Here is a 118,857-nt window from a genome sequence, read left to right on the forward strand (position 1 = left end):
ATAGTACGTACATTACTTTTTTTAATAAACCGAAACTCTTAAAGTCGTGATATTTGGATAACAGCCCCCTTGAATAAATCTGGCAACGTTTACGACGGGACATGAACCTGACCTATTTTAAGGTCACAGTGGCTAAACTTCGTCACGTCACACAAAACAACTTCTGATAATCCAAACGGCCAAGAATCATAGTTTTGGCCTATAGTTTCCTATGATGCGTCTAACAACGAAATGATCAACATTCAGGGCAATAAGAATTAACTTTTATCAAAACTTCAAGCGATTTTGATTATATACTGTGCTTTACATTTAGCCAGTAGCTTTCAAACTTTGTGAAAATCAATGACCTTGATCTATATTTAAGATGACGTATACCACTTTTATCAAAACATCGCGTGACGTCTGTTAAACCGCGGCCAAGAGTCGCAGTACTTACATATGAAGTCAGTACCTTTTCATTGATCAACGAAGTTTGTGATACTCCTTGGTGTACATAAAAGGTCATGATATTCAAAATAACTGGTTTATTAACTCGGCCGGATTAATTTTCGGTGGTACTCTAAAAGTCACAGAATAAAAATAGTCTTCCAGCAAGGAACCTACAGTTGCAGTTAGTAATTGTATTTAGCCTGTGTTAGTGTTAGCATTGAAATCTGTGTACCGAGTAATAATTTTGACTCATTTCATAGCTCAGAGAGCTGTGAATTCAAGATGAGCGATGCAGGTCAATGGGCCTATGTTTTAATAAATGCATAATGAGCGTTTATCGCTTTCAATGTTCAATAACTCGTTTTTTTTGTAATCATATATAGAGTGAGCATTTATCTACTTTTAATTATGTAAATCGTAAATTTCGGGGGTGTATGTTAATTTCGTGTATCATGAGTGTATGTTAATTCCGTGAATCACTATTGTGTATTAATTCCGTGTATCATGAGTGTGTGTTAATTCCGTGTATCATGAGTGTATGTTAATTCCGTGTATCATGAGTGTATGTTAATTCCGTGTATCATGAGTGTATGTTAATTCCGTGTATCATGAGTGTATGTTGATTCCGTGTATCATGAGTGTATGTTAATTCCGTGTATCACGAGTGTGTGTTAATTCCGTGTACCACGAGTGTGTGTTAATTCCGTGTATCATGAGTGTATGTTAATTCCGTGTATCACGAGTGTATGTTAATTCCGTGAATCACTATTGTGTATTAATTCCGTGTATCATGAGTGTATGTTAATTCCGTGTAACATGAGTGTGTGTTAATTCCGTGTATCATTAATGTGTGTGTTAATTCCGTGTATCATGAATGTGTGTGTTAATTCCGTGTATCATGAGTGTATGTTAATTCCGTGTATCATGAGTGTATGTTAATTCCGTTTATCATGAGTGTGTGTTAATTCCGTGTATCACGAGTTATGTTATTTCGTGTATCATGAGTGTATGTTTATTCCGTGTATCATGAGTGTATGTTAATTCCGTGTATCATGCGTGTATGTTAATTCCGTGTATCATGAGTTTATGTTAATTCCGTGTAACATGAGTGTATGTTAATTCCGTGTATAACGAGTGTGTGTTAATTCCGTGTATCATGAGGGTGTGTTAATTCCGTGTAACACGAGCGTGTGTTAATTCCGTGTAACACGAGTGTGTGTTAATTCCGTGTAACATGAGTGTGTGTTAATTTCGTGTATCATGAGTGTATGTTAATTCCGTGTATCATGAGTTTATGTTAATTCCGTGTATCATGAGTGTGTGTTGATTCCGTGTATCATGAGTGTATGTTAATTCCGTGTATCATGAACGTATGTTAATTCCGTGTATCATGAGTGTATGTTAATTCCGTGTATCATGAGTGTATGTTAATTCCGTGTATCATGAGTGTGTTTTAATTCCATGTATCATCAGTGCATGTTTATTCCGTGTATCACGAGTGTGTGTTAATTCCGTGTAACATGAGTATGTGATAATTCCGTGTATCATGAGTGTATGTTAATTCCGTGTATCACAAGTGCAAGTTAATTCCGTGTATCATGAGTGTGTTTTAATTCCATGTATCATCAGTGCATGTTTATTCCGTGTATCATGAGTGTGTATTAATTCCGTGTATCATGAGTGTGTGTTAATTCCGTGTATCATGAGTGTGTGTTAATTCCGTGTATCATGAGTGTATGTTAATTCCGTGTATCATGAGGGTGTGTTCATTCCGTGTAACTTGAGTGTATGTTAATTCCGTTGATCATGAGTGTGTGTTAATTCCGTTTATCATGAGGGTGTGTTAATTCCGTGTATCATGAGTTTATGTTATTCCGTGTATCATGAGTTTATGTTAATTCCGTGTATCATGAGGGTGTGTTCATTCCGTGTATCATGAGTGTATGTTAATTCCGTGTATCATGAGTGTATGTTAATTCCGTGTATCATGAGTGTGTGTTAATTCCGTGTATCATGAGTGTTTGTTAATTCCGTGTATCATGAGGGTGTGTTAATTCCGTGTATCATGAGGGTGTGTTCATTCCGTGTATAACGAGTGTGTGTTAATTCCGTGTATCATGAGTGTTTGTTAATTCCGTGTATCATGAGGGTGTGTTAATTCCGGTTATCATGAGGGTGTGTTAATTCCGTGTATAACGAGTGTGTGTTAATTCCGTGTATCATGAGTGTATGTTAATTCCGTGTATCATGAGTGTATGTTAATTCCGTGTATCATTAGTGTATGTTAATTCCGTGTATCATGAGTGTATGTTAATTCCGTGTATCATGCGTGTATGTTAATTCCGTGTATCATGAGTTTATGTTAATTCCGTGTAACATGAGTGTATGTTAATTCCGTGTTTAACGAGTGTGTGTTAATTCCGTGTATCATGAGGGTGTGTTAATTCCGTGTAACACGAGCGTGTGTTAATTCCGTGTAACACGAGTGTGTGTTAATTCCGTGTAACATGAGTGTGTGTTAATTTCGTGTATCATGAGTGTATGTTAATTCCGTGTATCATGAGTTTATGTTAATTCCGTGTATCATGAGTGTGTGTTGATTCCGTGTATCATGAGTGTATGTTAATTCCGTGTATCATGAACGTATGTTAATTCCGTGTATCATCAGTGTATGTTAATTCCGTGTATCATGAGTGTATGTTAATTCCGTGTATCATGAGTGTGTTTTAATTCCATGTATCATCAGTGCATGTTTATTCCGTGTATCACGAGTGTGTGTTAATTCCGTGTAACATGAGTATGTGATAATTCCGTGTATCATGAGTGTATGTTAATTCCGTGTATCACAAGTGCAAGTTAATTCCGTGTATCATGAGTGTGTTTTAATTCCATGTATCATCAGTGCATGTTTATTCCGTGTATCATGAGTGTGTGTTAATTCCGTGTATCATGAGTGTGTGTTAATTCCGTGTATCATGAGTGTGTGTTAATTCCGTGTATCATGAGTGTATGTTAATTCCGTGTATCATGAGGGTGTGTTCATTCCGTGTAACTTGAGTGTATGTTAATTCCGTTGATCATGAGTGTGTGTTAATTCCGTTTATCATGAGGGTGTGTTAATTCCGTGTATCATGAGTTTATGTTATTCCGTGTATCATGAGTTTATGTTAATTCCGTGTATCATGAGGGTGTGTTCATTCCGTGTATCATGAGTGTATGTTAATTCCGTGTATCATGAGTGTATGTTAATTCCGTGTATCATGAGTGTGTGTTAATTCCGTGTATCATGAGTGTTTGTTAATTCCGTGTATCATGAGGGTGTGTTAATTCCGTGTATCATGAGGGTGTGTTCATTCCGTGTATAACGAGTGTGTGTTAATTCCGTGTATAACGAGTGTGTGTTAATTCCGTGTATCATGAGTGTATGTTAATTCCGTGTATCATGAGTGTATGTTAATTCCGTGTATCATGAGTGTGTGTTGATTCCGTGTATCATGAGTGTGTGTTAATTCCGTGAATCACTATTGTGTGTTAATTCCGTGTATAACGAGTGCATGTTAATTCCGTGTATCATTAGTGTATGTTAATTCCGTGTATCATGAGTGTATGTTAATTCCGTGTATCATGAGTGTGTGTTGATTCCGTGTATCATGAGTGTATGTTAATTCCGTGTATCATGAATGTATGTTAATTCCGTGTATCATCAGTGTATGTTAATTCCGTGTATCATGAGTGTATGTTAATTCCGTGTATCATGAGTGTGTTTTAATTCCATGTATCATCAGTGCATGTTTATTCCGTGTATCACGAGTGTGTGTTAATTCCGTGTAACATGAGTATGTGATAATTCCGTGTATCATGAGTGTATGTTAATTCCGTGTATCACAAGTGCAAGTTAATTCCGTGTATCATGAGTGTGTTTTAATTCCATGTATCATCAGTGCATGTTTATTCCGTGTATCATGAGTGTGTATTAATTCCGTGTATCATGAGTGTGTGTTAATTCCGTGTATCATGAATGTGTGTTAATTTCGTGTATCATGAGTGTATGTTAATTCCGTGTATCATGAGGGTGTGTTCATTCCGTGTAACTTGAGTGTATGTTAATTCCGTGTATCATGAGTGTATGTTAATTCCGTGTATCAATAGAGTGTGTTTTTTTCGTGTTACGTGAGTATCTGTTAATGCCGTGTATCTTAGTGTTTATTAATTTTTATGTATCACGAGTGTCTGTCAATTTCGTCTACCATGAGTGTCTCTTATTATGAGTGTCTGTTCAGTTTATGTATCGTGAGTGACGGTTTTTTATTTTGGTGTTTCTGGTTGACAAGAATTTCGTGAGCGTCTGTTTATTTTCGTGAGCGTCGGATTTCTTCGTGTACCACGAGAATATCTTAAATTCGTGCATGGTGAGGGTCCCCTGTATCATGTGTTCATTCCATGCAACGTGTACATGATCAAATTGAACTATATAATACTAGTGTTGAGATAGTTTGCACTGTTTTAAGTTTTTTTTAGCATATTATATTATTCTGGTATTCTGTAGTCATGGCAGTCTAACTCAGCTATGATCCGTATAATCATAACATGAGTGACGATCGTGTACAGTGTAACACAGCTATGAGTCGTGTAATTATTACACGAGTGACGATCGTGTACAGTGTAACACAGCTATGAGTCGTGTAATTATTACACGAGTGACGATCGTGTACAGTGTAACACAGCTATGAGGCGTGTAAGTATTACACGAGTGACGATCGTGTACAGTGTAACACAGCTATGAGGCGTGTAATTATTACACGAGTGACGATCGTGTACAGTGTAACAGCTATGAGGTGTGTAATTATTACACGAGTGACGATCGTGTACAGTGTAACAGCTATGAGGTGTGTAATTATTACACGAGTGACGATCGTGTACAGTGTAACAGCTATGAGGTGTGTAATTATTACATGAGTGACGATCGTGTACAGTGTAACAGCTATGAGGCGTGTAATTATTACACGAGTGACGATCGTGTATAGTGTAACACAGCTATGAGGCGTGTAATTATTACACGAGTGACGATCGTGTACAGTGTAACACAGCTATGAGGCGTGTAATTATTACACGAGTGACGATCGTGTACAGTGTAACAGCTATGAGGCGTGTAATTATTACACGAGTGACGATTGTGTACAGTGTAACACAGCTATGAGGCGTGTAATTATTACACCAGTGACGATCGTGTACAGTGTAACAGCTATGAGGCGTGTAATTATTACACGAGTGACGATCGTGTACAGTGTAACACAGCTATGAGGCGTGTAATTATTACACCAGTGACGATCGTGTACAGTGTAACAGCTATGAGGCGTGTATTTATTACATGAGTGACGATCGTGTACAGTGTAACAGCTATGAGGCGTGTAATTATTACACGAGTGACGATCGTGTACAGTGTAACACAGCTATGAGGCGTGTATTTATTACATGAGTGACGATCGTGTACAGTGTAACAGCTATGAGGCGTGTAATTATTACACGAGTGACGATCGTGTACAGTGTAACAGCTATGATGTGTGTAATTATTACATGAGTGACGATTGTGTACAGTGTAACAGCTATGAGGTGTGTAATTATTACACGAGTGACGATCGTGTACAGTGTAACTCAGCTATGAGGCGTGTAATTATTACATGAGTGACGATTGTGTACAGTGTAACAGCTATGAGGTGTGTAATTATTACATGAGTGACGATCGTGTATAGTGTAACACAGCTATGAGGCGTGTAATTATTACATGAGTGACGATCGTGTACAGTGTAACAGCTATGAGGTGTGTAATTATTACATGAGTGACGATCGTGTACAGTGTAACAGCTATGAGGCGTGTAATTATTACATGAGTGACGATCGTGTACAGTGTAACAGTTATGAGGCGTGTAATTATTACACGAGGGACGATCGTGTACAGTGTAACAGCTATGAGGCGTGTAATTATTACACGAGGGACGATCGTGTAAAGTGTAACAGTTATGAGGCGTGTAATTATTACACGAGGGACGATCGTGTAAAGTGTAACAGTTATGAGGCGTGTAATTATTACACGAGTGACGATCGTGTAAAGTGTAACAGCTATGAGGCGTGTAATTATTACACGAGTGGCGATCGTGTACAGTGTAACACAGCTATGAGGCGTGTAATTATTACACGAGTGACGATCGTGTATAGTGTAACACAGCTATGAGGCGTGTAATTATTACATGAGTGACGATCGTGTACAGTGTAACAGTTATGAGTCGTGTAATTATTACACGAGTGACGATCGTGTACAGTGTAACACAGCTATGAGGCGTGTAATTATTACACGAGTGACGATCGTGTATAGTGTAACACAGCTATGAGGCGTGTAATTATTACACGAGTGACGATCGTGTACAGTGTTACACAGCTATGAGGCGTGTAATTATTACACGAGTGACGATCGTGTACAGTGTAACAGCTATGAGGCGTGTAAGTATTACACGAGTGACGATCGTGTACAGTGTAACAGTTATGAGGCGTGTAATTATTACACGAGTGACGATCGTGTACAGTGTAACAGCTATGATCCGTGTAATTATTACACGAGTGGCGATCGTGTACAGTGTAACAGCTATGAGGCGTGTAATTATTACACGAGTGACGATCGTGTACAGTGTAACAGCTATGATCCGTGTAATTATTACACGAGTGGCGATCGTGTACAGTGTAACAGCTATGAGGCGTGTAATTATTACACGAGTGACGATCGTGTACAGTGTAACAGCTATGATCCGTGTAATTATTACACGAGTGGCGATCGTGTACAGTGTAACAGCTATGAGGCGTGTAATTATTACACGAGTGACGATCGTCTACAGTGTAACACAGCTATGAGGCGTGTAATTATTACATGAGTGACGATCGTCTACAGTGTAACACAGCTATGAGTCGTGTAATTATTACATGAGTGACGATCGTGTACAGTGTAACAGCTATGATCCGTGTAATTATTACATGAGTGACGATCGTGTAAAGTGTAACAGCTATGAGGCGTGTAATTATTACATGAGTGACGATCGTGTACAGTGTAACACAGCTATGAGGCGTGTAATTATTACACGAGTGACGATCGTGTACGGTGTAACAGCCATGAGTCGTGTAATTATTACACGAGTGACGATCGTGTACGGTGTAACAGCTATGAGTCGTGTAATTATTACATGAGTGACGATCGTGTACAGTGTAACAGTTATGAGGCGTGTAATTATTACACGAGTGACGATCGTGTACAGTGTAACAGTTATGAGGCGTGTAAGTATTACACGAGTGACGATCGTGTAAAGTGTAACAGCTATGAGTCGTGTAATTATTACACGAGTGACGATCGTGTACGGTGTAACAGCTATGAGGTGTGTAATTATTACACGAGTGACGATCGTGTACAGTGTAACAGCTATGAGGCGTGTAATTATTACACGAGTGACGATCGTGTACAGTGTAACACAGCTATGAGGCGTGTAATTATTACACGAGTGACGATCGTGTACGGTGTAACAGCTATGAGTCGTGTAATTATTACACGAGTGACGATCGTGTACAGTGTAACAGCTATGAGGCGTGTAATTATTACACGAGTGACGATCGTGTACAGTGTAACACAGCTATGATGTGTGTAATTATTACACGAGTGACGATCGTGTACAGTGTAACACAGCTATGAGGCGTGTAATTATTACACGAGTGACGATCGTGTAAAGTGTAACACAGCTATGAGGCGTGTAATTATTACACGAGTGACGATCGTGTACAGTGTAACAGCTATGAGGCGTGTAATTATTATACGAGTGACGATCGTGTACAGTGTAACAGCTATGAGGCGTGTAATTATTACACGAGTGACGATCGTGTACAGTGTAACAGCTATGAGTCGTGTAATTATTACACGAGTGACGATCGTGTAAAGTGTAACAGCTATGAGGTGTGTAACTATTACACGAGTGACGATCGTGTACAGTGTAACAGCTATGAGACGTGTAATTATTACATGAGTGACGATCGTGTACAGTGTAACACAGCTATGAGTCGTGTAATTATTACATGAGTGACGATCGTGTACAGTGTAACACAGCTATGAGGCGTGTTATTATTACACGAGTGACGATCGTGTACAGTGTAACAGCTATGAGGCGTGTAATTATTACACGAGTGACGATCGTGTACAGTGTAACAGCTATGAGGCGTGTAATTATTACACGAGTGACGATCGTGTACAGTGTAACACAGCTATGAGGTGTGTAATTATTACACGAGTGGCGATCGTGTACAGTGTAACACAGCTATGAGGTGTGTAATTATTACATGAGTGACGATCGTGTACAGTGTAACAGCTATGAGGTGTGTAATTATTACACGAGTGACGATCGTGTACAGTGTAACAGCTATGAGGTGTGTAATTATTACACGAGTGACGATCGTGTACAGTGTAACACAGCTATGAGGCGTGTAATTATTACATGAGTGACGATCGTGTACAGTGTAACAGCTATGAGGTGTGTAATTATTACATGAGTGACGATCGTGTACAGTGTAACAGCTATGAGGTGTGTAATTATTACACGAGTGACGATCGTGTACGGTGTAACAGCTATGAGGCGTGTAATTATTACACGAGTGACGATCGTGTACAGTGTAACAGCTATGAGGCGTGTAATTATTACATGAGTGACGATCGTGTACAGTGTAACAGCTATGAGGCGTGTAATTATTACACGAGTGACGATCGTGTAAAGTGTAACAGCTATGAGGCGTGTAATTATTACACGAGTGACGATCGTGTACAGTGTAACACAGCTATGAGGCGTGTAATTATTACACGAGTGACGATCGTGTACAGTGTAACAGCTATGAGGCGTGTAATTATTACACGAGTGACGATCGTGTACGGTGTAACAGCTATGAGGCGTGTAATTATTACACGAGTGACGATCGTGTACAGTGTAACAGCTATGAGGCGTGTAATTATTACATGAGTGACGATCGTGTACAGTGTAACACAGCTATGAGGCGTGTAATTATTACACGAGTGACGATCGTGTACAGTGTAACACAGCTATGAGGCGTGTAATTATTACACGAGTGGCGATCGTGTACAGTGTAACAGCTATGAGGTGTGTAATTATTACACGAGTGACGATCGTGTACAGTGTAACAGCTATGAGGCGTGTAATTATTACACGAGTGACGATCGTGTACAGTGTAACACAGCTATGAGGCGTGTAATTATTACACGAGTGGCGATCGTGTACAGTGTAACAGCTATGAGTCGTGTAATTATTACACGAGTGACGATCGTGTATAGTGTAACACAGCTATGAGGTGTGTAATTATTACATGAGTGACGATCGTGTACAGTGTAACACAGCTATGAGGCGTGTAATTATTACACGAGTGACGATCGTGTACAGTGTAACACAGCTATGAGGCGTGTAATTATTACACGAGTGGCGATCGTGTACAGTGTAACAGCTATGAGGTGTGTAATTATTACACGAGTGACGATCGTGTACAGTGTAACACAGCTATAAGCTGTGACTTGCGATTATGTATAGAACTTGTTGAAAATTGTTTTATTCTGTGGTATTAGGACGAATTTAATTTCCTAGAAAGAATAAACTTGTACTTTGATGATGATGAGGTTACGGGTTTGTTATATGATCAAAGTTTAATTGAACATTTGTATAGATCTAGGTCTAGTGCTTTGTTAAAAGGAAGCAAATGATAAATGTCCATACCATCACGTGTTTCGAAGATAACTCGGAATTTATAGTATTAATGATCAACGTATATGATTCTCTAATATTTCTTTTGTTGAAACTAACTTCATTGTCGGCATCTCTTGCACAGGCTCGCGTCGTCTTACGAAGATCACACATTATTGGAAGTAAGTGGACCGGAAAAGAGCTTAAATGCACAAAGGGTTTATAGGAAATAATGTTGAAATCTAGTAGAGTTTCATTCTAAATACGTGCAGTGACTAATGTTGTTTTTCCTATAAACCTGCGCAAGACATTTTCTGAGCAAAATCGCCATAGCAACCTTAAGTATCACAATCCAATATGGCCGTTTTATTTATACACAACTTACCACACGGAGGATTTGAATATGAAATTTGACAGTCGACACAGTACTCCTGAGAGAAAGCGATAATAAACTTGTCAAAAACTAACATGATCTGTCGGCCATGTTCTTAATGTCTGGTTCGAATTGAATATACACGAAACCATATACACGTACAGTAGCTGTGTCCCACACGTGTATAAAAGGCACCAAGAGAACCTAAATAGGATTTTTCCCCGAAAAAACTAACACAACACGACCATGTATTTTTGTATACATCACTATTAACTATCTGTGACAGTTGACACGGAAAACGTGATATTGAGACAAGCTCTTGAATATGGAATCCACTGCGGCATGTACGCAGATTAAATCAAATGTATATATTTATTCTGAAATATAGGTATTTGTTGTTGTGTCATCGGGTAGTGGTTAAGCATTTAATTTTACGTTATTAATGCAGAACCTCATACGGATCGTATAATTTCATTGCATTTTAAGTTTCATACCATGGCCAGCATACACAATTGTTCGCTCACTCCCAAATATTCAGAAGTTTAGATATTAGCACAAGAGGCCTAATGGACCTGCGTCACTCATCTGACATTCACTGTTTTGTGGATTGGCTGATCAGCAGATCATAAGTAGCTGTTTAAGTGTTTTAACCATGTTGACCCCTGTTTATCGCACCAGCCAAATATATCAATTCTAAGCAGTGTGGTTGATCAGAAGAAGTTGTTAGAATGTTTTAACAAATTTGACCCCGTGGCTTTGAATATGGCTCAAGGTCATTTCTTTGCAAACTTTACTTGGTGTCATCCCAGAAACCTACAAACCTAATATCATATTCTCTGTCGTTTTGTATTTAAGAAGTCATTTAAAGGGGACAAGTTGACGGTGGAGAGATAACGGACTTAGGACGAATTCCGAATCTGGCAACATAAGCTCAAGTTCACTTACCCTTTGGGGTCTGTATAGGCCATATTCCTCTTGGTGATTCTGAAGAAATAGCTTGAAAGAATTTACCACATTTGACCTTTGTAACCTTAAAAGTCAGCCAAGGTAATTTATTTGAACAACTTTATATAATGAAGCTGGCTTTTTACCCTTTGAGCAGGCCAGATAAATGTTGGTTCTCGGTGAACCAACAGTAAAGGGAAACGATTCAAGAATACCATTTTCCAAATTGTACAGAAGTAGCACGGCTGCACAGGCCGCCTAAACATGCACATTATGTGAGTAAGCCTCGTCAGAGTGTATGGAGATATCATACTCTGAATGTAACTACAAATATCCCCAATCTCAGATCTAGATCTACCATACTTTTTTGGCCTGATGAAGAAGCAAAATTGGTGTGATTTTTTCAGCAAGGGATGGGAGATAACTCTAATTCAAGCAGCAGATTTGAGAATGAAAATACTTACCGTATCTGAGGTCAGCAGTATTATACGCACACACAAATTAAATACACTGTAATATCTAAACTGTTTGATATTCATATGCATGGGCGAACATGTTAGATTCTTAAATACCGAAAAAACTGTTTACATGAAAATTTAATACATATACAATGAGTTACTTCTTTTTTTTCAAAATATTGAATTCAGTATTATTACTGAAAACATTTACCCATGAATATGTGAGGAAACAACTACAAGACAAATGCTGTTTATTCCTTTATTATAAGCCATATGAGCTGTTGGTTTTGATGCTTAAATATCAACAACAATAATAACATGAATTTATAAATAGAATGATACAGATATATATGGGGATGAGATTCTATGTATGGCATTGAACATCAAAAAGGAAAGCCGACTCCCACTTCACCATTCTAACGTGGATGTACAACCAGTCATCTTAACCTGGACAATTCCTTGCCTGGCAGATAATATTAAATTTGATGATTTTTTTTTTAATGAAGTGTAATTGAAACAAATACAGCAAAACTACAGAAATGCTTTAGGAATATGAGAAATTGATTCCGATATACTTTCGATTTAGTAAAATGAGCAATGAAATCTTGCCTTCTTTATTTACACAAGCAAACAAATCAGACATACTGTATGGTAGCTATACATATAGTACCACCAGATTCAAATTAATATTGTGAAAATACTGTATGTAAGATTGTAAATTCAATGGAGGTTAAGTGATGAAAATATATAGTAAGCTCAAATAATTGTGTACATCTTAACCCATCGGCAATATTGTGTTACTGTATATGCCGGTAGCCTCATTTTCTGATCATGAAACGATAAAAGTTTAAAATTGTCTTGAGTTTTAACGTACCGTCACTGATGACATCAAAATAGATTGGATAAGGAAAAACTTAAACTGTTCCATGATCACGAAAATATGGTAAAATCACCTGCCGACAAGGAATATCCAGAGTTATGAAGAGGTTGTTCCTCCAAATCTTCATACCTTTCCCAAAATTACCAATTTTGATAAAGTTTTTCCATCTCTTAAATAACCAATGCATAAGTATTTGATGATTCAGTTTACAGGGGATTTTTCATACAAATCTGACATCTTTACATCGCCATATTTATAATCTAACAACAAGAGATGAAATTAAAAGAATACTTCTTTGTTAAGACACAAATTCAGGTATAAAATATGTATAGATCTCATTAAGAACAATCTATAAGAAGTTAGGACACTAAAAGAGTACCTGCTAATTGATAATGTAAATAGTATCACTTACATTTTTTAAAATATTATCCACAGAGAAGAAAATCAGTTATAATCAAACTTTGTTCCAGTGAATCCTTAAGGATTTCGACTTCAGAAGAAATCCTGACAAGACTGTCACATTGAATGTGTACATCGATCCCTTTCAATTTTTGGCAATTTTTTTTTTTTCCATAAATATACTTTATATATATAACTGACAATGTATGACACTTTGGCTTTAGAACATATATGTACACTTTGATTTGTACAGGGTTGATACATAATATCAATGTAATCAAACGCAAAGCCCAACTAGTTCCACCAAGATATCAAACTTTTAAGATTTACTTATAAAAATGAATATATATAATCATGTTTCCCTCTTCCTGTTCATTTATTGTGTACAATAAATATAGTTATTCCATCTACAATAACCTGGTGTAAATACATATACTCAAGTATCTTTTTTCATTCTTAATATATGTTTTATGTAGTATCAGAGTGGAAATTCAAAACAGTATATTGATGATAGTTTAACAGTCATTTCAGCAAATTAAAGACTTAGATATCGATTGTATCAAAAAAATTACGGTATAACCTAAATTTTAGCCCACATAAAATGCATACTGCTAAATATAATTAATTATATAACCTGGGCAACAGTTTAAGAACAATTACTCTCTGGAAAATAAACTTTCATTTTTTTTTTAAATCCACTAAATTCAAAAATTTAAATTGCATGCAAACAAAGAAAATTGTTGAGAAAACATTAAGGAACTATAGTGAACTGTTAATAACTTGAACAAGACAACAGCTTTTTGCAGAAATTTAAAAAAGATGGAAAATATGTAATTGGATAATTGATAGTAATTATCACAAGTAATAGGAAAAGGACAGAAGTAATAGGAAAAGGACAGACAAGAGTTACGCCCCTTTATAACCACACTCACTAAACATTATATACAATGTATACAAATTTGTATTCTGTGTCTATACATATAGATATCCTAACCCTTTTTCCAGATTTAATATTAATGCTTAATGTTTCTGTATACACACATATATGTATATTGTTTAACGGATTTTTAGTATCCTGACTTAAAACGTTAACGGACAGCCTAATCTTTAGATATACACATTCTTACATATATCATGTCATCTTGTATACAAATTCCCTGTCGATATAAAATCCATTCTTAATCGATACTTCACATAAAGTAAATTTAATATTACAATTAACTAAATTGTTTTGTTCCTGAATATTAAATAAAAATCTTGATCAGTACAAGGGACAAATATGTCTCAATATCGCTGGATGAAGTAGAGGTAATTTAATCAAATTTCAAAAAATATAATAAATCAAGGTTGTTTTTCTTTAGTCCAATTGCAAAACAAATTTGAAAAATATTTAATATGATGGTAGTCATTTTGAATTTATGGAACAAACATCAACAATTAAGATTTACAATATGTGTCTCTAGTTAAACAACCATTCTTTTGAATTTTCTGTTTGAGCTTTTCCTAAGAATACAAGTGACATTTTTGTAATAAATGACAAGTATTGTTATAACTATGTTTCCTATATTTTACACATACATTGAGAACAGAAATATTTATCACATCACATGTTTCAAAGATATATTTTTGTTACAAAATAGAGTTCACAATTTATGATTTTACAAGGTACATCAACATGACAGATGAAACGAAAAAAACGAAAAATGCACCAGTTTTTAACTCTATAAAAATTTTTAATTACACCATACACAAAGAATGAATTTGTATATGATTCAAATATGAACCAATAGTAGTTTAGTTTTAAAAAAGAACCAAAATATATTCAGACAGGCAAACAGAAAGTCAAACACAGAGAGAGAAAATGATTTTAAATTAACATGCTTTGAATCAAAATTATTGGATAGTGGTTTTCTTGCAGATATATTATAATTGTTTACAAATCAGGTTTCTGTGAAAAAATTCTTCTAATCAAAATAGTATACTGCCCATGTATACAATATTGGTAATCTGAACATTGTAGATTGTTAATTAAACTTTTCAAGCTACTTCTGTAAAGATAATCAAAATTAACTTATGGTATTATGATCTGAGGATAGATATATATTCAGACAACCATTCCATGTATATATATATACATTTTTCTTGGGTTCTTTGACGATTTCAAATTGCATAAAGCAAGTATGAATATATAAATTTTCTAAAATTATACGAAAAAATTACCAAGTCTATAGTTATAAACCGAGGTATTTTTCAAGAAATATATTTCTTGGGATGAACTGTTTATAATAGTTATAATCTTTCCATTTTTGCCACTACACAGACTATTGTTGAGAAAGAAGCCTTGTCTATTCATTAAAAATGAATAGAAGGCTTCATTACTTGTGGATGATCCCGATATACTGTCTCTTCAATATAAACCCTTGCATAAACAGATCTGAAGGGCAGCAAAGCAAGGTACCAGTTTCTCCAACAAAACTGCTGGATTGTCTCCCTTCATCTGTCTTACGAAACATCCTAATTCTATATTTTACTTATTCTTTCATTTTTATTAACTATATAGGTGTATAAATATATTTCATTTGAATATCAATGCATTCAAGTCTATACCTTTGATAAAGTATTTGATTTTTTAAAAAAAAAAATTCTTTTTAGCTGCAATGTGTGATTCTCCACAATTACTGTAAGGCTTATGTTCACTTATTGCACAACCCAGTAACATTTGATTTAATGTGTAAGTCACCGAATTATCACTGATATTTCATCATAAGTCCAACTGATACTGATTTTACTGGAGATAGAAACTTTTGGAGAAAGTAAAAATAACTTACTACTGTAAAATTATACTATCGGGTAGGTTTGTAAAATCTGTTTATAAAATGAACCAAGGATTTTTAAAATCACAGAGATTAAGACATTACCGTAAAAACTACCAGACTGAGATGTCTATACGTTATAATACTTGTACGTATATATATACACTGGACACACAAATAAATTAATCAAGGGTACAACATCTCACTTAATGGTAAAATGCCACAATGAAGCTAAATGAAGCATTGACGATGAGAATATCACAAGTACCTGGAGAATGAGACATCGGGTATACGTATAACAGTGCGAAACAACATATGTCCATTTACAAAACAAAATCACGAAAAAATTGTTTCTATTACCATCATAATGATATGAAACAAAGCAAAATACTGGCATGCGAAAATAATAAATGGACATGTACGCGCAAGGCAGATAGTCAACTTTTGGAGTCTTAACATGAAGATTAACCAAATAAAAAACGTTAGCAACACGGAACAAAACAAAAATTCCTGTAAGTAATTGGAATTGATGAAATGTTACATTCATGTGATTTTTTGGTCAGGTAAGGCAAAGTATAAATATTTACTGCCACATTTCAAACCAGGATAGCACCATATGTGGTACTCAGTTGCAGGACAACACCACATGTGGTATCTGGTCATATGATAGCACCATATATGGTATTCAGTCACAGGACAACACCATTTGTGGTACCTGGTCACATGATATCACCATATATGGTATCCAGTCACATGATAGCACCACATGTGGTACCTGGATATGATAGCACCATATATGGTATCCAGTCACAGGATAACACCACTTGGGGTACCTGGTCACATGATAGCACCATATATGGTATCCAGTCACATGGTAGCACCACATGTGGTACCTGGTCACAGGAGAGCACCAGGTGTTTTAAGCGGTGTTATAATTTTAAAATAACACTGCAGAGTTGTACCTGACCACAGGGTAGCACCACATGTGGTTCCTGGATGCCAGTGTGTGTGTGGTCCCTGGTCGTTGTGATTTGTGTGCTTTTGTCTGTTCAAATAATTGGTCCAGTGGCACAAACATCCAAAAGAAGTTGTAGAAATCACCTGTAAACCAACCACATGTAAGTTGCCACATGTGATTTCAATTCAGACAAGGACCTCAGCTTCATGAGAACTCCTCTTGTTATATTACCATAAGTAGCTGGACCTATATCAATAATATCCGTACCTCAACTCAATGTTGGATGAGAAAGTCCAATACACGTATCTTTACCTGCACAGGTAAATCTGTAACTATATCAACATGTTACATGTTAAACATATACCTAGTCGGTATTAGTCTACATATGTACCCTTTAGACAGGTCAAGCTCATCCATCCGTGCTTTACACTAACAGTGAGGTTCAACACTGGTACAGTACATCTGTTCAACATCTCACAAGTTTGTTGAATAGGTAAGTCCCATCTATATTTGGTCACAAATACTTTTTACCTGTTATCACTTGTGTGTCTGGACAGGTGTTCTTTTTTGTTCTGACACCTGTGTTGTCTTACACAGGTAAATTTGTCTGTAACACTACATTTTTCCTTTGCTGTCTTGACAGGTGAGTATATCTACCTGTCAGATGAGGTTTAACAATAAACATCTTAATAGAACATACCGCTGATTGGTAGACTTGCTCTGTAGCTGTTTACATCCTTAAATTTGAAAATACTTTTATGTAAACAACTTCCAATAACAAAAGAGAACCAGGTAGATATCCGCTCTATCACCACGAAGATTGATAGTAGATCCTCATCAGTTCCTGGCAGAAATATCAAGGAGCTCGAAATGTATGAACCGCTGCTAACCTTCTTTTCCTCAAAATACTTTCTTTTCTTCACTATTGACCAAATTATGGTATGATGATCAATACTCCAGGGCATTTCAGGTCAAAGAAAGTTCTCTAACCTCAATAAATATCCAAACACCCATGTAGTTGATAATTACACCAATAGTAAACCATTCACATCCAGCCATACACAATCAGGACATACAATGTATATGTAACTTGCTTGTAATGCATTTGTATATGATTGTGCTTTTCTCCCAGCAAGACGAAAAACCTATTGGTTGCGAAAATTGAGGTTAAGAAGGTGTTAGGCATAGGTCATCTCTTCCACATAAATTCCCAGACAAAAATTCACAAGTCGAGCTTCAATTTGCACTATCAGTTGCAACATATATCTCCACCTCCTTCTGCTGTTGTTTTTGGCGCATCGCAGCACGTTTTTCTGCCAGCATTCGTTTCCTTGCTTCTTCTCTTGCACGTGCCGCAGCTCTCATCTTTTCCGTTCTTTCGGGGGAGGACTCTGGTGTGTCCTTCACCTTCATTGCACGTCTCCGGGAACCTGGTGAATAATTTGTGTGATTATCTCCCTTGCACTATAACTACATACACTGTAAAATGATCTTTATTGTAAAATTACCTCCCTTGGACCATCACTCAACAGCACAATAGAGTCAAACAAAGATTCAAACAGATTAAATACATTGGAACATATTAAATTATCTCTCTTATATTACAAACTTTATAAGATGTCATTCAAAAGCTCAGGTGGACCTGCAAAATTTACTCTAGAAATGTGATCCTGACCATATATATATGAACCCAATACTATAACCATGTCTGAATTAGACTTTTGAGCTTGTTAAAACTCCTTCACACCTTTAACATAAAATAGTGTATCATTGTATGACATTTTAGGGATTAACTTTAGAATCAATAGTGTGAACAAACTGCATAATAATTATAGGGCATTCATATCTCAGATAAGATATATATACATTTGTAAACATATATTTGCCCCACTCATTATCTGGGGTACCAGAGGGGTGTTGATATTTACCTGGGGTACCAGAAGGGGTACTAGCATTGCTAAGGGACAAACTTCCAGACTTTGGACTAGAGTTGACAGAACTATTCTGTGACTGTAAATGTAAAAGGAAACATCTCATAATTTTCAATTAAATGAAAACTTTATTAATAACATTCTCTGCAGTAAATGAGTTGTGATATAAATATCTTTGCCATATATAGAGATAAAATATCTGAATTCAACCTGTGAACAACAAATACCAGTGTTGTTAAAATTTGACTTAAGCATTATTCATGCGATTTCAGAATATGCAACAAATTATCTAATTCCTGATCCACACCATCAAACAGCGAAAACATTTTATAGCAATCAAAGAACAGCAGTGATTACCAAATCTTATGTACCTTAGCGGGATAGTGGTGGAACAGTGACAAGTTCTGATCTTAATAGAGATTGTCTAATTAGCTAAAAATGTAAAAAGTACATATGAATTTACACATAATTCCTTACATGGGCATTCAGTTCTTTCCAGCCATTTTGCCGTGATAATTCAATTTCTGCAAACATCCGGTATACACTGTCAATTTGGAGTTTGATCATATCCCAGAATCCCTGGAGATCCTCCACCTTCAGCAGTTTCCTATCTTCGGATGGCTCCTGTTGAGAGAAAAATTATCATAGTTAAAACTAAATGCAGCTACGATAATGCTTAGTACAGAAATCAATGTATAGTTACTGCAACTAGGACAATCATAATTTAAGCATAAGTCGTTAACTAAGAAAATCGCTATAATAAGAATACCACTAAAATCATAAATGTATTTATTAACATAGTTATCTCTCCTATTTCAGTAATCAGTATTCTCAGTATAGCTATCTCCCCTTTGAAGTACATCTGTATTTGGTAAATCAGCCAAGTTATCTCCCCTTTTTCAGTATTCGTCAATCACAGCATAGTTATCCCCCCTATTTCAGTATTCGTCAATCACAGCATAGTTATCTCCCCTATTTCAGTATTTGGTAATCTCAGCATAGTTATCTCCCCTATTTCAGTATTTGTCAATCTCAGCATAGTTATCTCCCCTATTTCAGTATTTGTCAATCTCAGCATAGTTATCTCCCCTATTTCAGTATTTGTCAATCTCAGCATAGTTATCTCCCCTATTTCAGTATTTGTCAATCTCAGCATAGTTATCTCCCCTATTTCAGTATTTGGTAATCTCAGCATAGTTATCTCCCCTATTTCAGTATTTGGTTATATCAGCATAGTTATCTTCCCTATTTCAGTATTTGTCAATCTCAGCATAGTTATCTTCCCTATTTCAGTATTTGGTTATATCAGCATAGTTATCTCCCCTATTTCAGTATTTGGTTATATCAGCATAGTTATCTCCCCTATTTCAGTATTTGGTTATATCAGCATAGTTATCTCCCCTATTTCAGTATTTGGTTATATCAGCATAGTTATCTCCCCTATTTCAGTATTTGTCAATCTCAGCATAGTTATCTCCCCTATTTCAGTATTTGGTAATCTCAGCATAGTTATCTCCCCTATTTCAGTATTTGGTAATCTCAGCATAGTTATCTCCCCTATTTCAGTATTTGGTAATCTCAGCATAGTTATCTTCCCTATTTCAGTATTTGTCAATCTCAGCATAGTTATCTCCCCTATTTCAGTATTTGGTTATATCAGCATAGTTATCTCCCCTATTTCAGTATTTGGTTATATCAGCATAGTTATCTCCCCTATTTCAGTATTTGGTTATATCAACATAGTTTTCTCCCCTATTTCAGTATTTGGTAATCTCAGCATAGTTATCTCCCCTATTTCAGTATTCAGTGATCTCTTCACTACTTACTATATGCTCCATACAGAGTTCCTGGAACTGTTTACATTTCTGGTTGACAAGAAGGTTGGCTTTTCCTATGGCTGCCCGGATCTTTCCACTCACTACAAACAGATTGAATTCACATTTACCATACTGCTTAGTTATCTATACAACTAAAGTGAAACTACGCTTGAAATGAATCACATAAAACAGCTTTGTTTATAAAAGACAAAATTTGCTATAAAGGTTGATCTTAATCATACAAACAACAAAAATATGACAGGAATTCATGACAAATTTTATAATATGTAACTGTATCTGATGCCAGGCTAATATTCATTCAGATACCACTGACATAAAAAGCTAACATGATACAAAACAAGAATATCTCGAATGATTGAAATATTTTTAAATAAAGTCCGAAAATATTAGGAAGTTCTTAATTAATTTTTAATTCAATCAACATATCAGAAAGTTTGATGTCTTCCTGTCAAGTAAATATTAAATTCTCCAGCTAGCACCAGCTGACACGCACATTACATATGCATTATATACCACATGTGTACATTTACAGCTGTGTGGATGAAATAGATGTCATTATCTTCAATTGTTTATCTATGATTTAGATCCGATATGTATGTAAATGAAGGGATCCAGGTGTGTAATTTAGACACACGAAACTGAAAAAAAAATCTAATTATGCATATATTTCCCTGAATAGGTTTGATTTATCATTATGGTATCAGATAGGTATATCAATATGTAATGAGATATGGAGTTGCTGACATATTGAAATCTACAGATATTAATTTCACATTTTGTAATCATGTATAGCTATAAAAATTTAAGATATATTCAGGAGGTTGACATTAATTAAAACCAGGACTGGAATGAATTATGGCTCACCTGATTAATTTTTTTAAGTCCAGGTTGTTGACTCTCTAACTAGGGTCTATATATGACAATAATCAGCCTCTGACCATGTATCATTTATTATTATTACCTTTCTAAGATTATGTATCTGTATGGCCTCGGCAAATCACAAATGTTTTGAATTTCAAATATTAAAGCCAAGAAGTATCTTCAATTATTAGAAGCATTTTATAACTATTTATATGTTAATTTTGTGAATTTTATATGAAAATGTGAAATTTCTATTGCAGAAAAAAATTGTTACAGAAACATTATAACAAAACCGTAATTCTAACTCAAAACTGATAAAATTAAAGCTGCTAGGGTATTATAAAGATTTTTAGTGGAGTGTTATCCCTAGTGTAAATGTTTGTGAAAATAAAATCATGGCCTATAGCACCGATTTGCATGGAGACTGGATCAAGGAAAATGGGACCAGGTGTTTCTGAAGAGTAAGCGTCTTCTGCCTCATCGATGTCACCCTCGAGCTCCATACAAATCTAGGTCAACCTGGGGTTAGTCATGTTCCCATTCTCAAAATGAGAACTCGGGAGGTGACAATGGAACCACCAAGCATATCAAAAGCATCAAAAACATCTGATTCCATATTGCACAAGGAAATAGAATTTTCCAAGTAAACTAGATCCCGATGTAGACCACAAAACTTTCCCATCAACCGGAAAAGGTCATCCTGGGTTAAGCTGGACCAATTGGATATATCTATAGGTGGATTGATATCAAGTTATGGTGAGCTCTCTGCACCAGTCATTACCTTCCTCGGGGACCTCGTCGCATTGCAGATCCACTTCCACATGTGCACAGTGCGATGATAGACTGTTCTTCTCCAATTCTGTCAACCGTAGGAAGTATGCTCCATCCTGGAAGTATAAAATAATACAAAATCATGAATTCTATATTGGTTGTCAGATCAAAAGTAGATTTAAGTTTGTATGGAATGTAATTCAAAGCTAACAATGCTGTGCCTTAGACAAGTTTTTACAGTGGCTTTATACAGGGACTTGTATTACAACAACATATACATAACAGTATGTACTAACATATGGTCAGTGTTCTAAGAAAAATCAATATGAACACTCACATTGGTATTTGTACATGACAATGTATATATATATACAGTGATACATACATGTACATCGGAGATGCTGAATGTTTGTAGGGAAGCACTTCCCATATTGATAAAGATGAGACATGAAAAAGCTTTTTGTTAAAATGGAACAACCGGTCATCAGTTATATTTGAATTGTACACTCTAGACTATATGCATTTACTCCGTTTAGAATTGGAAAAGTGTTTCGAATTCACACAAACAAATAGCCGCAGGCCAGTGAATCTATTTAATCCATTCCTGTTTTGGAAAGGAAGGGTCAGATGAAATGGTTAAGTAAATATTCCAGAAGTTCAGAATCAATTTACAGGATTTACATGTATAAGCACTTATCATGCATTTACACTAATATGTAAGTGGTCATGAATATCATTTATCATTTTACAGAGCAGTTGGAGAACCACAACTCTTAATTGTATCAAGATCTAGAGTCTCGCATTAAATTACTGACACACTTTTAGACTTTTAAATTTGTGGCAACAATTTTTACCTAACTGTAAGTTATATGTGTATCTAATTTAGTTGAACCATTTAGTTGACTTCAAAAATTAAAAAAAAAAACAAAAAAAAAACCAAAAAAACTGGAAAATGTTTGTAAGACATATAATGCTCCTGCTGCCACTTAACACCACAAAATACAGTTTAGTGAGGATCACATAAGCAGTTCCCGAGGATTAGCTAGTTATGATTACATTGCATTGGTACACGACACGACAGGGAAGACATGGGTAACATTTTATGCCCCCAAACCCCCCACCCCCAAAAAAAATTTCATGGCAGGGGCATAAAAATAAATGCTAATTAAGAAATGCCAATAATTTAAGTAATCTTCCATACGTATACCAATGCAACTGATTTAGTTCTACAATATCCTTATCAAAATCACATAAGTGTACACAGTAACATGTCTGCCTTAAACATGACTTGACCACATTTCCTATATTTGATACACTTGAAACAGGCTAGGTAAAAGACAACAACATGACCAGGATTCAAAACCAGGTCTTTAGATGCTGTCAGGACTCAAACTTAACCTATAGGACCTCAGACAGTATATACATTCTAACCATTTGATCTCCTTCTATTAGTCAACAGCATAATCAGCCCAGTCCAGTTCCCCTACACTCCTCCCTCCTTTCAACAAAATCTTCCACCTTGAAGACTGACTATATATCACCTTCCATGGGTATTTAGTTGGGTGCCAAATAGGAGAGGGAAAATGTAACGACCCACCTGGGACTCATCAACGACCCACCTGGGACTCATCAACGACCCGACTGGGACTCACCAACGACCCACCTGGGACTCATCAACGACCCGACTGGGACTCACCAACGACCCACCTGGGACTCATCAACTACCCGACTGGGACTCATCAACGACCAGACTGGGACTCACCAACGACCCGACTGGGACTCATCAACTACCCGACTGGGACTCATCAACTTCCCGACTGGGACTCATCAACTACCCGACTGGGACTCTTCAACGACCCGACTGGGACTCTTCAACTACCCGACTGGGACTCTTCAACTACCCGACTGGGACTCTTCAACGACCCGACTGGGACTCATCAACTACCCACCTGGGACTCATCAACGACCCGACTGGGACTCATCAATGACCCGACTGGGACTCACCAACGACCCGACTGGGACTCATCAACGACCCGACTGGGACTCACCAACGACCAGACTTGGACTCACCAACGACCCGACTGGGACTCATCAATGACCCGACTGGAACTCATCAACGACCAGACTTGGACTCATCAACGACCAGACTTGGACACACCAACTACCCGACTGGGACTCACCAACGACCCACCTGGGACTCATCAACTACCCACCTGGGACTCATCAACTACCCGACTGGGACTCACCAACGACCCGACTGGGACTCATCAACTACCCGACTGGGACTCACCAACGACCCACCTGGGACTCATTAACTAACCGACTGGGACTCACCAACGACCCGACTGGGACTCATCAACTACCCGACTGGGACTCACCAACGACCCACCTGGGACTCATCAACGACCCGACTGGGACTCATCAACTACCCGACTGGGACTCATCAACTTCCCGACTGGGACTCACCAACGACCCGACTGGGACTCATCAACGACCAGACTTGGACTCATCAACTACCCGACTGGGACTCACCAACGACCCGACTGGAACTCATCAACTTCCCGACTGGGACTCATCAACGACCAGACTGGGACTCATCAATGACCCGACTGGGACTCATCAACGACCCGACTGGGACTCATCAACGACCCACCTGGGACTCATCAACGACCCCACCTGGGACTCATCAACGACCCGACTGGGACTCATCAACTACCCGACTGGGACTCATCAATGACCCACCTGGGACTCATCAACTACCCGACTGGGACTCATCAACGACCCACCTGGGACTCATCAACGACCCGACTGGGACTCATCAACTACCCGACTGGGACTCATCAACGACCCGACTGGGACTCATCAACGACCAGACTTGGACTCATCAACGACCAGACTTGGACTCATCAACTACCCGACTGGGACTCACCAACGACCCGACTGGAACTCATCAACTTCCCGACTGGGACTCATCAACGACCGACTGGGACTCATCATGACCCGACTGGGACTCACTCAACGACCCGACTGGGACTCATCACTGACCCGACTGGGACTCATCAACGACCCGGGACCTGGGACTTCATCAAACGACCCCGACTGGGACTCATCAACGACCCGACTGGGACTCATCAACTACCCGACTGGGACTCATCAACTACCCGACTGGGACTCATCAACGACCAGACTTGGACTCATCAACGACCAGACTTGGACTCATCAACTACCCGACTGGGACTCATCAACGGCCAGACTTGGACTCATCAACGACCAGACTGGGACTCATCAACTGACCGACTGGACTCATCAATACCGGACTGAACCTCAACTACCCGACTGGACTCATCAACTACCCGACGGACTCATCAACTACCGGACTGGACTCATCAACTAGACCCAGACTGGGACTCATCAACACCAGACTTGGACCTCTCTCATCAAACCCGACTGGGACTCATCAATACCAGACTGACTCATCACACCACTGGGACTCATCAACCCAACTGACTCACAACCCCGACTGGGTACCCGCAACGGCCAGACTTGGACTCATCAACGACCAGACTGGGACTCATCAACGGCCAGACTTGGACTCATACCTGTGACCTCCAAACTCCAGACAGACTATACCATTTGAGCTACCTGGCCACTGGCGTTCTTATCATGATTAACCATGCCCATGCACTTTATATCAAAATTTTGAACAATTATCGAATATTTGCAGGAAACAATACAGATATATCAAAATTATTGACTAAACATAATCAAGCTTCAATTTAACAATATTAACATCCTCAGACTTTCCAATAATATACAGTATTAGTAACCTTGTGGTGAACACTGAGACAACCATGGTATTGTAATATAACATAAGAAAAGATATATATTTATAGTATTAAGGTCAGCTGGTGTGAGTTATACAGACCTTACAAATTCACCATTTAAAGTAATGACTAATTCAGAACTTTTGTGCTTTGTCTGATGAAGGTGTGTGACAGCTTTAATAAAAATTTAACACAACACTACCTTTCCTGTTATAGCTAGGTATCAATAGTTATAATCTGAATCTACACAAGTCATGACTCAACTAAAACCTGAAATGGTGATCATGAGAAAGTGTGTACCTATATAGACCCAGAGAGATCTAATCCCCAATCTCCTACAGTAGTTATAGATATTATAGGTTAATTGACATGTTTTACAATCGGTACAGTGTACATGTTTACATGTATGACAAATTCTGGTCACCAGACACCTTATGCTACTGTTTGTATTACGCATGTCTTTTAGACAAATACATCCACAACATTATGTACCTATATACATAATTACCCAGTATGTATAATTACCATCCTGAACTCCAGTCAGCGGATCATAGGATATGATGCATAGGGTATACATAGATATACGTATAGATATAGGTGCACATTATCAGTGAAAACGAGTTATTATATAATTGATTAGTTTAAATATTAAATATAAGAGGCTCCAGATTTGTCAGCAAGTAGTATACATATTGTTGATTTTCAAATCATCATGATTTTAAATTGCATTGTCTCGATATGTACACTGATCATGAATGGCATAATGCCACAATAACATTCACATAGCCAGCTATAGGTATATATACTGTATACCTATATACCAGGTATACCGGTGAGTGTGGCCTTCTTGGGGAGTAAGTTTATAATACATTGCAATCTAATCTGTTACATAATATCTACAAAAAATGTGTTTTATGCATGTACTGCACACATCAATGTTAATAATCTGTCCCTGATAACAATATACAACTGTATCTCTCTGAATCTCTGTAATCAATGCCAATTCTCCCCACATAGAACCTAAACCAAATGAATAGACAGTATGTACAATGCATTGCTAAACAATAAATACAGTGAATTCAGATTTTTTTCTTGAGTACACTTGAAAATTGGCTGAAGTGTCAGATCGCTGGTGTAAGAATTATTTTCCCATACAACTATTTTTGGCTTCACATCAAGAAATATAAGTGTGATTGAACTCTATAGTTATAGGACTTAGCGTGTTGTTTGGCCAGGTTTTATATACATTGTGGTATTTTGTGGGCGCTGGTCTGGGGTATCTACCTACCCTGTAGGTAACAGGTATATATAATTATCAAACTTCAGCTCACAGTGCCAAATGTACATGTTCAGGGTCGTATTATAACTCGCAAAAATGGCTGTTAAAGCTTCAAAATATTTTCCTGCTTAGTCCAGATAGCCTTGAATTATACATTATGTACATTAAATAATGTGAGATTGAATCACATCATGACACTTTCAAATTTAAAGATAACAATTCCAATGTAACTTAGTAGAGAAGTTTACTTTAGCATGCATATATGCATGGCCACCAAAAATTTTGATCAAAATTTTAAATGTTTAAAAGTTACACATATAAATTGAGAATGCAATCATATATAATTATCTTTAAACAAAAAATTGCAATGTTCAATAAATAATAACATTTCAACATCTTAATGATATTTTTTTAGTAAGATCAATAATTATATATCAGGACAGCAATTTGAGAATAAAGGCAAAAATCTTTAACATTTGCCTAAAACTATCTATAGCTAATAAAGGTGAACAGAATTTTGTGGAATGTTGTTAATTTTTTCTCCTTTTTACACAAAATCTCAAATTACTTCTAAATATCTAAAGATTCCATTGAACAAGATATAGTTCAATAATATAACAAGAAATATATGTTCTCTGTTGAACATTAAATTGATACTTGTTGATATGAAATATAAGTACATCACGCAGAGTTCCCAAATATTTGGAAAAGTTGGCTGGATTTATAAGACTGTTGTAGGAAGTAGCTAGCTTAGGTATCTGTTCACAAATTACAGTGGTCTATAGCTAGTCGACCTGAAATAGCTGACATATTTTACCTATCTGTAAAATGTGTATAAACCATATACCTTACAGACAACATACAGGACAGCTCAGACTTCAGGTGATAAAAGCTCTATATATAAGCTTAGTCAGCTTTAAAATACAGAATTCGAAGAAAACAATAATTATGTTTTATTTTATAAATACGAAGTGGAACACAGGAAGTTTTTTAAATGCAGCTGATCATTAATAACTGGTATAATAATTAATCATTAAAAAGGCTTAGTAAGTTATATTAGTTAATAATATGAAGGCATTGTTAGATTTCTGATATAAAAGCTTAACAAAATTCTATCTAAATACCCGATTTACTACTAAAATTTAAATTGGAAATCAAGACATATATACATCATGTTCGTGCTGATATTTTAATTTGAGAACACTTTTTGTTATCAGGTATATTTATGATATTACAGTTTTTTTCCCCTGTGGAACATGTTTATATAGAAGATAACAAATTAAAACACCAGATAAATCGTAGTGCTGACAGGTCGTAATCTACTGTAATGCCTGCTAGGTCACAATGAACTTTATCATCACAATTGATTTCGATATTGCCATCAATACACCATGGCCACCGATAGTGGGACATATATCAGTGTTATTACATAGCTATCTATTACCATCTACCACTTTCTATACTAATTATGTAAGGCACCATGGCCACCGATAGTGGGACATATATCAGTGTTATTACATAACTATCTATTACCATCTACCACTTTCTAAACTAATTATATGTAAGGCACCAGGCCATTCATCAATAACCAGACATTGATATGTTCTGGCCTAATTAATAACAAACATAAAACAGGGCTTTTTCTCACTGGTTTGGGAAAGGGCCTTTTTGTCTCATTTTGAGAAGAAAATTGGTGAATTGGGAAAGTTTTTTTCAGGATTAAACTGCAAATTTTGGGAATTTGGCTTAAATATGAAATAATTTCAATTGAGAATAATGGGACCCATTAATGGGCCCAAAAAGCCCCCAAAAAAATTCCTGTAAAACAATGAGATAATTATCAAAGAACTGTTAATTGTAGCTAGCTGTCCTATATAGCTATAGACTTATAAACTATAATCAGGATCACTGTCATTACATAAACTATAAACATACTTCAGACCTGGATTCATATCGACTAGGATTCAACATTTATGTATGCCATTTAGTTAATGATGTAAATGAGGTGGTAGTTATTGACCGAAAAAAATGACCCAACTACAAAGTCTAACTTAAGAGTTTCCGTACTCTGATCATGACTCATATAAAACTTCAAGGGAACATGACTTAGGTATAGATGCATGACCTCGATAGATCTATTTATAGCAGCTGGTACTCGTGACCTACTTATGGTATTGAGATGACCGACTTACAGTGTTCTTGCATGAGCTGTGGTACATAAAAGCGTATCAATCATTTCAGCCTTACCAGTTTTGGATCCCCAGTTGGATATCTCTCATCAGATAAAGTATGTCCATTTTCCATTCCATTGCAGTCTCCGTTTGACACCCCATTACACAAGTCCTCTCCGTTCGGTAGGTCCCCGTGGCTACCAAGCGATGATGTCACAGACAGGGGCTGTGGCGAAATTAATCCAAACTCATAACCACGCTCACTACTAGTCCTTCGCACATCAGGGGAAGTAACTTTAGTCACAGGCATCGTGTCTGGGGACAACAAGTCTGACCGTGATGAAGACACACTTGAAAAAGGTGAACGTTTCTCAATGTCGCTGTACGATGAGTATTGACTGTATTTACCGTAGCCACTCACAGCACAACTCAGCTTTAGATAAGACGGTGACTTAGTACACTCCTGTAAAGGGAGGTCACCACTCTCCGCAAGCTTCGGCATGCTGCTGATGTTAAGTCCATTGTCGTGTGTTGGCTCGCTCTGTGTGCGCCGTCCCGATTTCACAGCAGGAATTGCAGGTGTGCTGGCTGCTAGGGGACTGAGGGGTCGTTCTGAGGTCAAGGTCAAGAGGTTATCGCCATGGTGTCCTATGTTGCCGTCAACAGCATCAGTCACACTAAGCGACGGTTCACTCACTGAAACAAAATAAAACAAGGTCAATATTGACTTTATAAGTCCAGGTGGGAGAGATGAACAAGGATGAAGATAGCTATAAACCAGATCGTGGTATGAATCTGCTCTTGTCATGCGATGTGCCGACAAAGTATAAGCTACTAAGTCTATTAAACACCTACCAGCAGCCAAGTTTTTCTGTAAGTAGAGGCTTGTAAACCCACACTAGTTACCACGCCACATATTACAGATGAATTCTAGAGTGTAGATATATGTTTCAAGCAACCAGGAAATCCTCTAAAATTTGATTTGCCAAGAATATATATATATATATACACAGAGTCACACACACCGAAGTATACTGTAATCAGATTTATTGTCACGCTATCCGGTATTGAAACACTATAACACCAATGTAGACATATTGAATAATTGAAGAGGATGCTGATGAAGGTTAAATCTCTTTATAATGGTAATACATCATGCTCTACTGAGCAGGTTGTCTTCAGTTTGTTGTGTTTTAACCCTCCCAGGGCTGATTTGTTTAGAAACACTACTTGAATAGCTAATTATTAAGTCACATAAACTAAGCCAGTCCTCAGATCCAAATCAGTTTAACTTTACACATTAACTTCAGGCTTATTAAAACCCCTGAACTGCTTCTATGAACTGGCAATATCACACTGCAATTACAACTTATAAAATATAATATACCTGTCATTAAATCAGGAATTGTCAAGTCTTTAAACATTGACTGACGGAGTCTTCCATATTTTCATTTCATTTAATTGTTATCAGATTTTTTTTTTTTTTTTCAAAGCACTTTTTTTTTTTTTTTTAATTTAATGAATTATAAGACAAAAGATGAAAAGAGGAGACTAATCATTGATTAAACCAGGTGATGAGACTGGAGGAACAGAAGGAAGCAATGACGAACAGTCAGGTGACAGTGAGGCTGAAACATGCCACAGAGGAGACAAAGAGACACCCAGGCACCAGATCGTGTTTGATTCCAATAATGGCCAGACACATAACACTGCCATGATATCACTACTGGCCCTGATATGCACAGTATAGCATATGTTAAGGGCATTTATTGCCAGGGCTAGTCGCCACCTATTTGATGGTAAAATCAAGAGACTCTGAAGAAATCAAATCTAACATGGAAACATGTATTAGTGTAGACACTGTGTCTAATGTTATATATGTCATATACAGGTAATTAAACACTGGAGTACAAAATACATTTTCTCTTTCATTCTTCTAGGTAACGATTATGGAGTTTTTGCCAATTATTTGCAGATAAGTGTAATTACAATTGCAGATTTATAAACAAATTTTGTATGCATATAGAACTTTACATTTTTTGATAGACAAAGTGGGTCAGAGCATATATATATATATATGACATCAGGTTTTCATAGAATTATACTGTAGAGTTCAGGAAAATGTATACACTATATACTAACTGTACATTGCAGATTCAGAACTGCAAGCTTAAGCATGTTAAGTTGGATCTTTAAATGAATCTATAGACCATATTTGCATTGACTTTGAGCTCCTACCCAACAAAAAGAAGAAGAAAATAATAATAAAATCTAAAATATCATGGTACACGTTTCCCAATTTTACCTAGAGGCTCTAAAACCCTATACAAAATCCAAAACCCCATCTCCATGCCATTTTATTTTGGATCCCTCACCCTAACATCATCCCTCCCTCCTTGGAAATGACACTATGATATATACAGTATATATAAACATGGCCCTATAATACATACATCTGTGTGTATCAGCCTACAGAACAAACATACTAATGTACTACAATAATAGACTGACCATCATCTCCAGTCAGGAGTTGGCAGGCAACACAACAGTCGGTCACCATACATACACAGACCATATAATTGAATTATGAACCAACATTATTTCTATAAAGATGTGCCAACTTTATAATCTCCCTTTGGTCCTGATTAACCCCCTTTAACTCCTCCTGACAGTTCTGTCAGATTTCACACCATGGCCTTGAATGTAATTGCCCTTTACAATTATAACCTGCTTTTTGAGCCCTAAATAATAAACTCACGTAAATTTGCATGATATAATTAATTTATTTTCTAAAATTCTGTGCAAATGTTCTTCTTTTTCAGGGCAACAAAAATGAGAAAATATTCCTTTGAAGAAAAAAACACCCTACATTAATATACTGACACACATCTTTTTGAGTTTTCTCTTCAATGAAAGATCTTCTTAGCATCAGCATTAATTTATTTTGATGAGAAGGCATTGGTTTTTTTAAAAGTCCTTTTTAGAGAGTGCTGTTTTGATGTTACTTTTAGAAAATGTGATTGTATACTTGTGTGTAGAAATCTACATTTAGGTATTAAACAATATGGATTGGCTTGCAGCCTTGCCACATCACTATTCCAAACATGGCACACAACATTTCCTGGTAGTGTGAAATAGTACCAGGAACAAGAAGGAAGCAGATATGAGAATCTATCAAGGAAGTACCATTAATACACTCCTACAAAATCACATGAAATCTTTATATATAGAATCAAAGGACTAAGTTAATGTCCGGGTTTTTACAAAAGCTAATCGAGATTTGTCTCATGGTTAATTTATCCCTCAAATCAATGCATTATAACTAAATCAGTATAAAATCTTACATACTTCACATTATATTTTTTTTTTTAGTACTTTGATGTAAAAATCTAGATCTATATCCACATTGTTCAAAATAGCATACAAGTAAAACCATCAAAATAGCTTACAAATTAAACCATAGAAATAGCTTGCAAGTAAAACCATCACAAAAACTTACAAGTAAAACCATCAAAACATAGCTTATAAATTACAAGTAAAACCATCAAAATAGCTTACAAGCTAGCTAGTAAAACCAGCAAAATAGCTAACGAGCAAATCCATCAAAATAGCTAACGAGTAAATCCATCAAAACAGTTTTAATGTAAAACCATAAAAATAGTTTGAAATCATTAAATAATGTTAACTTATGAAACCATGTCTACATTTATGTAAATAGTACAACCATGTACCTGTATATATGTTGATAGTATAATTAATAATGAATGAAAGTTAGAATAGTAAAATTATTAATGTACACATGAATGACATCAATCATGACCATGTAGGTATGGTTTCTATATATACAGCAGCGTTAGTAAAGCTATGTTTACCATGTAATATAGATTATTGGTGAATCATCCTGTGTGATCGCCACCACATCTATGTGTGTACAGTAGTTACCTGGTGAATCATCAACAGAAAATAACTACAATCCTAGAATCAATTACCTGAAAACACACCTTACACTGCCATTAACACTGTCATCAGCAATATACACATTACACACAATCTTAAGGTGCAATCTCAACAAATATCATCATTCCCAGCACAGATCTTATTTACCTCTGAAATACAGTATAACACATTACAAGCCTTAAATGCCAACATATAATGTATTTTGAGCCAGGAATTATCAACAACTTTTCCAAATATAATTTTTTACACCTGCCAATTCCTGGCGAACAGCTACGTCACATGTTCACCAGTTTATAATAGAGATGCCAAACACAATATCCTCAGTGACCATGATATCTAAACAACTTTTAATTGTATCCAATAGTACCGCATATGATTATAATCTCAGGCGTAGTCTCATGAAGCACTATCAATACCAGTCTCTGGACTGATCATGTTCATATCTATATACAGTTGTACCTACATATATATATAGTGATACCTTAAAATTCAAATATCTTGTATGAAGAAAAGTAATCATTTCCTTTTTCACATTTTGAAATCACTGCATCAATAAATACCGACATAATATGCATATATGCATATAACCATATGGTTCTTTTCCCAAGCTTTAAGATTTAAAACCGACCAAGATTTCTAAATTCTTGGTAACAGCAAACAGTGACACCATCAAAATTCTTCCATTTGACAGATCTGATTAATTACCTTACCTGGTAACTTGATTAATAACTAACACTGGAAACTCACCATACTTGCTGGTACATTTGTACCTGTATATTTCCAGCCAACAGCTCCACATTAGTGCTGATCAAGGGTCAATAGGGCCACAAGTGGTTCTGAATCCCACACTTTCACTACCACAACTACTAATACATATATACATCAAACCATTGTGTCCTATAACATCAATATTCTTAAACTCGGTTCACTTGATGTTTTTGTCTAGTAATGCTCTTTCTCCTATAGTTCATGTACTATCTGGTGTTTGCTGAGTGCGAGGCAAGCACCTGATGACATCATTAACATTTAAATAGCATTTCTGTGACACTTTTTTTCTGTCCAAATGCCTCTGCAATGAATTCCACACTTGAACTTGTCAAGGTTTTTGTTCACACCAGTATTTAAATTCTCATCACAGAATTTTTTTTAAAGGATCCTCATTATGCATTTGGACACTTGTAATTGTACACGTTCCATTAACTGAAGGTACCAAACTCGAAGACCGTACACAAGGGACATATGTGCTGGCACCCCTACACATGAGATACTGTTCCAACAACATATGCTGTGCGGAATTGTGTGAAGAGAGACCAAATCCAGGGATTCATTCAGCAGATGGAAACTTGTCCTGACAGTTACATCACACTGACACAACAGCCATCAGCAACAACTGTATCATAACCATCCATGCTGTAGTACTACCTCACACAGCATACAGCTAGCCCCTCATCGGGCCCAAAACCGTCCCTTCACACAGCCCTTTACAAGCACCAGCCCCTTCAACCTGTGGCCCTGCAGCTACAGGGAGACTTGCTACATGTAGACTCCTGCGGCTCTGCCTGGAGACAAATTGTGTGGCTGGTTTCTCAGTAGACACTACCAGAATTCACTTGAAAATCCATCGCCAGACAATTCTTGGGCTCTGACTATTTTTTCCCCCATTTTAATCAATAGTGTGCAGTGTTTTTTCTCGGTGACCTAATACAGCGAGTACAATCTATAATATCAACATCAATCTGATCGTCATTATTTTCTATCTTTTAAGCAATCATCCCTTGGGGTTATAGTTCCTCTGATTAATTGTCCCAGTAGAGTATTCTCCCCTTGATTTCAATGACGTCACATCAGCAGTACTTTATAGAGTTGATGACAATAAGTTATGTCAGTTGGCCAATCTTCTGTATCATGCATATTAGCCAGTTTATGTTGACTTATCATAAAAAAAACCACTGATAAATCAGCCCCTAAGTTTTAGTAAAGAATTGCCTAACTAAATTTGTAAAATAGGTTATCTCCCCCTGGTCTGAAACTTCTAATTCAAGAAACAAAACTGATAAAGCTAAATTATATTTATAATTTTAATGTTCTACAGCACAGTGGGGCCAATCTACTTACAGATTTTCCCTTAAAAAATTACCCTAAATCCTTCCTCAAGATAACAACCCATTGGTTTCAAAACTGTTCCATACTGTACTCAATATCATGATAATAAATGTCAGTTGAGTAGTCTAAGCAACAAGCTGATGCAGCAACACAATGACCATCAATTGTATCCAGCTGTATCTCTCTTTACAATGACTTTTTCTCATGATCACATACAAAGTTACATTATCAGAAACACAATATCTCTCTAACCAATCTAATTAAAATTTGATATTCAATTTAACTCATACCGAGTTCAATTGAACATTAAATTTAGATTGCTCCCTAACCTATTACTGTTAATTTTAATCCTGCCACAAAATGGAGTTATCTCGGATAACTCGAATACCCCGCTTAACTCGAAGTACCTCGCCGGTCCCGGCCGAATTCGCTCTTTATCTTAGTAAAAAAAACTCTGATAATTCGAATTCGGATAACTCGAAAAACTCGGATAATACGAAGTAAAATTTGGTCCCAACAATAAGAATCCTACTTGAAATGTTCGAATAACTCGAAGTATAATTTTCGTCGATCGGTGGCAAACGCCGACATTTTTTAAGAGCTAAATTCCGTTTGTAGTACTGAACATATCGGCACTACTAACCTACATGCTATTATAAGTGTTTCATAAATTCATAAAAGAAATTGTCGGTTGAATCTTATAACAAAAAGTCTTGGTGATAAAAAGTACTGCTTTACTTACATCAGGTAATTTCCCAAGGCGGTCGCCGATATCAGTACACACGATAGTCAACAACTCATCTACCCGTTCGCTCAAGCGGAACTAATCTCTGATACACCGGTAGATCTACCCGGCTGATGTTTTTACAGGTGTAGTAATGACACAGTCACCGACGCCTATTAAATCTTTAAACTGCTGAAACAATAGCGTAATTACTGCCGAGGTGTTCAGAGTACAACTGTAACTGTCAGTGCTGTCTATTAAATCGGATAAAACGCCAACTCAGTTACAGTAACATTTTATACGCACATGCGCAGCCCAACTTCCGGTGCTAATACACATGGAAATGGCGTGGTTATCAGTAAAAAGTAAGTAGGCCGATCAAACAGTATTTTATATATGTCCAATAAAAGGTAATGGTTCTGTTACGTTTTGTATGCAATCTGTGTTAAACTTAAACGGTTATTTGTTTTGACATTAATAACTTGTTATTTTGTCGAATTCCGTTTTATCGTTTTCCTTTTGCAAACATGACTTGCACATCAGATCGTTATTGAAGTGACTAAGTGAAAGAAACTTTATCGTGACTGTATATCGGCAAAACTACACCAAATTACAAGTGACATAACGAAACATTACATATATATATTTACATGTATTGACTAGTCTTTACACTGATCTGGTGAGCGACGGAGCGAAGTTATTATGATTATATAATGTTGACAAATATTGACCAAACTTTTCACCAAAAACGATAACTCGCTTAATTCGAACACTCGGATAACTCGAAATTTTTTCGTGGTCCCGTCGACTTCGAGTTAACGAAATTCCACTGTACACCTGTATATATATATTTTTTGGCCCTCGAAACAACCAATTTTCATTCCTATATCTAAACCACTATAATATAACTAACTATTCTCTGTCTTGTAAATTCATCTGACTACATAAATACCCGATATTAGTGAAGTGGTCAGCCATTTCACTAAGCGTTCCTCTTGATAATGCACTTTGGTCAATATGGAAATAAGCCTTGTAGAAGTAACAAAACCAGTATATATAGATAGGCTTACGCTGGTCTCAATACACAACCAGACATCAATAATACTACTGGTCAATATATATATACTACATTCATGATGTTATTGTAAGTAATTGTGACATGTTTACTTGGGTTAAATGGGGGTCTCTCGAGACAGGAATTCATCACATATACAAGCTGTCATACAAACTTTCTTCTACTTGTATGTATCAAGAGTATCAACATATTTTTCTTCAAAACAAACTGGAGAAAAACATAAATATACTAAGGAATATAGAATATCCTATTCCTTATCATGAGATTTGTAGGTGGAGGTTTCTCAAAACTCAAACTGGAACATTACTCAGAATGTTTTTGTGATCTTATCTGCTGGGTTTAACTAATGTACAGTTTGTAATTGGAAAAGATTTTGCTCAGATCCTGAACAAACAAGCACAGTACATAGTAGCTATATCGCTAAATACTCTGACAAAAACCCAATGAAAACAAAATAATTTCACTTCAATGATCCATACAGATATATCCAATGATTCCAATCACTTTTTTTAGCCTTTAAACCATAAAGCTAAAGTACAAAACTGAATGTTGTTTAAGTATTTCTATGCTCTTTATAAACTGTTGAAATATTAGTATATTTCAAGAAAAGACACATTTTCACACACCAATGTATCTTTTCTATAGACTATATCAAGCTACTGTTTCTTGTCTTAATTGGTACCTTGTTATCATTGCTGACGGAGCTTGCAGATCTACAATTGAGCAATACACAATGATAAAACATGATATATCGTATTGACTTCAAATTCCTCTGATTTATCACAATACAACATGTACATGCACTTTCCCAAATTAGATTGGTCCTACGATAAAATTGTAATTAACCAGGGCCAATCTTCTACCAATTTGATGTTCTGCCAGGACAACGGAAGCATTGCCACCATTACCACTGCCACTGTGGCCATCAAATGTGCGGCTATCAAAGGAAGCTGGGATGGAGGCTGGACATCAAAAGGATGTGGCATTATAGTTGTTCACTTGGGTAAGTGAATCCACATCACTTTGTTTTATTGTTTTGTTACACTTTCCATTGTCAGCCCAATATTGAGAAATAATATATATTACAAGGAGTACATCTACTCAATCAATGATGAAGGAAATTACAAAATGAATCTCCAAAGTTTATATTTCGATATAATGTAACAGCTGTTATAGGGACAACTTTGATATTTTTCTATTAGATTTTGGAAGTTTCAATGCCCTTTCCAAACAAATAACAACTAAATTTCAAGAAGCCAAGGAATCTGTTGGGGTGTATATTGTACATGATGTTCATAAACACAATACAAAATTGTCGGACATGTTTACGACAATGTTGAGGAAATCACTTTAACCACATTTTCCAGTCTTTGTTTATGAACATTTATGAAATATTTTCCCCACTTGACCGACAAGTCTCCATTACGTAAGTATGATGTTGAATAATGTAGTACATTTACATTATATCTGAAATAATTGTTCATGTATCATAAATATTACAGACCATTGCCATAGATACTTTCAGCTTCAAATACTGTACAGAAAAAGACCCTGCCCACAAATAAGACCCTGCCCACAAATAAGACCCTGCCTACAAATATACCCTGCCCACAAATAACCTGCCTTCATTTTTGCTGAACCATCGATTCTTAAATTGTAGGCTAAAAGTGGTTCATAAAAAAGCTCTCTTAAAACTCAAATACATTTACACCACGAGATGGGGCTTATTTGAGGATAAATATTGCATGGAACTAAACTTTTACACTACGAGAGGGGGCTTATTAGAGGATTAATAAGGTACTATACTTTAACACCAGAAGAGGGGCTTATTTGGGGATAAATAAAGTACTAAACTTATGCAATAGGGAAGGGAGTTTATATGACGATAAATTAGGAACTAAACTTATGCACTACGGGAGGAGGCTTATTTGAGGATAAGTACGGTTCTAAACTTAAACACTTGGGTGGGCTTATTTGAGAATAAATACCAGTACAGTACTAAACTTTTACACTAGTGGAGAGGGCTTATTTGAGGATAAATACAGTACTAAACTTTTACACTAGTGGAGAGGGCTTATTTGAGGATAAATACAGTACTAAACTTTTACACTAGTGGGGAGGGCTTATTTGAGGATAAATATGGTAGTGTGCAATAGAAGTACTTAATCAGTATAACTTCCTAAAGCTCATTTTCTGTTAAATATTTTAAAACATTTTGCAACCCCAGACATCTAATCAGGAGACATATAATATACAAGTAGTCTGTTTACCACCAAATAGTTTGTCTCACCATGACCCATATCTGTAAGCCTATTATTAAAATCCTCTTTATATATAAACTTAAACATGATCATTTATCAACACCACATTACTGATGTTCATTTTTGAAGTCTTAGCCTCAGGTGTGCATTAATCATGCATGTTAATATTCTAGGCAGAAAATAAAGTTCATTTCAGATACGTGTACACAATAACATCTAGAAGTTCATTGTACCAAGCTTAAACATTGTCTGCACTAACTTAGTCACAAATATTATATTATGACCATCCGGGAAACTAATATTGATCAAAGAAGTTAATTTAATTCTCTACAAAACACTTTGTTAAATATATTCAAAATCAACATTTTAACAATTTTAAATTAAAAACAAAAATGAATAAATAAATGATCAAAATTGAACTTTCAAATGGAAATCCTAACAGGATATCAGGTACTTTTATACGGGTTACTAACTAAAACATATTCACCGTACTGTTTTGAAATAAGTCTGTACTGAAAATCTGTGCTCCACATTACACCTACATGATATGGAACATTTAAGTCATCATGAGTAATTTGAAATATTACCTAAGAAGTTTTCTTAATTTTTTTTTTCCTCTGAAAAAGAAAAGATTTTTTATCAAAAGGATTTAAAATTATTTAGAAATCAATTACATGTACGTTATTTTTGTTGTGTAAATAACTCCATTTAAAAACAAAAATAGTCAAAATTTTATCTGAAAGTACTTGTACATGTATTTATAATCTAGATATTAAGGTAGCACATGTGATGGCTGACAATCCCTAACAGGAATTCTCCACCTCCCACAAAGTCTACAACATTCTTTACCACAGACAACAGTGACCCTGTAGCTCCTACTGACAGCAACCATGTACACAGTACATCATTACAGCTACACAATATACACAACAAATTAAACAGAAAATGCTACCCAATTTATATAAATACTGCCTAATTCTGTTAATATAAAATGTGTCCCTCCCCTGTAGTAGGTTAGACTTGAACACTCAAACTGTATGTATATGTAGACATTTTTATGATCCAAATTATACACTTTGACGTAACTAAGACTCATTTAATACAGCTTAAATTCTACAAAATCTGGATTAGAATTGACAAAAAGAAAACTTTTGAATATTAAAAAATTCTGAGCTAAAATGACATGCCTGTAAAAATCTTGTTTTGGAAAAAGCTACAAACTTTTTAAAATGATTACATAATGAAAATCTGTTAATGATATTATATATATATTTTTTTTTTAAGATTTTCCACATGACACTGGGATTAATTCTAATTATTATCTGAATATATACTGACCTGCCACGTTTAATATGAGCCAGAACTTTAACAATTTAACATATATCCTCTTCCTTGTGTGGTTAATATACACTGTAAACCTGCCCTATATGTATACTGGTGAATTGTTGGAGTGGTCCACTTTTAAACTCCTGACACCCCCTCATCACCCTGTCTGTGTTGATACAACCTCATCAGCTGGTCAAACCAAGGGTACACCAGCTGCACTTATGTTTTCAGCAGGAGCAGCACATCTCTGAAGAGCAGACACAGGAGGTAAGATGCTCAGGGGTAGGACAGGATCGAGGGTGGGATGGAGAATTTTATAGTGCTGGGAATCAGGTCAATATTCATGAAAGGCTATCAAACCTAAATTGATAATCAATTATCATTATTTGTAATGTGAACCACTGATATTTATATGCTAGGAAAGGAACAGGGAAAATCAGGCAATGATCGACAACCGACAAGGTTTTGACTAGAAAGAAACCAAAGGCAGAGGAGTGTTCTGGGCCAGGGCAGAAAACATTATCTGGGGCAGGGCAGAAAACATTATCTGGGGCAGGGCAGAAAACATTATCTGGGGCAGGACAAAACATGTGATCTAGGGCAGGGCAGAAAACATGTGATCTAGGGCAGAGCAGAAAACATGATCTTGAGAAGGGCAGAAAACATCATCTCGAGCACAGGGCAGAAAACATTATCTGGGGCAGGACAGAAAACATTACCTGGGGCAGGAGAGAAAACATGATCTTGAGAAGGGCAGAAAACATCATCTCGAGCACAGGGCAGAAAACATTATCTGGGGCAGCTAGGGCAGAAAACAAAGTGTGGACATGGATATAAACTGTTTAATATAGAGATATATGACACAGGAGTCACTGAAAGACAAAGTACACGTTCAGTTCATCGCCCTAAGAGTGAAACCTGTGACATGTAGCAGGAAAAAGTCACAAACAGTTTAGCATGATTCATATCATTTTAAACAGCTCCAATATCAAAACCATGTGGATTGAAATCTAAATAGCTGAAAATATCTACACACTTCAGGCACATTAGTCATAGAAATATATAAACAAACTTTCTTCAAAGTTATAGAATAATTTAGCTTGGCCATGCATGGCCATTTTAAAGATTAGTCAGAGATACCATAATCTATCTCTACATAGGTTAAAGTAGAATATTTTTATTGTTTGTTTGTTTTTTTAAATTAACAAAGTTTTTATTATTGTCAGATAAATACTAGTATCTAAACAATAATTTAATGTGTTGAATGAAACATTTAATGACTTGATTAAATTTCTCCAGGATCAAATCAGAACCTTTTGCTGAAATCACCCAATATTTAGTTCTGCAAATACACCATGACCAAACATTATGAATTTATATTGAATTTACTTAAAATAACCAACTTCAGTGTGTGACGTCTACATCCTCATGCAGAGCTAAAATTGTAGGATGAGTTGATCAGACAAAATCCTGACACAACATATGGACAGATATATAGACAACCTACCTGATTCCAGCGTATCCCCTAACTTTGTTGAACGGTGTAAAATGAATCATAATATTACATGCTAAATTTGTCACCATGTCGGGCTGCACCTCAGCTAGAGGTGACACTTAAACTCAAGGTGAACAATGATTAGATTTCCTTTCTAATTGTCTTATGTCCCTTTGTTCATACACAGGACATTATATATAGGCGCCTTTTAATTAATTCATTAAGTCATGCATCATATATATTCATACTTGGTAAACATAATTCATTATAATTATTTGTTTGTAACAACTTCTGGATTTCAAATTGAAAGTACAATATTCACTATCATATAGTCTCTTAGAATAAGACTTACTCCATTCATTAAACATTATATGTATATATCGTACACACATATTGTTCACAAATGGGCGTCTTGAACAGATGGAGTTACGAGAAGGAAGAAATTAACCTCCCATTCTCGTGACGGGCTCCCTGCTATGGTAAACCTCCCTCTTCATTAGTGAAGGTTGAGCCCCCCCCCCCCCCCCCCCCCCGGAAAAAAATGATTCCCACCCATTAGTAAGATGGGGCTCCCAAACCTCTTCCTTTTAGTCAGATTGGGCTTGATCTCCAAAGTAAAATCTTCATTTGCAGCATTTGGATTCAAAATTCAAGTTTTTGAAAAAAAAAATATCTTCCCCTATAATTCTCAAGATCAACCTCAGATCACCTTATTACCAATTTGCTGGGTTTTTAAAAAAAATTTTTTTTAAGTTTTCCTATGACAGCATTACGAGTACAATAATATGCATACTTCCGTATTGATAAGGATGCGCATGCATGACCACCGCTGGCCTGACTACAACACTTATTTACCTGGACACATTTCTTGCTAACAGGAACATTTCTCAGGTGATGCTATATAATCAGTAAGTGTTTGTGTATCCTTGATCGATACACCTGTACAGGAGCTTTGATGAGGCCGTTCTCAGATAACTATTGTCTACCTGTGTACAGCATGACTCACATGGTCAGACTGGATGTGGGAAAATGACCTTTTTATCTACCCCATCAATACTCCAGGCAAACCTTCCTGGTAGTGACCATTGTCATTAGGTCCCTGGCTGTAGATTAGTAATAAGGCAGACAGATTGTGTTATGACCCCCTAGGGAGGCAGTTCATCCACAATAACAGATAATGACCCGGTGTAATTACATTAGGGCAGACTTTTACCTAGTACTCAGCTTATTATGCATACAGTAGTGTACATCCACAGAATAACATTGGCCCATTATTATACCTGAAATAGACTGGCTACCACACTCTAAGTATTTTTATAAAGACTTGCCAGGCTATATTCTAATACTAGCTTATCTACCACTAGTTTGAATCATAAAGTTCAATTTTATTTGTAATTTTAATATTCTAGGGACCAGTCTAAACCTGAAAGCCAATCAAGATTTTGACTATGAGTATATCACATACTAGGTAACTCAAGTTTTCAAAGAAGGTACAGTGTCTTCTAATATATATAATATGTAAAATAATAGTCGCAATACTCTTAAGCTCAATCAGGTGAGTATAAGACTAGCAATGCAGAAGTCCTAGGTTCGATCCCTAGCAGAGGCACTGAAATAAATTTTATTTATCATGCTCTTGGCTACGTAATGAAATCATCAAACTCTACCCCCCCCCCCCCCCCCACCCCCCCTACATAAAATGTAATGCTCTATATAATTATGATATGTTGAAGTCTATTCGTAGTATAAACACCTACCAGGAAATTAATCGACCCTTTTATTCTAAATTTTGCATCAGAAGGAAACTTTCTTAATCAAACTTCTAGAATTAGCAATCATATGTGAAATCTGTAAAGATAACTTATTTTTCTTTGAGTATGTATGTTATATCTGACCTTTTCTTGGAGTATGTATGTTATATCTGACCTTTGCTCCTGACTATGAAATATAATCTAGTATGTGGGCACTTAAAAGATACTTCAGTACTACCTTGAGATATATATCTGGGTCAATCTTGGGAAATGGTCCATAACAATTTCTTGGCAAATAAAAATCTTGGTGCATGCCTCATAAATAGTCAGCCAGCCATCAATAAAGTGCAGCTGTAGCCATCTCCCCCACCAGACTTAGAGCACCAGATGCTCTGTAAAGTCTCCTTTCACCATCACAAACATGTATCTTTACACTTTACGCAATATATATCTGAATTCTAGCTCCCACCAAACTTCACATGTGAAATCATATTGGTGTAAATTACATGCGAATACTTCCATCAACCTTATAATTGTGTCATTTAAAAAAGCATGTGTTATCATAACAGGTGTAAAGTTACAAACCCTCTACCTTATCTTAAATGAGTAATCATATTTGTGTGTCAATTATCACCCCCCCCCCCCCCCTGCCCCCTCCCAGGCCAGCTTCCCCAACCCACCCACCAAGTGACCAACCCACTCAACTTCCCAATATTAAGATGTGTTTGTATATATAATCATTAAGTCCCTTACCCTACCTTACATATCTATGAATCTATGAGTGTAATTCATGATTTCTGTGAAATTTTTAACCCCCCTCTCCCCCTTCCAAACTTTACATGTGTCTTTTACAAATTCCCCTCATTTACATGTGGAATAATATTAGCTCTAAATGAAATACATTATCCTTCCACAACACACGTGTGTAATCATCAAGTTACCATCAACTCCAATCATTGTTCCTGGGTACAGAGCCGGCAGGGAAACCAACATCCCCTTCTGTCTGGATCCGCTAATCCTGCCTCCAATACACACGTCTGAGTATCGCTGACTCAGTCGAAAAAAAACATCTCTAAAAAATTTAAGTCTTGCTGATCCAGGTGTGACTCGGAATAAATAACTTCTTTCTTTTACAAACAATCTAGAAGTAGGTGGCACCAGGCCTGTCTCTAATATTGTAAATATCTTAAAACTAAATTACTGGAATTATGCTGTGGCGACAATAGTTTCTTCACAATTATATTATGTAACAAAAAGTCATGATTTGTAATTGTGTAATTTCACTTTAGTTATGCTCCAGTTTGTGTTTTTACCAGTCACTTCAGCTCTTCAAAGGCACTTCAATTCTTCAGTCTTAACCAGAAGTCACCGGCTTTGTTTAAGAAATTAGAAGACACACTTGCATTGATCGATGACACAACATTACAAGTTAGATTTATCCCTCGCCTCTGCACAACTGTAATATTAAGGCCACAGCAAACTGTATAGACTGTTATACGTCCTAAAAATCCGAAATCTTCCTACTCTTGTGCCCATCAATTTTTTATCACGATGCACAGGCCAGACACAGTGTAGATATATCACAGTGCAGATGTTATCTGAAGAAGCCAGTCAGCATTATATACAGTAGTACAAATTTTTTTACAACTCTAATTTTGATCCTGTCGGCACAGCTGTCAAAACACAATAGTCATAGGGACTCGTTTGTGCTACGATATCATTCCAGTTTAAATCCCATCCACCATATGTCAATACATCCAAAGGAATATAGAAAAGTCTGTATGGTTAAAAATCAGGAATGTTTTACAGAGCTGCTTAAATCACATTACAGTGTAATATTTATCGTCACTTTGGCACTTTGAATGGGATCAGGCTTCCAATTCCACTCCAGTAAACATTCTTTGTAAGGCAAATTGCATCGGAAGAAATCACAAATTCCAATCCAGCAGTATATTTTAACAACTCAATAAAATTGATTTCATAGAGAACCAGTTCAGTTTAAATAGTCCAGTGTATGCAGTCTGTTGTGTCCTAGTCCGATGTCACTTGACACGGTTCTAATGTTATTGAACACAATCAGCCGGCTATGCCCTCACTTCAAACATTTCGGACATGTAGTGACACGGCAGTACCTAATCCACAAGTACTTTAATTATTCTACTGGTCAAATAGTTAAATCTCCCAATAATCACTTCACCGTGCAGTGTTATAGACACAGGTAAGAAATGTTCATTTAATATATCAGTCGTTACATAAACAACAATAAAACTTTTGTTTAGAGGTGCGATATTTACCTCTACCTGAGAATCATACTCATTAACCCAACCTTTCCTTTCGTCGCATAGCGCACACCTGAACGAGTTGTTTAAGTGTACTGACCGGTACTGAAATATATAAAGCCGCTGTCACAGCAGAAAATTAGTCCAGGATATAAAACACTCCTGTTCTTTAAACCTGGGGTTGAGTCATTAGACGTCACAACTTAATAAATAAGGCAGTCTCATAGCACGACTTTCCAGAAGAAATTCATTCATAGGGAAAGTTTGCAATATCATCTGGTGTAATACACATAGGATGGACACAGCTGGTCCCACAATGTAGTCTCTACTCTCTAACAGTCAACCCCAGACATTACTAGTAGTAGCTGTCTTCTGTCAGACTAAACTCCTGACATACCATGGCCATACTATTACTGGCCTGGCTAAATATAGCACAAATTCCTCCATATTGATATCTGTCACACATGGAACAGCTTTGGGGTTCCTGAAGGGAAACAGGTTCTGATGTGACATATTACCTATGTACCTTTCAGCTATATGTTCATTTATTTTGTTTGAAGTCAAAATTCAAGTCCACTGCTTGGTTATCTATATATCCTGAGGGATTCTTTTTTTTTTAATCTTTGACAAATTATTAAAATACTTTTTACTAGAATAAGTAATGACATGTTTGACCTTTCATGTTCAAAATTCCAATAAAGTGACTTTAGGTTCAACATTGTCTCAATTGTAATGAAGTTGCATAAGTAATTTAATGAACCATAAAAAAGTTACATTTTCGATAAGATAAAAAAAAAATATTTAATCCATCAATCTGTGAAATTGAAGCAATGAAGTTATTGCATCTCCATACATTTAAAACAAAAATCAAATTTGAAAAAAAAAAAAATTATTTTCAAGAGTCAGGGAAAAAAGTCTTTCGCCAAATTAGAACAGCTACTAAAAAATTGTGTACGGTATACAAAATGCAGGTGTGTTTGCTTTTGGTAATAAAATATGCATGTACGAAAATAAAAATATGCCAAAAAATCAAAACAACAAAAACAAACACACTAATTTGATTGTGACAGGAAGTTATTATACGGTAATCGTTTTTAAATGATGATTACAATCTAGATAATTGTAAATTTAAATTTCACACTTATTTAAAGATCTATCTGAAAAATTAAAGTAATTATACCTTTTATTAACATGGACACCCCAGAAATAAGGTGATCAACCAGTAAATTGTACAATACTATAGCCTCGAAAACGGTTCTTTTAATTGGGGAATTTACACAGGTGAACGGAAAATAATTGTGGACCAAAAAACATCAAATCAACATCTGTTTATTCAAAGATCAATGGAACAAGCTTTGCAGACATGAAATTAACATACACAACAAACTAAACTTTAGCTTGATCTTTAAAATACAAAATTTATTGATTATTGAAACCAACAAGGTAGAGATCAATCAATGCCAATCAAAATTTTACGTGATCAGATTAATTTCTCGGGCCAATTTGTTACCTGATACCTGCTATATTGATTTTAGTGTAAAATTTCTCATTAAAAACAATTATAATTTGAATGAAATGAATATTATTTAATGTTAATTCATAGAGCTAATACAATTTCTTTGGTTATCTCAATATCAGGAAAAATGATCAAACTGAAATTAAGATGACAAATTTAAAGCTTTTCACTGATCAAAGACATTTCAGAATCCTTGTGTCAAGTCAATGTTTTAAGAATCTGTTTTTTGTCCTAATTCTGACAGACAGATGTAACGAAGACTTCAATTGTTTTTGTAGTTTATGGCCTTTTCACATGTACATTTTCCCCCTTTTTTTCTTTTTTTGTTGGTGTCATGTGTCTTAGTAAAAAGATACATGTACACAAACAAAATGAGAAGAATGTTAACATAGAACAATTAAAATCTACCACATTCCAAAACTTTTATGTCAAATACAAAGCTAACAATATTATAATATATTCAGGAATACAAAAAATTCCCTTCTGTTGCAACTAAACATATATTACTCATTATTTTTCGTAGTGAAAACATTCATACTTTAATCCATTTATGACCATCCTTCATATATGTAAACAAATTCTGAATACTGAGGGGGCAGATTTTTACGCTGTGAAGATTTTGTGAATGAGCACGCCTCAGCGATTACGAATGGTCTCACCACAGTATCTACGTAAGTATCTGTCACCTATGTCTGCCCTCTATCGCCTCCCTCATACTAACACAAACACCTGTCATCCTCTGTCGAAATTACACACACAATAATACCAGGAAACCCAAAATTTAGTTTCAGTAACTTATACGTTTGGTTAACTGAAAATCCGGCTCTAAACTCGTTATGGTTAGCTTGATTATAGGACAAATTCAGAAAACCTTCAAAATATCCTCCATAGTTTGATTTCAATTTTTACGAAAAATTATTTTTGGGATACATATGTATACTGTCCAGTTCCTTTTCTGCCCTAATGACATGCTATGTATGTTTATTAGATTATTGCTGAATTAATTATTGGCGATTGGAATGTACAGTATGTCTTATGTACTGAATCTCAGTAACTGTTGGTTTTCCTGGACCACTACTCCTCATATATGTATTCATGTCTTTCTGAAGAGTATACGTGTACCAGTATATATATATATATGTTATATACTTATCAATTTTATATGCTAATGGTCGTTTTTATCCAGTTAAAGTTTATATTCAGTTAAAATTTACATGAGACTTTGAGTATATAAGAAAAATACACATAAACCTGAAAAAAGTTATGAAAATTTAAGATGTTTAAATTTTTTTTATGTATACATATATGTGTATACTAAAAGGAATTTAATTTATATATTAATTGTTTACCACATGAACTTCTTATAAGTACTGAACGAAAAAGAGACATTTTTTTTTTAAATAGAAAAAAATCTGTTTAATCCTTTGTATCAGCAGACTGGTTTTAAATTCAACAGACCGATCAACAGTTATCATCTAGTAAACTGTTATCAACTACATAGCAAAGTGGAAAAATATACATGTACAGTACAAGTTAATGTAATTATACAGGGTTCATTTGATAACAATAGTGATTATACAAATCAAGCTACTTACCAATGTGTAATGTATAATCCCAGTTATAAGACTATCTAACTCCTCCGACTTCTATATATATAATCAACAGGAGTAATCGACACCAGTAAACTGTACCACACCTATACACTTACCTGTATACCTACATGACCTAATTATCAGCATTCCAGGTGTCCCTTCTGACAGCCACCTGACCATCACCTGACTATTTTATTACCAGGACAACTGGCCCATCAACAAATGTTTGGGACACTTTTATGTTTCTTTTAACTTAAGGTCACTGGTCATCCCGTACATTACAAAATAGTACATTTACATTATACAGTTAACGTTGTCCAGTCTAGATCTATGTATATATATATCATATTATCATCTTTATTTTACTTCTTGCATGCAATGATATTAATTATTAATTTATTTAGTTTGTAGTGCATAAAGCTATATGTGTCTGTCATTTATAGAAATAATATTTAACAAAAAAAAATTATTTAAATTTTTCATCATTTTGAATTCTAAAATTTGTAAACATTTGATCAATGAATGTCAAATACCTCAAAATTATACAAGAGTTACTTCCCTTAGTCCACAAACATCCTCAGAAATAACATACAGTGCAGGCAAAGAAATAATTTTCCCTCTAAATTGTACAGATTATGCACAGGGAAGTGTTATATTCTTATAATTTTATGACAATTGACATTTTTTTAAATTATTGCCTCAACCTGATTGCTCTTACCTTAACTTTTAAATTTTAATTAACATTTTACATAAAACTAATATTGGAAAATCAAAGAGGCACCGATACATCCCCAGTATGCTAATGATAATTCAAAAGTAATTCGTCAAATGGGACCGACATCATATTGTATTGTAATTAACACAATAAAACATTCACATACCTGTAAGATCTATGCCCAAGGACAAGTCACCATCTGAAACTTCATTGTAGGCTGTAGGTTTCTGGTCAGATTCAGGTGAAAGGTCAGAGGTCGTGATATTGTTGGACAACCTTGGCACAGCATGGGTCACATCCATCACTATGTCAGGAATAGCTGTGACCTGACGGTCTGGAGATGATGGTGACTGGCCGTTGTCCCCAGTGCTAAGTCGTTGTGGAGTGTTAGCAGGTAGAGTATCCTCCCCTGAAACCCGTACAGGATGTTGTTTGTGCTGCAACCGTGCCTCCGTTGGACGGTTTGGCGATTGCTTTTCTTTAAACTTTTGATATACATCTCTATCCCTGTCTGAGTTTTGTTTAATGGATTCCATCATTCGATTGGATGATGAGGGAATATGTCGTGCTCTTGGTTCATGGTCTAATGATTCTACTTCCGATTTGGAAAGTGAAGAAGTGGATCCATCTCTACGATAATTTTTACTTTTAGTTTTTGGTGAACCACGACCAAGAAGTTTCTTAAAAGACTGTCTGAATTTACTTCGGGATAAATTCTCGTCTGAAGCACAACCACCATGTCCACTGTCTGACAAGGTTGACATAGATTCATTACTGCGATCTTTTTTACTTCTTCTACCAAGTCTTGGAGACAGCCTACGGAAGAAATTCCCTATACTGCTACTTACAGTCTTCTTCGGGGGAGCCAGACGATTAGCTTCTTCCTGTGGCTGTAATGGCATGGAGCTGGATCGTTCCATTCTAGGTTGTATGTCAGAGGGTTGGTTAACTCTTTGCTCGGGATCTGCAGTCTGGTCCACTTTAGGCCTAGCAGGACGATCTGCTCTGTCCCCTTGAGATATCCTGAGTGGCTCTCTTGCGGATTTTTTGTCATCTGTGTAGTGATTGGACATTGCTTTCCTGTAGGTTATCGTACGATCATGCTCATATTCCCAAGCTACTACATTCCGAGGTCCAACCTCTGATGGATGGAGAGGTGGCCTACCATTAGGGGTACCACGCCCACTACCCTTCCCTGGGAGAGGGGGCTTAGTACGATAAACCTTGGGAGCAGGTGTGGTAGTTTTACTCACTTCATTCTCATGCTTTGGTGTGTCTTTAGAATATTCATTCACAATCATTTGAGTCACTTCATGTATTTGAGAGGAATAGTCATCCTTGGTTACATCCTTTTTCGGCATCACATTTCTATCGTCCTCATGCTGTGTAGCAGAAGAATCGGCCATATTGCCTGAAAAATCAAACTTTTTCTCTGAAACTTCTTTGTCGCTATTCATAAAATCTAGCCTACTTTCTAACAAATCCTGATTCTCAAAAGAGTCGGAATGTCTGACTGTCACATTAGCATTGTAAGTCACATGTTTAGTACCTCTATTTGATTTCGAAGATTTCTCTGATTTCATACTAGAAGCACCAGGACTTGTTGACCGGCTTCTCTGTCTCTTACTTTTGATCGGTGTTGTTACTGCACTGAAACTTGTACGATAAGGTTGATCAATTCTTGACAGTAAAACTTCCTCTATATCCTCATTCGATGGTCGCTTTGTCAGACGACCTGGACTTGCAGCTCTGGTGAGACGGTCAGGATTAACCCGCCACGAGATGGGTTGACGTTCTGTGTTTCTACTATCTAATACTGATTGGGGAGTAAGTGTATCCATCGTTACCCAGTCGGCCAAATTATCAATGTGTGGTGTCTATTCCTCCAGAGATCCATGGTGCCCATTCAGTAATCTGCAAAAACAAAAATATCAATACACATTTATGTACATGTATACAATGCACAGTAACACAAACGAAGAAGACAATTTTATGATCATGACTTTCCTGACCGACCGACCGACCGGCCGGCCTCTAACTTACAATTTACGGCACCTAGTCGCCTGGTCAGAAATACCTGCAGCTTATACCATTGCACTACATCTACGTTCTTGAAAAATAAAGCTTCATTGGTACAGAGTTGGTCGGACAGATACCCTAAAATAATGACAAATTGTCCATTAGATCATATGTATACCTGGATCGCAATCTATATGTACATACTGTACATACACGGTTGGGAATTGTAGTAATGCATATTACACACATTTGTTTATTCAACACAGTACAATAGGAAATTCAAATCTTTAACCTTTGGATAATCAACTACAGCTCATAAAATGTACTGCACCACATCCACCTTCTTATGTATTTATATAGATAATTATATTTTAAATCAATAATTCAATTTTCCATATTTCTACAGGTATTGCCTTTTGCAATATAAAACAGGTATAGTTCCGCTGCCCACGATCATATGATATGCATTGGTTCTCAATATGAAATTTCTGTTGTATTGACCGTCATGTGATCAACAGTAAATGATTCATGCGGTAACATATGTTGAAAATTCATTTTGCTGACAAGCATTTGACAAGCTACAGTGACTAGAATAGTAATGTGCTTATCTGTATCTGATCATTTGGTCAGTCTCCAAAAATTCAAAGGCCAGAGATTTGGTTCTTGTATCTAGTCTAAAATCAGTGTACTAGAGACCAACTGATAAAAAGTTTTTACTGATAATCTTTTATTGCATAATGCATACCAAATTCCATGATGACATATGCCTATTCATCCATCTTTTCCTTCTGATCAGTCTCAGAAATCAACATAAACCAAGAAGAAATATACAGACAAAAATTAAGAAAGTGCACGAAAAAAAAATAAAACGAAAAAAAAATTTTTTTTTAGGACAGATCTCTAGGAATTAGACATTTTTTCTGCTATATTTTCTAAACTACTAGATTTGGATGATAGACCACAGGTTACAGAGGAAGAGCAGTTCAAATAGCTGTGAGGATAAACAAAAATTAATACCTGGTACACTGTAGGTATATATATAGCTGGTAGCTATATAGAGACAACAGTATTCTGGGAAGCAACATGTTTAATACACAATTATGGAAACATGTGTTACAGTTTTACAGCTATACTGGCAACAATATACACGCAACAATATGGGAAGGAGTGCTTATACTCTAGGACACAATTTAATACAAGTGAAAAGCATGTTTGACAAACCGATATACATTGCATATACAATGTATATGGTAGTTTGTACTTGTCCCAGCTAGTGTGCCAATTCTGGTTCTCCTTGGTATCCGATTTTTACATTCCTAACTGCATATATACTTGCCAACTTTTGAATGAGGAGTATTTTAACATATATGTAATGATTTTTGTAAGCCTTAGGACTCCTTTAAAATTATGACTTAATTAAAGGTGGTCACATGTATAGCTCATGATATTGGAATACCACCAAATTCCATGCATAGTTTTGCCTCAAGATGCCTGTTTGAAATTTCTCAACTATATATTGAAAACAAATTCCATCCATATGCTTTTTATTTATTTCCTTTTTTAATAGAAACAGATTTTTTTCACTGATCTCAAAAATTTTATTTACCAGAAGCATATATATGTAGCCTTAAAGGTCAATGCGAAGGGGGCCTGGGTCATGGCAGGTAAAATGCTGAGTGTGGAATAGCTTTAATTATCAATCGCAAGCTTACATTTTGACATCTTGTAATACGTACCTTTCAAAACGATTTGTGACATCACTAAATAAATGATCTAGTTCATATTGATAGACTTGATAAAGCTTTATACTCCCTTTCCAGCAATACCACATTTAATAATTGCAAGTCACAATGGGGCTACCGATGGGGTGTGAACATGGTCAATTTGTCCATTATGCTTAGTACCGTCATCAGAAGGAAACACTGTAAATGTATATCTGCACAGTTATTTTTTTGGTGCTAATTTAATTGGATTTTAAAAATAATGAATGAAATAAAATGTAGGTACAAGTGATAACAATTTTCACCGATATTTTTTAGGAGTGCATGTGCAAGTGACTAAGACAGAGGAACTACGCATATAGTCTAATAGTCACATGCAAAAAGGCATGTGTGCTGGCATGGATATGAATGTGTATATTCTAGGTCCACGTTAACCCTGAGATGTGTAGGCGTTTGTGATTAGTTGTGACTGTGGTATGTAAAAGATACAAAAATAACTGAAGATGCAAGTTATTTTTGTACTGGCATATAACACATGAATCCTCCTCCACATTGGGTGTTACCGATAACATTAGAGACAATTATAAGCTTCGCATTGATATTTATGTCTGTTATCAGTGTAGTGAAGTTCCAGGTACCGCGTACGTACACCAATCTCAATGGTTTCAAATTTTCCAGGTACACACCGACCAATCTGGTTTCACTTGTGCACTTAAAAGTGTTCAGAAATTGGGACTAGGTTCACCACTGCGCACTATGTACTGTATATAAAGATATGTACAATTTTTCTTTTTTTTAAATCCAAGTGTTTTGTTCCTGATAGTGATATACCGGTCGTTACACATCATCTCTGTGCCCTTGGATATGTCATGGAAAATTGGACGGCTAGCTGCAGTGGGCAGTCATTTGCAAAGTCAAAAAGTCAAAAGGGCCATTTCATTATATGCAATTGTGATTAAATTGTGGATTTGGAAGAATTGATTAATAGAATCTTACACGGAAATGTTATGCAGACACTCCTGGGATTTCTCAACCCGAGTAGGAGAGTTAAGCTGGTCAGCACATACCGTACACTGTAGCTTACATAGGCTTGCCAAGCGCTGGCCAGCAGATCGAGCTGTTACAAATTCAAACTGACCCATGTTTGATTATTTTTCTCATGCACTTAAAAAATAAATGATATCCAGCCAGAACAGACATTGATCTAAATCCTTCATCAAAAGCCCAAAATCTTCGGGTGGAAACATTTGCATTTTCCATAGCAATACCAGAGATTACCCTGTGAAGTATGGGAGAAATACAGGTCAGCTGGTACCAATCTGTGACCAGTAACCACATACATCAGTAATAATCAAACATTAATGAATGATTTATAATTATATATAAAACTAAAAAGTTTATGAATGTTAATTATATAAGTTTCTTGTTTTTGCTACGAAAACAAATCTATCAAGTCTGAACATGCTTCCTCCAGCATCTGATCATGAGGGTCACTCAGTTGTATCATATATATTACATGGAAGTTGGCTATGGTACGTATACTGGCTTTTAACCAATGAATAACAATGCAAAGTATTGATCAAAGTCAGCATTATGTACATGAAATATTGTCTTACACATAGCTATTTGGATTTATAAAAAATTCATGATTCTATTTAAGTTTTCCTTTTAAAAATAGATAATAGGTTTATGTTAATTCTTCCTGGCACAATAGACATATAGACTGTAAAACTGCCATAAACAATTTACTTCTTCTTGTATTTCCTATTTCTTTCCTCACTTGTAATGTCACCATGAAACCTACATTATTTATACCATAGGGTACCTCCTAACAATTCTGATACACTTCTCCTTTCTTGTATTGCTAAAATTTAAACTTTATTCTTTTAACAAAAACAAGATATATCAACTTAAATCATTCTTGTTAGGCTGGATGGAAGTGTGTGAAGTGTCGTACCGTGTGGTGAAACCGGAGTACCCGGAACAAAACCATGTACAATGTGTCACCCAGACCACCCATGTATTAATGAATACATGCACTTGCATTTGGTAAAATGAAAATCATATAAAAAATAGTATACTCCATGGAGTATAAAGGTTTTATGCCTTCTATCATAGCCAATCATAGTTTAATAAAAACACTAATACAATGTTATATAGTAGTTGTAAGATACAGTTTCACCTTTCTTAGAGATCTAACATTAATTAAGTATATTGCACAAAAATATATTTCAAAGGTGAAGTACAAAGGTAGCAGCTCAGATCACCACATGTACACTCCTGGTAAGTATACATCTGCATGTTACAAAATTACAGTAATTTAATTACATCTAGGTCACTTAATTAACCATACAGGTATAAACTAATCACAAATAGACTAATTGCAGGTAAATTAATGAAGGTAAAACTAATTCCAGGTAAACTAATCCCAGGTAAACTAATTACAGGTAATTTAATTACGTATCCATGTAAAACTAATCAAAGCCAGATGCCTCAGAGAGGAGGATACCTGTAGTTCGTTACTGTCGATCTTCCCATCATTAAACTGTTCCATGATACATCCATCCTTGGATCTTCTCCGATATATATATATGCGGTAGCTCCAGGAATGACCAGGACAACCTGATTAATTACTTGTTTATCCAAAGTCAGAAGGTCATCTGTATAGCAGCCAGGTCAGAATATATACCAATACATGATTTATTAATTACCAAAATATAAATAATTCAAGGCCACATCTGCAAGCATGTTTCCCATCAGAGTTCACTTGTAGAAGATTTTGTTCTAACAGTCTGACACTAGTGTATCAAAAGAACATCGATCACAAATCAATCCTTGATAGCGCAGTTTCAAGCACCCTTGTTATTGATCACAAACATGACATCACAGAAATGGTCATCTCACGCATCTTCGTTTTGTATCATATCACTAACACAGGTAAACAGGTTTCTTCCAATAAGAATTTATCCATACAGAAAAATGTGTAAATATAACAATGTTATCTGGTACAAACTTTCCTGTGTATCGTATATGAAGCAGTAACAGGAAAAATCAAATGTCAAATCCACCTTAAAAATCCATAACATTCAGCAGGAGTGAGCAGAAGATTATATCACACACAGGTAACAAGTCTAGCCTGAAGATCAAAGCCAGCGTTTCACTGGAGATCCACAGAATGCCTCAGGCTGTTATGACAGATCTCAAACTTCCCCAATCTTCTGCCAGCTCTATCAGTCCAATTATTCCACTAATTCTATGAAATGACCAATTGAGAATATCTAGAAGTAAGGGTGGGGATAGCTACAGAGGTAATTCCCCAGTATACATGTATACAGTGTATATCCTTCAGGCACTTAGCACTGGTGCTGATGCTTCCAGTCTCAGCAACCAGTTATAGTCTGTTTCAGAAGATGTATCTAATAAACATCCACAGGGTGTACTTTGTGGAACTTTTTACTTGCTGGTATTTAGATATAAGGTTAGTTTCAGAAAAGGACTCAAAATGAAGCTCATTAACTTTCAAACCTACAGCTTATTATCACAGAGGGATACCAGCAAAGCGCTTAAGTTTAATCTGCCACATACCAGACTTAGAACCAATATCTTTATACAAATGGTATATACATCTGCTGTCTAGTTTGTATTTGGCCTAGATCTGATATTAAATTGCTGTATAAACAAAAGTTATACCAGACAAAATACCTTAGTCTCCACTGATATAGCCTGTTTTAAACTTTTGAGTCATCTTAAAAATTATGGTATTTTAATTTGAAATATTGGTATATACATATATCATAATCATGTTGTAGTACATAGCATGGATCAAGTTAACTTTTCCATACCTGTAATCAATAACAAATAACAGATGTACAAGTAATTAAACTCATAGAACTGTTGATAATATATGATGACTTGACAATTTAATGAACGTTTAATATTAGTACAATTATGACAATTTATGTCCTCGTAACATCTGGGTAAAGAAGTAGCAAAATTATTAGAAATTCTGCAAAAAAAAAAAAAATTGCTAACTAACCGACTACCATACAATTTCCATGAATATTAACAAATATCTATATCTATATTATATAATAATCATAAATTCACAGCCACGAGAATATGGACTTACTATGCACACAATATTTAAGATATTACTTATATAAATATACAGAAATTATACATACCACTGAATTTATAAATTTGCCTAACGTAAACAAATGTTAAACAGTTATCAAATACATACCTATACCAGTGACAAATAAAGACTATAAAGTTAGAGAAATACACACACACACACATATATATATATATAAGTAAAACCCTTCAGGTGAAAATTTCACTACTGAATGTCGTTTAAATAACTATGTCGCCAAGCGGCCCCTGCAGTATACCTGTAGACTGAAGTATATATCCATATAAGAAAGTACAGAGATCCATCACAATGCAGAGCCATGGTCAACATACCAGTATAGGATCAGACTTATGTAGGAGTGAAATTGTTGTATAGGTGAGAATAGATCAATAATTCCCACAAACCGGTTATCAACACGCCATGCAGAAATGATATCTATACAGGTTCCCTACAGAGAAAACACAGTGGGAGTTACTCAGTTTGCTAAAAACATCAGTTTTGTTGAGTCCCATACAAGGGATTTCATAATTAATTGCTTGCAGTTTTTTTTTATCATGTGATAATGATGTTATTGGATAAAGTATGGAAACTGTGAGTCATATCTGTGAGAGGGAAATTACAATGGGAACTACAGTATTGGCACTTAATTAAAATTATACCTGGCTTCAATTCATTGTCATCATGAACTTTATTTCATTGCAACAAAACAGTTGCCATAATGCCATTGTCAATCAAAACTTGGCAGATTATGTAAGAGTTTCAGATAAAGGGCTGAACAACATATTTGATGACTTGTGTACATGTGATCATGGTTCAGGTTAATTGCTTAATCTTCACAATCAATTGTAAAGTAATTATGATAGTTTCACTATTATTGCCCTAGAAAAGACTAGTAAAACATCTGATCATTTTTAAAATCAAGTGAGTCAAGGCCATCAGAAAAGGACAATTTTTGTTCACTGTCTATTCTTTCCAGGTCTAAATAATTTTCTTATTCCATTTTTTTTTTAATTGAATTATTTTGAAAGTGAAAATGAAATGGATGTTTACATAAATACCATTGTAGATATATATAGTTAATTCCCCTATACAAGCAATGATATTAATTTTATTGCACAACACATTTATATAAACATGCATGTACCAAATTATGGTATGCTCTGCCTCAGCTGAGTAAGGCATCCAATTTCACTGCTAATCCTAGCTACAATTCTTATCAAATTATGGGGTTTTTTCATCCACAACTATGTAATCATTGTTTTTGACAGTATAATGTAAATAACTTTTGGTAGGGTCAAAAAGGAGTCTTTCAAACTTTTTTTTTCAATATTTTGATGTGTGTGTTTCTGTTTATAATTATATATATATGTGTGTGTGTATATAGTATAGTGTAAATGTGTTTATTTGATTAAAGTGATATAGCTACTTACAAATTCAAATTCTGGTTCAGGTTTTAAAAATCACCAACAAAAGATAAGGTTGAGCAGCGATGTGTGACCGTCACTTCCTGTTGTCTGAGTGAATCGACAGGTATGGCTTGTATTATGTCTGAGCCAGCTGTCAATTTACACCTGTGGCCACTTGTCAATCAATCTTCCCTGTGTATACAGCTTTACACAGGAGTAGACTTGTGGCTTCTTAAAGTCAGGTCTAGTTCTGCTGGGTTCTACATACAACAGGGAAGTCTGCAAAAAAAAAAAAAACAATGTTCAAAAAATTTGTTGATATTACATATATTGTAACTCAATAATTGTCTTTTTCATTATATTACTTATCTAATTGTAATGAAAGCTTAAAATTAGGATCTCTAGCTATAGGTATACATTGAACAAACCATTTATGAATACATTATGGCTCAGAGTAAAAACTGTATGCACCATGCATGGCCACATGTAATAATTTTTAATTGTATTAACATTTCTTAAAAGAAAATAAAACAAGGAAATGTCATGTTGTTTGCACTGATCGTAATCAATTATATATCTATCTGTGAAAAATAAAGAGTTCTTATGACAATAACTCTTGATTTTACCTTTTTTTTCTTTTCTTTTTTTTTCCCGAAAAAATTTTGAATTAACCCTTTTTTGTGATAACCATTTTAGAGTTGAAGTATTTGGCTTTGATTAATCAAGAATGTTATGCCAGACATTTAAAATTATGTAATTTAAATGGTTCATTAAATATATCCTCACATTCAATTTGTTTTCAACACAAATTTCTTAAGTGCTTTTTTTTATTTCATTGATCACTTAATAGACGAACAAGAGAACTGCATAAAAGAAATATAGGTACCTGCATGCATACTGACATCAAAATGAAATAAAGAGAATGGAAAAATGAAATGACAATCTTCATCTGAGAAACACAGTTTACATGCACATGTCATAACAATACTTAACCAGCCTGGTAATTATAACAATTCAAACTAAGTGTAAATTGAAACTAATGAGGTGATAAGCAAGGAGCTCATCACCCTGGATTGAAACGCTATTTGTATCAAACAGATCATCCACCTTCATTCTGCTGTGGATCAGTATACGTATGTAATGTCACTCTGTAACATTTAAACTTTTAAAGTGAGTTAGAATTACATTGACCTTTATTTGTGACATCCTAATTACTTTCATGACATTATTGAAGTTTGGCAGAAGATTTAAAATAGAATCATGAAGAAGTATACATAAAGTACATGTCATGATGCTGTAACAAATGAAACTAAACAGGCACCTCAGGCAATAGCGCATATATATCTGCAACAGCAGCAATGCACAACACATTAGTCTAGTGAGCTGCCATCTGGATTTCAAATTTGGTATGAACTATAAGAAATTTTCAAATAGTTGTGACTTGTGATGTGCAAATTAATCAGTCCACAACCTTATATATCAAATGAATTTTCTCAATAACACAATCCTTTTAGTTAGTTAGCTACTGCACGGTGAAGACTGGAATTCGAAGTACTTACAGAAATGATAGACTTGTTGAATACTAGCCAGTATCGCAGTATATACCCGGTAGATAGATATATTTTACTTTGAAATTTGCTATAATGTATTTATTTTAAGAAATGATAATTCATATTCGGATGCTGGCACTGAAATAAAACATAAAGTTTTAAAATCTTAATGTTATTGATAATTACAAAGTTACAAATTTTAACAGTGTTATTATATATATAATTAACAATATTAAGATTTTAAAACTCAAATGTTATATTAGAGGATAATTTTGTGTTTAATAGAGAATTTCCAAATTTAATCATGAATGGCATTGACATCAGAAAGTGTAGGTGGGTATATACGTATAAACGGATGTTTCACTAAACATAATTGAATTGGTTAATTAATATTACTTCCTACCAAGTATACAGGTGCATTATATATATGTACCTGAATGACTGCCTATTGCTCTGGATTCATCTCATCAACTCTGTGTTGTATAAATAATTATCAAAAAAATATTCCATAATTAATCAATGATCATAATACCTTTAATTATACCCGGTCGTCTGATCTGGTGTACATACATGTATATATATATATATAGGAACGCACAAGCTTAAATGTCAAAGTTACTTCCCCTTACCTGTGAAAAACAATATAGTATCAATCAAAATGAGTGGGGTCACTCGGGACAATTTTCCTTACAAATGGGGTACATTTACTACCAATTTGATAATTGATTCAAGCACCTCGACACATCTTAGACAAGCATTTGCATTTTGATTCTTCAGTTACCTTTCTGAATTACAGGAATTACTCAGAAGTCTATCATACGCAAGATAGAGTAATGACAAATATTTCAGCTCAAGGTGAAAATCTTAAAAAGAGCATATATATTTGTTACATTGAAGGAATAATAAAAGAGAATTATATCTGACCATCGATATTCCAGAGGGAAATTTTGGGATGTCTAGCTGCTTAAAGATCAGCAGATCAGACAATCAGCCGTGAAACACAACAAATCAAATATTTTATCAATAAGGACCATGTTATAGCATACAACCCTGATGCATCAGTTTTTGTTAATGAGGTCTATCTATTACCTACTGTATCTGTTAACAAAGTTATATCTTATTGGCTTCACTATTATCCTGGGGATGAAGAAGAGGGTGATACAAATCTTGATGAGAAAGAGATGGGAGGTAACTGCTTGTTCATATGAGCTTCTCAAAATATCTAATAACTCTTCCACTCCCGGTTTTACTTTCACCATAGTCAAATTAAATAAAACTGTTGACACATGCACAGCTAGTTGTCAATTAGTGCTCATCATTTATTATCATTAGTTTATTTTTCACATTTCTGGGGCATTTATTTGAATAAATAGGATATTCTCACTCTGTTGATATTTCACTTTCTTCATTTTGTTGTTTACTTCTATAGAAATTCATTTTGGATTTTCTTTGTGTGTTTTTTTTTTTTTTACTGTTTGTTATTCATTTTGAAAGGAAATGCAAATTTTTTCTTTAACGTGTTCAGAGGACACTTGGTGGCTGTCATATGAAAAAAAAAGCTACTGGTGATGCAGAAAAAAAAATCATTTGGCACTCATGATTGTTATCCTTCCTCACAGCCCTGGGAAATTAGTCTGAATTATTCTGAATATCTATTTGCTGTATATATATGTGTTTCTGCTTCCTACTAGCTACTTCCTACATAGATATTGTTGCAGCTGAAAATTATAAGCATTGGACACTTTTGACTACTTACAATAGTCTCAAATGATTTCCGCCACAACAGTATAGGTCCTAGCTACTTCCTACAGTATATTTATGAATGAAGTGGCTATATTAGAGTCATTCAAACTCGTTAAAGGGCAAATAACTTACTAAATATGGGTTTTTCTTCTTCTTTACACAAATTAGCTCCATCACAGGAATTGATGATTATGACTAGAGTGGGCATGAGATGGGTTTTTACTTAATATTGGTCTGGACTATGACTCTTACCACATAACATGTCTGGTAAAAAAATGTGTTCGCCCATGCAAAATCCGAAAGTAGGACAGGCATACGTGTATTTAGTTAGACGAATTAGACTACTAGATCTACTGTACATGATCATGAGCCAGCAACGCAAATGTCTGCAGACTCACAGATAGACAAACTTGCCCAGCAAAAACCCGGTTAGTGCGGGTAGTACATGGATTTTGCATAGATCACCATTGCAAAAAAAATTTGTATGTATAAAACCGCGGTTTATTTCTCTTTTGCATGGCTTTGTTGAATCATGACTCACAGTTTGCTGTCAGTAGCTCGACAGAGGCAATAATATTTTAGCCCGGTCCCTGGGGTTACAAATTTGGTTTCGTGCATTGAAGCTATTGCATCTATGATTCATGTTAAATCGGTTCGATTTTCGAAATGCTATATAATGTTTATAACTTACCACTTCTTCTTCCGTTTAGACCTATTACATCCAATATAAAACAGTAAATATTCAAAGTATTTAGACTAGATCATGACATTAGTTACAAACGTCTTCGCGAGACCGATCTTCATATTTTCAATGTCGGGTTGTTTCGGTTAATATCGGCAAACTACGGATTTTATTCCTGGACATTGCAAAAATTAAAATCAGTAGAATTCTAGGCCAAGTCAGCTATTTTATAAAAAAAATAGTTAAATAAACATTTAACAATTAATTACTTTAAATTGTTAAAAATTATATATTATTAAAGGGGTTGGTCAAGGTCACATTTTCATGTGTACGAAAACGTGGTTTTTCGACAAGGTCAAAACCGGAAGGCTTGACGATGGTAATGTATCGTGTAAATTTATGCATTTCTATTTTAATGCTGTTATTCTATACATATGCAATATAAGTACCGAATTGCATGAATTCCATCAAAACGATTTTTCCAATTTTACACTGTTTTTGAACAAGGATCTTTTGCTATATCAACCAGTCTGTCAATCATGATCTTGACACCTGCTCATCTGACAATTTGGGATAGGGACCTACTGCTCCAACTCCAACGCAATCCTAAGACGAGGGCAGTGCTCATCCACTGACCAATAAATGTAGAGGATTACTACAATTATTAACAAAACATGTACATAATGCAACGTACAGTTTTCTACGAGCTAGTCTGGCATATACAGTAGTGGTTATGAAACATGAAATGTACAACTTTACTGATTTTACTTTACCAAAGTATGAAATAATATTTGTTTTCTTCAAAAAATCTTCCATTTCTGGTGTGCTGTAGCGTAACTGGACTGGGATGAAATGATTAGAGTGTCCCTCTAAAGTTCATAGGTCCCGGGTTTGAGTTCCAGATTGATTGTTGCAATATTCTCTTCTGTTACATTTTGCATCTAAGTGTAGTTAGATACCCATGGAAGTTGGTGTTTATAGGGTCTCATGTGTGTCATCGGGGTCAAAAATTCTACTTTGTTGAAGTAGGGGCGTAGAATGTAGCAGAACTGGACTGGGCTGAATGCCGGTAGCCAGGTAGCTCAAATGGTTAGACTAGTACTGTCTGCCTAAAGTTTGGGGGTCCTGGGTTCGAGTCCCTGCTGGTAGTTGCATTTCTTTTCCAGCTGTTACAGTGCTATCAAGTTATAATTTCAACATATTTGATTATTATCTTGCTGATGCTATTTTAAACTAGGGGAGATAATCCAGCTCAGCTGTAGTGTTCACCATCTTATTAGGTAAAAGTTTGTTGAATACAAAAGGGTTTGACACATTTCCTGTAACCTTGAATGAAAAATTAAACCCACAGGGTCCTATACCAGTAGATCACTATATTGAAAAGGGCAGGAACATCATCTTTCAAAATTTGTTTGTTTTTAGAAGTTTGATTCTGACTACAAATGAAGTCTGATTATTTCTATCTGTCACTCATTTTAAGGAAAATACATTTCGTGTGATTACCACAAGAAGAAGGTCAGAGCACAGCTTTATCCACAGTTTGTTGCACAAAATGAGGCTAATATAATAATAATATTCAACAAAAAACAATCTAAACATATATACAAATCCACATACCATGCAGTGATCTCTTTATATAACATCACCATTGGTTGATGTTTGGGGTAAATCCATGGGTCAATGAATAGTCAACAACACAGCCTCCATGTTTGAACTGTTTGTCCCTGAATGGTTTGCGTTTCTGATAAATGTCCCCGTTTATTTGTGTAGACTAGCTTTCTGTTACTATAAGTGTATACACTAATAGCTCCATCCTCCACCGCCTTTAACTTTGTATATATGTGCCTTTTCCTTTGTTTCTAATAAGCAAATGAGGTGCTATATATAGATTATCAGATAAATATTATAAAATGCAAAATTTTGGTATTTTATATAAAAGTTGTCTAAAACATTTGTGACAGTCTCGACTTGCTGAGAGTTCCTAACTTCAGAACATGTCTGGTTACTACACCTCCCCTCCTGTTATCTTTTGCAATAAGGTGGTACAATGTATTATAATTAGTGATTAGAGACTTCTCAGGACTGTTGTTGATTGGCCAGGTAAGGATCTCACAATCTTTACTAGACAAGGGTTGATATCTGCCTGTTCCTCTTCTTTTAATATCATATCTTGGATAGCGAACACTGAAGATGGGTACCAAGGTATTTTCCCTATTACAATTTACTGATTGACACATAAGTAAATTATTTTGGCGGCTTACTTTTACTTAAACATTTTGTACATAAACTTTCCTTAATTTCAGACAAGATAGCCTCTTTGACAAGGGACATTGCTGTGGCTTAGAATGGCTGTTTTCAAATCAACTTTAACAAGCACTCAGCGGGCCTTTTCTCGCTCTTGTATCCCTTTTCTTCCTGTCCAAGTAAGTTGTTTTTTAATCATAAAGTTATGTTTTCATATTGAATCAAAACTTCTTAAATATGAATCCAAATGTGTGGAAAAGAAAGAAGAAAAGAAACGTGGAAGGGAGCTTGGCTTGTGTACATTTCTATGAAGCTAATGCTCAAGTTAGCAATACTTTTCTGTTGGAGCCTAATGAGAATATATGCACAATGTATTCAAAAAATTATTTACCATGAAACTTAAACTTAGCCAAGCTGTATTTTCCATAATCTATGTCCAGGCACTCTGTCTCTTCAGTTGATGGCCTCTGTGACACCTGTCCCCTGACTTCACACATTGCTAAATGTTGTCAGGACAAAAACGAAATTGTATTAAATGTCAAATTGGATTTTAATCTCTTTTTTTTTCTCTAAAGGAAAATGGATCTATCCCAAGGATAATTCCAAAAACACCAGAAAACAGGATCAAGATGTTGGCTGTAGTTGTTGTGGTCGTGGGACTGTCCACTTCCACCTTCTGTAGCAGGAAACTCTCATGTGAAAAACAAGACTGTAATCCACTCAAAAGGCTATTCTTATCACAGCAACAAGCCAAGGATCACCGTATCAGTAGTGAAAATGCAAAAGACTATCCTGTAGCCATTGGAGTGAAGGAGTAGAAATTAAAGCAACAGAAAACATGTAATCAAGGCTTTTAAAGGGCTGTGCTTAGTCAAAAGGAAACTTCCAAACTGCAAACAGACATGTCAGCATATTCTTCTAAATCTTCCACAGATGCCTGAACCTGAGAAAATGCTGTTGGGGAACATTTTGTCTGAACTTCTGGTAGAGGACTGGACCAGTAGTTGGATCAGAGTTCATTTGATAGCCATCAGAAATAAGTTGGAAGATTTAGTAAAGGTCATATAGATATCTGTTACAGGAATGAGTCCTTGAATGTAAATTGAAACGCTGTTAAAGAATATGCTGATCTGTTCAAACCTTTCGACTCGACTTATTACTTAAACGTTACATTTTGTAATTTATTAATAAGTGTTTGATGAAGTCCCATTCTCAATGTTAATTTGTAAGCATAAATGCTTACACTATTTCGAAAGGGTTTTCGAGGAGAAGAAATGGTAAAGGTATTCTTCTAGCATGCAGCATTTTATATAGGCCTCTTCCTCAAGATCTGTTACTAAGCGATATATTTTGATGATAATGTAAACCTGAATGGCCTCATGTGATAGAATGGTAATGACAGGAAGTTGTAAGATATAAATGTTTACATTTTAAAAATATATAAAGTAGAACTTAAGTTGAAGTTTTACAACTTTTCTGTTTAAATTGAACGTCTTCATTTACTGATGAAATTAGAACTTTAAAATGATTTCACATTTATTTATTGATAGTACCCATAACCAATGCCAATGGATCGATGTGCACAACAAGTGATTTGAAATATATTTTACTTGTTTTTAAAAAGCATTCTCTGTATTTTCTGTGAACATACCCAGATAATGCTAATAATAGATTTGCATCATGTTAAATACATTTTTCCTTTAGTTTCACGCAAATTCTATATCGGATGTAAAATAGAAATGTTTCTAGTTATAGTTGCATTTAATGTGTAGAAAATACTATGCCAACCATTTATTCAAAGACATAGTTAAGGTCTATTTGGACTTGTGTTGTTAGATCAAGATTTATTTGACTTGTTCATATTAATATATACAGATCTTACCATGCAAGCTTGTAGCTCTGGATGCTGACTCCTCGGAGTAAAGAACTTGTCTGTCTAAAGTAACATTGACAAAGAAGTTTTATCGCGGGACTGATTGTATAATTGAAGTGTGATAGAATGTGTGAAGTGTGGATGAATTGATTGGCAAACAGACTGAAAGTTGTAAAGATGAATACTTTATAAAATTTTCTTGTTTCCCAATAACCCTGTGATTTATTTACTGAATGTTCAAACACGTATATATTTATATCTATTATTCAAGTGTGTTTGTAGTGGTTCTGATAACATTTATTTTTAGTGTTTCAACATAATTTATTATATGGTTCCAACAAAAACCATCTGTTTTTATGTCAAACCTTAAAATATATAGTCAGGCCAAAGTAGTTTGTCATGTTGAACCTTGCATGGAATATTCATAATATCAGGCAATCATTTTTCATTGTTGATTGTTTTAAGCGCATGAATTACAGCATGCACATCCCAGATATCACATTGGTTTATACTTATTTCACCTGTATCAAATTGGACAATTGTTTGAACAATACCTATCCGTACATGTCCTATATATGCTGCCTATATGAATATTGACTCTCCTGTTAACAATATGTTAATAAGAGATCAACATGCCAACTCACTGGTCTGGTTATTTTGTTGTTGTTTTTTTTTTTAACTCTAATCATGTGTGCATGAATAGGTAATTAGAGGTGTGGTTTTAATAAGTTGTCTGTAACTGATATGAAATATCTGTTGGATGTTTATTTGTGATACAATTCGCGATCGTTCAGAAATTAGTGTCATATAAAGTGTGTTACATAATCTGTATTTTAAGTTCAATTTGTTATATTGGAGTCCGTTTTTAAGTCGAACCTAATGAAATAATTCCACTTATGACACTATCAGGTAATAGATTGAAGAAGATTTGAAACTTTACACTTTATTACATAATGTGGTTTGAATCTTGATTATGGACCTTTTAGTGAAAAGGAGATGTCCATCTCAGCTAAGTTGACACAATCGGGCTGTTATCTGTCCATTGAAAAAGGTCCGCAATCAAAAGTGTTCTGCCTTTGTCTCGTGAAAGGCTTTAATAGTGGATGTTAAACCTGTCAATAATACAGTAATAATTATTTTCTGCTGGACTGAGTTTCTTATCCCCCCAATATACCTGTCCTTGTCCTAACTACAGATTGGATTTATTAATTATTCTATATATTTGATAATATTGGTTGCATGGATACTCTATTGTTAATTTTGTTTTTATGCAGTGAGGAGGAAAAATGAATTAGCAAAATGAACAATAGGTATATTTGTGTAGGCATGTTTAATATGATTTCTTTATTTTCAAACATTAAATCACCAAGTTATTTAAATGTCATCCCTTGCTATTTTCTCAGAATTTGATTTAAAAAAATATTGTTTGTATTGTTATGGTGGATTAATTGTTTATGATTATATTCCTGCCACATTGTCTCTGTAACCTCTGTATATGTATCAAATATGAGAATTTAGGTCCATCTGTAGGCAATGTTATGGGTCTGACTAAAGACTTTAAACATTATGCAGACGTGTAATAAGATGTATTTATCATCAGTTGAAATGTCGTTCTGTATAAAGTTAATTGTGTATTATTTTCAATGCTTTGTTTTATTTTATTGTTGAATAAAATTTTAAACATGACATTACAGGTTCAGTTGTCTCTGCTTTTAATTTCAGCTTCGAGCCCCTAAAAAATGAGGATATTTAAGATTTAATTAGAAAAAAAAAAGAAAAAAATATTTACATTTCTATCATCTTTACAATGCAAAGTTTGTATAAAATCTTATTACAAAGCATAACAAAATTAATGAAAAGACAAAAAGAAATGTCAAAATTGTTTTATTGATGATTTTGCTTTAAAAGCTGAGAATCAATGTGGCTGGCAGTAGTGTTTCGGCCACTCCGGTGACGACCATGCTTCTTTGGCTCAGTTGGTAGAACCATGGATGGTCATGTAGAGATCTAGGTTCTATTCCTGTCTGAAGGAACACAACAGGAATGTGTTTTTTCCTGTTAATCCCTATATTACGCTAGCATAAATATTCAATATCATCAAATATAATTATTATATTTATGCCAACTAGTTTATATCAATGAATGACTAGTGTTGATCAGTAATTGGCAAAAAACGTTTGAAAGAATGGCAACGCAGTGCACAGGTAACCAAGTATGATATGCTATTATTGCAACTGTTTCACACAAAAAATAGTTTAGATAAGCTCTCTGAATGCTAGTTTCTGGTTATATACCAATCATAAAATATGTTATTTTATCTTACTTAAATAATAGTATATTGAGATATTTGCTTTAAATTTCTGTAACTATCCCTTAACAAATATATCACATCAAAACATTTGTCGAGTGGTTCATCATTGCTTACACACCGTTTGGTTATTTCTCAAATATTTCTTTGCACAAATGTACTGAAGCACCTGCCGATAGTAAAACATTCGGTTGTCGATATCTGTAATCCATTGAAGGTATCTTTACTCTTACCAGCATCGCACAAAGAAGGACATATGCAGAGCAAGTTGTTTTCACTCGTAACAGGACTGTGCAGTCGATGTAAAAACATAAATTTTGATATGTTTTGTTTTTTGGCTTAAGCCTGAACATTGCGTTTAATTGAATCACCACAAGTTAAAACAGTAGGCATACATGTATTAACGACTCAAGCCAGATTCGATAAAACATTGTGGCGCTAAAGGACACATGGACTCGCCATAAATAATTCGAGATAATTTTAAACGTTATAAATCTATGAAGGGCCACACAACTTAGGTCTGTCAGAAGAGTGGCCGCGTTTGTACGTATAGACATTCAAAGTCACTGGCTATCGACCAGATTGTAGAAGTCTGTAAAGGAAATAAGAAAAATAGGTTTCGATATTATACTAAATAGGAGCAAGGAGACAGCTTCGAGTCAAATTATATTATTCGTCATAGTTGTGACTTAGGTTAATTGCTGGTAAGATAGAGATCAAACGACGAATTGGTCTATAGTCAGATTATATTATTCGTCATAGTTGTGACTTAGGTTAATTGCTGGTAAGATAGAGATCAAATGGCGCGAATTGGTCTATGGACAGGGTTTCAAAATGACATTACCAAGGATATGAGATAGGCAGGTATTTCTTCGTAGAGCTAAAACCATAGTACCTAACGCCGAATTTCATTGGCTCCAGCTCGATGGAGAAGCTTGCATCCCAGCTTTGACATGAAGTAACTTGCAAGAAGGATCTTAAACGGGCCTGGTGGAATTGCAACTCTCCACCCCTCCATTGTCTATAGGATTATATATCGGCTGATTGATTCCTCTGTCTGGTGTTATACAGAAATATGGTGGCCACCTTCAGATTCAGATTAAAATTCTCTGTGACTTCAACTACAAACTGATGTTGTTTGCAGATTGCGCAGAATACGAAGAAGAAATTGTTTTGGTGAATGTACCTCGCATTTTCATCTGTCTTTAGGGTAGATCAGGTCCCATATTCATAAAACCGTTCAACGGTTGTCAAGTTGGATCGTAGAAATCAGGTACGTGTTATGAATAATAAAAAAAGGTACTTTCTTCGAATTCCTCAAAGCTTAATTTATTCACAAACTGTGATTTTTAATTAAGTTATAACTAGAACACAGAATATGAGATTGAGTATGAGAACGTAGTCTCAGTTATGTAAGATGCTGAACACGACAACGCCAATCACACAGAACACTACGGTTAAACTCCGCCTGCAATGCGTATGAGTCAATTGGGTTTTTAGTCTAGGATCCAAAATCACTTTCCAGTATGGATATATTCCTTTCCCTAACATCTCCGGCTAGCCACCATGCTCTGTTCAGGCCCAGAATGTCCTATCTTCGCCAGCTAAGGCTTCTGACTGTGTTACACTCCATTCGACTTGGCAAGCGGAGATGAGGATGGCAGAGGTTCCTATGATGGTCATATTTTTGTGCTCGCTATTTAAAGTATACCACCGTACGTGCACAATGTTATACTTATTGTTAAATTATACACGTGTTATAATATAAATGTTGGAGGATTGTACAGAAGACGTACAGAGCATTGGCACTGTTCAATAAAGAACTAGATATAGTAGAGCCAACATGAATTGAACTGCATCATTCAGATGCTTCGCCCTTCGTGGTATCACCGGTGATGTTAATTATGGGGACTAAACTATTCACAACTGGAAGGCAACAGATACACTTAAATAGGCCAAAGAAAATGTCAAAATGCATAAGAAGAGGTGAAATAACCTCATAATCCAATCAATTTAATAATTTTCAATATTGGATTTCAAAGAACGTCACATTTTATTCAGAATACTTAGACATAATTGTAGCCAACTTAATCATGACCTGTATCGTGTGAATGTTAAAAGTAGAATCACCTTCATGTGCAGGTGGTTACCTATGTGAAAACTCTTTTCATTACTTTTTTCCAATGTCCAAATTACATTAATATTAGACATGAAATGTTTGATAAACTGTTACACCATTAAACCTGTACGCCTAAGCTTACTATTGTGTGGAAATGATGAGTTATCTAAAGTTGACAATGAGTTTATCTTTAAAACAGTTCAAACTTTTATTCGACTAATTGACCATTTCTTAGCAAAACTTTCGTGCGAACAAGAACATCTTTATGCTTTTTCCTCTTTCCTACCTATGTCACCCTTCAAGTCTACAATTTATTGATATTAACATTGTGATGGCTTCATATATTACGTATATCATTTACAGTTTATAATAAACCTTTAATGCATGGCATATGATTAAAAACCTATAACGTTCAGGAGTGACCCGATGAAGGATTTAAGGAATGTGTTATTGTGGACAATGCATAAGTGACGTGTATTGGATGTGTAGCTAGTGTGCCAGGCATTTATTAGTTTTTAATTAGTTTTAATTAAGTGTATTTAAATATATATTGTTTACATCGTTTATGAACCCTTTGTAGTATATCCTAATGTTGCAACATTTATCTTACTCTTAGACCTCTAGATCTGTCTTTCTTCTTGTCATTCTTCTTTAAGTGCTTTTCTTTCTTTATAAACATTATAAATACAGTGTATACTGTTTCGCTATCACAATCTTTGTAATATATATATTTGCAGAGACGGCTTTTATAAGTTGTTGAAATCTTGTGCCCAATCCAATTATGCATAAACAATCAAAGAACTTCAAACATAGGTACATTCTGAGTTAAGGATAGAAAGAACTTAATCAACAATTTATTTACCTATCTCACTCTTCTGATTTTGTTTTTTGTTACATGCCACCACAGAAAGAAAAACTCTCCTCGTAAGTAATTAAATTTTGGAAATTGAGATAACAGTTTTCATGTATAGTGTTCTTGTGTATATCTAGAAATTAGTTACTTATATTGTATAGTATATGTTTAAATGATGACGTCATACTGTCATGACGTCATAGGCATGACTATGTAATTCATTATTGATTATGTGTCGTACTTATATTGCTGGTGTTGTGTCCTCCGCCATCTTGTCATTGAATTCGCAATATGAATACATATATATGAATATTTTATTATCATATTTGCTGTGTTGCATTTGGTAATGAATTGAATTGGATTGACGAAAATCAACAATGCTTTAACCTGTAAATTTTTAAATGTGCCACCAACAAGCGAGATCCATTAAATATATAAGTTTAGCACTCGTTTACAAAAAATAAATAAAAATAAATAAAAAATAGATAAAAATAAATGTGCTTGCATCAGGAAGATAAATCCAGAAACGATTATTATAAACTTGTCTGTGTCTTTGAAGCTTGACACCCTATACAAGGATAGTAATTCAGCCAACAATCAAGAAACGTCGAGGAATGTCATTCACCAACAAAATGTAGAACGATATGAATATATTTTAAGGATTTTAATTTTAGAAACAAACAACTGTACAAGTTAACACTAAAACATGCACATGAAAATGTTGCAAACAAAAATGTGATAATTTAGGAACAGTTTCTCCACATAACACTGCTATTTAGATTTAAACAGGCAGTGCTGTTTTTGTTTATTTATTAATTTCATTTTGTTATGTTTTTTTACGGGGGGGGGTGGAGGTGGGGGGGGGGGTGGATTTCATTCAAATGTATTTACTGAGGAGGGGGATTTACCTCTCTCACTCTTCTTATTTTTACGAAAATCAACAAGGCGTTAATCCTGTAAACTTTTAAGTGTGACATCAACAAGCGAGATCCATCAAATACATTTATTTGTTTAGGACTCGTTTACACAGAAAAATGTTCTTGCATCAGGAAGATAACATAAATCCAGAAACTATAATTATAAACTTGTTTGTGTCTTTGAAGCTTGACACACAGTTCAAGGATATCAATTCAGATAATAATCAAGAAATGTCGAGGAATGTCATTCATCAACAAAATGTAGAACGGTGGTTAATTTCTAAGAATTTCAATTTTTAGATACAAACAACTGTACAAGTTAACACTATCGCATGCAAATGAAAACACAGCAAAGATGGTTTAGGAACAGTTTCTCCACATAACACTGATAGTTAGATTTAAACAGGAAGTGTTGTTTTTGTTTATTTATTTATTTAGTTTTATATTATTTCCTTTTTTTAATTTTTTTTTTTTGGGGGGGGGGGGGGGCTGGATTTCAATCAAATATATTTACTTGGTGGGGTGGGGGGGGTGGAGTATAGGGGTAGAGGCGGATAGGAACACCATTGTGTCGAAATAGTCTGACTTGATTCACGATACTATGAGTTTTTTGGACTTTCAACCATGCAAATGGTACAATATCTCAAACTTGACTATCTCAGTTTAATTTTTCACTATAATGGACCTGAAGATAAATCTTAAATTGCACATACACTTCCTCATTAGATAGAATGGTTTACACAAAAATGACGTCACTTTCGCAGACAATTGTTCTCCTATTACTCTGTGAAGGTTGTGCCATCTGCTGGAATTCTGACGGCTTGGTTACAGGTAATGACGATGCCAATATTTCTGTCGATTCTGATGAAGTACCACCAACTTTAGACGCCGAGGGTTGGTATATGTTTGGCGTATTGATTGCGTGACAACTTTCTGCATTGTCTTTTGAAACACACGATTTTTCTTCATGTTTTTGTGACGGGAAACGCGCGAAAACACGTTTGAACGTAGCAATTATCGAGGACTTTGGCTTCATGTTATTTTGTGTCTTAACACCAGTGGTTTCGACGCTAACATTTTGGTCAAAAGTGATGTTTAGTTTTGATGTGGGAGGAACTTTATTACAGTCTGCTAGCAGTTGTCTTGCCATGACGTCACTTCCTGGTGAAAGGTCGTTATACTTTGATCGACCAAAATTGTTTTCAGTTGGCAATGTCGAGGAATATGTTGAGCAATTCTCTCCGTAAAACTGGGACTCCTCATTCTCGTTCATATTCAGGAGATTCGGACTGATATTAAGTATTTTTGATCGACAAGACAATTCACATCCGGGTCGTACAGCAGAAGACATCAAATTGGAATCATTCGACGAACACAATGAACTCCTATTGTTTGTAATTCGGGACTCGTTAGATATCATAGATGCTATTGAAACGTTTGAATTACGTCTGTCTGCGGCTAAAGATGATCGCCTCACACAATTACATGATGAAACACCAGTTGGCGTGGATATTACTGAAGAATTTTTAGGGAATTCCATCGAAGTTTTGGAAGAAAAAGTTGAAATATTTCTGTTTTGTTGAGCAGATGTTTTCCTAGCTTCGCCATTCTTATTTGATGGAGATTTGTAAGAAAGCGAAGCAATGATCTGTGTTAGGAATGACGTCATGGATTCACACCTGTAGTATTTGATAGTGCTTATGCCACGTAAAATTCGCGGGAAGTTCGCTCCCTCTTGCGTCACAACTGGTATGACACGTCTTCTACGAGCGTCTACAAAAACAAGAAAGATCCCCGGTGAAAATATATATGCTCCTAGAGATTATTAATTATTCATGATGTATTTGATTTCTAAATAAATCTAAGTAGCATGTCGGGAAATATACTTTATCGCTTGCATTTAACAAAAAAAAAATCTAAAAAAAAAAATCGCATGTTTCTATATTGCTCTGTACATTACCATATTTCCATATTCAATCATGTATATTTATTCTATTTAAAGGAAAGGGCATGAAATGTAAATATGCTGATGGGGAAGAATACAGGGATATTATCGCAAAGCATAGCACGATTAAATCTTCCCTTGGATCCATTCGAAACCTGTGTACCTTTTTCACACAATATACGAGATGTATTTGTATGTAGATGAGCTGTAAAACTTAATACAATAATATAATTGAATTTTAGTTCATTATCAAATACAAAATAACTAAATGGTGTACTTGCATTGAATAGTTCAGATGTTGTGAATATGATCTAAGCACAGAATCCGGAACAGAGACTTACCCGGATCAAGCGCCTTGGCGAACTGTGTAGCGAAGGAGCATGCTGGTGAGTTGTTGTAATGGTTGGACAGTAAAACTACAAGGCGACCATCACATCTGTGAAAGAAGAGTTTAACAATGTACGTATGAACATGAACGGTTGCGTCGGTGTACTGAAAAATCACATCTGTATCATGGGATACTTTAAAAAGCGTCGTGAATATTATTCTTCATTAATTGAAATAAACAGGCACTTTCAAACTTTCTATACAGCACTCTTTTCTAAGTAAAGGGATCGTGATGTTTTATTTTAATGTGAGGAAGGTGTGAACGAATTTCGGAACATGTCACGAGAATATATATAGGCTGATATAGAGCTATTAGAGTGGATCGAGATGTATCCTTTCTCAAACACAATGGAAAGTTTAATGGCGTTCTCTAACTGAATACAGTAGCCCATTGTGATAAAATGCATAGTCATTTTGAATGATGATGGTAGATATTGGATAATAAAGGTTACGAATTTATTCAAAACCACAGGTCATTCTTGAATGTGTGTCTGAGTGTTGATGTTGGTGTTCTATCTGTTTTTTGTAGAATTATGACAGCCATGCATCTTCTGTTCATTCCGAAATGCTGGTGGTCGGCTAGAAGGTTTGTATGAATAAAAAAAAAAACGACAGCTCTCTTTACTCAGCAGTTATCACCGGTTTTGTGCATGCTTACAAACAATTGTGTGTGTGGTTTTTTCGTTTTTGTTTTGTTTTTTGTTTTTTTTTGGGGGGGGGGGGGGGGGGGGGGGGCGTTGGTTTTTTGTTTTTTGTTTTTTAGCTATAAATTGTGTTTTCTCTCATTTTTTTCAAATTTCATTTGTGATTGTGTAGCAAATCAGTTTCCTATTTCTTACGCTTTATTGGAATGTCATTGAAGTTTGGACGAAATATTGACTTACAGTAGTGAAGATCCTAAGCATACATTCTAACATTTGACTCTAGTATTGGGGTTAAGAACAGCAGAACCTTTACGTTTATAACTTTATCGTAATGTTTGTCACAGATGTGACACCAAACTAAAAAAAAACAAAAATGTAATCTAGCAATTCCGCGGACCTGAAGTTCCAGTCCATTTCAACGGCACGTTTAGAACAAAAAAGATGGATTTGTAACAGAGTTTTCATTTTTCCCACATATAATTGAATTAACGATTTTTTAATCAATTTTGATGAGTTTTATATTAGCTTGAAATTGAAAGCGGATTGTTCAAAATACACACAGGATATAAACTAGCGCCTTTCAACACAAATTGAAAATATATATAGATACATGTAGATGAAATAAATACAGTAGAGCCAATAATCAATCAAACCGCACCACACTTCTGTTCGTCCTTGTAGGGTTCGTTGGTGATACTGATTACCTAAAGTGATGCTATCTAGGAGGTGACCGAACAACTCTATATAAATCGAAAGATCAAAATAATTATCTGGAATGCACAAAAGCCGAAAAATTCAATACGTTTCTCCTTTAGCAATATTGTATTTCAAAAGAATATCATGTGTGAACTCTGAATTCGAAGTTGATAATACTTTAGTTAACATGCTTACTTACCTGTCTTCTATCACTTCCGCCGTTGCCTCAAATTCATACGCCCCTCCAACGAGATGGTCTTGAGGGATAAAGAGTTTAGAGTTTTTCGACAACTCGCGGACAATGTCACGTGCGAGGCCAAGGTCGGCGTCAGCACAACAGACACATGCCGAATACATCTGGATTTGGCCTGCATTAACTGTAAACAAAAGTAAGATATGAATATGAATACTAGTAATACAATTTTGTTGGTGATTAATTTTCATTTTGATGTGCTCAAAAATGTCACCAAATTTTGACCGAACAGCTCGTACATCAATTGGAGCATCCTCATCATTTACTACATAAGTAGTATAATTTTGTGTATATAAAAAGTTTAATTAGTGCAATTATTTCAGCACGAAAGAGTGAAAATAGTATCACCGCTATGAAATAATATTACCGCTAAAACATGTACGTATACAGTATGGTTCCAAACAAATTTTTGTTCATTTTAATATTCAAAATAAAGCATTGTCGTATAAAAACGACTACAATGTAGCAAATGTGTATCATATATATATATATATATATCACAAGATGGTTCAAGATAGGTACATGTATATGTTAATAAATGGGAAATCAAGTGTACTTTAAACTTACTTTATTTATCTATTTATTATTTTTGGTACAAGTGATAACAAATTCATGTAACAAAAACAATATTCAACTGATGTCCACGTTATAAAGCATTAGTGATTATTTCCATGTCTGTTTAGAATAACAGTCGTAATAATGTAGCTCTTCTGAGCTTAAACTTTGTCTTCATTGTAAAGGACAAAAACACTTTCTTGAATCTTGAGATTGAGAGATAACTTACCATCATCAACAGTCAGGAAGTTACTCTCTGACTCGGCAGACGCGCTCAAACCATCCAAAGATTCGGTCGACGGTCCATTACCAGTAAAACTCTCCACGGAGCCTGGAAATATGAATCAACATTGTGTTGTACCGATTCTATTGCAATCAGTGAATAAGGATTAACGAAACCTATGAGAGCGGTCACACAAGCTTTGAGCTTTCCAACGACCTAGAAACAGTGCAAACAGTAGCACACTATCTCTCTTTGTGTAGAACATTAAACTAATGTAAAGTTTTTATTACCGCTGATTAAAAAAATGGACCACGCATTTGAAAACTACGGAAGAGCATTAGGGCCATGAAGCAAAAAAAATAAATCCATTTTTTCGTGTTAATAACTCGAAATTTCGACTTACTAACTCGAAATTTCGAGATAATAACTCGAAATTTCGACTTACTAACTCGAAATTTCGAGATAATAACTCGAAATTTCGACTTAATAACTCGAAATTTCGACTTAATAACTCGAAATTTCGAGGTAATAACTCGAAATTTCGAGATAATAACTCGAAATTTCGACTAACTTACTCGAAATTTCGAGATAATAACTCGAAATTTCGACTTAATAACTCGAAATTTCGAGATAATAACTCGAAATTTCGACTTACTAACTCGAAATTTCGACTTAATAACTCGAAATTTCGAGATAATAACTCGAAATTTCGACTTAATAACTCGAAATTTCGAGATAATAATTTTAGTTATGGCGATTGGTAATGCACTAGATTTAGTGTCTTTATTCATCATTTGTGTTTCTATGTTAATCATAAGTATATTCAACACAATCTATCATATTCACTTAAAGGGGGATCTCACGAAAGCAAACTAATTTTACTTTTGGTTATTAAGACGAATTGGCTATGAATCATCCTGACCTAAACTGATAGAGAAGATGAAGTTGATTTCCCATTCTTGTGTGTATATATGTATGTGGGAGGCCACTTAAAAGGGCCCAAGAACTAAGAAGGCTTATAGTAAATTGATAGTGGAGGTAATAATGACTATAAGGAGGGGCCTTTCATCTATGTTTTCAGTCTTAGACAAATCACGGAATTACAAGTACAGATGCTATCGAAGACTTTGATTAAATGAATTTAACAATTCTGCTTAAAACTTCATAAAAGTTGAAAGATGGTCACACATGTACCTGCATATACACGTCATAATGTGGTAACCTAGACGTTGAATAAATTAATCGCCTGAAGATGGCCGTTAGGCCTGAAAACGTTAACAAAACACAACAGTTGTCATGTTGAATTTATATTTTTCAACTACAGTGTATATATACATAAACAAACAGTGCATTCCTCTTAATATCATGTCCTATTTGTCAGACAAAAACATGATATTTACAGTAGTGACATTAAGAGAAACATGTTTTTTCACTAAATCTAGTGCATTACCAATCTCCATAACTAAAATTATTATCTCGAAATTTCGAGTTATTAAGTCGAAATTTCGAGTTATTAAGTCGAAATGTCGAGTTATTATCTCGAAATTTCGAGTTATTATCTCGAAATTTCGAGTTAGTAAGTCGAAATTTCGAGTTATTATCTCGAAATTTCGAGTTATTGTCTCGAAATTTCGAGTTAGTAAGTCGAAATTTCGAGTTATTAACTCGAAAAAATGAATTTATTTTTTTTGCTTCATGGCCCTAATGCTCTTCCGTAGAAAGCGACGACTTCGTGCAGAAGTCGAAAGTTATGTCGATCAAGGTTCCTACGCATTGAAGATCGATCAGTCCGATGGTAGCCAAATAGTTTGTGAATGCAATTGTTTTAATATTGCTGAAAAAATGGTTCCCTCTTAGTTATTACACATTTTGACATGTTTTATTATAACACTATGGTCTGCCTCCTTTGTATGCATGCTCCAACGATTTAAAAAAAAAAAGACCACTGAACTTTATTCCAGTAATCCAGTCTCCGACTTGATAATGATATGAATACATATGTTTATTCAAACAAGTGACATACATAATTTATATATGCATGTTGACAGTTTTCTTGCACATATAATAACAATGTTAATAATTGACAAGATCATGAATACAAATAACATAACTTGAGATGACTCATCAAAGCAAAGAAAAGTTTATTTCCAACGGGATTTCATCAAAGTTCTTTAACTTAAAGGAAATTCCTTAACTTTAAATTTCCCATAGGAAAGCATTATTGAGTGCAGAGGAAATCTTTGGAACTTCCTTAAATTATGCAATGCTTTCCTACAGGGAATTTGAAGTAAACGAATTTCCTTTAGTTAAAGAATATTGAGGAAACTGATTTTTTTAAGGATCATCCGTACATGACTCTGACAGAAATGCAGTGCATACACTAAATCAGGATAATCTTAAGGAATTCTAAGATAGACTTGTAGTAGGTACACAAGGGTTAGATGTAGAGGCTTATGGTAAGATATATCCCAATAAGAATATATTTGTGTTTCTCCTAGTTCCACATTCATTAATACTGTTTTAACGCTTGTCCTTTGTATTTAACCCACCATCTTCAACACAAAAGAATACTCCATTACTGGTACAAAACCAATGTATGCCGTGCTGTATGGTGTTTTTATAATCAACGGGACTCTATGAGTTTTAGTTGTTGTTTTTGTTCTTTGTTTGTTGTTGTTGTTTGTTTTTGTTTTTTTTTGTTTTTTTTTTGTAAACTACATGCTAATGTTGTGTGCCAGACGTTCCAATAGTTATCTTTAGGCATTTATGCTACATGTTGTAATGTTTATTCAATTAAAGTAAAAGCAGCTACGTAATGTCTCATGCGTGACAAAATTTGAATTAAGATCTCAAACAAATATTTGAATTAAAATTAAAAAAACATCTTTCAGAAGTTTTCGTTAAGAAACTCAATCAGTGTCAAGTATGAGGAAATGTATTTACAATGTACTTCTATTCTTAAGATGTATTGTTTACCGTCAAAATAGGTGAGACTGCCTTGATTTGATTGATTCATACATATACATATATAGAATCCCCTGAAGAGCGGCAGAATGTAGCCGCGAAAGTACTAGGGAGACAGCAGATCTGTGTTTGGCTTTTTATTTTATTATTATTTACCGTCACATGGACATTTCAACTTTATTCTACATATATATATATATATATATATATATATGTCATATATATATGGTATGCTGTTTATAGTAGATTGAAGTATCTTTCAAAATATCATTAATATTACGTCAGAATCCTCTAGACGACATGTGACAACCTATTAGATTTTGTGGTTAGCTTCAATGGGTTTATCCAACACTTATATATCTTAACTATATAATGTGGGCCATCAATTATGATGTTTTTTTACCAACAAAAAGTCCAAGTATTGATTTGCCAACATGAGTTTTTATCATGTCAAAAGTTAGCTAAACACTTGTCATCATTTTACTTACATGAAGAGTCGCGAGCACGTGACCGCTTTGTCCACTTGTAAGCGTCGGTCACTAAATAGAAAGAAAAGAAGGCACATGTAAATATCTCAAGCTTGCTTATGCACTAGACTGTTTGAAATGATTGGTGAGTCATGGAGAGCGTACACAAATAACAATTGACATTAGCAATATTTAATCGAAAGAACAATGATATAAACTGAAATTAAGTGAGAACATACGGAAGTACACATCTTGTGCTGACAACACAATCATGTCTTACAAATGTCTATTAGATTTATTAAAATACCTGTTACGTACATAATTTTTGCCATATATCAGTCAGGCAGTCAAATCTCTCGAGCTGCAAGAGATATCCGACGAGATTACCCAGGGTTCCGTTTTGTCGATACCGCCACATGTTCAAAAGTTCACTGGTTCTGCTGGATTTAGATTCAAAATATCGAATCGTCTGATTATCAAACCCGGCCAATTCTGCCAAGCCAGATGCATCTGCTGTGACACCGTCATCGTTTACTGTACAAGATGGCGGATCGAGGTATATAGCGAGAAACTGCCGAGTCGAAGATCCAAGGGCACGCAAAGATACGGCAGACACATGTTCCGGAAGATGAAATCCGTCAACCATTTCTGGTTAAATGCTGTCGATTGTTGACTGCAGTAACCTACAAAAAGAGAATGATACTGTGAAGTGAAAGTGATTCAAATATACCAGACCCAATATGGACAGACTTCTAGTTGATAGTTACCGGTATTAGTTTCCGTATAGTGTGACAGGCATATTACCGAATGGCAGACCGGGGTATTAGATTAACTTTTATCGTTACATAAAATATAACTGCATCCGGGAGTGGCGACTGAGCTGGGTGATTTCACAAATGCAATATCCATATTTTTGAGCGGCTTTACATAGAAAGCATTTTAATGGATACTTCTAAGGTGCAACACTAAACTACAGACAAAACTATAGGATACTGGCACCGAGTCTTACCATCACTGTCATATCGAAAGTTATCTAATGGACGAAGATTCCTATCAGTGCATTGGCTATTGAGCTTCGTATATGGTTATTCATATCATAGACCCGGGGTATAAGTTCTTCAAAATCTATAGAAAATATGGTATTTTAGTTAATTATATACATATAACATGTCATATCCTAATTCATTAGCTTCAAGTCGATCGAAGAAGCATTAATGAACACACTTGTAATAATAACCCACTCAATGATCTTCATTATTTTGGAATTATTACTGAAAACTATGTTTAATGATTATTAGGCTATTGCAGCTCCGCCTATAGATTTTGACATTTTTGTGACTTATTTTGGTTTTCCTTTAGCGCCTTCTATGTATCTAGGCCCTTAGCATCTTTTAATCGATTTGGAATTTGAATTATCGTTTCATTATTTTCTGCAGTCGATCCTTGGACGTGTTTGTATGTAGAGCTGGCATACAGGTGTCCTCACAAGCGCACACTCACAATTATGCATGTACATGCATGTCTATAGTAATATCAGATGTCAAAAGGTCAAATGTGACAAGAGGACATTGCTCGCAAATGAAAACGCCAAATGGCTCTGATAGGCTAATGCATACCTTTATGTTGACTTGTTGCATGTAAAATAGCAACGAGGTATGGTTGCATAATATATTACTGAATTTATTATCACATGTTTATGTTTACATAACCATATTTTTATATATACAGAATATGATTACGATCATTTCATCATGCTTATATCTGCTTAAATGATTTGTAGAATATACAACTGTCCTATTATACAAATATAAATAAACTTCTGTCATTCTACTTGTCATGTACTTACACGAACATGCAATTTCACTGAAAAATTTGTCATTTCATAATACTTACATAACCTGTAATTTCACAGAAAATTATTGTCATGTCATTGTAGTTATATAAACTTGTAGTTTTACAAAAAATATTGTCATGTCTTAACACTTACAAAACATGAAATTTTACAGATAATATTTTCATGTCGTTAAACTTACATTTAAACTTTGATTGCACAAAATAAGATTGTCATGTAGTTATACTTATATAAATTTTACAAATAATATTATGTCATAACACTTACATACATGTTATTATTTTTTCATAAACCTATACTTATATAAACATGTAATTTCACAGATAATAGATAATATTGTCATGTCATAACACTTACATAAACAAGTAATTTTACGCATTATGTTTTAATGTGATTATACTTACATAGATATATAATTTTACACATTATTTTTTAATGTGATTATACTTACATAGATATGTAATTTTACACATTATTTTTTAATGTGATTATACTTACATAGATATGTAATTTTACACATTATTTTTTAATGTGATTATACTTACATAGATATGTAATTTTACACATTATTTTTTCATGTCATTACACTTTCATGAACATGTAATTTCACAGAAAAACATTGTTATGTCGTTATACTTACATAAACATATAATTTTTACAGATAATATTGTCATGTCATAACACTTACATAAACACGTAATTTAACAGAAAATATTGTCATGTCATAACACAAAAACATATAATTTAACGAATATGAATATTGTCATGTTATTACACCTACGTAAACATGTACTTTAACGGAAAATATTGTCATGTCATAACACTTACATAAAAATTACAGATACTTTTTTCATGTCATTACACTTATATAATCATGTAATTTTACAGATTATAATGTCATATAATTATACTTACATAAACATTTGGTTTCATAGAAAATGATTGTCATGTTATTAGAGTTGTAATTTTATAGATTATGATGTCTTGTCATTACACTTATATAAACATGTAATTTTATAGATGATTATGCCATGTTTTAAAACTTACATAAACATGTAATTTTACAGAAAATATTGTTATGTCGTTATACTTAGATAAACTTTTGATTTCACATAAATGATTGTCATGTCATTATGAAATTGATTTGATATGGACATGCCACATGCCTTCCATATTTTTTCCAATTTCTACGTAATATTCATTAGCATCAGCCAAATTCACGTGTATAACCCACACAACGTCGATTTTATATTGAAATTGCCATACTGAAAGAAGTTAGCGTATCAAGTCCTCGGGCTACATCAAAAGGTCAACTTGCTGAGAATATTTCACTAACTAACCAGCAAATTAAACGTCAAACAGACAGAAGTAAGTACATGTGTACCAATTTCATGGATTTTGTTTTATCTCGGTCATGGGGTAAAATACAAAACCAAATCATAACAGTGAAACTTTGCCAAATATGTCGTTAGTAACGAAAAAAGAAGTAAGAGTAATGAAAAAAATCCAAATGGTATTATAAGATTTAGCAGATGTGTTGTGATCATTTCAATGCAGACGGCTCAAAATTGATACCATAATCATGTAGTGATTTCCATATAAGTGCCTTCCACATGCATGGATTACATGTAAAACATTCTTTTCGTATACCCCGACTTGCCATGGTGACATATTGGGTCCATATCACAATGTTCAGGTAAATTAATTTCACACGCGTAATCATATTGCCAATTAATACCAATGAAAGCAGTGCAAGGTTTAAATATACGGCAAAAAAGGCTTACATAATTAACATAAAGGTACAGGTAAAATACAGGTACACATACAAATACGAAGCGTGCAAATAACTACACGCAGGGTGCATGCAATACACACAGGGTACATGCATGTCAAATCTATGGTTCATACAGGGTACATACGGGTAAAATCCGGGCTTCATATAAGTACATACAAATACGTACAGGTACATATGTATACATATATATAAGGTGAGTAGCTATGTATATAATATATATATAGGATGTTATGTGGTATACATGATCACATATCATTATATGATATGTCGCAGATCACATCAGCAACAAACTTCAGTATCAGTATCGAAATATACACATTAACATACTCCAACGATTCTTAACAAATCATGTAAATATGTCGACAACAAATAAGAAGATTCAATATACCTTTTCTTGATCATCACGCAATTCGTCGAATATTACCGTTAGGAAAACGTGGACGCAAGCTGTAGGTAAGGAAAATCCTATGACTCACACAGGTGTGTATATATATACATTTAGCTGTATACATATCAAAATTACTTCCGGGAAAGAAATTCTTAACTTGGACATCATGCAGTCGCAATCTTGCAAATCAAAGCATTATGATAGTCGCAGTCACTTAAACATGTTACGTACCCTAGATTTCACCACAAGGTCAAAACAATGGTACAATGAGACGTCCTGGACAAGTGTGATAATCCACTTATCATAAATAGTAATTATTTATTCAGGTTTCGGAGAATATCATTGGATATTCATGGCGATATACTTTATTAATTTTAATATAATTCTATTGATGTAATGCATGCAGGTTGAAGCGGAGGGTTGGCTACTTTTTATGTTTGAAATCTAGAATTTATTTGATAGTAATTTACATCCTGCGGTGGGATCTCTCATATACACCATGCTAAACTGAATGTTATCACAGAATTGTAGCTAGATACATTGAAATATATTAAATGCTATGACGTTATTTTGGCATCACTTTGACCTATAGGGTTCGTCAACGTTTAAATATTATTATTGGAGGCGTCGCCTTAGAAAATGCATTTTATCATTTGATGATCATGTTTTTTTTTAGAATGATCTTCCAAACAAAACACATGTATCGAGTGATGAAATAGACTAGAAAATTTATCAAAACAATCTCAGAAAACATCAAACGTTTAAATGGGAGTCAAATTGTATATATACTCAAAATTTGGACTAATGAAGACTAATTATAATCAGTTGGTCAAATGTAGAATTATACAATTTTATCCTCCATATTTCGTTTAACAGAAAATATACCCTCATGTTTACATGCTATGCTATAAACGTACCAATTTTGGCGCACTCATATTTGAGCGCAATACGAAACCTTAATTTAGCGAAACATGAATCAGCGCATCATCATTATTTGCTATGAAAACATCACAGAAAGGTTTTTTTGGCGCAAAAATGATTTAGCTCAACGCTTCCAGAGCGGAAAGTGCTAAATTAAGATAACCGCTTAAATATGTACCTGGTATTCAAATGTTGTAAATATGTGGTTTTATGTATGTAGTGCGTATTTGGAGGTAAGACGCACATCTTCTAGCTCTCTCGGTTTCTTTTCTGATATGGCTTTACCAACACATATACATTTATCATAGAAATCTAACAGTTCCTCTCTAGATACGCATATTATTATTTTATCCTTGTAAATATATAATATATCATTACAAAATCGAAGCATCTGTGCACAAAGCATCTCTTTGATGAAAGAATCGAATCAGTGATGAAAGAAAAACGGCAAAATTAATCAACTTTGATTAAGATGTAAATAGCTGACTAGTACTTTGTAATCTCCAAAAGACAGTTATAAGGCAGATCATTTTGATTATCATTTTGATGGTAATCCATGACATTATATCTCGGAGTATAAGGAATCTTAAGAGATCTGGAACGACACCCATGCACTTTTATAACGAGATAGATTACCAAGAGTTATACTCGCTCCTAAGGAAGACTGCCTGGTTAGTTGAAGTGCGTGAACCGAATAGGTAAAATGTAGAAATTCTGCTCGCGGGCATATTTAGTACATGAATATTTATCTATGTCACGCTCCTGATCGTATGTAAATAAATATACCTTGTTATCTGTGTGCCAATTTAAAGGTAACATGTGTGTCATAAGCAGAAAAACCCCACTAAAAATCCACCGATTTTTTTTCAATATTCTATCTTGGGTTTTTAACAAAAAAGAAAAAAATGTTTTTGTTGTGATATGTTTAAAGTAAAGCAAATGGCATTATTTTGTACTGACACAGACGGGCGCATTATTACCATATTGGTACAGACGAAAACATCTCATAGACCTGCAATGTTAATGTATAGTCTGTTTATTTTGGCATTAACAACATTCTCATGTCGCCCCTTTGATGAAAGATTCCGTTTTTCATCGCAAAGGCGATATGTACATTTGTTATGCCAAATCAGAATACGAACACAATGTTCTATTTTGGCATAACAAATACATGTCGCCTTTGCGATGAGAAACGTGATCCTTTATCAAAGGGCAATATGTAAATGTTGTTGGTGCCAAAATAAACAGACAATAACACTATGTAAGAGTATTACTCGGAATAATACCGGATTATAAACCACCCATTTTAGATTCAAAGCAGAGCCACTGTATTGGTTATACTACTGAAGAAGAGGTTGAATTGACGGGGTTTAACGTCATCGCAACAGCCAGTGTCATATGACAACAAGCGTTTACGAGGGAGGCACTAGCAGTCAAGGTCATGAGGACAAGTACCTATGGGGGACGCAGTAACATACATGGTCATATGAGGAGATGTATATATAGGGGGAGACACTGACACACAGGTTCATAGGACTACAAGCGTTTACGAGGGAGGCATTAGCAATCGAGGTCATGAGGAGTACCTATGGGGGAGGCACTGACAGACAGGGTCATATGAGGACAAGTATCTATGGGGAAGGCACTGACAGACAGGTTCATATGAGGACAAGTATCTATGGGGAGGCACTGACAGACATGGTCATATGAGAACATGTATCTATGGGAGAGGCACTAACAGACATGGTCATATGAGGACAGGTATCTATGGGGAGGCACTGACAGACAGAGTCATATGAGGACAGGTATCTATGGGGGAGGCACTAACAGACATGGTCATATGAGAACATGTATCTATGGAGAGGCACTAACAGACATGGTCATATGAGGACAGGTATCTATGGGGAGGCACTGACAGACAGAGTCATATGAGGACAGGTATCTATGGGGGAGGCACTAACAGACATGGTCATATGAGAACATGTATCTATGGGAGAGGCACTAACAGACATGGTCATATGAGGACAGGTATCTATGGGGAGGCACTGACAGACAGGTTCATATGAAGACAAGTATTTATGGGAGAGGCACTAAGAGACAAGGTCATATGAGAACATGTATCTATGGGAGAGGCACTAACAGACAAGGTCATATGAGGACAAGTATCTATGGGGAGGCACTGACAGACAGGATCATATGAGGACAAGTATCTATGGGAGAGGCACTAACAGACAAGTTCATATGAGGACAAGTATCTATGGGGAGGCACTAACAGACAGGGTCATATGAGGACATGTATCTATGGGAGAGGCACTAACAGACAAGGTCATATGAGGACAGGTATCTATGGGGAGGCACTGACAGACAGAGTCATATGAGGACAGGTATCTATGGGGAGACACTAACAGACAAGGTCATATGAGAACATGTATCTATGGGGAAGGCACTAACAGACAAGGTCATATGAGAACATGTATCTATGGGAGAGGCACTAACAGACATGGTCATATGAGAACATGTATCTATGGGAGAGGCACTAACAGACAAGGTCATATTAGGACAAGTATTTATGGGGAAGGCACTAACAGACAGGGTCATATCAGGAAAGAGTATCTACAGGGACAGGCACCAACACAAGGTTCTGTTTAAGTCGCCTCCTAAGACAAACATTATAAATGTTATCAAATTGATTAATAATAATTGATTTGTGAATCCCCATTTACATGTATATTCTATACTTATCAGGTAGCTCATTTTTATTTTCCACACATTCCTTCCTGATTTGCATAATGTACCCATTCACCTTTCCGGAATACATGGTCCGCTACTGTTACAGGGATCCTCGTGCAGATCAATTAACTATAATTCATACACTCGTGTTATCTTGTTAGAATTACGATTTCGCTCGCATTGCTGTATACTCAGATTGTTTTAAACGCCACATATCACTGACTAGTTCTCTAAGGATGCAACTTTGTTAGTCATTATTTCACATCAACTTCATCTAATAGTCAATTTACATTTAATTCTTCTTTTCAATTGTGTCATTTTACAACCCTCAAGTCCAGAAAGTGTTTCAAATGTGATCCAATTAACAATTGTATAAAAGACTAGCAAGATAGAACTACTTTTCGAAACAAATTAATTAGAATTTGGTACAGAACGGAAAAAATAATTAATTTACCATACAGCTGTTTCGCCCCTTTTAGGACTCTTAAGCAAAAGAAAAAAGACTTATAAATGAATAAATTTTATTTTCAGTCATGGATTTCAAAAGAAGATCAAGAAGTGTATATTTTGAACTACTATCCAAATGGCTCGGCATGCAGGTTACGGGAAACATCTGGAACTGAAGTCCACCATCGCCAGCAGTGTCTACCACCTGCAATCTCAAAGGGTTGTACAAAAGATACACAAGTTATTAAATAATACTCAAGTTCCCATGAAATGATCATTTATACATGCAACTTACCGGGGTGGCCGAACACACCATTTCCACACTTACTGAAGGAATAATTAAAGATGGATAAGACTATTTCTCTTTAGCTATTTGGGTTTCTCTGCTTAGTTAGGAAGACGTATAGAGAGGATGGAATTGTGAGAATGGGAATGGAGAATGAAAATGAAAACCTTTTTAGTTGCTGATATATCCATTACGGGTTTGCCCCTTAGGTGTGGTTCCGATTGCACGGATTCGACCTTCACGATGTAGAATCACATGGTGTGTCTTTGAAACCGAAACATATTCTTCTTATCCTCCTGATATGCTTTCCTGCTTATTTCCATTATATCTTAATCTAGATTTACGAAAAACGGTTTGTTGTTTATGTTGTCTGTTTATGTTGTAGATGTTTATGTTGATGTTGATATTGTTGTTAATGTTATCGTTGTTTGCGTGGTTCATGTTGTTGTTGATGTTGTTTTTATGGTGTTGCTGTTGTTCATGTTGATGAGCAGAGGGAGTTGCTAATATTTGTGAAACTTGTGCCCAATCCATTTGCTATTGATGTTAATTAGATATGTTTAAAATATGTTGTTGCCGATGAATATGTTGTTGTAGATGTGTCGTCCGATCAGCATTAACCACATCCATATCCCTGCATGTGAACGTGGCCACCCAGTCGTGTACTTCAGGTCATGACACATCGACTGTCCTAGTCGTCTGCTAAGCCAACTTATTTGAGGGAATATTTAAAGTAAACAATACATATTTATCAATAAGAATTGTTAGCTAATGTTTTCTTTCAAACATGTTACAGCATGTTATCGACGTTACACCATTCAGAAGTGTGTACTCGACACTTACAACTTTCAGAACAGGAAGTTCGTGGGGTATACGTTCATTTTTTTATACACATTTTCTTATCAGAGGCCGGAAGATTTATCAAACCGAAAGTTGGGGAATGATTACTATGTGTAATCGGCAACTGTGGTAGGCAATGTGTTCGATATCGATATAGGACTCTAAAATTGAGTAGTGTATCTTAGTAGACGCCCAAGCCATAGGTTCTACTGGTGGACCTAGCACAGTATTTTGAAATCTGTTAAGTTTACAGCGACCTTGTACCCAAGGATGGACAAAAATACACTTCTAAAATAGTTACAACAGGGCGCCTTATGGTTAGTTCTTCTAGTATAGAGCTAGTGTATATAGTCGCTACACAGTTTTCTGAACAGGAAGTTCCTGAGGGATTTAAAGGGGTATATGTGTATAGTGTGTAAACAGAGGGTAAGTGTTCCTTAATACACACGTAGAGTCAATACATATGTGTTTTTCTTCTCAGAGGCCGGAAGATTTAACAAACCGAAAGTTGGAAGTACGTACGGGTAGCGTTTGGAAGGTAATGTAGACAGTTTCAGAAGCGGTGCTTACATTTGGATTACCATGTTATCGGCAATGGACTGGTTTGTGGTAAATAGTAAATGTCCTATATCGAAATAGATCTACGTCGCTTAAATTGAATGGGATATATTGAGTTGACGCCCTAGCCACAGGTACTACGGTAGACTTGACTCAGTATTTTGAAACAGGATATGTTGACCGGATACCCAAGGTAGACGCATTAAACTTTTAAAATAGTAACATCAGGACGCCTGATAATCCATATCTAAAGTTTGGTAGAAAAACAAAAATCACAATGGCGGAAACGGAAGAGATAAAAACATTGATTGAAACAATGAAAGATGTCCACATAAATTCGTTAAACAATGGATGTAGAAGGAAAATTGGTATGTTCATGGACACGGAAGGAAGTTTGATACCAGACTCGGACATGTTCAACGACTGGTGTGGTTTAGCTGAACTTTTGAACTTTACGCAACCGGAAATAGAAGACATGAAACGACAAAAGAGTCCAACACAGGAAATGCTCCACTTGTGGAGCATACGGAACGATCCGGAACCGAAAGTTGGAAACTTCATCAGTTTCCTTTTTCAGCTGGAGAGGTTTGACGTTATTCACGAATGTCGCAAAATGATAGGTAAGTAAAATATGTATAGTGTTTCGTAGCAGTTATTTATATATAGAACAATTTAATTTTTAAAAAGTGAAGGCACGTGAATTAGCGTCGTGACTACCGTTTTCAGATGATATATGTTAAGCTATCCTTATGCAATTCAATATCAGGTATATACCCATCGTATAACAGGCAAGCACGTGCTGTACTGTTCTATATCTGATATACACGTGTTGTACTGTTCTATATCAGATATACACGTGTCGTACTACTCTATATCAGATAAGCAAGTGTCGTACCAACCCATATCAAAAAAAAGTCTCATTCTACCCTATATCAGATATGCACGTGTCGTACTACCATATATTAGTTATACACGTGTCGTACTACACTATATCAGAAATACACGTGTCGTACTACCCTATATCAGTTATACACGTGTCGGACTACCCTATAGCATATGCACCCGTGTCGTACTACCCTATATCAGATATACACGTGTCATACTACCCTATATCAGATATACACGTGTCGTACTACCCTATATCAGATATACACGTGCCGTACTACACTATATCAGATATACACGTGCCGTACTACACTATATCAGATATACACGTGTCGTACTACCCTATATCAGGTATACACGTGTCGTATTACCCTATATCAGATGCACCCGTGTCGTACTACCCTATATCAGATATACACGTGCCGTACTACCCTATATCAGATATACACGTGCCGTACTACCCTATATCAGATATACACGTGCCGTACTACCCTATATCAGATATACACGTGCCGTACTACCCTATATCAGACATACACGTGTCGTACTTCCCTTTATCAGATATACACGTGTCATACTACTCTATATCAGATATACACGTGTCATACAACCCTATATCATTTATACACGTGTCGTACTACCCTATATCAGATATACACGTGTCATACCACCCTATATCAGATATACACGTGTCATACTACCCTATATCAGATATACATGTGTCGTACTACCCTATACATGATATACACGTGCCGTACTACCCTATATCAGATATACACGTGTCATACTACCCTATATCAGATATACATGTGTCGTACTACCCTATATCAGATATACACGTGCCGTACTACCCTATATCAGATATACACGTGTCATACTACCCTATATCAGATATACACGTGTCGTACTACCCTATATCATATATACACATGTCGTACTACCCTATATCAGATATACACGTGTCGTACTACTCTATATCAGATATACACGTGTCATACTACCCTATATCAGATATACACATGTCGTACTACCCTATATCAGATATACACGTGTCATACTACCCTATATCAGATATACACGTGTCATACTACCCTATATCAGATATACACGTGTCGTACTACCTTATATCAGATATACACGTGCCGTACTACACTATATCAGATATACACGTGTCGTACTACACTATATCAGATATACACGTGTCGTACTACCCTATATCAGATATACACGTGCCGTACTACCCTATATCAGATATACACGTGTCGTACTACCCTATATCAGATATATACGTGTCGTACTACCCTATATCAGGTATACACGTGCCGTACTAACCTATGTCATATATACACTTGTCGTACTAACCTATATCATATATACACGTGTCGTATTACCATATATCAGATATTCTGTTTTAGCAGGTTAATATTTAAATTGATTGGCATAATAAAATGCTTTTTAATACCGATCGTCTTGGAAAGCAAATGAATATACCAGTCACATTTCGTCCTAATTTTCGAACCATGACGTGATGAAACATTAGGGGAATCTCCTGATGATGTATATCTTTACATAATGTCAGTAACATATATAAGTAAATGGTACAGTACATGGATGTCATGAAATCAAACACGCTGACACGATATCTTTTTATTAACTAGATAGCATACATAAATAAGGAATAGAGTTGAGAAGCTCTACGACGCACAAAATTTGAATAATTCATTCCAAGTGTCACGCTCAATGCATAACGGTAGTACTTTATTGGACAATTGTACGATACATTTTTTACACCTGAAGGGCGACGTAATAGATACATTTAAATATATATACAGTATATAAATAATGAATCAGGCTTAAATATACACGTATATTTTATGAACTAATATTTCTATCAAAATACCATTTAAAACCCATATGAGTCTTCGTCAGAACTTAAAAAACGCAGGTTAATGTTACAATGTACGGAAGGGTGTCATTTGGAACACGATATGGGAACGATGAAAGTATCAGACATAAAGCAATTAGCAATATACTATTGTCAAACTTTATATTTGAAAATATTTCACACTTCCTACTGTAGCCATGGTGGCAACTACAGTATATAATATAGTCTTTATCGACCTGCACCTCTCAAAATGCTGCGTTGTATATTTTTTCTGCATCATCTCGCATCATATGTGAAAAAAAAATATCAGATGTGAGGGAATTGTTTTTAATTTGTTTCGCAATTTTCAAATTTTAACAAATATCATTTAAAAATCACTTAATGTAGCCAGCACCCTCATTGTCATCCTCCACCTCAATGCAATTTTCCTTCTTCTTTTAGAGAGAGATGTTGAGAAATGGCGAAAAAACGAAAGCAGTCTGCGGAGTATTTACGACGATCCAACTTTCCGAGGTTTGTTTTGTGTATTTTTCAGATTATTATTATCATTGTCAACACCAGATAAAAACGTATACAATCAGTCCCGTTCAGACGGATGTTTGTCCCTGAACAATCGTATGGTCGTGTTGTGTTGCTAGGAGTATGAAAATATGCAGAGGTACTGTACTTGTTTTCAGTCAGTCATCAATTCTGTTTGTGGGAGATATAGTACCTTTAAACAAACAAGAAACTTGTTTCTCCCTATTTAGACGGGCGTGTGATTAAACTACATAAATTACTATCCCCAATTTATTTTCTAAACCAACGAAAATAATCAGAAAAAAAATTATTCATTTTCGTATAATCCGTTTAAATTGATTACCCTACCTCAAGAATATGGCTCTCAGACGTTGTAAAGGAATGCTGAAACAGATCCTCCAATGTCGCGGTCCATTGAAGTGACAAACAAGTTTACCTTAAAGGGTCTAAATGGTTAGATTTTCATTTAATAACATATAAAAAAGTATAAGAATTAAAAGTATGTTAAAAGTCATGCACGTTGTGTTAATTATAAAATATAAAAGGGGTCTGTATATCAATATCTCTGAAATGATTCCTCAGTTTGTTAATACCCTCCTTGTTTATTCTCTGTTGTTTTTGACCAAAGAGCAAACCCTTTTCATTGTCACACCTTCCAAAGAATAGATGTGTAATATTAAACCTTTCCGCTACCACTTGGTCAACGTAAGATATTGAATAGGTATAATTAGGCATTTCTGAGTAGATATGATTCTTTTTTTGTTAATAGCCTTTTGTTTTCTGTAGTTCATTTAAATGGCACCTCCAGATTCATATTGTTTATGTTTCTTGGTTATGTTCTGACAACTTTAGGAACGATTGAGCCGCTATGATTTATTTAAAGAGGCTTGCCCGCAGAGAGATCAGAAAAATTGGCTAATAGAAAAAGATTTTTTACACATGACAGATTGTTGGAATTCTTGAGTTTTTCATTTTATTTTCCTTATAAAACGCTGAAAAGTGATATTAAAACCTCATTTCTAAATATTATTTATTTAATCGCAACCCGCAATAAGTCCCCGCTATAAAGTGGAGTCTAATTTGATTGACACATCAAAGAAACAAGCACGTGCACAGTGCCGCACAGTGATAACTTCAAAGGCAGCGGCGATTTACAAAGAAGATTTGCCGTTATATTCCATACATTTCCCTCTCAGGTTGAGTTTTAAAACGTCTTTTAAATACATATTCTGTAATTGTTTTCAAGAAATAAAGTCGGAAAGCCTCTAATTTTGTCACATAGAAACCTGTACTGAAGTTTATTTAGTGATCGGAGATGTGCCGTTTACCGGTCCGTCTGCGGGTAAGCCTCTTGATGTGGTTTTGTTACCTTCAACTATCAGCAAGTGACTATATACGTTACAGCGGTACCTTCTCTGTGATAAACTATTACTCACGACTACAGACAATACATCATAACAGAGTCATAAAGAGGACAATGGCCGTGTTCCCGACTTAATTAAAATTAGATTTTTGAATACTGCGATACAATAAATAATTTCCACTCCTCTGCCACAGTCTACGACACACAATTTCCACTCCTCTGCCACAGTCTAAGGTACACCAATTCCACTCCTCTGCCACAGTCTACGATACACAATTTCCACTCCTCTGCCACAGTCTACGATACACAATTCCCACTCCTCTGCCACAGTCTACAATACACCATTTCCACTCCTCTGCCATATTCTACGACACACTGCGATACAAATTGTATCGCCAGTGGTTTTGTGAAGATTGGCTTAAGTTTCAATCATGTGTCGTAAATTATTGCATTACAGGTAAAACTGACCTAACAATACATGAGTAATGTATTTGTTACTATATTGTTAAATTTCACTTATAATTACTTTTATTATTAAAATAAATATATGGCTCTTCAAAACTTTTGAATTTTAATGCAACGCACTATTCTTTTTAATGTGACAATTAATTGTTATTTTATCATTTAAATATTTTTTTATTCATATTCATATATGTAAATTAATGATTTGGTCCATGATTATTCATGAATGTACATTTTACTAAATTTATGAATGAATTAGTTTCATAATAATCATTCTTAAATCAAATAAATTCTTAAACATTTTAAAAAAATATATATTGAAATAATTTTTATGATGATTCATTAAATTATTTATTCATAATAAACTTAATACTAAATCATAAATTCTAAAACCGGTAACCGAGTTGAAATAAATCTGATTATTTTTATTGGATTTTAGGAGGCAACAGCCTAAAATGTAAATAATCATGAATACATTAATCTTTTTTTAAAAATGTTTAAGAATTTATTTGTTTGATAATGATGCTCAGTTTTAGGTATTGTGGTACTTGTGTTTTTTAGTTCAAGGTTCACACAATCAGGGAAGGTGTAGTTCAGAGGGCTGAGTCTGTTTCTGCTTGCTAGTCATTCATTACTCATACAGTTGCCAGTCTTCGGGAGAGTTTTAGTGACAAGGCAGACTCAAAGATTATGAATACCATGTCTAAGATGTTGGTGCCAGATGGAGTTAGAAGTGAAGTTGTAGGGGTAGTTGTCAAGTATTTAGAGGATCTTGTTTGTTTTTGTTGCACATCCTATTAACAGCCCTTTTAACAGCCAGGGTCATTTTGGGACGTGCCAGGTTTTGGAGGTGGAGGGAAGCCTGAGTACTAAGAGAAAAACCACCGGCTTACAGTACCTGGCAACTGCCACACGTAGGTTTCGAACTCGCAACCCAGAGGTGGAGGGCTAGTGATAAAGTGTCGGGACACCTTAACCACTCCGCCACAGTTTAGGAGAGCGTAGTTTAGGGAATGCTTCTTGTCTAGATCAGGAGTTGTCAGGATTCAGGGCCAATGTTAAAGTCAAGGTTGTCAGGGTTCAAGACCTATGTTAAAGCTCAGGTTGTCAGGGTTCAGGGCCAATGTTAAAGCTCAGGTTGTCATGGTTCAAGACCTATGTTAAAGCTCAGGTTGTCAGGGTTCAGGGCCTATGTTAAAGCTCAGGTTTTCAGGGTTCAGGGCCAATGTTAAAGCCCAAGATGTCAAGGTTCAGGGCCAATGTTAAAAGCAAGGGTGTCATGGTTCAGGGCCTATGTTAAAGCCCAGGTTGTCAGGGTTCAGGGCCTATGTTAAAGCTCAGGTTGTCAGGGTTCAGGGCCAATGTTAAAGCCCAGGTTGTCAAGGTTCAGGGCCAATGTTAAAGCCAAGGGTGTCATGGTTCAGGGCCTATGTTAAAGCCCAGGTTGTCAGGGTTCAGGGCCTATGTTAAAGCCCAGGTTGTCAGGAATTGGCAAGGAATTGGCATGGAGTTAAGTCTGATGTGGCCCAATAAGATATCAAGTGCAGAGACATTTCCCTAGTTGTGGCTGTGATGTATAGGAGGCTGTTGGTGCTTTCAATATCCACAGTGGACTGTTAGAGGGATTATCTCGACAGAACCTCATCAAGACATCCCTAAGGAACAGGCTCAGCATCAGGTCCCTGGGTCCATAGTATTGATGGTCGCCAGTCACGGCCGAATTATCTCTTTATCCTAGAAAAAAAAACTCGAATTCGGTACTCTCGAAAAACTCTGATAATATGAAGTGAAATTTTGGTCCAAACAATAAAAATCCTACTTAAAATTATCGAATAACTCGAAGTATCGTTTTTGAGTATAGGGTTACGTGAGGAAACATGTTTGATTCCTGGCGAAGTGCCAAAACGTTCATTTATGGGTATATTTCATTTCTTTTTACTTTTGAAGTGAACAACAAATACATAGGCTTATAAACACGTCCCCGAGCATATATTACATCCTATAAATTATCTTACAATCTCGTCCCCCGTATTGAATTATATCACAAGAACGGGAATGTCCCTTAAGATCCGGGAAGTGAACTACACACCTTAGTGTCTGCACGTTGATAATATCCTGTAGCTGATAAGGGTTTTCAATAGTGTCACCACGATTTGGGATATATATTGGGTGACTCACTGAAAAGTTCGGCAAAGGTATATGTTTACAGAAAACATAACCACATTTAAAAAATGATCGGTTGTATTTCTAATAACTATACAACATAACCAGTGTCATGAAATAACAGCCTTTAAACCATGACTCCCAGACATACGTTAAAGCTATTGACATTGTTCACTTACATTTCAAAACAAAAATAAGATAAATAATTAAATAAATAAAAGTTTTAATTTTAACTATAATGATGTTCTCCTTGACTGTCATACACAGAAGGACATGGAGTACACTGTCGATGTTGACGTAGTCTGCTGTTTTTGTTACCTACTCATAATTACTATTAACCTAGATATGTACTTTAAATATTTTACATATTTGTTATCAATAGCCATATCGTTAACGTTAGTTGACAACGCCTTGCTTTCCTCAGAGACGTTTTAACTTCCAATACTATTAAGATTTGCGGTTCAGTTATTGCTTCCAAGTGTTTGTAACTTCCCATACTCTTCAGGGGTTTGGTTCAGTGATGACTTAAGATGTTTGTAACTTCTCATACTTGACATTTTAGTTCCACGATGACTTACAGATGTTTGTAATTTCCCATAGTCTTTAGATTTTTGGTTCAAGGATGATTAACATATGCTTGTAACTTCCCATATTGTTAAGAGTGTTGGTTCCAGAATACCTTTTAAATGTTTGTAACTTCCAATACTCGTCATATTTTCGGTGCCAGTATGGCGTGTAACCACCAATATTCTGAAGGTTTTCATTTCTTGTGCAGCATACAAATGTTTTGTCTCATCTGATTCTTTAACAACCTTTTGTGGTAATTTGTTTACGAATCCACGTGATCAGTAACCAATGGTTACCGATTATTTACTAATGATAATCTAATCGCAACTTTCAATAGATAAACAAGAGGACACCTACGTTACTCTATTACTATTTAGTATCTAAGCGTCGCGAAACGTTTTCTAGAAGGTTATTTATAATAACAAATAATTCATATGAAAAGCCACAGAACACACAAAGCCAATATAATTCCGTAATACAATAAGACAAAACAAATAGCAATTCATCAGATACTTTTACTATTTTTCAATATAATCAGTCAGACGGAGTGTTTTACGTTAGATGTGTGATGAATCCATCTTTACAGTATGCTTTTCTATCCTCTTTAGATCCCAAAGCCAGTGCCAGACCTCCAAGAATAGAAGATACGGAGACTGTAAAGGATGGTATGGGACAATTATATATTTTTGTTTTAATACAAGGAAAAATATAATGCATATATAAAGTGGATAAATACCATAACAGGTTTATTGTACTCGTGGGAATATGTAGATACTTGCCACTCGTGTATACAATAATAATCCGCCTATCTTATCCACACTTTAGTACGTCTGTCAGCGACTTTTATCACCGGCTGTTTGGATCCATTTGATTATACCGTTCTACAATATTTTATATTGATATTCCATTGGATAGATATTTAGAATTTATTACCATCCTGCTTCCTCCCTTTAATTGCTTTAAATGAAATTTTCAAAAATATTTCTGTACCTTCCCATTCAGTTATCTATAATTCCTTTTTACTTATTTTGAGTTTGGGCGCCTCCTATAATCTTTAAGCTTTAACATCAGTGATGAGTCCTAGACGGATGGAACAGTTGTATGATGCATTAAAATTCATTTTTTGCTTTATTGTATCTAACATAATTTGTTTGAAAATGTGCAAGTATCTTGTGTGTCTTTTGAACAATGGTATGAGCATCGTACAGCATATACATTAAACTTAAACACTGGTAAATAAAGACTAGGGTTGATAAACGAAGCTAGTGAGTACGTCTTTGAAATGTCGTTTTATCGCAGTTTATCAATAATTAGGGGGTTTGTTTAAAGGTTTATATTCTCTTGTTGTTTCCGTAGTGGGTAGTGACCACGAGTTCTACTATGATTGTTTCGTAATCTACAACCCTGAGGCCAAAGATCAGCTGGAGTTTGTTAAGGAGATGTCCCGCATCCTAGAAGGCCCGGAATACAACTTTCGCCTGTTCGTTCCCTGGAGAGACGATTTAGTAGGAACGGCGATGTATTCGGTATCGGCAGCCATCATAGAGAAAAAGTAAGACTAACTGTTCCAATATATCTACATTTTGGTGGCAAAGCCACGATATAAACTACGTAAAAAGTTTTGCAGTCTATGTGAGCATAACACCAAAAACGTGACATCAATCCATGCCGCGCATGAATATACTCACCCACCGGAATACTTGTAACTAACGTAAACAATCATGGCTCTATTGGAAAAAAGCCTAGGACAACGTCGTTTTTATATTAATTAAAAAGTATCAAAACGAAATTTTATACAATATTTTTGTTTGCCAATCTGCACGTGACGAATGAAGTTTGAATAAATAGGCTGTTCCATTTGTCAAATCCCATTGACGAAGTCGCTAAATATTGGCATTTTGTATGCTCACTCAATTTTCATTTTCAAAAATAACAAAAAATATGTCGAGAATGTATCCTAAATATAAGCATTAAACTGTCTTTTTCGGTGTCTATGGTCGATATAGATGCCAGAGCTTTGCAAACAAACCTGTCATATTGTGCTAACGCTAGTTTACATTTCCGCCGTTCTGCACTAGTGGTACCTACTTCTCAACAGTATTACTTATTATTTACCACATCTACCTGTCAATTGACTTTACCTTTGAAATAACATAGGGAGTGATTTATCAGGATTTCTGACGGTATATGTCATTTATTGATGGATAGTTTCCACAGCAGACATGTCTGCCTTTAGGCGTTCACGATCACGAGGCGAAGACCTCAGCAACGCACTTTAACTCCATCCCTGATTTAGGTAGAAGCTATCGATATATTGTTTACTTTAACATTGATAAACATTCGAAACGGATTCAGAATAAAGATCGTCAAAGTGTAGAAATCCGTTGATTGATATGCTGTCGAGGTAACGTCTAAACAATAGAATAATTGTTTAAGCAAGAAATGGAACGATGAAGTCAAGATGGAGAGTTTAATAGGAAATCAAACGAATGATATCTACTAATATTTTGACAAATTATAACGGGGGTGTTTCCGGAATATATTTTAAAACAAATCTAATGTTGTCGTTCTATCCAAGAAGTGCTTCGGAAAATGGTTAGTTTTGAATAGACGGATAACGAAAATACTGGTATTAGAAACATATTGGTACTATTTTTGACCAGGGAAGTCAATAAAAAAATGCTGTTTTCGAGATTGAGGGTTGTTTATATCCAGTTTGCCTTTTTTTCTTTTCAGATGTCGACGATGTGCTGTTGTTTTATCGAATTCATTCTACAATAGCCCGTCTGCTGACTTCCAGCTCAAGTTTGCGCATGCCCTGTCTCCAGGTAAACACACATCATACTCTGTGCTATAAATATCACATATGTGATGTACCAAGAGAAATATGAAAGGTAGGGAAAAACAGATATGGTCATTACAAGATATGTATTGGCTTAATATCAATAGCAGAGAAACAGAACATCCACTTATGCGAAGTGAATGCTCCACGTTAATGTATCCATACAACCATCTTCATATCAAAGTAGATAAACCATTCCACACAAACTCTGTAGAGTATTGACTGATCATAATATATATACAAGTTCTAAGTTCACGTATTCTATATCACAACTGTCCTGCAGGAAGGACGTTGAATTGCGTCTACTCTCCTAGGTGTGCATTTCAGCCTCCGTTAATGCCCCAATCATTCCAGAATACTGCTCTCAAATGCTTCTAATTGTCAACATGGCATTAAATAATAAACGCGAAACAGGACCGGAGGACATCCGTTAACTTAATAACCGATGGTGTATGTTGTAGTCTGTAACGGGGTTTTTTTATTCGTTTTCCCTTGTAATCTTCGTCATATTCCAATATACAGCATCATGTTTACCAAAGAATAGTCATTTACGTATTTATGTTTTCCAGGAGCACGTCAAAAAAGAGTGATACCAATAGTGATCGAGAAAATGGAGGTCCCTAGTATACTGAACTTTGTAGCTCCAGCGCCATTTTACAATGCTGGAATTAGGCATTGGCAATGGCCGCGTGTTGCTGCTACCATTCAAAGTGAACTCATGCCGGACAGGGAAACTTGGCTCCCGGAAGTCGACGCATGGAATATTGCATTGGATACATCTGACGTCACGAAACGCGAACTTTGGGGGGTTACTCTTGCAGTCCAGGTTTATCCTGAAGTAGAGGAAAAAGGAACTCCAGATGTCGTTGATCAAAGGAAGAAACATAAAGATAAAAAGAGCAGAAGATAGATTTATAGCAAGTTATCAAGATTTTTTACCTGCTGATTTAAGGTGATAGAATTGATAGAAAATGTATTTCTATTGGTTAATGTGTTGACATTTGTTAATGAATTAACATTCGTTTTAATGAATTACTGTTTGTTTAAGAATTGCCATATACAGGAAATGTTTCGTTGTGAAATCCTAGAAGTGAATGTAAATATTCATAGAAATAATCCCGTGCCAATATGTTTTTAAATTTTTAATGTAGTTATTTAAATGTATATATATCATTGAAACTTTCACCTCGTTAATCCAATACATTGAATATGAGGGAATATATAAATATAAATTGTTATATTTGTTATCTAATTACACTTTCAGGATGAAATATTTATGAAAGTCATCATTCTAATGAAAAAGGTCAATATGTGAACACTTTAAACATGAGAGTATGTAACGGAGGCTGAAGTGTTCAACCAGATTAGAAGAAGATCTGTGATAAGCACTTCTTTATGTCAAGCTATTTGTCTAGTACACTTACATTGTCTAAGAAAATCTACCCGTCAACAGATTAATATATAGAGGATATCTAACAGTGTCCTTAGTAGTACCAAACATATTTCATGCGTTGGGCTAATATTTTGTTATTTTTCATGTGCACGAGTGCTAAACGAATGAAACATATTTGGTATTACTGAAGATACTGTTAGATATTCTGTTTATTAATCTTTTATAACAAAATATACCGGATATGCCTTTAATTTCACCCATTGTTGTTTATAAGCAGTGTTTTGATTGGTCATATCAAAGAAAGGTATCAGAAAAAGTGAAAAATATCAGTTTTATACAATTGATATTTTTCGACATTTCACTGGAGAAAATGTATAAAGCATGATTTTATTATCAGGGTGGTTACTGTAACGTCCTGCAGTTCTCTCGTTTTTTGAGGAGTCTTCAGTGATGTTAGGAACATCCTACAGTTCCCCCGTTTTTTGAGGGGTCCCAATTGATGTTAGGGACATCCTACAACTGTTCCATTCTTCGTGGAGTTGCCAGTGATGCTTTGGGCCAAAAAGCTTGAAAGGAAATAAAAGCCATAATGGTCTTTACAAAAAATCAACAACACAAAGGAAGTAAAAAAAAAAAGAAGAAAAAAAACATTTAGATATCACCTCCAACTATATGTTTGGTGATGAAGTATATACTGAATTATCAGTGAAATAGTATCATCAAGCTAGTCGCCCTTAAGCTTGGAGGGGGGGGGGGGGGGGGCATTGACAATTGAATAAGGTTGGGTTTTTTTAAATGTAAGGAGGTGTGCTCATTTCATATTTTAGCAAAATACATTTATTTGTAATACTTTATTGTTAAATCTGTTTGAAATCCTTACAAACATATAACTTATGTGTTTGTGTTTGTGCAAACATAACCATTTTTGTATCATGTAGGGAGTGTTTGCTGCCAGATAAGTGAAAAGTTTTAAAATCCAAATGTAACGAATCAATAAAAATATAATTTGATATATGTGATTCCAAAGTTGTAATAGTGATGTTTCTACTGTCTCCTTTTGATACTATTCATATTATTTTAATAAAATAAGTCAAAATGTGAGTTGTTTAATTATAGTTTATGTAGATACTATAAAGGAACAATAGCGCAGCCGAGAGAATGTGATGAGACTGGTATGCTTCAGTTGCACACAAAACAAGAACACATACGAGATTATTTTTAAAATAGATAAAAACAATTTTTATAATTTCTGATTTAAAAAAAAAATGCAATGTTTCGTTTGATGATTGAAAGCGTCCATTTAATTTAATTTTTATCCACAAACAATCTGTCCATTGGTCGGAGACTAATCATCATCATATCTTACAAGGGATACGAGGGGGTAGGGGGGACTTTCAATAAAAGAAAAATAGTACACAAAATAAGTCAACCTGGGACAAAGCTTTATCCTCCATGTGTTGTTGTTAGGGTTTCCCAGTCAACATTGCTAAAATTAGCTTTTTATAACTAGTTGAAGGTCTCGACTAAATATCAATCTGTGTTGAAGAATAGCTATCATAAGAATTTCATTTTGTGGTCAACAAAATTCAAGCCAGAATAGCTGATGGAAGTTAACGATGATGAAGATTATGAATTCGGTCTTTGATCCCTGGGACCCTTTGTATTGACTTTTGACACGACATAACATTGTTAAGATAAGACAATGAATGGTATACACATTGATACGAATTTGACCTTTGACTATTTACCTTTCAAATGTGTAGCATAATTGGTTAAGCTTTTTCGCTTAATATGTCACCTAAAGACTAGTTTTGTACGAGGCAAACGTCCTTGCAACACCCAGGATCATGGGGGGGGGGGGGGGGGGGGGGGGGGGGGGGGGGGGGGGGAGTAGGGAGGGAGGGAGATGGCTGTCAATGACAACAGCAGAAACAGCAGAATACAGAAAGAAAGAATAGATAGAAAAGACCTTTGAAACTGCATTTAGATATCGGTATAAATTTATCTGAAGTTAAAATTGTTCTTAGATTATCTAAACAACATTTGAAATCGCCATATATAATATGTCTCGATGAAACTAGTACAATAACTACCTGATCAATCGGGAAAGAAAACGTTCAGACCAATAAGCCTATATAAAGTGCTCACTCCATATTGTGTCAGCTGCTAAATGCGAAGTTCCACGACTTTGTTGGCTATTCCTCGATTTTCTTCATTTTTTTTCACGAAAATAGGTGTTTTCAAAATTATTACCATGTCGCAATGAAAGGTTTCATTAGAAAAAAGAATCCGATTGTTTCTTTACTTAAAAGAACATACAAAAGTTAACATATGAACACTCAAGTTAATGGAAACCCCAGGTGATAAGGTTTCAGTAACCGCCAGGTGACACACATCTGTTCCGTTCCCAAAACCTAGTTCTTATAAAGTGTATATAATCATGGAGGCCAACGCTCTCTGTCACTCGTAAAAAGAAGCGCAATCATGCCGGGACAGAGTTCGGGCGGGGTCGCCATTTTGGCGGCCATGTTTGGTCTGATATCTTGTGTTAGCGGTCAGTCAGTGGTTTGTTCCCAGCCTTCTAATAAATCCAGTACAGTGTATGATTTCTCCATCAGGGACCTCTACAAGCAGAAGACGATGAATTTGTCCGATTACCGCGGCAAGGTCCTGCTGGTGGTCAACGTGGCGACTTACTGAGGCAAAACGCCCCAGTACTACGGCCTGAATGCACTACAGAATGATTACGGTTCCCGGGGACTTCAGGTCCTAGGGGTTCCGTGTAACCAGTTCCATGAGGTATTAATCAAGCTAATTAAACTGATTAAATAATAGACATTTATTACAGGTTAGAAGTTAAGAAACGTTTCCTGCTGTTTTCACCGAGATTTTGAACCTGTGTTATTTACTATCCCCTCGATAGTATCACCAATGATTTTAACATTTTATGCAAAAAGAAGCAATATTATGAATGCACAACTGTTATAACTTCTCTGAAACTGTATGGTATTGTCGAATGCTTTTGTTTTTGCTTCATACCACACCGGCTACATGGGAAAACGGGAATCAGTATTTTCACTTATGTGAACATGTTCTGTCTAATTAAAACTCTCTTGCGATAGTTACGTAATTAATCTGTATATTAACTGGTATTTTGATGAAGATTTTGATCAAATCGCAGAATCGTTTGAAAGAACATAGTTTCACCAAGGAGACCACACCTTTTGGCGTCCTTAATTGGTTATCAAATTTGCTATAAGCCCCAGTCAATGACACGCTTTAAGCTCATGAGAATACGAACACGTGTCTTACATTCGTGGAAGAAAAGCGGTCTCCAAGCCGAAGTGATATGGTATACTTACAAAGTTATCTGATTATTTTGGAACACTTGCATTTACCATGTATCCAAATTTCCTCTAACGACATTTTAATCATCTTTGAGCAAATATAATATACTGGGCAACAGTCATTGCTCAAATCGAAACTTGATCATTTCACTTTGAAAAAAATTAAGACAACAACAATATCCCTCTCAATAAAATATGTAGAAATTGAAATTGAAATTGAATCTACTTTAGAAAATAAACAATTGTTCGACGTAACTCGAAGTAAATCATCTGGTAAGTATTGTAGCGTGTATGTGTACATATCTATGAACATTCTTTTAACTTCATCCTCATGTTCTTTAGGAAGAGCCTGGATGGAACGGTACCGAAATCATGAACGGCATTATGTATGTCCGTCCTGGTAACGGTTTTCGCCCAGCCTTCCCTCTAACTGAAAAGGTTGACGTCAATGGAGCTGTTCAGCATCCCTTGTACATATATCTTAAGGTACGTCATTTCCGCTTTGCGTAAGTGCGAGCTTAATTTCGATAACGCCATTTTGTATAATTATTATTTTTACTTGATAATCACGATTAAATCTCGTAACGATGATTCTATTTGGAACAAAAAAAAAACCAATTTCAGGACAATATACAATGATGGATTTTAATATACATTTGTATATTGATTAGAATTCATTTATCTATTTATTTATTTATTTATCTTATTTATTTATTTATTTATTTATTTATTTATTTATTTATTGCAGGAGTTCTGTCCCCCTATAGACAGCTTCTTCCGAGTGTTTACCAATGGAGAACCTCTTTCTATAAACGACGTTCACTGGAACTTCGAGAAATTTTTAGTCGGACGAGATGGTCGCATAGTCAGCAGATACCATCCAAGAGTCCTCCCGATAGAAATCAGGGATGACATTGAAAAAGAGCTTAACAAATCTCCACCACCTGTCAAAATTGATGTTACACCCAGCAACGTCATCATTGGATAAAGGAGACTGTTTATAAGAAAACGTCAAAGTATTGTATGTAACATAAAAGTTTTGTATGTTCTGTGTGAAATATCTGTTAGCAGCTTATTGGTCAATTTTTGACATCGTTATTATCTCCCCAGGGATCGTTGTACTCTGGTAAAGATTTTGCTAGTGTTTCATCATCACGTGGGACATTGATGACGTAGACGTTGCCAACAGCAACAAGCTGCCGGCGTCTACTGATGGATGCGGAAATCTTGGGGTGATTTAGTGCATTCAACCCCCTGATTAAAACATCCCTGGACTCACGTGATGATGACTCAATAGTAGTTAAAGCAAACGTATCAAATAATAAATAAAAGATAAAAAATATTTTCATCTGCGTTGATCTTTTTTATAGATTAAGATTTAATTTACTGAAACAAAGATATTAACTATTGCATATTATTTCCAGGTACATGTATATTGTGTCCGAAAAAGGAAAATAGTATACATGTGTGTAAAGAAAAAAACTTGCATGATTGCAAAAATATAAATATTAACGACATGGTAAAGACATGAAAATTGCTTCGTTTGAAAATAATTTATAATATTTTTTATCAAAATATCACAGCACCCACGACACGCTTTCTTACATTAGCAAAGATATTAAAATGGCTTCTTGGGTACAATAACACTGCATTTTGTTATATGACAAAGAAGTCCAACGTCATTGCACTTTAACTATAGGTCAGAGACAAGGTTAGAGATGCACAGACAGTGAATATTCCGAATAACATATGAGATAACAGGTGAAGTCAATAACGCATGTGAAAAGATGTTCCTTTAGCATTAGCAGAAAACATTAAAACCACTTTGGATATAGTGTCACCTTAAAAACATCATTTCGAAATTTCAATGGACCTAGTTATCTTTACAATACCACTTCTACATACTAAGTACTCTCGTAAACATTTTCTCTAATTGCCGAAAACCAGAAAAAACTAAAACGAAGATGGACCGAGGAACTATTAAAGATAAGTCAATTGTCAGAGTGAGGTTATAAGAAGGGTGACATAAATATACCATGTTGTACTTACCAACAAGTCAGATAACGTAATGTACTTAATATACAACTTTGAACACTTTCTTCTTTACTTGCATCGTGGTTACAAGCTTCATTTGCATAAATCCGCTCTTTGTTAGCAGTAATAAAGTACAAAATACCACAGTTTACTCATTAATTATAAACCTTGAAATATTATATGTAGAGATATTTATATATATTATATGTAATGAACACATGGGAAAATATTGACGACAAAGAAATATCCATGACATCATTAGAACATATCCTCAAAAGTAGACAATTTGAATCCTGAACATTCTTGAACTAACCGCTTGATAATTAACTGTGGCGATCACTAGGAGCTAATATCTTCTTGATATTTTAGTGACAAATAAAAAAAATATCAGCCTGTCTTTTTTCTTGTAACGTTTTTTATTTACAATTGTGATATATGTGGAATCCAAATAATCATTTGAGCATGAAACAAATCAGTAATGTACAGTGTAAACTGCTGCTGTGTGATATGAAACTGAAACGAATTTCCTGACAAGTATCACAATTCTGTGTAGAATGTAATAGGAAACAAGGCTTGAAAATAAAATGAACTTTGTGCTAATTATAAAGTACAAAACAGTTTTCACAAATGCCCATGATGTCAGCGATTCATTACTATGTACATTCGAAGATGCGTCCTCCGAAGAGTTGAATGCACTTAAGGACCCCCGTTAAACCCATCTTTCGGTAGACGTCGGCAGCGTGTTGCTGTTGACAACGTCTACGTCATACACGTATGTCACGTAGTAATGAAATCACAAACATCAGAGACATGATTATATGAACTATTTTAAGGAGACAAAAAGGGTAACACAAAAAAGGAAATAAATCCTGCCTTTATGGCAGCTTAGGACATCAGAAAACCTCTTTGACATTTAACTCCAAACCGGATGAAAGACTAAAAATTCACTTATTTTTCTTTGAAATGGTCAAAATGAATTTTAACTATCCCAAATTGAAAAAAAGAAGTCAATTTAACCGAGGATATTAACGGGATTACTGCCGAGTGCTAGGAGGATGTCATCTCTTATGTCGACTGGCTGAACCTTCGGATGGTACCGGCTCACTATGCGGCCATCATGACCGACCAGGAACTTCTCGAAATTCCAGTGGACATCGTTGACGGCAAATGGAGCATAATGAGTGTAACTGCGGTAGAATTCGTCGATAGGTGGACAGAAATCCTAAAACAATAATGAACATCCTCAGGAACCAGTACATCAATTAAGATGATGTTTATATCAACCTTATGATACAGGAATCATGTGCTGGCCTGAAGAAGGAGGGATCAAGGCTGTTAGGAAAGATTGATTTCTATATCAATAAATATGTTTAATTACATATATTTACTGCAGATCAGTACTTAATGATTGTTGGCAAAACCAATTGCTACTTATAATTTATTTTGGAAATACTTTATAAGTTGACAGGTTTTATATTTAGCGCAGTGCCGACATTGGTAGATCATTAATTATTGAAAGTTTAGAAATTATTTTACTGCAATATTTGTCAATGCAAAATGCTTTCTGATAAAAATTAAAAGAGAAAAGTAAACTACTACAATTGCGTGTTCTTTCGACATACCCTTGGATGTGATGCGTAATTACCTTTTACACGCATAAAAGAGCTATTTTAGCGTTTTTGGAATCGACCAAATTGATCAAATTAAGAAGTAAGTTTAAAAACCAACCGTTAATATCATAATACAACAGAAGTTACCGTAATCAAACTCAAAATCTAGATTTGCATTGAGACTGTAGATAAAGTAGCAGAAGACAGGGTTTACGGGGCTGTAAGCTTCTTTCTGCTTGATCAACGACATTCTGCCATGCAATTACAAGTCGAAGTAAAGGCAGCATCAGTTCCGCGCTCTCACAAGAAGGCGAGCACAAACATACCGAGACATCTCAAGACGATTCCTCACTCTCGCGACATGCATACGGGTCTCATACAAGATAGTCTGTTCTTAACGGATCATATATATTGATAGGGCGTTAAGTGATATAAACACCAAACCTTTAGGTACTCATAGAGCGGATGTTGATTTTCCCCGTTAACGTCAATCTTCTCCGTCATGTTAAAGGTTGGGAGGAAGCCGTCGCCAGGGCGTACATACTGAATACCGTTCATTATCTCGGTACCGTTCGCACCGGGCTCCTCCTAAAATCACGAGAAAATAAATTTAGTGTCTACTAGGTATAAAATTAGTAGCAGCTTGGTAGAATGTATAGACTGGGTTGTCAATGTATTGGGTGGGCAGGTGGCACAGTAGTAACGCACTTCCCTTTCATCTAAGCGGGCGTGGTTTGATTCCCAGATCGGATGTGAACAGTTATGGGGTCAGCTGCCTGACCAAGTGGGTTTTCTCTGGGTACTCTGGTTTTATTCTATATTAAGGCATCTGGACCAACAAGCGTTGATATAACTTCAATTGTTTGCATTTTCTAATGTATTGGTCTTCTTCAGCAAATATATGAAAGAATAAGAATGTGGACAGACATGAGGCAATTAGATTGGTATGACTGTTTATGATCAGTTGAAAGTTTTTTAAATCCACAAAAAAATCCTTAAATGTATATGTAGATTGTACATGTTAATATTTGTGTAATATCCAAATATGTAAGCCTGTAACAACTGGCCGCCATTTATTGCTCGGCTCGAGAAAACTTCTCTTCGGCTCGATATGTTGAGAGTAAGACTGTAAGCAAGAGCTTGATATCTAGCGAAAACATTGAATGGTTTCCTTTGTACATACCCAAACATAACTTTAACTCACCTTGTTGAATTGGTTACATGGAACCCCAATGATATGAAATCCTTGGTGCATTAGTTCTGTGTGGAGTGCATTCAGGCCAAAATACTGTGGCGTTTTGCCTCAGTAAGTGGCCGTGTTGACAAACAGCAGGACTTTGTTGTGATAGAAGGTCCAGTCGAGAGGATCGTAACCATCACCGACAATTCTCTTGATAGAGTAGTCGTAGACGGTACTGGTATTGTGGGATGGCTGGGAACAAACCACGGACTGACCGCTCACTGAACATAGAAGACCAAGCATGGCCGCCAAAATGGCGACCCCGCCTGAACTCTCTCCCGGCATGATGGCACTTCTGCAAATGAACCAAAAGGATGTCAGTGCAGCTTTATAAATGCTTTCCGTTGAACTTTTGCACGAGTGATTTAAATATCAATTGAAAAACCTGCTGTTTCCCATCCAGGGCGGTTAGTTCTAAAGATAACATTGAGATAACCTTAAGGCATGTTAAAAAAAATAAAAATAAAATCAACATTTCGGTCAAAGGAAATGAATATTAATGCTTTCCTATATTTGGGATTGTTTTGTAACTAATTTGGCAAATCACGTGGTTACTGCAGGACATGGGAATTATTTCGACTATCCTTGTCTAATTTAAAAATGCAACAAAAACTTGTAAACATCTTGTCTTATCACAATGTTATGTAAGAACCGTAAATATTACATGCAGTGCATGTGAAATAGCAGTGTGTCCAGTTGACAGATAATTGTGTGAAGAGATATTTAAAAGACGGCGATGTCGCATTAGTGGATCATTTGCAGGAGCGCCATCATGCCGGGACAGAGTTCGGGCGGGGTTGCCATTTTGGCGACCATGCTTGGTCTCCTGTCTTCTGTGAGCGGTCAGAGTGTGGTTTGTTCCCAGCCTTCGAATTCATCCGCTACCGTGTATGACTACTCCATACAAAACCTCTACCAGAATGAGACAATCGACTTGTTGACTTACAAAGGCAAGGTCCTACTGTTTGTCAACGTGGCGACGTACTGAGGCTTAGCGCACCATTACGTCGGCCTGAATGCACTACAAAAAGAGTTTGGGGCCCAGGGACTAGAAGTCCTAGGGGTACCATGCAATCAATTCGGAGGGGTGAGTTGGCCACTTTTAAAGTTCATGCTGTTAAGTATTTGATTATTCAATATTCCAATTAGAGGAAATACATATATAAAGTTTCCTCCTTATTAAATTCTTTAAAAAAAAATTCAAAAAGTTTCAAATCAATGTATAGCATTTTCTTACGAGTTTCCGGAGGTCAGCTTGAAACAGGTTAACCCAATATCACGATGGATTGACATGTAATCCTTAGTTACTTCATTAATATATCATGCTATGGTTGAACGGCTTTCCATTTTAAGTAGTTTAGCGAGGCATTGACATCCTAAGAAGAATACCGTGTTATATTATTTGTAGATCACTCTTCATATAGATGTATAGAGAGAAAAGAAAGAGAATCAACCAATAGTTATATTAAAACCCAGTCTCAACTAGTCATTGAAAAAAAGAAATGCGCTGTTTTGTTTAGATGTTACGTGAACGCTTGCACATTGTGACGTCACGTCATTTATGGAGTCATTGAGTTGTCCTTTGAAAATAAACCTTATACGAAGAGCCCGAAAAAGGGCGGTAGCTGCTTCGAAGTTGTTCGCCGAGCGAGGTCATTTTTTCTATTCTATAAATGTATATAATTAAACTATCGAGTGAGATTCCTACAAACAAAGATATATAGAAAGAAAACGGAAATCTCGACAAAATATTTAGTATTTTACTCGCCTCTTGGCTATTTTAGATTGTTTATTCAAACGAAAGCAATTTGACGTCATTGGTTATCGGTAAAAATTTGGCTGCAGTAGCTACATTGCTAGCGTGGTCCACCTTTTAATTCTTGGATCGTGATATCGATATCGACTGGTAGGCATTTTGTTTTTAGTTGACAAAGCTCTTTGTCTTAACCTTGACAATATAAATTTATTTGTGGGGGAGGAGAGGGTGAGGGTGAGGAGGGTGTGCTGTAGTGATGTATTTCTTTAATAGATACAGATTTATAAAATGTTGTATCGCTATATTCCAATAACTTGGTAATACTATTTATCATTTTACACCATTCTGACTTTCTACAGTTGCAGCCTGGGTGGAATGGTACCGAAATCATGCTGAGCGTCAGACACGTTCGCCCAGGTTTTGGTTTCCAGCCCCTTTTCCAACATTTTGAGAACATTGATGTGAACGGTTACCTTCAGCATCCCCTATATGTCTACCTGAAGGTTAGTCACCTACATTATAACAATAGAATATCCCTCTATGTCTACCTGAAACATTGTCACTTACATTATAACAATACAATACCCCTCTATGTCTACATGAAGGTTTGTCACCATTTGTCATAACAAAGTCTTGCAGGTGCGGTATTTATTCAATAATCAGTTAAGGTTGATAATGTACTAAGACTTGAACTCGCCAAAATACGTATATTTACAGTAGAATATGTTATTTATTTACTGTGGAACAATTTTCAAATCCTTGATGCACTCTGGAAGGACAAAAACAGCTGTATGATATAGTTGATGCATTTTGGAATTAGAATCAGCGAATATCCAATCGTAAATGTTTATATATTGAAAGGTGCTGATATCTTCTTCTTTTTTGTCTTTTTGTTTATTTTTGTTCATTGCTTGCTTTTTTTCATTTCATGTTACAATCCTTTCACCTGATCGAGTTTCCTTGCAGAAATACTGTCCTCCAATCCACAAGGAGTTCCATGACAGGCTGTACTACGATCCCCTATCCATCTACGATGTACACTGGAATTTCGAGAAGTTTTTGGTGGGAAGTAACGGCAAAATTGTCAGTCGATACCATCCTTTTGTTCAGCCAGTGGACATCCGGGGCGACATAGAGAGGGAACTTGGGTTTCAAATATCTGGCGGCCCTGCCGTCGGATAAGGCAATCATGGTATAACAATCAGACTCATCGTCCAACAATACCTAAAATTACCCATTCATTTTTCAAATAAATTCCATTTGCCCATATATCGCTCCCTTGTCTGAAAACCCAAGGGTCTTTAAAATAAACCAACGTCACACGTCTAACATGAACATAGTAAAAACAGAGTCCAAACTTTTCCATTCTGAAAACTTGTTTTAAATGGTTCGGCTAAATTGACCGAGCCCATATTGATCACAGCAATATAAACATATGGCTGGTATGATAATGAAACAAAATTATATCAAGCATTGTAAAAAATCTATTCTTCGTTGTATATGTCAGCTTTTTCTCCCATTGACCCCTTCCCCTCACCCGTCGGCCAACCATATTGATCGAACAATATATATTCAGATAATAAAAGTTATAGAAATTGGTCGGTGAATGTCATCACGTGTCATACTTCTATGACGTAGAGGTCGCCAACAGCAATCAGCTGCCGAGTTCTACTGATGGGTGTTGATATCGCGGGATCTTTTAGTGCATTCGGTCACGTGATAGACATACTCTGGATGTGCGTGATGATAATTCAACGATGTAAATGATAAAATAAAAACAATAAAACTTTTCGAAGTATCATGTTTGTTGATTTTTATTTATGTTACATGGAAAGTATCTATCAGTGTTTCATAAGAATTACATGATGTAATTGAGATGAAAAATACATCTTTGACGAATTCAAGCAACAGATGTTTGTCTTAAGTTCTAAACAAATGACTAATGAACTAACTGTATACTGGAGAGTACATTTTGCAATTTATATGGAATGCAAGAAATGATGCTGTGGGTTGGACTTTTCACGATACATTAATCAGATTGCAAAGTTCACTCTCTAGGTAAAACACACTGAAGTTGCTCGAAAGTCTGGGGTAATCTTTTCAAATGACAGCTTATCCTAAAATTGCCCTTGCATTTCAAATATATCGATATCTAATATACCATGGATGTTACTAACAGGAGCGAACCTGATCCTGATCAGCATGTCTGCTCAGTCAAATATAAAGCAGATTTTCTCGGCAACCTGAACAAAGAGAAGAATATGAATTAATTCTTCTGAATAATGACAATTTAGATGCAAAGAAGAACGACAATTACAGTCTTCAATTTCAGGTGGAAGAATACAATAGGGCTTGATACACTTCGTTACAGAACACGGACTCGGGGTTTCCTAATGTAATGCAACGTGTGTTTAGCACATTTCTCCTCAGAGAGGAATCATTTTCATATTTTTACATAGATAGGACTTAAATATATGTAAAAAAAATAAACATTCATCCATTTCTGATCATCCGATTGAAAACTAGGCAGATTGAGTATGTAAGTTATGTTCTGATGTTATTCAATTATCAACAAATACAAAAAATATGAAGATTTTTTCATCATTTTATATAAAACACTTTAAAAGGCAATCCTGTACAATAAATATTTGTAGCATCATGAACAACTGAATAAAATTTGAAAATGTAAGCCATGTGAAAGTACTAATTGTTGACCACTACAGTAATATCAAGACGGAGTCAACATCGTAACGCACAGTTTAGAAAGATGCATTTGTATTGAATATATTGCAGTTTGATGTTACAAAATCATGACTAGTTTCTTGGCGATAATCACAATCTACAAATATAACAATTATGTTTCGTTTTAGCCTGTATATCATTATATTATGATCTGGCATAATCCCCTCCAACTTTTAGTATATCTAATTATCACTAAAAACCGTTAATCCACGCTGAGTATAATATATAATAATTACAAAAAAATTTACCACACCAAGTAAAATATCTAACTATCACTGAAAAAATTAATCCGCGCCAAGTATAATATCTAATTAACACTAACAAGAAATATCTTTAAAAAGATAAACGGCATAGTCTTAATGCTGGTGGTTATAATGTAAAACTGCCGGTGAAATAAATCGACGAACTAATGCGTTTTAGCACGGATAACAAAATTATATCAGTTTGAATCATTTTTTGTGATAATAAGACTGCATTTGAATCAGAAATATAATTTTATCAATGTGTCATTTGAAAAGATACACCCACTTATTCAGCTTGCATTCAATCATAACTTTGTTTCGTTTTTACATTTGTAACTGCACATCTGCATTTTGCATTAACCGCTACATTGACCAATCACATACTTCATCTTGACCAGTAACGCCACCTGTCGTGTCATATCCGGGGCCAAAAGAATATTTAAACGACTATGCCGAAAAAGTTTACCCACGTCATGTTTATTATTTAATTAACACTAAAAAGTTTACCCACATCAAGTAAAATATCTTAATATCACTAAAAAAGTTGACCCGCACCAAGTATCTAAATATAACTAAAAAACATGGCACGCTAAGCAAAATATCTAATTATCACTAAAAAATGTTTACCCATGCTAAGTATTATATAATTATCACTATAAATGTTTTCCCGCGCCAAGTATAATATCTTATCATCGCTGAAAAAGTTTACCCACACTAAGCATATAATCTAATTATCACTAAAATGTATTAATACCTTTTCAATTTTGTATTAGATGTTGTTTGATCTACGTCTGACTACTCGTTTCTATACAGGTGTCTGACATACAGTAAGAAACAATACTTATAATTCGGTCTGTAACATACAGGTGTCATTCAGTAAGATAAAATATCTACCATTGGGTCTGTAACATACAGGTATCGTACAGTAAGATAAAATATTTACCATTCGGTCAGTAACATACAGATGTCGTAAAATAAGATAAAATATTTTCCATTCGGTCTGTAACATACAGGTGTCATACAGTAAGATAAAATATTTACCATTCGGTCAGTAACATACAGATGTCATAAAATAAGATAAAATATCTACCATTGGGTCTGTAACATACAGGTATCGTACTGTAAGATAAAATATTTACCATTCGGTCTGCAACATACAGGTGTCATACAGTAAGATAAAATATTTACCATTCGGTCAGTAACATACAGATGTCATAAAATAAGATAAAATATTTACCATTGGGTCTGTAACATACAGGTATCGTACAGTAAGATAAAATGTTTTTCCATTGGGTCTGTAACATACAGGTGTCGTACTGTAAGATAAAATATTTACCATTGGGTCTGTAACATACAGGTATCGTACTGTAAGATAAAATATTTACCATTCGGTCTGCAACATACAGGTGTCATACAGTAAGATAAAATATTTACCATTCGGTCAGTAACATACAGATGTCATAAAATAAGATAAAATATTTACCATTGGGTCTGTAACATACAGGTATCGTACAGTAAGATAAAATGTTTTTCCATTGGGTCTGTAACATACAGGTGTCGTACTGTAAGATAAAATATTTACCATTGGGTCTGTAACATACAGGTATCGTACAGTAAGATAAAATATTTACCATTCGATCAGTAACATACAGATGTCGTAAAATAAGATAAAATATTTTCCATTCGGTCTGTAACATACAGGTGTCATACAGTAAGATAAAATATTTACCATTCGGTCTGTAACATACAGGTGTCGTACAGTAAGATAAAATATTTACCATTCGGTCTGTAACATACAGGT

General features: G+C 35.3%; 3 protein-coding genes, 1 long non-coding RNA gene and 2 pseudogenes across 6 annotated transcripts; 3 read left to right on the forward strand and 3 right to left on the reverse strand.

The window, feature by feature from the left end:
- Positions 1-12,214: 12,214 nt before the first annotated feature.
- Positions 12,215-63,852, reverse strand: LOC117321974 (disks large-associated protein 4-like). Of its 2 annotated transcripts, XM_033876627.1 has the most exons (9): positions 63,751-63,852; positions 59,791-60,045; positions 50,655-52,402; positions 29,771-30,390; positions 22,431-22,536; positions 20,777-20,868; positions 19,428-19,574; positions 18,948-19,029; positions 12,215-18,449 (listed from the first exon to the last, which is right to left on the reverse strand). In XM_033876627.1, exons 3-9 carry the CDS (start codon positions 52,327-52,329, stop codon positions 18,256-18,258), a joined length of 2,916 nt encoding a protein of 971 aa, XP_033732518.1. In that variant the 5' UTR covers positions 52,330-52,402; positions 59,791-60,045; positions 63,751-63,852; the 3' UTR covers positions 12,215-18,255. The 2 variants fall into 2 exon arrangements, with proteins under 2 accessions (XP_033732518.1, XP_033732519.1); XM_033876628.1 differs by lacking the exons at positions 59,791-60,045; positions 63,751-63,852 and adding an exon at positions 56,738-57,446.
- Positions 63,853-64,048: 196 nt separating this feature from the next.
- LOC117321975 lies at positions 64,049-69,546 on the forward strand. Its single transcript, XR_004531440.1, has 3 exons — positions 64,049-64,120; positions 66,045-66,164; positions 66,561-69,546. It is a non-coding gene; the product is annotated as an uncharacterized LOC117321975 (long non-coding RNA).
- A 5,042-nt stretch (positions 69,547-74,588) lies between these two features.
- On the reverse strand, positions 74,589-86,340 carry LOC117321976. The gene is made up of 7 exons (XM_033876629.1): positions 86,225-86,340; positions 82,508-82,872; positions 82,211-82,261; positions 78,765-78,866; positions 77,927-78,104; positions 76,342-76,436; positions 74,589-75,828 (listed from the first exon to the last, which is right to left on the reverse strand). Exons 2-7 carry the CDS (start codon positions 82,833-82,835, stop codon positions 74,792-74,794), a joined length of 1,791 nt encoding a protein of 596 aa, XP_033732520.1. The 5' UTR covers positions 82,836-82,872; positions 86,225-86,340; the 3' UTR covers positions 74,589-74,791.
- A 4,933-nt stretch (positions 86,341-91,273) lies between these two features.
- Positions 91,274-105,186, forward strand: LOC117321977 (myeloid differentiation primary response protein MyD88-like). Of its 2 annotated transcripts, XM_033876631.1 has the most exons (7): positions 91,274-91,577; positions 91,930-92,626; positions 95,218-95,289; positions 100,459-100,515; positions 101,207-101,402; positions 102,587-102,678; positions 103,262-105,186. In XM_033876631.1, the coding sequence occupies exons 2-7, from the start codon at positions 92,284-92,286 to the stop codon at positions 103,600-103,602; spliced, it is 1,101 nt and encodes a 366-aa protein (XP_033732522.1). In that variant the 5' UTR covers positions 91,274-91,577; positions 91,930-92,283; the 3' UTR covers positions 103,603-105,186. The 2 variants fall into 2 exon arrangements, with proteins under 2 accessions (XP_033732522.1, XP_033732521.1); XM_033876630.1 differs by having other exon boundaries at positions 91,274-92,626.
- A 784-nt stretch (positions 105,187-105,970) lies between these two features.
- LOC117342793 lies at positions 105,971-115,871 on the forward strand (annotated as a pseudogene).
- Positions 108,644-112,640, reverse strand: LOC117321978 (annotated as a pseudogene).
- Positions 115,872-118,857: the final 2,986 nt, after the last annotated feature.

The sequence above is a fragment of the Pecten maximus genome, chromosome 2, assembly GCF_902652985.1.
Source record: "Pecten maximus chromosome 2, xPecMax1.1, whole genome shotgun sequence".
Taxonomy (NCBI): domain Eukaryota; kingdom Metazoa; phylum Mollusca; class Bivalvia; order Pectinida; family Pectinidae; genus Pecten; species Pecten maximus.

Coding starts and splice junctions, on each gene's coding strand:
- LOC117321974 (XM_033876627.1), bottom strand. CDS start 52,329: ATGGATACACTTACTCCCCAATCAGTATTAGATAGTAGAAACACAGAA. Junction 30,391..50,654: donor CTTGGGCATAGATCTTACAG/GTATGTGAATGT, acceptor ATTTTGTTTCAG/TGAGTGAACCGTCGCTTAGT. Junction 19,030..19,427: donor GGAAAGAACTGAATGCCCAT/GTAAGGAATTAT, acceptor TTACATTTACAG/TCACAGAATAGTTCTGTCAA.
- LOC117321976 (XM_033876629.1), bottom strand. CDS start 82,835: ATGGTTGACGGATTTCATCTTCCGGAACATGTGTCTGCCGTATCTTTG. Junction 78,867..82,210: donor ACGTGCTCGCGACTCTTCAT/GTAAGTAAAATG, acceptor TCATATTTCCAG/GCTCCGTGGAGAGTTTTACT. Junction 78,105..78,764: donor CTTCCTGACTGTTGATGATG/GTAAGTTATCTC, acceptor TTTTGTTTACAG/TTAATGCAGGCCAAATCCAG.
- LOC117321977 (XM_033876630.1), top strand. CDS start 92,284: ATGGCGGAAACGGAAGAGATAAAAACATTGATTGAAACAATGAAAGAT. Junction 100,516..101,206: donor TACGGAGACTGTAAAGGATG/GTATGGGACAAT, acceptor TTGTTTCCGTAG/TGGGTAGTGACCACGAGTTC. Junction 102,679..103,261: donor TGCGCATGCCCTGTCTCCAG/GTAAACACACAT, acceptor TATGTTTTCCAG/GAGCACGTCAAAAAAGAGTG.